The sequence below is a fragment of the Strix uralensis genome, chromosome 25 (assembly GCF_047716275.1).
Source record: "Strix uralensis isolate ZFMK-TIS-50842 chromosome 25, bStrUra1, whole genome shotgun sequence".
NCBI lineage: Eukaryota > Metazoa > Chordata > Aves > Strigiformes > Strigidae > Strix > Strix uralensis.
The window spans coordinates 1,403,262-1,543,805 of NC_133996.1; the positions used below are offsets into that span (position 1 = coordinate 1,403,262).

At 57.0% G+C, this 140,544-nt stretch overlaps 1 protein-coding gene across 2 annotated transcripts; it reads left to right on the forward strand.

Moving 5' to 3' along the window:
* Nucleotides 1–17,743: 17,743 nt before the first annotated feature.
* On the forward strand, nucleotides 17,744–57,730 carry FOXO6 (forkhead box O6). Of its 2 annotated transcripts, XM_074894441.1 has the most exons (3): nucleotides 17,744–17,943; nucleotides 18,137–19,220; nucleotides 52,800–57,730. In XM_074894441.1, exons 2-3 carry the CDS (start codon nucleotides 18,783–18,785, stop codon nucleotides 54,210–54,212), a joined length of 1,851 nt encoding a protein of 616 aa, XP_074750542.1. In that variant the 5' UTR covers nucleotides 17,744–17,943; nucleotides 18,137–18,782; the 3' UTR covers nucleotides 54,213–57,730. The 2 variants fall into 2 exon arrangements, with proteins under 2 accessions (XP_074750542.1, XP_074750543.1); XM_074894442.1 differs by lacking the exon at nucleotides 17,744–17,943 and having other exon boundaries at nucleotides 17,979–19,220.
* Nucleotides 57,731–140,544: the final 82,814 nt, after the last annotated feature.

Genomic DNA, 140,544 nt, shown 5'->3' on the forward strand with positions numbered 1-140,544 from the left:
ACCATGTGGAGTTAGTCATGGTCAGATGCAGCACCGAGAACCTGCTTTTCATGAGGAACTTGACTTGCTAATGAGCCTTGAATCTGGGTCAGGCATTTCCCACACTGGGGATGGGTGGACGCGGGCATCGGCCCCATACCAGGGAACCTGGAGACAAGAGGTAAAGCAGCCAGATTGTCTCTGGCTGCGACAACCACAGGTGAATTTTTGCAAAGGGCCTTTCGGCTTCTGCCTCCTGCCAGTTTCAGCAGGCTGGGGTGTGTGTCTCTGCTGGCTGAGAGCAGCCGCCGTTGTGAATCTGGCCCTGAAATCATCACAGAAACTTGGCTCTTAACTGAAGGTGCCTGATGCACAATGGGGGCAGGTACCTTCAGGCCCTGGCGCCTCCTGGCACACCACTGAAGGTCGTGGCTGCCCCTCTCCTAGGAGCAAAGCAAAGGCTGCTTTGGAGAGGATGCATTCTTTTCTTTAATGCAAGACAGATCAGCTAGATTAGGTGCTGCCCTTCACGAGGTTTTCCTGGGGTGGGGGAGAGGTTGACCAAAGCTGTGTCACCAGCCAAACCGTGGTCCATGTGGTACAAAAGCAGGTCCTGCCCCAGCTGAGCAGAGCAGACACCTCTGCAGGCTGCTGCCCAGGTCACCACAGCGCCTCTTCGACACTCTCCAGCTGCTGGGGTGAGGAAAACTTTCCCTGGCACCCTCCTGATGGCTGCTCTCCATGTGCTGCGGAGGATCCTGCTGTCCCAGTGGGATGCTCCAGCACCGAGCAGATTTGCTGAGCCCCCAGGGCTGCTCCACCATAACTATGGGGGAAACGACCCAATGGAGGGTCTTCCTTCTGCTCTCTGTCCTGCACTAGGATATGGTTTGGGTGTTTTATTCCAGTGTCGCTCTGCTCTTTGACCAAAATTTTGAAAATTAGGCACAGCAGCCTGTTTCATTTGTATGCATGTCTGGGCACTGGATTTGAATATGAAAATGGTGCACTAAACAGGGGTTAAAGTACAGGCAAGTGGCTAATCAGATCTTTACATCCCGTGTGCCGACTGGGATGCCCTCGCCTGATTTGCAGGTTACTCTTGCCTTGTAGTCCTTTAATTCCTTGATCCAAGCAGCACATTCAGTGAAAATCAATGTAAATAAGGCTCCTGTGGTTCTGCCTCTCCCCATCAGAGCCCAGTACTTGAGTCAGATGGACCAAAAACTGCTCTCAGCCACTTATTTATTTTTTAAAATGAATCCAGCCTAGAGCAGGATTACGTGGATTAGCAGCTGAGCATTCCCCTGCCTACAAAACATGCACAGCCAGCCAGCCAGATATTCACTGATGGGAACCCTGTCCTCCAAACATGACATGTATTTACATGGCCTCTTGGCTGCTTGCATCCAAGCCCATCTGTTCAGCTGATTCGGGGTCTGCCCATCCTCCCAGGCGGCTTGGATCGTTGCCCTGGGGTGGGGGTGCCAGCCAGGCTGGTGCAGGCAGGTGGGCAGGAGATGCTGTAGGTTTCTCTGCCTGCAGGAAAGCTTTCTTCATTGACAGTATTGCATGCTGATGGGGGTCACGGATCAAAGCGGGAGACCTCCTCAGAGCAGGGGGTGCAGCGAGGTGAGGACTCCAGCAGAGAACTGGTGCTTTTACCAGCAAAGCAGGTGGCATATTTTAGCCCTCCCTGGTGAAACACCTGCAGATGTGGGAAGGAGGATGAAGCATGGTCCGAAGTTACCAGAACAAAACCCACAGCAGGAGGGTATTGGGCTACAAAAGCACTGGTACTTTTCCAAACCTCAGAAGGCACCTGAGCACCTTGTGTGGGAGCGTCACTGGGACATGGTGTCCAGCATGAGAGGCTGTGGAAATGGGTAGGGGACCCCCCCACCTGCAAAGAAAAGTCCCAGTGGGTCCTGCATAGAAGGAAACCCCCCAGTTGCTGTCGGTACCAACCCACTGACATCCAAGGGAAGAATTTCAATCCAGGCCTGAGCAGCCTAAAGGGCTGGGCTGGCTCTGAGCCACACAGAGCAGCACGGAGAAGGAGCTGCCTCCATTGTCCCCAGGGAAGGACCTGTCCTCTGACCAGGCACTGGGGGGGTGGTGTGTGGTTTTGGGGGCCCAGCTGGGTCAGCAGCAAGTGCTGTGGTTCATGGTGGTGCTGGGAGCCCCCTTGGCTGAGTCAGGCAGAGGAGCAGGACCAGGGTGGGTGTCTCCATGCGGGATGGTGCAGACAGGATAGGCAGTGTGTGGGCAGGAGAGGGGTGCAAGCTCTTTGGAAGGGTCTTTCTCTTCCTCCACCTTTGATGCTGAGCTCTAGAAAACACTTGCAACTTGTGACAGAGCCAGGCTGGCCTGCGGGTCCCCAATCCCCATCCCCCTGTAAGGAGCTGCACAGCTTTGAATGCCGATCCCATGGCTCTGCCTGCTGCCAGCTCCACTCTGCTCCCTGCCTGTGCCTGCCCGCCTGGCATGGGGTAAGGACCACGGCAGAGCAGGGAGCTGCCCAGCCCCAGTCCCTGTGCCAGGGAAGCCCGCTTGGCTAAACAAGTTTTCACTGACACCTTTTTTTTTTTCCTTCAATGGAAGTCTTCCAGAAATTTTTAAATTGCTCTCTGCTGAGCAGAGCAAGGCCAGCTCCCTGCCTGCTCCTTGCTGGGAGCAGACAGCTGGCTCCTGCCCTGAGCTGGCCTCCCAGGCTGAGTGCCAAGCAGGCAAGACGCAGGTCCCACGCTCTCACGCATGCTTGCACGGCGAGCGTGGTGCCCACGCAGCTGCCGACAGCTGGCACGGCTGCTGGCTCCAGCCTGGCCTCCAGACCAGGACCGGGGCTGCGCTGGAAATCCCAGCCTGGGACAGGCTCTGTTCTGGTCACAGAGGAAGGAGCAGGGTTTGGCTCAGACACCCATCTGCAGCTGACCCGGGGGGATCCCGTCCTGCAAGCCCAGAGCCCAGGCTCTGCCCGAGGGGTGGCACCTTGCATGAGATGCCAGTGCCAGGTTGCACAGGCACCGGTGACCTCCGTCCTCTCCAGTGATGTCCTGGCACCTGCTGCCTGGGGGGCTGCACCCCTCCCACCCACACAGCCAGACCTGTGGGACTGCCCTGCAGTCCTGTCCCTCTCTACAAGGGATCTATCCCTAGGATTAAAGAATAATTTTCTAGAGGGAGATGGATGGGTGAACTAGAGGTGAGATGATCAGAGACGGTTGGATGGAGGAAGGCAGAAAAAACTCTGCTACATTTGACTGTTTCCCTTGTTAATGCATTGCTGGTGGTTCCTTCTTGCTCACACCAGAAGTGACACAGGCCTCTTCTACCTTGCTCAGTGCAAGGTTTGGACGTGAATGAGCCTGTGATTCACTGAACAAGCACCAAGGAAAAGAAAGTATTGAGCAGCTTTGTCATTCAAGACACATCATTCCTCCTTCACCGAACAAGGCAGGAGCGTGTGCTAATAATCTGGGATCTCATAATTAAATACCCTGCAGCCTGAATATGTATAAGAAGGCACAGTTACAGTTTTGTGGACTATCTCACTTGTGGCATTTCTGTGGGTTGGAGTTGCTTTGCTTTGCAACTTAAGTGCTCATGTAGGGCTTGCTGTGTGTGGCACACTATCAATCACGGGTGTGAAAAATCCCCCAAGCCACCAGAAAATGGAAACAATCTTGAATGCTCCTGAAGTGAAAGCAGAAAGCCATTCCCAAGACATTCCTTCAACAGCGAAATAGCTTTTTAAGGAATCCAGACAGAAGATGTAATAAGGGAAAAGCTGTGCAGAAAAAGAAAACCCCACCACCTGCAGCAACACAGTATGATAGAAAAATTCAGGGTGGAAGGGACTCTGGAGGTCTGTCATTCAACCTTCTACTCCAAGCAGGGTCAGACCAGGTTGTCAGAGATTTTTTTCAAGACCAATCGGGTCTCGAAGGCCTCCAAGGACAGAGACTGCACAGCCTCTTTGGGCAACCTGCTATAATTTTGACTTTCCCCATGGTGAAAAAATTTTCCCCTATATCCAGTCCAAACTTGTTTTGATTCATGTCTGTTGTCTTTTGTCCTCCTACTGTGGACAACTGTGAAGAGCCTGGGTCTGCCTTCTCAATGACCTCCTCATAGATGGCTTTGAAGATCCCCCCTTGAAGCTTTCTTATTCTCAGGCCAAACAAAACTTGTTCCCTCAGCCTCTCCTCACAATGGCACACGCTTCAGCCCCTGGACCATCTTGGTGGCCTCCTCTCAACTCACTGTGCTTTACTGATGCCCAGAACCAGATGAGGTATCTAGCTGCAGTATAATGAGTGTTGAGTAGAGGGAGATCCAAATGCCTCAGCTCCTTTGTAAGCACCTCCAGCTGTGTGGTCTGCATTTCCAGGCATGTCCTCTCCCAGCAAGACAGAGGTGTGCACATGAGGAGGTGGCCACAAAGGGTTGCATGGGACATCCTGAGGACAACTGGTGAAAACCCTGGTAGGAGAGGGCTAAAAGAACCATCCTGGAGGCTGGCTGGACAGATCAGCAACCAAAGATGTCAACGCCATTTCCAAAGGAGGTAACAGTCCAGGGAGGTGATTTGTCCCCTCTTTGACAGCACCAAAACCGCAGCACCTGCCACCCCCTTGAAAGGCTCCCCAGGGAAGTGGGAGGAGATGACACCAGCCAGGGTGGAGATGCTCAGTGTGGGGAAATAGCTTGGCTGCAGCCACTCTGTGGAAGAGAGAAAGTGCAGCACCACCCTTGCCAGGCAAGGGGCCAGCACGTCTCTGCACGAACAGGCAGAGCGTCCCGCGCGCGAGGCAGACAGTGTTTACTGCAGGGACACTGTTGAAAGTACTTGAAGAGCTTCTCAGCCCATTCGTGCCTCCTAGGAGGCGTCTGCCTGCGTGGATGTACACACCACCGCACCAAGGGACCTTGCCACTGCGATGGCCATGGCCTCAAACTCCAGATAAATATGCTTTGAGCAGTATTCACTGAATAATTCCTCAGATACTTGGGACAGTCCAGAGTGTCAACGAATGGCCTTCAATGTAAATTTTTAGCTAATGCTGAGATTTTTTTCAGAAAGAAGTGCTTAACTCCCACCCCAAAGCACTATATCCATCTTTCTTATGGGAGCAACAGTGACAATGTCCCCCTAAACCAGCACAAACTGGGGTTCCTGTAACTCTGCTTCATGTGTGGGGAAACATCTGGGAGGCTGATGTCAGCTGTGCTGCAGATGACGGAGGGGGTCCGTGCAGAGATCTTCCCATGTGAAATACGGTGCACTACTATTATTATCCCTGTCTAGGGGTTTACATGCCACCTTCAGCAGATACAACCCGTTGGTGTCTTCCTCTCTGGTGTCCTCTACACTTGCTGAAAGCCAGTAACTATTTGCTGAAGGCCTGTAACTATTTCCTGAACCTTCCTATTGCTCTCTTTCAGACCTTTCTGTTTCTGTGCTGCCTGTAACCCTCAGCATGATGAAGCATCTGGTCTGGAAGACCCCTTGCTCCTGGTGCTCCCCATTCCTGTTTGGGTGCATCAGCTGGCTGTTGCCATGTGTTGGGATCTCCTGGGAGCAAGGCAGGTCCTGCTGCATTTGGATATCACATCGGTGTGTTACAGCTTGCAAGGGGAAGGGGATAGTGTTGGCATTGTGTTCCTCCTCTGTTAGCTAACCATAAACAAGGTTGCATTGGCACCGTCAGATGCGTTCTGTTACAATAAATAGGAAAATGGGTGGGTTTGGGCTATGTCTTTTCTAAGAGAAATACTTCAGTTCTCCACTGATGGACTGACTGACTTCTTGGGATGTGCCACCAACTGGAAGCTGCCCATGCCTGAGCTAATGGCTGTTTCCCCTGAGTGCGGACATAGTTCATGTCAACCCTGCTCACAGACAGGGATTTTCCTGTGGATTTCCATCCTGACACCTTCTGTCACAAATATGGGGCCATACAGGTGTCAGTGTGAAGGCACGCAAGGTGGAAGAGTGGTTCAGCCCGTACGCTGCCAAGGGGAGGAGGTCCAGGGCAAGATCTTCTGCTGAGCAGGGGCTGAGGGCTGCTGGCCCTGAGGAGGATGCTGGCAAGGGCAGGGGGTTGCAGGAAAGGCTGAAGTGGAAGCTCAGTGCTGGGGCAAGAATTTTGGTGCATGCCTTCGCTGCCAGCTTCCCATCACATATGCATTGCTTAACCAGTTTGTCTACAGCAGTCCAGTTCCTACCTTTTCATCTCTGGGTAGTGGTGCATGAAGTATTTAAATGCAGATTACCTGGCACAGAAACACTTCATCTCATACTCGCTGGTGCTTAAAGAGTTCTCTAGATTGTCCAGCTTTTAAGCAGCTAATTGCAGAGCTATTGGCATGTCTGCAGTGCATCAGAGGCTCAAGACATACATTTTGTTGTAGGCCTGCAGAAGATTAGATAATTCATCCAGATTTTCTGACAAGAACAGACTTTGACACAGACTCCCGAGCTCGTTGCCAAAGCCAGCCGAGCCCCTGATAGGCAAAAGGAGCATTTTTAGGGAAATGCAGCCTTTGCACTGAGCCTTGGTGAGAGGCAAAGCCCCAGGAACACAGTGTGTAAAGCCCAGCTGTTGAGGATTTCTGTGTTTGCACCACTGATTGGGGAAAAACAGACACAAAATTACACCCTCTAAATTCACTCACCACCCAGGAGAAGTAGTGGAGCTTCTCTGACCCACAACACATCTCCAAAGCGCTAGACCCCAGGCAGGCGTCCACAGTTGGCTGTGGGAGAAATGTGCTCCTGGATCCTAATTTACCTCCTTCACTCTGTCAAATGCCCATGGCAAGTGGAAGAAGCTTCTGTGCTTCCAGTCTGGCCAGAGCTGATGGCAGATGTCCTGGTTCACCACGGTCTGTGCTAAGCACCTCATGATCACCTAACCAGGGAAGTTACTCCACCACTGCCAGGAAGGGTTTCCCCATAGCTGCACCTCCAGCAGAGCCCCAGACCAGGCAGGACATGGTGCCCATGTCACCCACTTTTCCTGGTCTTTAGCTGAGGCCCATAACCCCAGAAGTAACCAGCTACCAGGCCTCTGTGTGGGGGAAGGATGGGTGGAGAGCAGAACATGGGCTCAAATCCAACATGAAGGATGCCCATCTGAGGCTGGCTGGAGATGGCACTTCCCAAATGTTGTGTCAGGAATCCTGGACCATCCTGACCCTTCACAGGGCTGTGAGATGCTCGACCCCTCGACACGGCACCTCTCCCAGGCTGCTGCTGTGGTACATCTCCATGTGCCAGGCTGCCCCAGGCATGCTGGGTTTTGCAGGGGGACTGTGTGGGTCAGAGTTATCAAGTTGCTGGTGCATGTGTGGAGAGTGCCTGGTCTGAGGGTGAGGTCTCAGAGGTTCCTTTCTGCCCTTGTCCAGGAGCTTGCCTGTCACCTCTCTGTGCGGCAGCAATGCCCATCTGATGCACAGCACATCTCATGGAAGCTACGCCAGGGTTAGGGGAGACTGAAGCAGGCAGGAAAGGAGGGGGCTGGGGAAGGCAGAAGGTCTGCACTGCTGCAGGCTGGAAGCAAAAATCAAGTGGCACGAATTGACCTGGCTGTCCCCAAGGCAATCAGGGAGCAGGTGACCGCATCCATCGGGCTCCTCTACGTAGGGTGGGATCTCCCGCGCTGGGACCCGAGGGCTAAGGCCGTGCTGTTTATTTGCAAAGCTGCTGGAGAGGAGCTGGCGGGTGAGCACAGCCCCGGGTTTTGGGCCACGTGTCAGCTGGGGCGGGGGGGCCAGGCTTGTTGCTGGACGGGTTTGCCTTTTGGGATGTCTTGGGACGGGTGCCTTGTGTGCGGCTGAGCAACTGAAGCAGGAGACGCGCCTTGCTTTGGGGCGTGCAGGGAGCTGAGCTCTCCTCCATCGCTCTTGGAAAGCCTGGTGTTTCTTCCTCCCCGCGGGCAGCAGCCGGGAACTGCACGTCCTCTCCCGGCTGACCTCTCCTGCCGGGTCAGCAGGTCCCCGCTGGCCCGAGCCACAGGAATGCTGGAGCACAGGCCGTTCGGATGCCGTGCTGGTCAACTTCAGCCCGAGAGCTGCGCTCATTTAAAAATATCCTCTGACAAATACCTGCACAAACAGGGGAAAAAAAACCCCACCTAACCCTTTAACAAAAAGTCATCTGTAATTTTCCACAGGATGGAGGCATATTATTTGTCCTCCCTGGCCTGGGGCTGCTCCGAGTCCCTTGCCCAGCGCTGGGGGGGTTGCAGCCAGTGGGGGCCCCTCTGCCAGTGCCTGTGCAAGTGGGGCTGAACTGGGAGGCTGGCGTGGGAGGGAGCGTTGCCTACCCAGCGTGGCCCCGCGGGGTGAGGCTCGCAGAGATGCGAGCACCCGCCTAAGGCTTCCCGGCAAGCCTCTGGCAAGGTCCTGCGTTGACCCGCTCGGCCGCACCCTCCTCCCCGCCTTGCACCGGCTGTTTTCTGCTCGGAGTTGCTTCCCGTGCTCCAGCCGGGATGGCAATGCCTGTGCCAGCGCTTGGCATCTCGCCTTCCTCCCACCCAGGTGCCGGTACCACTCGGCTGGCAGCCGTGCTTCCATGGGAAAGGGCTTCGATGGGGTCCCGACAGGAGGGGGGTGCCTGACCCCAGTTGGGGCTTTGTCAGGTGAGGGATGTCCCCAGGCACGAGCCTCAAGTCCAGCTGCGTGGCTTGGAGGTGAGAAATGCCTCTCAGCAGCACTAAAGCTCTGACAGGGTTTTGTGGCACTGGGGGCTATGGGTGAGAAACTCCCAAAGCATGAACAGGCTGCTCATCCGACTGGGAAAAGGAGGGGAAGCAAGCGGCTCAGCACAAGGGGAAAGCATAGCCTCAGGGAAAAGCCCAGGAGGGACCAGGCACAGGGTGCAGGTGCACTGGGATGGGACTGGGGTGCTCAGGCTCTGGGTGCAGGACTCAGCCCTGTTTGGTGAGCTGGAGGCAGCCCTGGGGAAAACCCCGCTTTGTGGACATCCAGCAGGCAGCCAGGGGAAGAGCCGCAGGGAGGGGACCAGGCTGTGCGTGTTCCTACCTTGGAGTGCAGCCCTCCACCTCACCCAGGCACGGCGGAGGGTCCTGAGGCACTGGGAGACATCCAGCCCTCCAGCATCTGGCCCTCCTGTGCCTCCCCAGCTCAAACCCGTCTCCTCTGCAGGATCGCCCGGGGCTGTGGCATCACCAGCTGCATCTTTGCCTCTAAATGGGCTCTTCTATGCATGCCCTCTCCTGCTGGGACCTCCCCGCTCTCCCTGCACTCGAAGCAGGGAGGCAGGATCCTCAGCACTGGCTGGAGGTGCTGTGGGAGCGGGCATGGACATAAGCCCAGAGCACGGTCAGGAGTGCAGGGCCTTGGCAAATCTCCCATCTGGCTTCCCAAGATCAGTGCAGTGCTGGTACAGTGATGCTCTCAGCTCCCTGTGACCTGGGGGACGGAGGGTTCTCCTGGGTCTGGTGCTGTGAAGGGGCGCGACTCCAATGGTCACTGTAAGAACCCATTGGTGCCTTTGGTGGAAGTAACCTCCCTCTCGCAGCGCAGCGCTGGCAGCAAAGTCTGACAAAGTGTCAGCTGGCTGTACCACGAAATGCTCCAAGCAGGCCAGACACGGACCCATGTTCATCCCCACACACCTCGTGGCACATGCTGATGAGAAACATGTTCCCCCACTGTGGTAACCATCAGTGCTGACTCCTCTACCCCCCAGTCGCTGCCTCCCTGGCCCACACGCACAAAGGATGCTTCATCCCTGGCTGGTGACCGAGCTGCCTGCCTGGGCAAAGGGAGATGGTTGGGCTGAGCAGCTGGCATGGTGCGGGCATGAGAACAGCACTGAGGGGCAGTGGGAGCCCAGAGCTCTTCTCTGGGGCTCTCCAGGAAAGCAGCAGAAAGCTTTGGTCCTGTCAGAATGGCACAGGTCTGGCTGTCCCCAAGCAGTGCTCAGCATGGCTGGGAGAAGGTCCTGAGCATTGCAGAGGGGTGCTGGGTGCTGGATCCCGGTCTGTGCAATGTAGGACATGGCTGGGTGGCTGTGGAAGGGCATGGGAAGGCATGGAGCAAGGGGTCTTCAAGGGTCTTGGAGGTCCTGGGTCATTCCTGTCCTCCTCCTGGCTCCTGTGAGGACACAAGGGGCAATCTGCAGCCCAAGGACACATGGGCTCTGCTTCAAAACCGGGCACAGCTCTGCTGCCAGCGCAGGGTGCCTGGGGCAGCCAGAGCAACCTTGGCTCGGGGATGGAGCCTGTCCCAGCTGGAAGAGCCAGGGCCTCTGAGCAGGTGCGTGTGTGCGTCCACATGGTGCGTGTGCGTGCACGGACACGTACACGGGTGTGGGCACATGTGTATGAGTGCGTGTACGGATGTGTGCATGGGGCAGGCATGTGTGCGCACATGAGATTACACACAGGGGGGTGTCAGCAAGTGTCTGTATGCACATGTGTGTGCATGTGTGTGTGTGCCACGCTCCTACAGCCCTGTTTCTTTGCTCCTGACCACCTCCCCTTCCAACAGTGCATAGCCCCTGAACCCTTCCTCCAGGCACGTGCTCCTGCTCTCTCCCTTGGAAATTCAGGTATTTATATGTGAAAATATGGAAGCGTTTTCAGTCCCTGCTCAGTGACCTTCAAAACCATCCAGCAAATTCGGCTTGGACCACGAGCCCAGCCAGATGGCCCTTCTCAAACATGCTGGCCGTGCAAACTGGGGTTTTACTCTTGATTCCTGCTCCTGCTCCAAGGCAGGCTCATGAAACAGCGTATTCAGTATGTGCTCTGGGAAGGCAGCCATGCAGCCCTGCTCCGAGGAGGAGGCGGTGGGGAGAGCGCCAAGCCGGGCTGGGGAGGGACGATGCAGCCACGAGCCGGTGGCCGAGAGGCTTTGGGGTTTGTAATTGAAATGTGAAGCACAAGGTTAAGTTTGGGGGATCCAAAACTGGAGGGGATGGGGCTGCATGCGGGTGTCCGGGGCTGCCAGCGCTGTCTCCAGCCAGGGCAGCCACTGGGCCCACGAGCAAGGCGAAGGGTGGTGGGACACATCTCTGATGCCAGTGGAGAGGAGCCCAGCAAGGGCGACGGGACCGGGGGTTGCTGGGCAAGGTCAGCGTGATTCCTGAAGCCCAGGAGAGGAGAGAGCAAACCAAAATAACATCACCTAATGGAAGGGAAGGGTTAAAAGACCTGCCAGAGCTGAGTGTCTCTGGAAACATGGGAGACAGCTGGAAAAGATTTAAATAACTCTTTGCTGTGTGTCTGCAAGCCGTGGGTGCCAGCGAAAGGTAGTCTTATTTCTGATAATATCTGGTCTGACACACTCAATGTGTTTAACAGTTTTCAGTTCACTCAGGCAGATGAGACTAACTAGGAAGCGATCATGCAGGGATTCCTGGATGCTGCATTAGCATGCAACCTTCGAGAGGAATGTTTTCGCCTCTAAATGCAAATAGAGGTTGAAGCTATTGAAGAAGCTGTGACTGATCTCAGTCTGAGGAATCAGTCTTGCAGATTCAGGGGTAACCAAGCCCCCAGTGCAGATGCCATCGTGCAGGGCAAAGCCCAGCAGGGATGTTGGGGACACCCCAGTGCGGTGCCTGGAGGGGTGTTGGGGCTGGGGTGCCCTTTTGCTCACCTCCATGCTGGCCACCGACAGCACCCACAAAGAGAGGCACTGGGGGAGGTGGCTGATGCTGGCGATTTCCTCCAGGTTAGCAGGGCAGGGGGCAAAGCAGAGCCTGGGGACATGGGGCACGCTCCCCTGTACAGGCCTGGGAGGCAGAGGGGACTCCCCGAAGGAGCTCAGCTGACAGTAAATGCTCCCTGTTGGGATTGGTGCAGCCCCGCTGTTGACCTTGTGGGTGCTAACGGCATAGTGATGCATCCACACAAAAAATGAGGCTCTGGCAAGGGTTTCACATCCTCACCTGTGGGACATCAGTGCTAGGAGCCAACCACATCCCGCTAAGGTCTCTTGACAAAACAGTCCTCGCTTGGATGATGGGGGACTCTGCCTGCAACCTTTTGGTGTGGAGACAGGGAATAGTGTGATCGGCTGGAGAGATTTTACTGCCTTTGTGCTTGGCCGTGGTAGCTATGCCAGAAGGTGGGATTAGAGGGTTCATGAACTTGTTGCATGACCTACACCATTTTCTATAGAGCAAAGGTATATTTAATCACATGGAATTACTACCAAGAATTAGCACTGGAAACTATTATTAAGCATTACTATAACTAAAGAGCAGATTTTTCCTTAAATGCCATTCTGGAGCAAAATTTAATCCCTATAGTGTACACCAAAGGTTGGTCAGAAATTTTCCACCCCACTCTTAGTGCATAAAAAAATGGACCTATCAGTTACACAAGACCATTTCTAAAGTGTCTGCTTGGTTTTTCAGCAAAACTCCAGCCCTTCAAAACGCAACAATTTTGGTTTTCAACTAAAAACATTCATTCTTGACATTTCCCCAAATAAAAGTATGAAAATTTAGTCCCACTGTGATGCACTTGGTTTAACGTGATGTGAGCATGAACCTGGACCTGGAGGGGACAAACCCTGCTGCTGTGCCCCTTTTGCAGGCTGAGGACTCAGCATCAGCCCTTATGAGACACTGGAGAATCCAACTCCAAGGTGTGCAGGGGAGCTTCCAGCCCTCCCCAGCCCTCCCTTTCCCAGGCAGGATGGAGCAGCTTTCTCTCCCTGCTGCAGCTCTGGGAAATGACTCGGGTGCCTGGCAAGTGAGTGACCCAGGTCTCTCCTGGAAATCTGCTCTCCACACAGGGCTGAAGGAAAACATTGCCTGGAATGGTTTTCCATCAGAAAACAGGGTTTATTGAAATCAAATCTTTCCCTGGGAACTTGTCGATTTTGCTGCCATTTTCTCCAGGAAGAAGTCTAGCAGCATCACTTTGACTTTCTTGTTTCAGCAGTGTCAAAATGTTTATTCCGATCATGTCAAAACACCAAGCTCATTTCAGGGAAGTAAAAATATTTCATTTTGACTTTATCATTTCATTTGCTTAACTTCCACTTTATGTTCCGTGAAAGTACTTTTTAATACGCGCCGCTTGAGATCCTTTTGCGCCACGATATCCAGGCGCTCTGCGAGGAGATGACGCTGGATCGTCACACGCGGTGTTTCAAAGGCCCAAATTAGCATTCGGGTGAATTTTCATTTCATAGGACGTGCTGCATGTGTGGCTTTGCCTCTCAATGCAGAGCAGACACTTTGCACGCTGCTGGCATGTTCTTGGTACTTCCACCCCCAGCTCTCTGCAGACACCCATGGGAAAACTTGTTTGATGGTTCCTGTTGGGATCAGGGGGCTGGTGGGGTGGCCTGAGTGGAGGGTGATGGGCTGCGGGTGAAATGGGCACCCGGGATGTGCTTCCCTCTCCCTGGCTGCTGCTCGATCTCCTCTCACCCAGCCAGACTGCAGTGCCAGGGGAGTGCCCTTGCAGCTGGGTACTCTGAGTTGCAATGTCAAAAGCTGGATTTTGCCTTGGTGGCAAGTCAAATCTGTCACAAATGCAGTCCCTGGAGCCCGCTGGTGGTTTTTTGTGTGGGCAGATATCCCCATCTGCCTTCCAGCGGGGCACTGCCCAGTGTGGTCCCTCCTCAGCTCCTGCGCTGGCTCCCGCAGCTCCATCACCACCCACAGGGCTCTGCTCTGGACCCTGGAGCTGCTGAGCACCCCCAGCAGGGATGGTGAAGGAGGTGGGGGCTTCAAAACGGTCTTCAGATGTAAATCTGGGGGAAAGAGGGCAGAAGGAGTCTGCATGGGATGTTGCGGGAATTATTCAGCTGGAAGGAAGATGGAGACCCTGCTGGCCTGGTAGGACAGGAGGTGACGCCAGCACCAGGCAAGGACACCAAGTCTTGGCTCCGCCTGGCGCTGCCGGGGAGATGGTGGAGCAGCACCTCAGGCTGCACCGCCCTGGATGGGATCCAGTCCATGAGGAGATAAATGGAGCAGCAGCTCTCCTCCTCCTTCTCCTCTCGCTCCTCCTCCTTATCCCACTACTGGCCCCTCTCTCTTCGTGCCTCTAGTTGGTGGGTACGGCCCCCCAAGCTCTGCCCAAACCCTGATGTCCCAATTGCCCCTTCACAAGGGGAGTTTTCCCTGGGGAGCAGATGCTGTGGGGCTCAGCATGGTGCACGCTGGAGGTCCTCCTGTTCAGATAATTCTGAGACCATTCAGACCAGTTTTGCAGGTGACTTGCAGCAGCTGAGGCACTAGAGCATCCATCCACTGGTGGTGGGCACAGATCTGGGGCTTTCTGCAGGGCAGTGCTGGGACAAGGCAGGTACAGCCACCCTCACTGCCACCTTCACTTGCAAGGAGCGGCTCACACGTGCATGGCAGGATGTATCAGAGCTGGTGCTGCTCGCTCCATCCCCATTGAGCTCCCATTTTCCCTTTCAGCCTCATTCTTCCCACCTTGGAGTTGCTGGGCACCTTACTGAAGGTGGACACATCCATGTAAGGCACCTCTTCCCTCCCTCTCCTGAAGTGTGACCTTCACATGATAAACCAAAGTGTTGAGTGGCGTCATCATCGTCAAGAGCAAACTGGCTTCTGTCCTAGATCCCTGGGGGACAGAGGGGCCCTGTTTCCCGGGGGCCCCAGGGACGCTTTGGCCACAGACACTGCTGGAAAAGTAGGGAGTTGCATCGGGCAAGGGCTGTGCTGGCCGTGGGAAGGATGTTGGAGACAGTTGTGTGCCCAGACCCTGAAGCCCCAACCACCCCCATCACGCCCTTCCCTGCTGCTGCTGCCACACAGCTCTGCCTTGCTCTTCCCCCCTAGACCCACTGCTCCGGTGCTCGCCCCGGCCCCTGGAAAAACAGGGCTGGAGGAGCAGGTGAGAGATGTGGAAGGGTTTTGACTAATATAAATCTCTGAAATCCCAGCGCTTACCCCGCAGACCCCCCCCATTTCCCTAGGCAGGGCCATGCAGCGTGGCAGGCACTTGGCATGTGGGGTCGGGCAGCCAGGACCAGGGGGCACCCTGGGGTGTGGGGGAGAGACACAGCAGCTCGGTGCCCCCCAGCTCTGCTCCTGAGACTGACTCTTACCATAAAGCGATGGATGAGCAGCAAGGCCTGCTGCTTAACGGGGATGGTGGCAGCATGCAGCTGGCTTAATAGAGATGCTCCTGCCTGGTGCCAGGCGGTTAAGTGATAATTAACCAGGTGCTTGGGAAGGTGATGCTGGAAACCAGCCCCGCGCTGCTGCTGCGGGGCAGAGGGCTGAACACCCCCCTCCCTGCACCCCAGACCTGCGAGTGCCTTGGCTGGGGCCACGTGCCCCCAGAAACATGCTGCTCCGCAGCCTCGGGGCTCAGCGAAGAGGCCAGGGATGAGACCCTGGGCAAGCCAGGGATGGGAGTACCAGGCAGCTTCAGTTGCTTTTAGGTGCAAGGAACCACGAAGCCATCCAACACCTGCCTGTCACCTCACTACCAGCGGCCATCCTTGTCTGCAAGGGTAAATATTGCTTTACAGGTGGGGAAACTGAGGCAGCAGGTGAGCAAGGCCATCATGTTTCTGCAGCACTAGGTATTGGTAGAGCACAGGGGTGACCTGGCAGCACGGGCAGGGAGGTCTGAGCGCCGTCACCCGAGGGGATGAGGCGGCTCAGGGTGATCGCAGGGAGATGCACCCACTGCAGCGGAGAAGGAGACATGCTGCTGGAGAAACCGAGTGGCACCGGGCAGGGAGAGGCACCCACTGGAGCAGCACGGGAGGGGTTGTGCAGGCTGGGACCCTCCTGCTCAGCTCGGCATGGGGAGCTGAGCCTGGGCTGGAAAAAACAAGGCTGAAAGAGCGGGTGAGAAATGTGAGAGGGTTTTGACTAATAAAGGCAAGACTGAGGAAAGAAGCGCTGCTGGGCTCCAAGTGGGCAAAAGGCTGCGGAGAGAAGGGAACAATCCTGCCCGCCGGCCCTCGGGTAGGGGAAGGAGACCGTGGGTGTAAAGAATAGCAAGAGAAATTTGGGACAGATCCCAGGAGAAGTGCTCTGGGGAGGAGGGAGCCACAGGGTGATGACTCTACCCTGGGGTCTGTAGGGTCAGGGGGGATTTTGGGGTCAGCTCTGGCCAAGGCTGCTCCAGCACCGCACACCCCGTGCAGCCGCAGCCGGGCAGGCCAAGGCACAGCCCACCTGGACCAGCTGGACCAGTAGATGTGGGGCTTGGCCAGCAGGTCCCCGTCTGCGTGGCAGAGGGTTGGGGAACGCAACACCTCAGCCCCCAGCTAGCTGGGATGTGGCTCCAGGGACGGCCGGGGCATCTGCAGCCACCGCTACCGCTTGCAGGTTATGTGAAACAGAGCACTTGTCAAGTCCCTCCTGCACATTGTATTATTTATATTATATTATATTAATTATATTATATTATACTTTATTATATTATTAGAGCTGTCAGGCCAAGCACTTCAAGGCTGGAACCTTCAGCTTGGTAGTTGCTTGGGTAACCTTAATCCATCCCCTTGGACAAGGAACGGGACTGCAGGAAAAGCATCGCCTGTGCCTGTGGCGTTCAAGACACTCTTACAGGCACAGCTGGTGGCAGCAAGGGTGACAAAGCCCCGCAGCCATCCAGGGTGCTGGGTCACGGTGTCCCCAGGGCCAGCGAGGGGTGGCGGGTGGGGAGGGCTGGGTCTGCAGTGAGGATGGTCACAGCGCGGGGCAGGCGGGGGGGATGCAGGGGGGTCGGCCTGCCTGTGTGGTGGGTAGGGGGGCTAGGGTGGGGGACACACGGCTGCTGCGGACACCCCTGTCCCCAGTGGGTGCAGGGTGAGAGATGCACGGGTGGAGCCGTGGGTGCGAGGGGAGGGGGGCGCGTTGCCCCAGGTGCGGGGGGGTGCGTGCAGACGGGCAGGGCAGCATCCTCAGCGCGGCTGGGACAGGCTGCGGGGCCCGGAGCTGCCCTCCGGCCTCGGCTCCAGCACGGAGCAGGCGGGGCTGCGGGCATCCGCCCCACGGGGGGGCTCCGGGGGTCTGACCTCGCTGCCACCGCGAACCGCTGCGGGGACATCGGCGGGAGCGGGGCAGGGAGCGGGGCCGGGGCGCTGCGGGCGGGTGGGGCAGCGCCGGCCCCACGGTCACGGTCACGGTCACGGCCCCCCCCGACCCGGGCACAGCCACCGCGGGCGGGGGCGGGGCTTGCGCGGAGGGGGCGTGTCCGCGGGGAGGGGCGGGGCCGCGCGCTTGTGGGCGGGGCCGCCCGCAGGGTGTCCCCCCGTCCGCGCCGAGGGGGCGTGTCCCGGCGGGCGGGGGGCGGGACCCGTAGTAAAGGGGCGTGTCCTTCCGCCCGGCCGCGGCGGCGGCGTTGCCCTGGGTGACGCGCGGATGCAGCCGGCACCTCTGACGTCACCCGCGGGGAGGGGCCGCTCCCCCCCCCCCATCCCCCCACTCCGCGGAGCGTCCCGCCGGCGCCGCGCCAATGGGCGGGCGGGGGGGGCGGGTCCGCCGGGCTCCACCCGCCAATGAGGCGGCGGCGGCGGCTCGGAGCGACAATGGGGGGCGCCCGGGGCGCACGTGGGGCCGCCGCCGCTGCCGGGGGTCGGCGGCCCGGGGCGGGGGGTGCGAAGCGGGGGGGGGGTGGGGGAGCGCGGTCGTCCCGCTCCGCTCCGTCCCGCCCCGCCGCTGCCCCGCGCGGCGCTGGGGCACTCCCCTCCCCCGCCCTCCTCCCGCCCCTCCGGGCCCTCCCCCTGTGTCACGGCGGCGCCCGCAGTCGGGGACGGGCACGGCGGAGGGAGGGAAGGAGCGAGCGAGCGAGCGAACGAACGGCGGCCGCCCCAGCATGTGGCCCGCCCGCGCCGTGGCGGCAGCGCGGCGGCGGCGGCGGCGGCGGGCAGGTGCGCGGCCGCTGAAACGGAGCGGGGGGGCGTAGGGGCGGGGAGCCGCCCGCCCGCCGCCCGCCCGCCGCCGCCGCCGCCCTCGCCCGGCGCTGTCAGGTGCGTGCCGCCCGCCAGCATGGCTCCGCCGCGCCGCCGGACTTAGCGCCGGGCCGCCCGCCGCGGCCCCGAGCCGCCCCGGGGGGGGAGGCTGCGCGCCCGCCGTGCCAAAAGCTTCCCCCCACCCCCCACCCCCTTCCTCCTCCTCCTCCTCCTCCTCCCCGCCACCTCCATCCCGCTTCTCCCCGCCCAGGTGCCCCCCGCCGCCCGGCTCCGGAGTACGCCGGTCCCCGGCCGAGGATGCCGCCCGCCGCCGGTCGCTCCGGTTCATCTGTTGCTGCCTGACCGCGCCGCCAGCCCGGTGCAGCCTCCGCCGATGGATGCGGCAGCCCCCGCGCCCAGCCCGCCCGCAGCCGCCCCGCTGGCCGTCGTGCCGGGAACGACTCCGGAGCTCCGCGGCTGGTAAAAAAAAAAAAAAAAAAAAAAAAAACCAACAAAAACCAAAACAAAACCAAAACCAAACCAAAAACCAACCCCCGCGTCTCGCCCGGGGCTGGAGAGGCGACCGATGAATATGCAGCGTCCCCCCCGGCTCGTCTCTCCCGTTAGCGCGGAGCCGGGCAGAGCCGCCTCCTAGAGCTCCGCCGGACTTCGGGCTGCGCCCCGCCAGGACCCGGGCGCACGGAGCGGCTCCTCCTCCCCTTCTCCCCTTCCATCCGAGCTTGGAGCCCTTCTTCGCACTCCTCTCCCTCTCGTGTTTTTGGGGTTTTTTGTGGTTGTTTTTTTTTTGTCTGTGGTTCTTTTTTTTTTTTTTTTTTTTTTTGGTGGAAACCGACCGTAACTCCGGGGAGGGGGTTGTTGGCGGGGGGTGGGGGGGTGGGAGCGGCGGGGAGGGGACCATGGAAGAAAAGCTCCAGGCGCATCAGGTGGAGATCGACCCGGATTTCGAGCCGCAGAGCCGGCCCCGGTCCTGCACTTGGCCTCTCCCCCACCCCGACTTCGCGGCGGAGGAGGAGGATGGGGGCGCGGCGGGAGGACCCCCGGCGCTGGCGGCCGGCGGCGGGGAGGGAGCCGAGAACGCGGCGGCCCCGGCGGAGCGCAGAGCCGCCGCCGCCGCCTCCCTGCCGCCCCCCGGCGCGGACGTCGGGCAGCTCCGCAAGGCCAAGACCTCCCGGAGGAACGCCTGGGGCAACCTCTCCTACGCCGACCTCATCACCAAAGCCATCGAGAGCTCGCCGGAGAAGCGCCTCACCCTCTCCCAGATCTACGACTGGATGGTGCGATACGTCCCCTACTTTAAGGATAAAGGAGACAGCAACAGCTCCGCCGGCTGGAAGGTACCTGACCCGCCCCCGACCCAAACCCCACCGCAACTTTCCCCCCTGCTCCCGAAGGCTCCTCAAGGGTGCTTCCCCCGGGCAGCCAGAGCTTGCCCCTGGCTCGGTTGGGGTTTGGGGGATCCCCGCTTTCCTCACGGTTGGGGGGGATAAGGGCTTAGTCAAGTTTTGGGGAGAGTCGGTGCCTCGTGGTGTCGCTCGTTGGAGCCGGGCTGAGCTTGTCCCCGGTTCACCCGCTGGCCTGGGGCTGAGTGGCACGGCAGAGCCGGGGCGCCGTGCCGCCATCGTGCCCGGGGGACGGCACGGAGAGGGGATGGTGGCGGGCAGGGTGGCCACGGCCGGCTCTCCCGCTGGCACGCAAGTGGCGGGGTATGGTGAATGACAGTCCCGCCGCCACGGCTCTGCCTGTGGGCCCTGAGTGCCAGCGGCGTGCCCGGGAGGACAGCCGGAGGGAGGGCTGTCCCCAAACAGGTGTCTCTGGGCTGGCTTTCACCCAGTGTGTCTCCCCTGTCTCAGCCCCCTCCTTCCCCAGGGCCGCGTCCCCCTCCTGGGGGGCCACGCAGGCAGCACACGGCCCCCACGGCTCCACACTGGCTTTCCCCAGCTCTGCTCCCGCCTGGCACCGGGGGCTTGTTAGAAATCCCTGGCGCGGGCAGTAATCCCCCTCACGCTCGGTGCGAGCTGGGGACGCGTCGCACCAACCATCCCAGCACCGGGCGAGGGCTCGGTGGGTGCCAGGTCCCGAGGGGGGGTCACACTGGCCCCTGCCCCTCCGGCTGTCGCTTGCCTGGCTCCGCGCTGGGAAGGGGTAAGAGATCAGATCGCCTGTGTCCAGATGGTGTCAGTAAAAAGGAGACGGTTTCTCTTAAGCCCTCCCCTAAGCCCTGTCACCTCCAGTGTGATTAGTGTGTAACGAGGCTTCGGGGGCTCTAATACCAGCCTGCCGTCCTGGCACTGCATGCCCTGGCTCCGTCGGAGGTGGCTGGACCCGGCCCGCCTTGGGGGTTCCTTCTTGGTTGCAAACGGGGCTCTTTTGGGGCAGGGAGGCCAGACTCTGTCTGTCTGCGGCACCCGTGGCCAGGCCGTGGGAGCTGGTGTTGCGTGGAGGCTGGGCATCCTCTCTGCCTTGCCCCACTCGTGACAGGTGGGCAGGAGGCAGCTGGTGCCCCCCCAGTGCAGAGATTCACCAGGGAGGATGTCGGGGGCTGTGGAGGTGGCAGGAAGCGGCGGTTGTGTGGAGGCCTCTCAAACCTCCACCTGGGGCGAGACCTGCGTGGCCCTGGGCACGCACTGAGGGAGAAGGGTCTCCCCAAGGCTTGCACGCATGGGGGACAGCGGAGGGCGCACACTGATGGGGTCTGGGGACATGTTGAGAAGGTTTGTCAGGGCTATGGCCCAGTGGCTGGGAGGACTGGAATGAGGAGCGAAGGGATTCCCAGGCAGCTGTGTGTGTCACTGGGGTGTGGGACGCTTGGGGACCCCCCAGCTGGGTGTCCCTGACGGGCAGCCTGGGGGAGTGAGGGTGAGGGGACGGAACCGTGAACAAGTCTGTGTGCCCAGCCGTGGCCAGGCAGGAGCGGGGAAGGGGGATGCTCGTGTCTCCTGGCGCTGGCATGCGAGCCAAAGCCATGGAGAAAAACCCTCCTGGGGTGGGAAGGACCCCGGCCAGGGACGGTGGGGCCAGCAGCCACCCTTGTCACAGGCAGTTGCTGGGGTTTGATCCACCCATGGCTTGCACAGGACGGAGGAGTGACTCGTGTCCTCTCTGGGCGTGCCGGGGCTTGCACAGGGGACAGTGGCAACGCGCGGGTGTGTCTGTGCGGGTGTGCAAGGTGGCACAGGCTTCCCGTCCCGCCTACACTGGCACTGGCTTTTGGCCCCTGGGCAAGGACAGGCTGTGACGGCAGCGTTGCCTGCTCACATCAGTCCTGGCAGAGGCGACCCTTGAGGGCATCTTTCCGGGAAAGCAGGAGTGGCCTTTCCACGTGTCAGCTGTCACCCTGGGGGTCCCCAGGGCCACGGGAGGGCCAACACCTTCTCCTGGCACAGCCTCCACCAGGGAGCGTGTGGGAGCAACGTGGGTTGTTCAGCCCTGTCCCTTGCCCCCCACGCCCTTCCTGGTGTCCCTTGTGCCCTGGGGTAGGAGCGGTGCCTGGCCTGTGTCCCCATACCAGCACTGCCCGGGGTGCTACCAACAGAGCGCCGTCACCCAGCGTGGGGTTTGGTGGCTTTCTCGAGGGGGCTGCGTCCCTGGAGACTTTGTGCTGTGTGATGTGCGAGAGGGGAGAAAAGGCTCGGGATCCAGCAGCTGTTGGGCACGAAGGGGCATTTGCAGGGGACGCTTGCTCAGGTGGTGTCGCCTGGGTGCACCCTGGCATGGGGTGCTCTCCACCTTCCTGGCCCATCTCCGGGTCAGAGTGGCTCTGCCGTGGCTCTGCCTATTTTCTGCTGGGCTGTGGGCAGGCGGCTCTGCTGCCCGGGCTGCGCCGCTGCTGCCTGCTCCCTCCTGGCAGCCCCCCATGCGTTGGCACTGTGGCTTAAACCTCCCAGCCTGGCCCAGAGCTCGGGCTGGTCACAGCGCAGACGGGCAGGCCTAGGGCTGCCCAGCGAAACGCCCTGCCTGACCTGCCTACACAGCAGGCAGGGCAGGGCAGGGTACCCTGGGGCAGTCCTGATGCTGCAGGTGCCCGATCCCCAGCTGGGGCTGGTGGTGCGAGGGCTGGCAAGAGCCCGGGGTGAGAAGCAGCGTGCACAGACCCCCTTTGCTTGGCAGTCTTCTTGGACACCAGTGTGTCAGGGGTTAAGCACCTTCCCCATGTCCCTCCTGGCTGTCCCCTGCCCCGGACCCCCTGGGTGCCCCTGCTCATCCCTCCCCAGGCCGGCTGGCAGCTGGTGGTGCCGAGGGAGCACCCAGAGCCTGGGCAGTCAATTTTGTGGTAACGAGCTTCTGGTGGCTTATTAAAGAGCCCCTGGAGATGCCACGTCCCTCCTGCCCCAGGCTTGGGAGAAGCATGGTGGATTTAAAGCGTTTCATTACCCAGCACAGCGGTGTCAGAGGGGGGTCTCGGGTAATGGGCTGCTCCTTTAATTAGCTCCTTCGCAGCCTCCCCACGCTGGGAAGAGCGGACAGTGGAGGTCTGGGAGCCCGGCCGAGGGCACAGCAATCCCCACGGGGTGCTGGCTGTGCTGCTGGTGGTCTGGCAGGACTTCCCCAACCCCCCCCGCCCTGCTCTGGCACTGGGGGACTTTCCCAGCAGGACACTTTCCCGCATCCAGCCCGCTGTGGGGATGCTGCGCCCGCGCCTGGCCATAGTGTCCGATGTGTCCGTCGGGGATGTGTTCCCTGGGCTGATCTCTCGGAGGGGAAGGATGCCAGCATGGGGTGCGTTTTGGGGTCAGGCCTCTCCTTTCCTGCCAAGCTGCGCGTTGCATTACTTGGTTTTATGGTGAGGTAAACTGAGGCACAGTATCTAAACACCTTGGCCGTGCTCAGCATCGGGACCAGGACCCAGCCCTGTCTAATGGGGAGGGGGGGGATGCTCTGTCCGCTGCCCCCTCAGAATGCGCGTCCCCCCATGCTGCAGCGGGCTGGGCTGGCACGTTGGGCTCCTGCACTGGGAGCTGCTGCTGCTGCTTCCCGATGCAGGGCAGCAGGCGCCCGTTGACTGACAGTTCTGCTTAATTAGGGAGTTGTTATTTTATCAATTCCAAAGCGCTTGAAGTTTTCTGCTCCAGCTCACGCTTTCCACTTGTTAATGGGAAACCAACACCCTCCGTCAAAAAGGCAGCGGCACTGATGCATTTTAAAGGTTTCTGCTTGCTCCGGTTTGACATCCAAAATATAACAATCAAGCAATCAGCTGGTGGATGCCTGTTTGATGCAGCTCTGACAGCGCTGAAAACCTTAATTTCCCAGCCCTCCCCTACACCTCCTCCTCCTTTATATTGCTGGGTCAGTAGTGTGGTGGCTGCTCCCGGCGTGGGGGACCAGGTCCTGCTGGCCCACGGGAGCCGGGAGCACCATGAAGAGACACCCCCCCGCCAAATGCCACCTTCCCCTTGTGGGGCAGGACAGAAATGAATTGGGGAGAAAAAGGGGTGGAAAGGGTGTTTGGGTGGGAGCGTGGTCTGAGTGCCTCTTGCTGCCCAAGGGTTTGGGGTGTACCGGGGTGCTTCACGTCCCCGCTGGGCATGGAGACCCCGGAGCTACTGCTAGGGGGGCAGAGCCGTGGCCCTGTCCCGGAGCACAACCCCGCTGGGCACGGCAGGAGCATCCTTTAGAGGGGCTGCTCCTGGTGCTGCGTGCTCTGTCGCTGATGCCACCCCCTGCCCCAGCCCCTGCCCTTCCCCTCTTTCATGGGGGCTAGTGCATCTGCCTGGGATGTTGCCCAGTGTGGCTGGAGAGGCTGGAAACCAGCACCTGGGACTAATGGGGGCAACTTTCCCCTTGCAGAGGACAGCCTGGGTGCTAGTGAGGGAGCGGGTGGTACCATGGGGCAGTGGCACAGTGGGTTATGGGGTCGATGGGGTGACACGGCTGTGGGGGTGACAAGTTTCTGGGGGCGCACAGTGGGCTCACTCCCACTTGCACTGGGATTAGCACTGTGCATGCCACCCGGCCCCGGGGGGCTCGACAGAGGGCACGGCCTCGGGGCACAGGGCTGAGCGTGGGGGCTGCCGGGTCAGGGTTCCCGTTGGGGCGGCTCAGCTCAGCTCGGCTCAGCTCGGCTCATGGCTCCCCATCCTCTCCATATATGGAGATTTTTCCAGCAGTGTGGAGAGCCCGATGCTCTCCGGAGAGCTGCCCAGGAGAGCCCGGCTGTCCTGGCGGACAAACAGGGCCGGGAGGAGCCACTGGCTCCTTCGCCTCAGGGAAACCCCTCTGCTTCATCCCCCAACAGCCCCTGGATAAGCCGCCCCAGCTTTCCAGTCCCCACAGGTGTAACGCCTCTGGGGTTCCCCCCAATCCTTTCCCACAGCACAGGTGGGGTCCCCTGGGATGCTGGGCTGGGGTACCCGACCCTTCATCATCCTGGGGCTGGAGCAGGGGACCCCTCGCCTGTCCCCAACTTCATGCAGGGATGGGGGAGCCGCTTGCTTCCCGCCGAGCTGCCGTGATGTGCTCCGGTGCTGCTGGCGGCGTGGCTGTGAGGAATCCCTCAGGCTCCTTTCCTCCTTCCCGCCTCATTTTTCTCTCTCCTTTTGGAGGTTTTTCATCTTCCTTCTAATTTTTTTTTTTCCCCCCCTTCTTCTGGAATCGCTTTTCATGCAGCGCTAACTGCTGAAGTAACACAAACCTGCTAAATGGTCCAGCTTTATGATAGCATAAAAATGATACTACAGCAGTGAGTGGGGCTTTATTAAACCCAAGGGAAAGGCTCCAAATGAACAGCTTGCTCTGCTCTTAGCTTTTCCCCCCACTCCCCCCCTTTATTTTTAATAACCGCTGGAATATAAACTACAGTTAAGATCCTGCGGACTAGAAGAGCGCTCACAGCCCGGTGTTATCTCCGTCCATCCCCACGTGCAGGTCCCTGTGCGCATCCCTCCCTCCCGTTTGCCCAGTGCTGTGATGGGAGGACCAGCATCCTGGGCTGAGAAATGAATTTTGTGGTGTTTGACTTTGTACCTAAAAAGCCTCATAAATATTTTGCAGGGAGGCTGTGTCCCCGTTGGGTTGGGCCGGGTGTGATGTGGGAGCGAGCTGGAGCTCCTTGGCCTGGCTTCCCATTCTGGTGGGATCCTCGCCGGGATGCTGCCGGCAATGGGAGATCCCCTGGGCTTAGGGAGCAGGGGTTGGACACCTCTCACTACCGTGTCCTCGCAGAGGCAGCACGCAGGAAGGGGATGAATCCCCACTCCCCACCACTGCAGCGGGGTCTGGGCACGGTTGGACCCCCAGCCCCAGGCTGCCCCCGTCATCCCCAGGGTCCACCCCAAGCCCCGCTGTTGCCGTGCCCTTGGGTCTCCCATGGGGATGCTCCGGAGCTGGCTATGGAGTCTCCCCCTTGCCCTGCCACCCCACTGCACCCCAGCCCTGCCTGAGAGGAGGCAGCTGCCTCCCCCCCTGCCTTCCCACACCCACCGGTGGTGGGCTCGCCACTCCCTGATCGCATTACTTTTAATTAGCCCGACACTTCCCGTCGGCTCCTGTCTCCTGCTGAAGGTGCCTGATTAGAGCTGAGGTGAAAGGCACTTTGGGTTACGGAAGGACACGCGGAGAGGCTCGCCTGTCTGCCGCTGAAGCTCATTTTGGACAGCATCTGTTCATTATTATGTGGTGCCTTGGCCGGGCGCCAGCCAGAACTGAAAGCCCCGGCACAAAGCTTGCTTTCACCCGCTGCGGGGAGGAGGAGGCAGCCGGCGCTGGGAGGGGGGTGCGGGGACCCCCAAAGCAGGCTGGTCCTTTCCCTCCCAGAGGGGATGCTCCAGCATCCCAGAGCATCCTGAGCTGTCGCCTGCTATGGGTCTGGCTGTGGGGTGTCCAGCCCCTCAGGACTGCTGCTATCCTGTGGGGTGGGGGGCAGCAGCAGGGGGCTGCCCCAGGGAGGTTAGCAGCAGGACGAAGTGATGTTGGGGTCTGCATGGCTGGCGCCTACTGTTTTAAGGAGGGGGCTCATCCTTCCCCTCCCCAGCACCCCCCTGCCACACCGTGCTGTGCCCTTCGGGGCTGTGTGCTGTGCCAGGGCTGGGCAGTGGGGACGCTTCTGGGCTGTGCTGCCTCCTGGCCCTCCAGGCACGGGTGCTGGGCTTGATGGCACTTTGTACCCACCAAGGCAGGGGTGCAGCAGCGATGCAGCCCGGCTCGCTGCTCCCCTGGGGCTTGGGGGGCAGAGGAGGATTCCCAAACTGGCAATGCTGGCATGCGGGGAGGGACGGCTCTGCCACCTGGATACCCTGGTGCAGGCAAACCCTCGCCTGCGCCTGCCCGTGGGGCTGGGCAGAGCACGGGGAGCTGCAGGCAGCGATGCCGCAGGGCACCCACCGCCTGTGCGTGCGCGTCTGAATTTGCACGTGTTCCCTCGCACGCCTGTGCGGGTGCGTTTGGGACGCGGCGCGTGCACACACGACGCACGTGCGCCGGGCTGGCCATGTGCGCTCCCACGTGCGCTCGCGCCCACACGTTGCAGTCAGATGCGCGTTGGGTGCGCAAGGGCAGCGCGGGGAAGGACCCTCGAACACGCCTCAGGCTGGCTTGCGCCGCTCCACGGCCCTCCTGGGAGCAGGGGCTGGGGGCAACGTCCCCCCTGTTCTTGGGGAGCAGGGGGACACCACATGGCCTTGCTGTGGGGCGGTGGGTACCGCGGGGGCCGGGTGCTTTTGAAGACGTGGCTGTGACTGGGTGGGGGGGGGGGGGAGCCTGAGCCAAGGCGCCGAGCAGCCACCTTTGATTTGCTGGGAAGGGGGAAAAAAAAACCAAAAACAACGAAAAAACCAAAGAAAAAAAGCCAACCCCAAGAAAGAGAAGAAAGGCGAGGGTTGTTCGGAGCCGCCTGCCACCTGGCGCGGTGCCAGCCCGGGGACGCTCTGGAGCAGACATGCCAAGCTGTAATTGCAGACAGGCTCATTTCAAGAGACGAGACGGTTATTTTTAACTCGCGTTAAGGTAATGCACTGATCTCCTGCCTGCTGGTTCAAAAGTTCAAACCACCCCCTCCTCAAACCCCCCTTTGCTCGCCCACCCCATGCTGGCACCCTGGGCTCTGGGTGCCCCCCTGGAAGGCAGGGCCCAGCGGCGGGGCAGCCTGGCGCTGCCAGACACCCTCGCCCTCCCCGGGGCAGCCTTTGTGTCTCCCGGGGTGTCTGGCTCCTCTCCTGCGGGATTGGGAGGAGGCTGCAGCCGGGGCCAGCCCCGGGGTACAGAGGAGACGGGCATTCGCGGGGCTGTGCCAGCTCCGTGCTCGGCCTTGGCGCTGCCGAGGTCCCCGAGGGATGGTGCCGGGGATGGGCGCTGCGTGCCAGGGAGCCAGATGCTGCTCGGAGCGCGGTGGGAAAGCCTCGCGGTGCTCTGCGTGGTGACGCTGCTCACTCCCCAAGCCCCTTCCAGTCACGGCTCCGTGTGCTGGTGGCTGTGCCACCCCAGGGACCGCTGGCATCTCCTCCAGCAGCCAGGCTGGCTGGGACAGCAGGGCAGTGTGGGGATGGTGGGATGTGCTCCCAGTGCTGCTTTTCGGTCCAAAAACCAGGTGGAGGGTTATACCACCTCTTTTTTTTTTTTTTTTTTCCTTAAAACATGTTGCAAATTGCCAGGAGGACTTGGGTGCTTTCTACTCCTCGGGGAGCAGATTTGCTGCCCTGAGACAGGATGTCACTGGCTGTGTGAGACCCAAGCAGTGCCAAGCTGGGGAGCATGGGGACGAGCCTGGCAGCAGCTCCCCAACCCTCTGCCCAAACCATCCGAAGCGAAAGTGGAGCAGAAATGCTCCACAGGTTTGGACCTGTAATAGCTGTAATTAATCCTTTGCCCCCTCATCAGCCCCCCCCAGGAGCAGAGCCGCTGGGAGCCAGCGAATGAAACCTCGGGGCGCTCCCAAGCAGGAGCAGTGTGTCCGTCCCCCTGTCCCCAAATGCCCTCTCGCCCTGGTTCGTGGCGTCAGCAGTTTGCCAGACGGCTGGGAACTCCCCGCGTGGCTGAGATGTCTTTTGTCCTCGGCCGTCGCATGGCCGGGACCGCCAGCTGCAGGTGCTTTGCTGCTCCTCCTTCCTGATGCCGTGGTATGGCATTTCCCTCCCCTTGGATGTAGCTGCTTTCTGCAGGAGTGCGAAGATTTGGGGTTTGGGGGGACCCGGGGAGAGCTGAGATGCTCTGGCCACATTTTATGGCATTTTGCTGCTCGTCTGGGCTCATCGCTGGCTCCTGTGGCAGCGCATCGTCTGCTGGAGCCGATAAATCAGGGGGAATAGCCCAGCTGCATCGGCGGTGAATTGCGGGGCCGTTATCTGTAACGAGTTCAACAGGGATGGCACGGCAGTGGGGGGAGCCTTACTGGCATTATTCCTGGACTGTGACCCTGGCAAAGTGGGGGACATCTCCTCGCCCAATGGGGTGGCCGGCTCTGCGGGGGGGTTACGGGGCCTCATGCTTTGCTGCTCTGCCTGTGCAGACCCGTAGGATGGGGAGCGGAGGGGGACCGGGGGGCCACGTGGGTACCATTGGCTGGTGTCTTGCTGCTGGCGGGAGTGGGGAGCACATCAGTGTGCGCTGAGGTTTTGAGCATCCCTAGAGCCTGCCCAGGCTCTCGGATGTGTTTGGTAGCGCGGGATTGGAAACACACAACCTCTAAGGATGGGGGAGGTGGGGAGACCACGATTGGGACTGTGCTTGGGACTGTGCTTGGGACCTCCTTTAGCAGCGGGTCTGCTGGCTCCATCCTGGCGACCAGCCTGTCCTTCTGCAGAGCCAGCCGGAGCTGCTGGGAGCCGACGGCTGCTGGGAGCAGGTTTAAACGGGATGAAGAAGGGCAAGTCCCCAGCTCCACAACGCCGGCGGGTTCAGGCAGGCAGGGTGCCTGCTGTCACCTCCTGCCTGCAACTTGCCCGGCTGGCAGCTGGCCCTTGCACCCTCCCTGCCCCAGGTGGAGGGCTCATGCGAGGATGCAGGGAAGGAATTAACAAGCTTATGGAGCGACAGGCTCATAAATTTCAGCTTTTTTTTTTGAGACTGTCAAACCTATGCCTGTCCCAGGGATGTAAGACAGCATTTTATTGCTGCCTGCTTGATGGTTGTTCCCTTCTCCTCTGCGGCTGTGATTTATCTCTGCACTTTGCGCTGATTGGATTAGAAGTTTAAATGCTAAGGGTGCATAACAATATATTTTTCTTATTAATATTAAAAAATCATTATTGGATTTTTTATAGTTCTGTTTTGAATTGAATCCCCTTGCTTGATTTATTCTCTCTCCCAGAGTAGAATTTAATGCTAATAGGAACAATCATTGCTTTGTTTTGAATCTTTGACTGTTTGGAAAACTTTCCCTGCAAAGGGAAATTACAGCATTGTTAAGAGTCCATTAAAAGAGGGTTTGCCCATTCCTGGCTATTACCTGTGAGCTGGAGAGAAAACAAAAAAGCAAAGACAAAGAGTCTCTTTTGCAGGGCTTTCTGCTTATACCCTTCCCTAGGTGTAACGCAATTATCGTGCCAATTATAATCAGCTCTATTCTATCGCAGGTATTAATTGCAGGTCCTGTTGGTTCGATTTCTTGCGGGACGCCGGGTGGTGAATGTGTGTGTGTGGCAGCGGAGCGCGACTCATCTGCGCTCATCTGCGCACGGGCGAAAGGCAGGGGCTTGGCTGCCTGCGACGGGGGGCAATGGGGTCTGGGGGGCTGTTCCGCTTCCCGCTGGATTTCATATTTTTAAGGCAAATACGAGAAGCACGACAGCAGCCTCTGGCTGATGCCTTCCGCAGCGTGTCCCCGGGGCTGTGGGTACCAAGTGGTGGGATGGAGGATGCTGGATTTCCTCCCTGTGATGCCCTTCGCCCTGGTGCAGAGGCTGAGCGGTGCCTCTGCCCGCACCTGGGGACCAGCCATTGCCCACCCTGCGCCATGCCAGCCCCGGGACCCACCACATCCTTGCAGTTGTGCCCGGCATGCCTCGCTTCCAGGCAGCTGCCTGCAGCCCGCAGGGCTCCAACAGGCAACAGGGCTGGGCACACGCCCCACAGGCAGCCCTGGAAGGCAGAGGCAGGCAGGCAGGTGGGAATGGGGCAGGGGCTGGGGTGAGGGCATGATGCCAGGCAGCTGGAGACGTGCCTGGGCTCCACGCAGGGTGCTGGGACGGGTGCAGCGGCGATGGGGAGCTGTGCCAGGCTTGGCCTGCAGCCGGCAGGGTTGGCAGGGGGAGCGCAGCCTGCCCGGGCACGGCTGGGGCAGGCCTGGTCAGCCTTGGCCCCGAGGAGCGCCGAGGCGGAGCGGGGAGGCCGGGGTGTGGGGTGGCTGCTGGGCGTAGGTGGGAGTGGCAGGAATGTCAGCCCGAGGCACGCAGGGTCCCGCGTCGGCATGAACCTCCCTGAAGTGCTGCACCGTGCCAGGCCACCACCCTGCGCTCTGCACCCCGAAACCTGCACCTGCCACCCCCTCTCTGCTCCCCAAAGCCTGTACCCTGCACCCCACACTCTACACCCCAGAACCTCTACCCTCCACCCTGCACTATGCGCCCTAAACTCTGCTCCCTGCATCCTGCACCCCAAAATCTGCACCCCGCACCCCACACCCTCCATCCCAAACCCTGCACCTCAAAATCTGCACACTGCACCCTGCACCCCAAACTCTGCACCCTGCACCCCACCTGCCCAGACTCCCACCCAGACAGTGCTTTTTGCAAACCTGTACCCCCTCCCGCTGTGCACCCCGTACCTTGAATTCCCCCGTGCACCCCATACCCTGAACCCGCACACCCAGAAACCCACCTCTGCTTGCTGGACACCCCGTACCCACACCCCACCTCCCTCCTATCCCCACCCAGCCCACCCCATACCTATTGTGCCCCCCCTGCTAACCTGGGGCTGCTGGGGCTGGGAGAAGGAGCAGGCAGGAGGGTGCCCTCACACACTGCACCATGGGCTTGGCTTTTCCCGGAGCTGCTGGCCCCCTGCCCCACGCATCTTGTCCTTGGTAAGGTCCGCACCTTGGAGTCATGGCTTGGGCACTGCCACCTGCCCTTCAGTGGGACTCCCAGTTGGCCCAGTGCACCCTGAGCACTGGGAAGCTCCATCTTGCCAGGCCGCTGTGCCTGGGTGACAATGCCCGTGAGCCCCGGTGTGCTTGGCGCTGCCTCCACGACCCCTCTGTGCTCTGTGGGTTACGGGATGTCACTGCAAAGTGCATCAACTGGGGGGGAACCCCTGTCCCCCCTCGCTCCATGGCATGCCAGCATGAGCAGTTGGGATGTGCACCCCCTTGGGTCTGGGGGTGCAGTGCTGTCCCTTGGGGACCACCCTCTGCTGTGGCGGGGTGGGGGTTCCCAGCACACCCCTGTGTCCTGGCCCACACTGGTGTGATGGATGTTTGGAGAGCACTCCTGCTCACCCTGCTTTCCCACCGTGTGCTGCCAAGCCTGCAAAATAGTTTTTTTCCACCGCTGACAACGCTGTGGCAAACACATGCAGCGAAACAGCAGCCCTCAGTGTAATGAGAAAATGCCAGACGGGTGCGTCAGATGCCGGGCTGAGGGGAGCTAACGCAGCCACGCCGTGGGGTCTGGCTCACCCCAGGGACGCGGTGAGGAGGTGCCGCCTCAGACCCCTCTGGAGCTGCGGGATGGGCCCCTCCTTGCATGTCGTGCCAGCGAGATGCCTGCTCAGAGGTGGTCCAGCCACCTCCCCGCTGCTGCCGGGACAGCACTGCAGGGCACACGCTTGCCCCCCACCCCGTGCTGGTGGGTGGCACCGGGCATGGCCCCCCTGGTACCCGCACAGCATCCCCTGGCTTCCAAGCAGCGTGTCCTTAGGTGTCCTCCCATGCACTGGGACTGTCTGGCTGAGGTTTTCCGTGCCCCATTCACGGCCAGGCAGTGCTGGGATCCCGGTGGTGGGATACGCTCACCCTCCATGCGTATTTTTTGGCTGACCCCCTCTTGTTTTCCTTCCATCCTGGAGCCTGAGCGCGCCAGCCAAGGAGCGGCTGTACGGGGAAGCTGCCAGGCCCCCGAGCCGGCTGCGAGGCCGTAGGGTTTGTGGCAGCGGTAGCCCCGTGCTGGGCTTGCGGTGGTGGCTGCGGGCTTTGAGGTGGGGACCTGGCATGGGGGCTACCCCCAGAATGTGCAGCAGGAGCCTGGCAGGTACTTCTGTGCCTGTCCTGCTGCCCATCCCCAGGAGACAGGGACATGCCTCGATGCCTGTGCAGGGCTCGGAGGGGTCACCCCACAGCTGGGGTTTGGGAAACAAGATGGGGAGATGTGGGGTACAGGGCTGTGGGAAGACTGGGATGCAGTGGTGGGAGTTTTGGGGTGTGGGACTGTGGAATGTGGGCTGCAGAGCTGGGAAGTGTGGGGTGCTGCAGCTACCACAGGAGACATGGAGCGGCGAGGGGAGACACGGGGTGGGCAGTGCTTGCAGTAGGGCCAGCCTGGCTCCCCAAAGCTCCCAGTTTAACCAGCAAGGCCCCAGCAAGGTACCCAGCTGCAGCGGTCCGGGGCAGGGCCCCATGCCCGCCCACCCCAGCCAAGACCCACAGGTGGCTCCTCAGCAGGGAGGAGGCTGCTCAGGGTCCCCTCCTGCCTCACTGGGGCACCCCATGATGGCAAAGCCCCAGGGAGACGGGGCCAGTGATGGCCTTGGTCCCCGGGTCCCCTCTCCCTGCCCCCAGCCCTATCCATGGCACAAATCCTGCTCCTGCCTGCGGAGATGGAGCAGAACCAGGGGGCTCCTATAATTATCCTCGCGCTCTGAATAATTCATAGCAGCATTACTCCAACAAAGCCTCTCCCTGCCCCGGCTCCGGGCCACGCTGCCTGGCAAGCACCGGCTGGCTTTGGGGGTGCCATAAAGGGAGCAGGCTGGCCGGGGTGGCGGGGTGGGACAGTGGGGTGTCTGTCACTGGCCACCTGCTCCAGGGGTTTGGGGGGCGGCGCAGGCAGGGGATGGAGGAGTGGGTTGGTGTGTGTGCCCCTGGGAGTGTTGCCATCCCCCCCACTGCCCCGCAGGCCGTGTGCCTCAGCTTCCTCCTCGTCATCCTCCAGGGATGCTGGGGTGAGCAGGACCGGCAAGGGGGTCGTTTCGCTGCCTAGCTCAAGACACCGTGTCTTTTCAAGCACACGGCACCCCGATCCCTCCAGCCATTCCTGCAGGGCTGGGTTTGACCCAGGGAGGTTGAGACTCCATCCATCCAGGATCCGGCTGTGGGGCCGGGAGCTCCTGGCCCCGAGCGCCTGCAAGGCCGGGAGCAGCGAGGGGTTAAACGCAATAAAGCCGGTGTGAAACTTTTGGCTGGGGAGCTGCAGGCAGAAAGTGCATTTGTAGCCGCAAGTGGCCGCCTTGAAGACGATCCAGATCTGTCTGGGAGCCGTCTGCTGCTAAAACCCTTTGATCCACTTACTTCTCCCCGGGGAGCTCCCTGCAGCTCTGGTGCTAATGCCCCCGTGGCGACAGGGGCTTAGCTGTCAGACGGATGCAGGAAAGATCCCCCCCTCCCGCTGCCAGGGAGGAAAGCAGCCACAAAAAAACGGGGGCAAAAAACCAGGGGCTTTGGGACAGGGGAGCGATGCCACCAGGCTTAATCTGTGGGGTACTGGGGGTGCCTGGGGGTGGGAGCAGGTTTGGCTGTTCCCAGGCAATGGGCAGGGATGTGAGGGATGGAGGGAGCGTCCCTGGGTGATTGCCATGGTGCCAGGGCGTGGGGGGGATGGTGGTGCTGTCATGGGGGGGTTGTGTCATTGATGGCTCCCCAGGACTGCGGATCTGGGGGGGTCCCAGCCCTGCGGCCGACTGCCCTTGTGCAGGTCCACGTGCACGGCTCAGCCAGAGCTGCTGGTGATTTTGAGGGTGATGAGGGTCCGGAGCAGCCCTGCTTGGGCGAACAAGTCCCTTCTGCCCCCCTGCCAAGCCCGGGGAGCAGGACGCACCCTCCCGGGGCTAGGAAGGCAGCGGTGGCACGCGTGGCTGTAGGGATGCTCTTGGGGACGCGGTTCCTATTCATCCTCACCCTGTATGGCCCCACAGCTTGCGTTTGTGGGGCAGGAGGTCTGGCCTCGTGCCCAGCTGCGCCTGAGCGTTTGGGGTTTACCCCGATGAATCTTTGTACCTGTTCCCAGCGTGTGTGGCACTGGGATCCCTGTGCCAGCCGTGCTGTGCCAAGCCATGGGGCATGGGGATAGCTCCTGGGATCAGTGAAGGTTTGGGGCATAGGGAGTTTGGTTTTGAGTCAGTTGGGCAATGTTTGCTGGTGCGGAGGTTTTTTCCACAAAGAAAAAAGCAAGTTTGGGTCAACCAGCCCAGATGATAGCAGAGTGGCTGAAAGGGGAAGGCAGGAAAACCGGCAGCGCTGGGCAGCCAGCAGCCAGCTCCCGCGGGGTTAAATGACATATCAACAGTTTTGGTTTGTAGCGATTACTTTGCTTTTACTATAGGAAATGTTTAAAGATGGGGAAGCTGAAATAAGCAGCTGTACTGGACCTCAAATACGCATTTTCCAGTGGGTGTCAGGACTTCAAGGATGCGCTGGTCTGTGCCCTTGTCCTCCCTGCATCCCCGTGGCGGATGGGTTTCACCCCTTCACCTCGGGGGTCCCAGAGGGGAGCAGGGCTGTACAGCACGGGGAGGGATGGGGCCGGCGTGGTGCTGAGCCCTGCAAGGGGAGACTTCCGCGTGGGCTGTGTCCTGCGCCCCGGAGAACACACACGGGTGAGTTATGGATGGAGCCATTAACCGCAGGCTGTGCACAGAGCAGGATGAGGCCGTGGGCAGGAGAAGGGACACAATGTCCTTCTCCCTCCTGGGGGATGGTGTTTGGGAGCTGGTGCTCTGGCAGGTACCCGATGCTGCCTGTGGTTTTGGAGACGCTGGGCTGCCCTGCCAGCAGGACGGCGTTGCCTCCGCCGCTGCCAGCAGCCCTGGCCACACTCGCCGGGAAGGAAAAAGCCATCGAGGCGGTGGCGGAGCCGCGGGAGAGGCCAGGGGACAGTCACGGCCAGGGACGGTCACGGCTGGGTCCGGAGGGCTCACGGAGGGGCTGAAGGGGTGGGATGGAGGTGTGAAGGGAGGCCAGCGCGGAGCGAACAAAAGCTGCATTGAGTGACAGCACCCGGCCGCCCCACCGCCAGCGGAGCAGGAGCCTGGCCAGGAAAAACAGGGCCTGGAGCGGGGAGCACATCGTGTCCCTGGCTGGGGCCGCCAGGGCCCTCGGTACATTCTGTAGCGGAGGAAGCTGGCGCGGGGACGGGCTGGCTCACCGGCTGCTGCAGCGCAGCTGACCCCGGCGGGGAGAGGCGCGGGGGGCTCCCCCCTGGCTGCTGCACCCTCCGATTGCTCACCGGGGCTAATTGCGTAACGAGCCCGGCTGAGAACGGCCGGACCCCCCTCCCCACCCGCTCGCTCAAGGCGGGGTCAGAGGCTCCTCGGTTCTAGGTCAGCGCTGGGGGAGGAGGCGATGGGGTTTGTGTGTGGGGGGGGATCGGGGACCGGCTTGCAGACAGCGAGCGGGCGCCGTGCCCAGGAATTCGAGGATGGTTTGCAGGCTGCGCTGCCCAGGCAGCAGCGTCTAATTCAATTAAAGCTCAGTGTCACGAAGCCGGGAGGCCGGCAGCGCGTGGGAGCCGGGTGGGGGCCCCCGCGGGGAAGGCGGCCGTCTGAAGGGCTGCCAGGTCCCCTGGGAAACAGCCCCGGCGTCAGTGAGCTGGGGGTGTCCCGACCCCCCAACCTCTGCTGGGAGAGCTGGCATGCCGGGCATGAGGATGTACCCAGATGCCCACAGCCCAGGGACCCCATGGAGCTGCTGGAGGTGTCACCCCCCAGTTCGGAGGTATTGAGGTGACCCCGGGTGCTCAGACCCTCGGGATGGGCTTCCAGGTGACAGGAGTCGGGAGCAGCTGCCTTGTGCAGTGACGCATGGCTTCCCATTGCTTCCACACCTCCCTCTGCCCCCGGCATCCTCTGTCCCCCTCCATGGCACTCCACCCCAGCCCTGCTGCAGTTCCCATCCCCTCACCTCCCCAGGAAAAACCCAAAATTAACAACCAGGGGGGCTGTGGATGGGGTTCAAACCCCTGCGGTTTGGGCTCAGGGCATCATCTCCCTGCAGTCCAGAGCTGATTTGTTCCTGGTGGTCTGGGCACCAGTTCCTCCTGCCCCTTTTTGGATATTTTGTGACCACCACCACCCCCCCTCCCCGGACACCTATTTTTTGGTGGCTTTGTTTCCAAGTGTCTGATTCCTCCAACAGAAAGACAAGACCCTGCTGGCAGCGTGAGCCCAAGGAGGGTCCTGCAGCAGCGAGCGGCTGAGCCCGGCAGCCCCTGGCATCGCTGCCAGTTTGCAGGCAGGGCAGGTTTTCAGGGTCTCTTGCTCCAGAGGGAGTCAGCACTAAAAAACAGCCCCGAGGATGCTGCATGGCCTGACCTGGAGCATCTCCACCTGCCTTCCAGTCCAGCTGACAGGAGGGGGGCTGGCCCCTTTGCAGCACCCATCGCTCAGGGTCAGAGTGGCCCCACGGGGCTGTGGCGGTGCTGGGGTGGATCCGGCTCCTCCCTTGAGCGGCACCGGGACTGTCAGCTCTGGCTGATGTAATTTTTGCCATTATAGGTAAAACTGCTCTGCCTCGGGTGGCGAACTCCTCTGAGACGGGTAGAAGGGGATTGTTGTGATCCTGTTGCCTTGCAGCATCCTACAGGGAACTGCTGCCTCCCCAGGTGTGCTGCCTCCTGCTCGGGCTGCGGGTGGTTGCAGATTCATTTTCAGAGCTGTGCTGGGGGCCAGAGGCTGCATTTCCCTACCCTGGCAGCCCCGACTGTAGCTCTGGTTACTTGTTACCCCTGGTCCTGCTGGTTTTATACCTGGTCTGGAAGGACCCCTGCAGCCTCCCTGTTGCCTCGGTGTGTGTGCAAGCGCAGCCCAGAGACCACCATGGTGGGCTGCGGCTGTGGCTTTCCTGCCACCCTGTGTAATCAAATAGGGCTTGGAGAGGGGGGACACCCTGCCTGGGGTAATGGTTCATCCCTGGTGGGGGGAAAACAGCTGAGATTTACAGCTGGGAAAGTTTGGGGCAGTGCAAGAAATCTTGGGGCGTCCCCAGTGTTTGTGAGCCCTTGGAGGGAAGAGCAGAGACTGTGATTAATCCAAAGGCAACCTGGGAGTGCCCTGGGGTGGGATCGCTGCCAGCCACCCGGCAGAGCACTGAAGGATGAGCTGATGGTGGGGAGCTGCAGGCAGGGGAGCGTGTCCCTGGGCATCGCTGTGGGGAGACAAAGCGAGCAGGCAGCGGCGCGGTGGGTAGCAGGCACCAAAGCACTTGGCCGGGGCTGGGGTGCAGTGGCTCCTCTCTCCCTGCTGCCACCAGCCCAGCAGAGCAGCCCCAGGCGGGGTGGCAATGTCCCCAAGAGGAAAGCCCCCACCAGTGCTCCAGAGGGATGGCAAGGTGGGGCTGACCCTATCGGGACCCCCAGGGCATGTGCCTGTCTGGCGCAGGGCAGGGACCCCCTTGCAGGAGGAGAAGGCAGATGAAGCCGGGGAGCCGGGGTGCATCGCTGGGCCCCCCCCCCCCCCCCGCTCCGCTTCGCCACCCTCCCTTACCTGCGGGATGTCTCCTGCCGTTTCCCTGGCAACGGCGATGGCATCCCGAACACCTCGGGCAGAGTTTCCCTGCCTCCCCTGCGATGTCATCCGCCGTTTCCCGGGTAACCCAGCATCCGGAGCCGGCTCTGGCAGGCAGGTAGAGGAGGACCTCAGCCCACCCACCGCCTTCTGCTGTGCCCAGCCGTTCGCCACCCGAAAGCAGAGCACTGGTGGAAGGGCTGTGTCTGTGTGGTGGCCCATGATGGCCTTGGGTGGCTGTAGCCGAGCTGTGGGGCAGGCCCGGGGCTGCTCTTTCTAGACACAGGGATGGGCAGATAAGGCAAATGGCCTGGCAGCCTTGGGGGAGCAGGCAGCCCTGCCTGTCACACACAGAGCCTGGTCCATGCTCTGCTCCCTGAGGGTGCCTTGTGGGTCTGCTTGGCATTGGGGACCCCAGGGAATGGGCACCTTGTGGGGTGGAAGGAGAATGACACCCACCCTGTGTCCCACCCCATCCCTGCACAAAGGGCTGGGGACTGTGGCTGGACTTGTGGGGAGTCGGTGTTTCCAAGGGGAGAATAGCCAAGGGAGGTTGGAAAGTGTCCGGGACAACCGGTAATTCCCTTTACTGGTCACCTTTGAGCAACTGATCTTGGCAGGAGGTGTTGACTTCCAGGAGGGCACTGGTGAGCCATGCTGAACATCCCACTCCGTGCTGGTCCTGGGGCTGTTTTCCTTCAGGCGATTCCCTTAATGCCCTGAGCCTGTCCTGGGATGAACGCACTGAGCAGAAAGTGTGCTGGCAGCTGGCATTGCCCCCCTTGCTCTATAAACAGCTTTGCTCCATCCCAAGCCCAAGTGTCAAGTTCTCCTGCTCCCAGTGCAAGTCTGCAAGAGACCAGAAACCCCACTAAATCCCACTGCAGCAGAGTTTAGTGCTGGGTCCTGGGACAGGGACGGGACAGTGGCAGCCCCAGGTGCTTTCTCCACCAGGAGCCTGGGAGGTCCCTTGATGCAGCAGGGGTGGCTGTGGGGGCCCCAGCCCAGGCGCCGAGGGGGCCGGGGGGATTGTATTTGGATGAAATCGGAGCCTGTGGCGCGGCAGTCGCCAGGATTTCCCTGTGGATCCTGCGCTCTGCCCCACGCGCTGGGGCCAGGGAGGTGAGCGCAGGCAGGGGCTGTCAGCTGGGGTTTTTTGGGGGGAGCCACGGCTCTGCTGGCAGCCAACCGCTCTCCTGCGTGGCCCCCGCTTGGGTGCATCACTTTGGGCAGGGGCTGGCTCGCTGTGCCCTTGCCTGTACTGCCTGGACAAAGGGGGTCTGCCAGCCCTATCCTGCCGAGCCTCCAAGGCAGGGGGCTGCCCCAGGGAGAGCCCCCTCCCTTTCTGAGCCCACCAGTGGGGCTGTGCTCACACCCCCAGCCTCGCAGGGTGCAAACACATCGGTGCAACTCTGCGTGCGCGAGCCAGCGTGTCACCATGGGGTGACACCAGGAGTCCGTGGGCTGCCCCGTGCCTTGCTCGGCCGTGGTGGCAGCAGTCACAGGCAGGGCTGTGCAGGAAGCCCAGTGACCCAAAAAGGGCTCAGCGGGTGCCTGGAGGCTGCAGGGTGCCGGAGGTGCCATAGATGGGAAGCGTTGGGGTGCGGGAGCCTCCTGCCCCGGAGGGTGTTACCCTGCCCTGCAGTGAATGGCACAAGCCCCAGTGCTTGCCGGGGCACGGGGAGGGGGGGGCTTGCAATCCCCACCAGCTGGGTGGCTGATGTGTGTGGGGGAGGCCTCCCCTCCTCCCGGCTCCCTGCGCTGTGAGTAAGCACAGGCTGGCGAGACCCCGGCGTGAGGAGCTGTGGGGGTGGCGGGGAGGGGGGGGCCGTAATTAGCAGGTGCAGAGCAAGCTGCTGCCGGTCGGGTCAGCTGAGTCACCGCGCAGGCGGCGTGTGTGCCGCGACACACGCCTCTGCATGCAGGCGTGGGTGACGGGGGCACAGGGGGTGGGTGCTGGGGACAGGGCGCTGCAGGGTGGGGTGCGGGGGGGGCTCTAGCTGGGGGTGCACATGTGTGGGGTGGGTGCATGCTGTGCCCCTGCGTGTGTGACCAGGGGAGGCGTGTGACACCCCGCTGCAGGCTGGTGACATCCTGGGGCAGGGCTCTGTGACTCTTCCAGCCCTGTGCCGGTGGCGGCTCTTTCAACCCCACTGGGAAAATGGAGTTTTTTCCAACTCCCCCACCCTGAGACTCATTTGCTTTTGGCTCCTGTCCAGCATCCAGTGGGGGCTGGGAGCCTCTGGGGAGCTCACTGGCTGCCCCCATGGGGAACTGCTATGGGTGCTCCTCAGGGCTAAGTGAGGTAGAGCAAGGATGGACCCCGCATCCCTCTTCTCCTCCAGGACCCTCTCCTGCTCACGAGCCACCCCCTTGCCCCACATGCCATGCCAGTGACCCCTGAGACCACCCCCGTTGGGGAGGCCCACAGGACGCCCCGGGGTGCTGTCACCCCCCTTTGCCATCTCCATGGGTCCTGCAAGCTGTGAGCAGGGTCAGGACATGGTGTCTGGGGAGGGCTGGGCTGGCCCTGGGGCATAGGCTGGGGCTCCGGGACATGGCAGAGGGCGGGGCAGAGCTGACTCCTGGAGCAGTGACCGTGGAGCAGCTCTGCCAGCGACTCCCTCTGCCACAGCCCTCTCCGTGCCTCAGTTTCCCTTGACGGCAGAGAGCCCCAGGCTCTGTGGGTGGGGGCAGCATCCCTCCTTCCCGCAGCTGATGGGGCTGAAGCTGCAGAAACATCCCCAGGGCCCTGCGGTGACCTTGCTCTGCTTGCGTGACTGTGGCTCGCCGAGCATGTGCTGGGGGGGCTTCAAGATACGATGAGCATGTCAAGCAGGATGCTCAGGGCAATGGGGCTCCGGTTGGCCCCCCCAGTGTCTCGCCGTCTCTCCCAAGAGGGTCTGAGTGTGGCTGGGGACCATGCAGTGCAGCCCTGGGCACAGGCTGAGACTTTTCAGCTGCCTGAGCAACATGAAAGGCACGGCGGGCTCAGCCCTGCTGGGAGCTCCCGTCCCGACGCGTCTCGCCCCGGGGTCCACGTGTGCGTGCGTGAGTGTGAGCACACAGCACGAGCAGGCAGCTGAGCCTCCCTGCCTGCGTGGGATGAGCAGGCAGCAATTCGCCTGCTGTTTTCACCAGCGCCTGCCTGCTCCATGTGACCTGGGGGACAGGGCTGCTTTCCAGGGGCTGTTTCGGAGGTGCTTGATGTCCCTCAGGTCCCCGCAGCAGAGGGTACCGCCCTCGGTGGCATCTCAGCTGTGCTGGCATCTCTGGGTTGCCTCTCCCTTGGGCAGGGACGTGGTGCATGGATCAGGACCTGGTGCCTTTGGGCTTGCCTGGGCCAGGAGGGACATCAGCGTGAGGCCATTTCCCGCTGTGTTTCTGGCCGTGCAGGGTGCACGGTGACAGCTGTGACAGCAGCTCATGCCACTGCCTCCCTGTCCTCATTCTCGCAGGGTGCCAGCTCCAGGCGTGGTGCATTTGCCCCTGCCAGGTAGGCAAGCATGGAGGTCTCCTCTTCCTGCAGTGGCCAGTTCCTGCCTGGCCCAGGTGGGCTGCACCAGTGACACGGGGCTTTGAGCCCTCCATCTCCCATGCACACACGATAAAAAGGAAGTTGGAAGTGGAAAAAAGGATGTTGCGTGGGTTTTCGGGGGTTTCTGTGCCGCAACATGTGCTGGCGTGGGGTGCTCTGGCTGGAAGGGCTGGTGTGGGGCCAGCTGGCACTGGTGGAGGTGACAGAGCTGGACCCAGCACCCAGCCAGCCCGGATGGTGCTGGGGGATGCGCCATCTCACAAGGCTGAACGAGGAGGGGTGGCTGGATGTGGCCCACGGCGGGCATTGCTGTGGGCTGGGGTGTAGAGCAGTGTCCTGCGAGAGGGACAGCAGTGTGGGGACAGCGGGGAGAGTGCGGGAGCCTGCCAGGACGGGCAGGGGTGCCATGGACTTGAGCAGAGCAGGTGGACCCGACACTGCTGTTGGCTAGAAACTGCTCATTATTTTCACAGACGTTTTTTAAATAGTGCTTCTTGCAACATTTCTGTGTAGTATAGCAAGTCCCCATGATGAATATTCTCCTGTCACTAAACCCTCCTCTGCCCCACCTTTGGGGTCTAAAACCTGCAAACTAGTAGAAATATTTGTTTTATTGAACAACTGAGACTTTTTTATTGGAATAAAACTGTTCCATGAAACATCTTTCAGCCAAGAGCATTTGATGTCAGGGATGCCCCCAGTGTACTGTCAACCCGTCTGGTCCGCATCCACCTCGGGGCTGAGAGCCCCAGTGCTCCCACACCTTTGCCTTCTGTGCTTGCTGGTGGCAGGATGAAATCTCTTGCAGGATGAAATCTTCTTTCAGAAGCAAAAGGTTCCTTTCCGTGTACGGCCAAACTAGCACCTCATCTCCAAGGGCTGCCCTGAGATGCATCTCCATGCATCTGCCCAGGGTCTGCTGCCTTTGCCGGGGAGTTTGCAGAGCACAGGGAGCCTGTCCCTGCTCTAGCAGCCAGCACAAACCTGCTGGGGTCCTGTGTGGGACACGGAATATCAGAAAGGGTTTGGCTTTGCTCCGTGGGCCCCTTGAAACACCCATGGCTGGAGCTGTTGGACACAGCGCAGAGGGACTCACTGCTCCTCTGAGCATCCCCATGGGGCTCATCCCCAAGGGTGCCGTGGGGCCACGGGGCAGGGGGGGGGAATACCTGGAGCAGAGTGAGCCCCAGCGCATGGCTCCGTGCCGAGCTTTCTGTGCTTTTTTGGGTACGGTCCAGCTCTCAGGGTGAAAAGCAGGGCAGCCTTGACCAAGCAGACACGAGGAGGATGGGGCTGGATGCAGAACCCTCCAGGGTTTGGGGTTGCTGCTGCTCAGATCAGCACAGTGCTGCGTACAGTCGGGGCATTCGGGCAGGTCAGTGGTACGTGTAGCCGGGACCTGCATCTCTCCCAGGTGGCCAAATGACCCAGAGGTGGGGTTCCATGGCACCCCACAGAGCGGTCATCTCCCACGGCTGTCCGAGCATCACCGTGTAAAGCAGGATGGTGCAGGCTGAGCCCCGCTGCTTCCCTTGTCTTCCCCCTGCGGGCTGCAGGCAATGAAGAGGAGGCGGATGGTTTCTCTCCCGGGAGCTGCCAGCTCCTCTGCCCGGTGGGGTTTCGACCCCCCGCGGGGACTCAGCATCCTTCTTGAGGTGCCTTGTACATCCTTCATGGGTGCTGGGACTCCCCAGGGTCTCTCAGTGTGGTTTGATCTGCCTCGCCTTCGGAACCGGAGCAGTTCTTGTTCGCTCTGGGTGTACTCAGCGTGGGTACAGGCAGGGCTGCCTATGGGTGCTGGGGCACACGTCGTCCCCAGCCAGCCACAGCCCCAGCACCGGGCAGTGGCGGGGCAGCCAGCAGGGAGTTAAAACAGTACACGAGGAAAAGGGAGTGCAGCTGCTTTAATTATTTGGCTGCGGTGAGAACTTGGTGTGGAGGAAATTGAACCCAGGGGAAAAAATACTGTAATTTCATGCAAAAATTACATGGCAGGTCTGAGTGATTTACTGCAGCTATTTTGGTGGCCAACTCTGGGGTGTAATTAGAGTATTACTGGATAAGTGGCTGATGGTGGAGAGGGTCTTTCTAAGGCATCTCACCTGGTCTCGTGTGTTGGAGAGGAGTCCAGGCAGGCTGGGACTGGGATGCTGGGAAGGGGCGTGTTTTGTCCCCAAAGGCGAAGGAGCTTGATGTCTCTCAGCTGGATGTAGGCACCTTGCAGAGCATCCCCAGCTATGCTGGCACCCTGTGGTTTGCCAGTACCCTTGGGACCCTCGAGGGAGGCTATAGGTCTTATCCAGCTCGGGGTGGTTGTGCGGGGTGGACGGCACGGCCACGCTGTGTGGGTCTCTCAAGGAAGGGGGTGAGTGGGCTCAGCCCCCCCCCGGGGAGCTGTGCAGGGGGGATTTCTCAGCACGTGGCCTGGTGCCACAGCATTTTCTGAGAAGCTGATTTACCAGCTGTGAGTGTCGGGGTGCTGTGAACTGGGAGGCTGGGCGCTGTGCTGGACTGGGAGGGCAGGTGCTGCAAAGGGGACAGAGTCTGGCCGCATGCTCGCCCTGTGCGCAGCAATCCCCTGCTGCTGCCAGCCCCCCAGCCCCTCCTCAGCATCACTGCAGGGCTTGGGATGAACAGGGCGAGCAGCAGGGTCTGGCACAAGTCCCCCAGGCAGTCCCGTGCCCAGCAGCACCGTGAGGTCCCCTTGCCATCTGGCCAGGGCAGGTGGCCCCACAGCCTCTGGCTCTGCCACATCCGGAGGGCAAGTGGGTGGCCGTGCCAGGGCCAGTCAGCTCGGAGATGGATGACACACGGGCACAGCTTGTCTGGTCCATAACCCCCCTTCCCTCTTTTGGCATCGGGTTACAGGGCAGGGATATGGGACATGTGTGGGGCTGGAGGCAGGCAGGGCAGGCAGGAGGTGGGCAGAGGCTCCCAGCTGTCTCCTGCCTCCCGCCAGCCCTGCCCTGGCACCGGTGTGCAGCCTGCAGGCAGGGACCGCATAGCCAGGGAGTGTGTGGAGCCAGCCCATCACCTTGGCATTGGGGCACGCTGCAGCACCAGCCCGGCTCTGCCAGGGCCACGTCTCTGGGTGGCACCCGGTGCCGAGGTGAGCCTGCAGCCGGGCTGCGTGCACCCACCACTCTGGGACTGCACCTGTGCAACTCCTGCCTGCTTGCAGGGTGCTGGGAAAGGCCGGGCTCCCCCGAAACGTTCCTTGCTGGGCTCAGCCCTGAGCTCTGCACCCCAAAAGTGTAGCGTGTGCCTTTAGCAAGGGAGACTGCGGGGACAGTGACACCACATCAGGTCCAGGCGCCCATAGGAGGGTCCCTGAGCCCCCCAGCCCTGCCTGCTCTCTGCCTACTTCCCTGGGAGGTGAGCATGCCTGCTTGTTATCTGCAGCTGCCCTGGTGTGATCTAATGAGCCCTTTGGGGAGCGTGTAGGGCGGGACAGGTGGTGCTGGGGGGATTCATGGAGATGACGGTTCTGCAGGGGATACAGAGGGATTACTGCATTACACATCATCCCCAGAACTCCGCCTCTGCCCCTGCGGCCCCACTGGTCCCCCTGGCAAAGCCCGGTAGCACCGAGGATGGATGGTGCTGGCTGGGAAGGCAGTATGGTCCCCTCGGGGTGATGGTTGGAGCTGCCTGGCAGGACAGGGCTTGGGACAGACACCGTGGGGTGAAGGGAGCTCTCCCCCTCCAGTCACACTGGAACTGGCTCTTCTGGACCCTCCTGTCCTGAACCAGCTCCATGGCTGGAGGAGGAGGTGTCATGCAGAACCCCAGCAAAGTCACGGCAGGTTTGGGGGCTGTGCTGGCCCCTTCAGGAGAAGCCCAAGGCTTTGGCCAAGGGAGGAGCAAACCAGAGAGGGGAGTGTCTTTGAGCAGGCTGTGCGAGCTGAATTTACCATCCAGACGTCCCTCCAGCACTGAAATCACCTGAGCCCAGTCCTGATGCTGTCCCCATACATCTATCTCCTTCCCCCAGGGCTGGGGGGACCTGCCCCCTGAGCCAATTCACTGGGACCCAGTGGCCGAGCTGATGTGAGCCCCGCTGGCCAGAGTGGGCCATGGGGAAGATGCTGGTGCTGTGTTTGTCCCCTCTGGACAGTGGGGAAAGGCAGTCCCACAGGGCATGGGCACTGTGGGTGCTCTCAGGGCTCTCAGTGAGGTGTCCGGGGATGGGGACAAGGTAGGACCCACTGGGGCAGGGAGGATGCTCCTGGTTTTGAACGGGACTTGGAGTGATGGCAGCTGGCTAAAATAAACCGGCTGCCATGGCAACGGTAACACTCCCATTGCAGAACTTGGTAGCAACCAGCTGTTTGGCAGCAGCGGTAATCAGGGCCAGGAGAGGATGCTCCGTGCTTGCCATGTCTGCTTTGGTGGCACCCCCGCCACCACTGGGACGGTTCCAGCCTGGGCATAGGAGTCTCCTGATGTGGCCGATCTGCCCTCTGCCAGTTCCATCCTGGCCGGGAGGTGTGCAGGGGCTCCCCCCTCTCTGTGCAGCCCCAGCATGCAGAAGAGGCTGAGCCAAGCACCCACCCGGGGCTCTCCGTGCTGAGCCAGGGTGCGTGGGGGCTGCAGAGTGGGGATGCCCCAGTGGGCATCCGCGGCCAAGGGCTGTGGAGCAAGTGCTGGGCAGGGGGGGCTGCCCGGGGGGCATGGGGAGCGGTGTGTGGTTTGATCTGTGTCAGTCACTTCTCCGGTGGGTTTGGGAATCACTTGCAGAGCTCGTGGTCAGGAGGGGAAGGAAGGCACTGAGCCAACTGTGAAACACAAACTCAGCTGCCAAGTGCTCAGGGGCAGTGAGGGGGAGTGCTGTGCCAGGGCGTGCAGCCCGGGCTGCTCCTGGGGGGGCTGCGCTGGGGGTCACACCCACTGCAGACCACGGGGTGTATGGCAGAGGTGGGCCAGGACCTGCACGGGGCCAGGGGATGGGCTTTGACTTGGGGACCCGTCCAGCCGCCACAGCACTCGTCTCTGTCCTGAAACCTGGCCTGAAGCCCAGGCAGCCACAGCCAGGCTTGGGATGGGGCTGGTGAGTCCTGGCAGTGGGTTGGGGTCACAGTGGTGGTTTCCACCCAGACCTTCTCCTTCAGGAGAGGCTGGTCTGGGGCACGCCATCACCCAGCCCCAGGGAACGGCAGAGGGGCATGGGCAGGGGGCTGGGCAAGCATCTGGCACAGCCTGGCCCCATGGTGCGAGTTCCCAGCTCCACTCCTACACCCCAGAGTGTGGGGCTTGCCTGGAGCCATCCTTTGCCCCACGGCATCACGGCTCTGTGGGGCAGGGCAAGGCTGGACCACCCTGCCCAACCCCTGCCAGGCTGCAGGCCCAGTAAGCCCCAGCTGCCCCTCTCCCCCCACCCTCGAGCACGCCCAGGGGGTGATTAGCAGCTCCTAATGAGATGCCGTCTGGGCTTCGAGCTGGCCATGATGTGTGAGGAGGCGGGAGATGCTCTGGCCCGGCCATGCTGAACAGCCTTCAGGCTCCTTGCATGTCAGCCACCTGCGACGGCGGGCCTGGGATGGACACGGCCTGTCACGCCTCTAATGGGCATTTGGTTCAATTAGCAGCACGTCAGATCGGCTCTGCTCAGGCGATGCACTGACCCGAATACACTCGTCTCCGCTCGGCAGCCGCCGGCGAGACCCCCGCGGCGGGGAGGCGGGTGCCCTCCCCCTGCCCCCTCCGTGCCCTTTCGGGCAGCCCGGCCGTCCCCCCTGCCCAGCTCCAGCAGCGATACCCCAGGGAAGGATGTGCTGAGGAGGGGGGGGACGACACAACCCCGGCTCCCCACGGGCAGGACACCAGCTGGGGGGCAGCGAGCTGGCTGCAGGTGCTTGAGACAGTGTGAGGGGCTGGGGGGGGGGGGGGTTTAAGGGGCATTGCAGGGGAGCTGGCTGTAAGATGCTATAGGGCAGAGAGCTGATGGAGCAGGTCTGCTGTAAGATGCTGCAGAGATACATCTGTGGGATGCTGTGGGGCGCAGCACGGGGTGCTGTGGGGCACTGCAGAGAGCTGGTTTTGGGGCCCTGCGTGGGGCGGTGCAGAGGGCTGGCTGTGGGGCAGCTGCGTGGCTGCAGGGCACTGCAGAGGGCTGCCTGGGGTAGGAGCGGGCAGCGCAGGGGGGTGGCAGAAGGTGCTATAGGGCAGTGCAGAGCACAGGCTGCGGTTTTGGAGCAGAGGAGATCCCCTGCACGTGGCAGCTGCGCAAAACTGCCGAGCCCTGCGCCAGGGGCTGCTCCTTCCTGGCAAGCCGGTGCGTGCTGCCTCAGCCCCGGGCGCAGCAGGGAGGTGGGGAGATCACTGGGGCTGCTCACAGCAGAGAGGCCGCCGGGGATTCACAGCCCTCCTGAGCCCGACGTGCTTGGGGAGCCCAGTGCAAAGCTGGAGGGATCTGGTGGAGTTGGGAACTGTTAATGTTGGGTTGATGGTTGGACTGGATGATCTTCAAGGTCTTTTCCAACCTAGACAGTTCTGTGATTCTGTGATTCTGATTCTGTCACAGGTTCGGCTGGATTTACAGCCCCCTGGCTGCCCTCACCATGGCTTTCTCCTCTGTGCTGCTTTCCCCCACCTGGAGCCTGTGCTGGGTTGACCAGGGGGCTGCCGTGGCGCGGGATGATGTGCCAGCAGCCACGGGAGGTGATGGGGGTCTCATCAGGCGCGGGGATCTGGCTGCTGCCAGCATGGGGTGTCCATCCCAGTCGCGAGCATCTGGGGTGCTTGGCATCGCTCTGGCGTGCGGGGCGTGCTGCCGTGGCGTGCCAGCTGCCATCTGCTTGCCGGGCAGGCCCGGGCCCTGCTCAGGATGTGGCTCTTTGGTGCCAGGGCTGGTGGGCTGCGCAGAGCCACCAGCCGCTTTGGGCAGGGCCAGTGGCAGGGGGTAGGGCTGCCCAGCCCCAGGGGATGGTGCCCAGGGGCCACAGTGATGGCCATCGTGCACTTAGCTGCTGGTGCTCGTGGGCAGTGCTGTTTCTTGGGTTAATACGTCTTCAGGCGTGTCATCGGTGACTGTCCCATGCCACTGCCACCCCTGCATGGCATCCCCGGGGATAAGACACCATCGGGGCTGTCGGCAGCCTCTGCCCCCTGCAATATTTCCTCCAACACTGGCAATTTTTATGTGCGAGAAGTAAATAAGCATCAATTAACCCCTGGAGCCATCCTCGTGCTGCTGGAGAGCAGCCAGCAGAGCACTCGTTAGCGGCCCTGTCGCTGCTTCCTCCTGTTAACCAGCGTGTGAATCTCCGCCAGGTAACGGGCTCATTAGCTGGATGGACCAGCAGCCCGGACAGACGTACAGACCCCGATGCAGCCCGGCCGTGGGGCTGGGGCTCGCTGGGAGCACACGGGGTCTCTGCGGGCACGGCTGGGCTGTGCTGCCGTTGGGAGGGGTAGGATGTGCGGGGAGGAGGCTGGAATTTGGTGGTTTTGCTCAGAAAAAAAACAGGTGACATGGGGACAGCAGGGAGGGGTGACAGCCCAGGGACAGTGATGGGGACAGCAGAGGAGTGCAGGGGATGTGGCAGGGACAGGGGCAGGTCAGGGGGGCTCCCTCAGTTACTCTCCCCAGCTCTGGCCAGGACCAGGGCTTGTGCAATGCGGCTCTCGCTTGAATTGCACTTGTTTCCCCACCCTGTGCTCTCCTCGGGGCACGCAGGGGGATGTCCAGCACCCCGAGACCCATGGGCACCCCAAGGCTGGAGGAGTGACCCCTGGGATGTGCTGCTAGGGTGCTGGCAGCGGGGATCGGCACGGGGATCGGTATCCTGCCAAGGGCACCTTTGTGCCTGGCATCAAGGCCTGTCCTGGGGTCCTGCAGCGCCGGGCACTCCGGTCAAAAGGACACCGGGGGGGGGGGGGCGGGGAGGGGGGGCAAAACTCCCAGAGCAGCAGCAGCAGCATCGCTGCCAGCTGCAAATTGATAGTCAAGTCACTCATCCAAACAATAGGGTCCGGCTAATCCTTTTACAATGGGACTAATTGCTAATCAGACCGATTTCACACTGGCTGTTCCCCTGACAATGAGGCTCGGTGGAGAAGGGCTCTTGGGGGGGTGAGAAGGCTCCATGGTTGCCCACAGCTCCCACCAGCCCCCCATCCCTGTGCCAGGCTCTGCAGCAGGGACTGTCTGGGCCAGGCCCCGACAGATGGGCACCGGGATGGCACCGGGGTCTTCCAGGTTGGCGAAGCCTCCAGCAGCTGGTGGCCAGGGGCTGGCACGGGCTCCAGCCTCATCCTCCCTTGGGTCCACCTGCAACATCTGGCAGCCCTGGTGCCACCTCCAGCCCTCACCTCCACTACCCAGAGCATCCCTGCCCCTTTGCAGAGCTACAGGGGTGAGGGCTGGTGCCTGAAATGGTGGATGTCATCCCCTGGCACGGTCTGGATGTGTGCTGGGGACTGATGCTCCTTGCTCTGCACCGTTTGGGTACCGCAGGGCTGTGGTGCTGTGTGGGGACAGGATGCTGGGAGGGTTTCTCTGCTTTGAGGAGGGGCCTGAGCCATTGGAGTTGTGTGGACAAGGAGCGGGTGCCATGGGGTCAGACGGGGATGAGGAGGGAGACACAGCAAGGGTGCAGGGCATGGCCAGCTTCAGGTTGCTGCGAGAAGTGGTGCAGGGCTTTGGGTTGCAGGGCAGAGAGGGGCAGAGCAGTGTTGGAGGCATCGTGGGGACCCTGGGGCTGGCACCAGCCTTTGCCTGCTCCCCCTGCACCCTGTCAAAATCTGCCAGACCCTGGTGCACACCCCTGCCAAAGCAGCTGCTGTCAGGGAGGTTTTGCCAGCCCTGATGTCCGTGGCCCATCACCGCACTGCCAGGGGCTGGCCAGGAGCTGAGCCCCACATTTCGGGCCATGCGATCACGCGCTGGTCCCTGCCAGCCCGGGGCTGGGTGCTGTGGGATGCTGGGTGCTGGGGGGGGGCTGCCTGGGAGCTGCTGGGGGGGCGTGGTGGTGGGTGAAGAAGGTCCCTGCCTGCGTGGCGTTAATAAGCTCCTGGCCCACCCCCCGTGCAGCCCGCTTGCCCTGCGTCGTGCACCCCGAGCCACGGCCAGCCGAGCACGTCGGGGTGCTAATGAGGAGAGAGCTGGGCTCGAGGCGCCTTACACTTAATTGCCGCTGTCTTTTGGCTCTTAATGAAGCTCCACTGCAGAAGAGGCAACAGCCTCCCCTCCCCTCCTCTCCCTCAGGCAGTCTGACCCCGCCAGCCTCCCCCCACCAGCCCTGTCCCCTGCCCGACACCAGCCTGGCCCTGGGTCCGTGGGCAATGCTGGGTGCCTGGGTGCCCTGCACTGGAGCTGCAAAGTGGGAGGGAGGCAGTAGCAGAGGAGGAGGTTAGCACTGTGCTGAATGTCACCCCCGTCCAGCTGTGGCTTTCCCAAGCCCCCCCCCAAACACCGGCTTCTCTCTCTCTGTGCTCTGCATGACAGCTCGGTCCCAGCTGCAGAGGGCTGCAGCGTCTCCTGCCTCCTGGGCTGAGCAGACCCAGGGAGCGCTGGCAGTGAGGGAGCAGGGCTATATAGGGGGTCCCCAGTCCTCCGAGGGGGCTCAGCAGCAGCTGGGCATCACCCCAGTGAGACCTGTTTGGGTGTCCCCAGCCACCCGGGTGATGTGTGTGGGTGCAAGGTGGCACCATGGGGCTGAGCTGGCTGGTGGCTCTGGCTCTGCAAACATGATGGCCACGTGCTCTGTCCCCTGCCTCTTGCACTGCGGCTCAAGTCACACAGAGGGGAGCTTGGGTCATCTTGTGGCTCAGGGGAGAGGTGTTTAGGGGGGTCGGGGAGAGTTCTCCCTGTCAGGCAGGCTGGCCCAGGGCTTGGCTTGCTCCAGCTGAAGGTGATGAGCAGCGGCATGGGCAGCCACCACCACATGTCCCAGCCTGTTCCCTGATCCGTGCCAGCCATGGCCTGCCCCCTCCCCAGCTGTGCATGGGGCCATGCAGGAAGGGGTTAACGGCTAGCCCATACCTGCAGTTGCATTTTAAAGATGTGAAATTAAAGCCCGTAATTTATTCTCCCCACACACGAAGGAGCAATTAGTTCTAAACACGGCTTAATCAGTCAGCGCGAGATTGATTTCTGTAGACTTGGATTTGGTGGCTGCTGGCGAGGAGCCAGCCTGGGAGCAATCTCCAAATAAATGAAGTGCAGAGAAGTAAGCCATTACATAATATGATAGATGAGGCTGGAGCTCACTCGCCTCTTCATTAGTATTCCACTGTACACCGGCAACGGCACCAAACTTTCTCCGCGGCACCTTGGTTTCTTCCCCCTCCTCATCCCGCTGCGCCTCCTGAAGCTCGGCAGGGGCAGGAGGAGCTGCCTGCCAAGCCCCGGGCCCACAGGCCATGCTGGAACAAGGGTGTCTACACCATGGACTGATGTTCTTCCCTGGGCTCTGAGTCTTGGCTTTCCCCTCTGGACCCTGGGGAAACCGGGGCACAGGGAGCTGGAGCAGCATCCCATGAGCTGCAGATGTTCAGCAGCAAGAGCAGATGTTCTCACCCCCTCTTCCCCTGGCTGGAGCTTTGAAAGCATCTCCCCAGGGTCACCCCAGCCTGTCACCCCACAGGGCAATGGCAGCTGGGGATGCTTGCGTTGGGACGTGGCCCCTGGTGCAGGCTCCCTGACTCCTCCAGCTTTCTGCAAGGGCATCCCCGCTCCAGCCAGTGGCAGGAGAAAGCCAAGATCGGAGTGTTGCTCTCTCAGTAGGAAATTCCCTCGAGATGCTGGATGGGGATGCAGGGAGCCAGAAGTGTCTGGGGAGAAAGCAGTCCCCAAGCAGCCCTTGTCTGGGCAGTGGGGGTTGTAGCTGAGTTTGCAAACCCCGCTGTGCTGTGGTGCCCGAGCCTCTCGGTGCCTCCTGTCCCTGCCACCAGACCCAGCCTGCAGACAGGCGGAGAACCAGGCCCTCTCCGCCTGTGGCCCCCGTCCCTGCTCACAGGGGGTGACAGGCATTTTGGGGACAAGATCTTGCTTACCTGGTGCTGACACGTTGCTTTGGACTGCGGTGGTGCCGATTCACACTGCGCAATGCCTGCTTCTCCCTTCCTGGTGATGAGGGAGGAGGGGAGCGCACCGCAAAGGGGTGCTGGGCAGGGAAGGTGGTTTGGAGCCAGTTCCAGAGGGTTGGTGCCCAGCAGTGTGTGGGCAATGGGGGTTCCTCTGCCCATGAGGCTGGTTGGGTGCCTGGCAGTGGGGAGAGTGGGCTGGGACCTTTGCAGAGGTGCACATGGGCAAGGCTGTGCTGGAAGCATCCCGGTGGGCTCTGCTTGGAGTGTGGGTGGCCAGGGTTGGGAGGGATGGAGAAGACCTGGACCTCTGCACGGACATTGTGAAGAGCCTGACTCTGCCCCTGCTTTTGTTGCCTCCTCACTTTGTCCCTCCCCAGGCTCCTGCCAGGGAAGAAGAGTCCCCTGAGACCTGGCCCTGCAGGCACAGGGCTGGCACAGGTCCTGGGACATGTGATAAAGACCCCCGCCACACTCCTGTCATGACAATAATTGCACTAACGGTAGAGAGCCGAATGATGCAGCAAAGGGCCACCACCTGTGAGCTCCTGGGGGTGAAATGACCATCAGTGCTGTGGGATGGACCCACCAGCTGAGCCCTCTGAGCCCTGACTGCTCTGGTTCAGACAGCCATGGTGTCCCAGGGGATGGAGCCCAGGTCCCCCATGGTGCCCCGTGTACCCCTTCAGCCCTGCAGGCATCCCCCTCCTGCCTGGGATGCTGGAGCCGCTGCTGACCATCCCCTCTGTCCTTGCTGTCTCCACAGAACTCCATCCGGCACAACCTCTCCCTGCACACCCGCTTCATCCGCGTGCAGAACGAGGGCACCGGCAAGAGCTCCTGGTGGATGCTGAACCCCGAGGGCGGCAAGACGGGGAAGACGCCCCGCCGGCGGGCGGTCTCGATGGACAACAACAGCAAGTTCCTGCGCATCAAGGGGAAGGCCAGCAAGAAGAAGCAGCTTCAGGTGACGCAGGAGCGCGGGGAGGACAGCCCTTCCTCCCAGCAAGCCAAGTGGTCGGAGAGCCCCGCGTCCCATGCTAGCGACGAGTATGACGCTTGGGCGGACTTCAGGACGCGGGCCAACTCCACGGCCAGCACGTTGAGCGGGCGCCTCTCGCCCATCATGTCCAACCATGAGCCAGACGAGCTGGAGGAGGACGATGGTACCCCCTCCTCTCCACTGATGTACCCCAGCCCCTCCAGCACCATGTCTCCTTCCCTCAACGCCCGCTGCTCCGTGGAACTGCCCCGGCTGACTGACCTGACTGGCACCATCAGCCTGAACGAGAGCCTCGGGGAGAGCATGCTGGAGGACCTGCAGGACGGTTACACCATGAGCCCTTCGCAGCAGCTCCCCCCAGCCGCCCTGCGGCAGCGGAGCTCCAGTTTCACCTTCAACTCCAAGTGCTCCACCATGGGGGCTGCCACCAACACCTACTGCGGGACTATCTACAGCCAGCCAGCCATGAGCCTCATGCGCCGCCTGCCCATGCAGACCATCCAGGAGAACAAGCAAGCCACCTTCTCGCCCGTCAGCTCCTACAGGAACGCCTCGCTGCAGGACCTGCTCTCCTCCATCTCCTATGCGCACAAGGAGAGCATGGTCCCGGGGGACCTGCCCCTGCCGCAGGCCAGCCCCATGGTGCCGGCCCGTGGCCACAGACACAACCCGCTGCTCTGCGGGAGCGGGGAGCAGGGTTTGTCCTCTTACCCGTCCCACTCGGGCTCTCTCATGAAGAGCAACGCTTTGTACCACCCGTCACCAGCCGGTCACCACCCTGCGGTCAACACCAGTGCCTTAGCTAATCCTGTCAGCCTTATGAGCTTGCCCAGTGACACGTGCAGCATGACAGCCATGCCGCACCACGGGCATCTGCATTCCTACGCTAATAACCAAGGGGCACACATGAGCTTGCTGGATTCGCTGCAGGGCCCCTACCCGGGGGCTGTCCACCCCCCCGTGTTGGGCCAAGACAGGTTCCCAGCAGACCTGGACCTGGACATGTTCAACGGGAGCCTGGAGTGCGACGTGGAGTCGATCATCCTGAATGACTTTATGGACAGCGACGAGATGGACTTCAACTTCGACTCAGCTCTCCCGCCGCAGAACGGGCTCAACGTGCCCGCGCTGCCCGGGGGTCCACAGCCCACGAACCAGAGCTGGGTGCCCGGGTGACGCCCACCCAGGGCGGGGGGGCTCACCACTGAGAAGCCACGAGGGGAACATTGAGACTAACTTTTTTTTTTCCTTTCTCTTCTGCCTTTGTTTGTTAAGATGGGCTAGAGCCATCGGTCTGAGCTTGAGGTTGAACATGAAACACAAACCATAGGGTCAAATACTGAGATGGGGTAAGGCCCCCAGTCCCCAGCCCACACGTGTGCCCAATCTGCTGGGTCCTTCCGTGAGCATCCTCCAGAGGACGCAGGGCAGGAGGGTGAGAGAGGCAACCGGAGCCAGGCAGGTCGGGGGTGGGGGGAACAGGAAGGGAAAGCCTTTCCAGATGGTCCCAGTGCCCCACTGTGACGGTGACAGTTTGATTTGTCCTTGGGCTGGGTGACGGAGCAGTGATGGCTGGTGGCATGGGACACCCTGTGTGGGCATCCCTCTCTGGAAAGGTTCCCTTTTCTCTGAGCCACCTCAGGAAACGAGTCCTCTGAGTAGAAGTGTCAAGAGTGGGGACCCTGCCCCAGGGCAAGGGGGGCCTCGTCACCCTAAATCCTGATGGAGATATGAGCTCTGCCAAGCCTGCATGCCCAGGTCACCTCCACTGCGGGTCTCCTTGCATGGCTCCCGGCAGGCTTTCTTGCCAAGCAGTGAGAAGGCGGGGTTGGTGATGGAGGGAAGGCTGCGCAATCTGCAGCCCTGGGAACAGCATCTCAGCAGCCCACGCACCCACCAGTGGATGGGAGTGCCACAGTCATGCCTGCTCGTGGGAAAGCTGCGGGACCCTGCCTGGAGCAGGCATGGGCACGCTCCTGCACGTGGTGCACAGCCCTGCACGGGGTGGTCCTGCTGGGAGTGACGTGCTGCTGGCCTGGGTCTCCCGTGCCAGAGGCTCAGGGGGAGCTCACAGAGTGGGGAATGGGGGTGTATTTATTTGATTTCATGCACTCTTTTGCCATTGAGTTTTTGCATTGGAAGGAAAAAAAGGGTTGATCTTAGGGAGAGGAGGAGAGAGGCCATGGGCAACACTGATGGCTGTGCCCCATCACACGTCTCAGCTTGGCTTGGCCATGGCTTTGGGTGTTGGGTGATGGGGTGGAAGCTGGGGGGCTGTGATGTGGGTCGTCCTCGAGAAGGGGGGGGTGTGCATGTGAGGAGGGGAGGGATGTGATGGCCAGGCCTCTGGAGGCAGCGTGGGGTCCACCCTGCCCCAAGTCTGGGTGACCCATGCTGCTTCCCCTGTGTGCAGAGCTCAGGGAGGTGCCACAGGTCTCACAGCCGGGGCTGGAGGGCTCCTGGGGAGTTGCTTCTGGTTTCAGGAGTGACCCCAGCCAGCAGCATGCCTGTCCCGGCGGGCTCGCTCCCCATCCCCAGGATGCCAGAAGACCCAGTCTGGGGGGCTGTCAGCAAGAGGGGTCAGCCCTGGTGCACCCATCTACCGAGGGCCAGCGCTCCATGGGGTTGGAGACCACGACTCACACGTGGTCCTGCTGTGTGTCGGGAGCCCAAACCAGCCCCACTGCTTTGCGGGGCAGGAGTGGGCCAGCGTCCCACTGCCATCCTGCACAGCTGGGGTGAGGGCTCCCCGCTGCTGGGTTTTTGAGCAGGGGCAGCCAGGCAGGTGGGCAGCTGGAGTGGCTGGTCCAGAGGAGATGGGGGGCTGGGAGGAGAGGCAGTGGGAGCTGCTGCTCCATCCCACGGGGTCTCTGCACAGCCCGTCTTCCTCCTGGGCACCACAGGCTCTCTCTAAACCCCCTACCCCTGGGTTACAGCAAGGATTAGTCCAGGGAACCAGCACATTTCCCCAGCCCAGCTCTTCCCTTCTGGCTCCAGCACCACCTCCTCTACCACGGTGCAGGCGCTGGGTCCCACCGAGCCACGGGGGAAGCATGGCTGCTCAAAGCCAGGGCAGCGTGGGACCCGTGGGTGGGCACCCCCTGCTCCTCTCCTGACCCATGTGTCTGTGGCAAAGTGTGACAGAGGAGCCCCATGTGCCACTGTTCACCTTTGCCTTGGGCACACAGCGGACATAGTCTTTAAAGACATTCTTACAAGTTAATTAATTATGTTTACATTATTTGATCATGTACAGAATTTAATATATTCTATTATATATAATCTTTCTTGAATGCTTTTTTAAAAAGGATTATTCTTTGGTCAGGATCATTACCGCATTTGTTTTATACACCACCTCTCGTTTCAGGCATATTTAAAATCATTGGAAACCGATTGCAAATGGCTATTTAAACCCGGCACCCCAGCTCTGCACAGGGGTGTGAAGGACTGCTAGCGAGGAGAGGCAGGGAGGGCAGCTGGGGCTGCCGTGGGAGAAAAGGAGGGCTCTGCCCTCCAAGCATGGGAGAAAGGGAAGGGATCCTGGTTCTTCCAGGCCTCCGATCTCCAAGCACACATCCAGCAGCACACCAGCACGGCAGATGGGATGCTCAGGTGCAGGGACCCCCAAAAAGCCCTTTGGTGTCACAGATACGGGCTGACCATCATCGCGGAGGCGAAGCCGCACCAGCAGTAGGAGAAACCCCCCTCCTTGTCCCACGCCTGCCCCACTCTCCCCGGCTCACCTCCCCCTGCCCCGATGAGTGGTGCCCCCGGGCATCCGCCCCTGGGGAACGTCCCATTGCGAAGCTGTCTTTGTGGTTCGTGACCGTGGGGTTGTCGTGTGTGCGGTGGAGTCGTGTTGGTAAGCGTCGTGTGTACAGTCGTCGTGCGGTGCGAGGGACGGCGGGCAGCGGGAGGCAGGCACAGAGAACCCCCCAAGTGGCTGGGACCCCGGGGAAGGGGTGGGGGGGGGTGGAGGGGGAGGTGAGACGGGCTGGCCCCACCGCGGTGGAGGGGAGCGAAGCTGAGGGACCCGGGGGTGCCCAGGTGGGGTGGTGGTGATGGCACGGGGGTGTCGGGGCCGTGCTTTGAGCCCGTGGCGCAGGCAGGTCCTGGGGGTGGCCGGTGCGGCCGTGCCCCCTGTGGCTCCCACCGCCCCACTGCTGGTGCTGCTGTGAGTGCAGGGAAGGGGAAACCACGGCTTTATCTCACTGTCCGGTGGTGGCCAAGGCTCCGGGTTCCCTCTCTGGAAACAGCTCCCTGAGCACAGGTCACCTCATGTCTCACCTCGCTCGGCTTCAGTCTCCCTGCTCCATCACCCCCTCTCCCTCCTGGCGCCCCCCGCCCCACAGGACAGACTTTGGGGACAAGGAGCATCCTCTGCTCCCAGCCCTGCTCCTGCCCAGACCCAGCCTGGCCCGGAGCGAGGAGCCAGCGTCGAGGGGATGCCAAAGGGGCCCCACCGATTTGCTTCATACGGCGGTTTTCAGTCCGTCCTTTCCCTCATATTTATAACTGTACAGACTGGGGGGGAGGGTCTCTGACAGGCGTCATCTCTCACCACGCATCTATTGTAGGCAATGGTAACTTTCTTGATCGTGCTATTAGAGTTTGTGTATGTGGCAATGTAAAGAACTGTGTATAGTGCATTGTACAGCATATTTTCATGAATAAAATTGTTTTAAATATTACAAGGCAGGACTGCTGCCTTCAATGCTTATGTATGTCTCGGCTGGGACAGGAGGGACAGTGCCAGACCAGTGAAGCTGTGGGGACCTGGGGAGAGCCACCAAGGAGAAGATGTGATGTTTGGTGAATCTGAGCTTGCACCCAGCATGGGGATGGTTGAGCTGTGGAGGTGTCTGTGCCATCCCACCTGGACACAGACCTCTGGACATCATCCTGGGCAGTCTATAAATATATATATTTACTGACTTTTACCAATATTTCCTGAGACTGACAGCCTGCCTCAGTGTCACTGCTGCCCGGTGCAGTGGTGGGTGACATTGTCCAGCTCATGGAGGTGCTCATGCCCTGCACCCACTGCCCCAATCCCCTTTGCTCCCAGTGAGGCTCCCTGGGTGCAGCTCCCAGCCACTGGCCTGGAAAGCCCCGTTTTCAGCAGGTGTTGGAGCTGTTTGGACTGAAACTTCCTCTTCTTGTGGGTTAATTTATTTCCTACCCTGGAAAAAATTGCTGAAATGACTGGAGGCCATGGCTCCTATTTTGGGTGATGATTTAGGGTCTTGGAGCAGAGTGGGTTGGGAAAACACCTCTGTGGTTCAGAGCTCAGGTTCAGGGATTGTGTCTGCTCTAAGACCCCTCAGTCAGCCCTGAAAAGTGGACTTGGCCACCCAAGGGGCTCCCCAGCATTCATCAAAGCAGGCTGGAGAAGCTGAAACCCCTCTGAGGGGCTCTCAGACACAGAAAACTGAATATTGCCCTGCTGTCAAGGACCGAAGGGGTTGAGGGGACAGGTCCCCTCCGAAACCCCTTTGCTCACGCCAGCGATGCAGCCAGCCGATCTCTTCTCGTCCTGCCTCTCCTCTGGGAGATTTTTGGATGGCTTCTCTTCGGGCTCTGCAGGGAGGGCAGGACTCATCCCAGGCCACTTGGGGAGGACTTGAATTCAACTTCTCCCTCGATAAACAGCTAAAACAGTGGTGGGGAAACTGAGGCAGCCTCCAAAACCTATTTCAGAATATCCCCACCATCTCTCCATGGTGCCCATGTGGTGCCCGGGGAAAGGGGCTGCTGGTGGCTGTTCACAGGAGTCTGTGCACACCATGTGCAGTGTCTGAGCAATACACCTCTGTCATATTGCACTTGTGGCCACGCACCCCAGTGTCACCAGTTCAGCCACCTCTACTTGCTGGTGTTGCAGGTGGAGCATCTTTCCACTCTTGTGGATCCAGCATTGTCTCCATGAGACACCCAGTTCTAGCCCACGGATGGTCTGGTGGTAACTTGGAGAAAAAGTCATTAGTGAGGCAGGGCAGAGGTGTCTTGGAGGTGCTCCCAAAGGCCTGGCACATCCCTGTAAGCTGGTCCCTGTATGTCAGTCCTGGACAAAACGATGAAGGGGAGGAGGGATTTCAACTACTAAAGACTCTTCTGTCAGAGAATTCCATTAGTGCAGAATTTAAATGCTGTGGCTCAGCAGAAGGGGGGGTTTCAGCCCCTGACCCAGCAGTGAGCCTGCCTGGGTGTGGGAGGTCACTGGTTTTTGCCCTGTGCTGGCACGGGGCACTCGGGGACCTGGCACAGCTCTGCTGTGGTGTGTGTCATGCGTCAGGAGCTACTTCAGAGCCAACGAACTCACAGCGAGTGGGGAGCGTGGGGTCTGTCTCTGTAGGGCTGGAGGAGGGGTGCTGCAGGGGATGCCTCTGCCTGACCAGAGGGAAGCAGAGGGGCCCCTCTTTGGTGGCCGAGCTCCCTGGGACAAGAGGGTGTCTGGGATGGGGTGTAGCATTTGTGTCCTGAGTGGGCAAGAGGTGGGAGCAGCCTGAATGTGCTGCCGGTGAGCTGCAACGGGCTGTCACCCCAGTCATCACATGGGGCTCAAAGGCCAGGGGCAGAGGGGCACAACCAAGGTATCACCTGGGGGAAACTACTGGAATCCAGGTGTTTCCTGTGGGTTTCCACAGTGATTTGCACTTGACATGAAGCCACTCACACCTCTCTGTAGGGAAACCTGCCATGTAACACAGGATCCCCTCTGGCAGCATCTGCAGCATCTGCAGAGGTTACAGCACTGGCAAAGCCATGGTGACCACAGCAAGCCATGGGGTGCAGGTCTCATCTCTGGAGCAGGTTTAACTCAGCATTTCGAGGCAGAACTGAGTCTGATGCAATCACAGCTGGAGCAAAAGAGATACCAGGAAGCGTTTGGAGGCTTGAATACTACTGCATGAACTACCACTGTGAGACAGCACCTGCAAACAGGGCCCGGAGGAACAGGGACCCCCTTAGCACACAGCACAGAGATGGACGGATCATACAGGTTTCCCAGATAGTGGGGCCAGGAGGCAAATGGGCCCACGCAGTCTCTTGCTCCTCCGTGTTGTCTGTGCCGTGTAGGCTCCTGTCTCACCAGAGGCATGAAGCCAGGATGTGCTTTTACCAAGAGAAGGGCCCTCACTCTGTGCTGTGTCCTCCAGGGTCCCTGCCCAGATTTTGCACCATCCAGCACAAGACATGGACCCTGGAGAAGCAACTCCAGAGAGCACCGAAAGAGGAAACATAACTTTTATTCGTGTTAACCCTTTACATTGGTATTATTAGTCCTCTCCATGACAGTCTGGTGCCCAGCTCTCCCCATTCTGAAAATCATCCCCAGTGTCCCCTCCCAGCTCCATCACAGACTTCCCAGCAGGACCTCCCTCCTCACAATGAGCGCTGCTGGGATGCAGACAGCCCAGCATATCGTCCTCATCGGTGGCAGGATCGGCTGGGGAATCCCCTGCAGAGCCCTGCCATGGCAGTTTGTGCTCAATGCTTGGCCAGCCAAGCTCATGACCTCCTAAATGTCATCTTAAACCACCTCACATGGTAGTTTGGGTTTTCCTGTTTTTGTGAGAAAACATCACACAGCGCCCAGGTAATCTGTTGTTGTTCTCCGTGTCCTCAGCAAACCCCAATACCTCGCCAGAGAAACTTGTAATCCTGGTTTTAAAGAAAAAAGAAAAAAACAACAGGAAGAAAGACGTCAGGTTGGTTTGACAGGATCTATTTTCCATAAATCCCTGTTGATTGGCATTAATTATATCACCCTTTCTGATTCTTTATTCATTGCATTCCATATCAGCCGTTCCATTATTTTGCCTGGGATCAATGTCAGGCTGACAGACTTGTAATTACCCACGTCGTCCTGTTTCCCCTTTTAAAATATTAGGCCAACCTCCACTTTTCTCCCAGGGCCCCAGAAATTCCCCTGTGTTTTGCACCAAACTAAAACTCAATGGCAGCGGCCCAGGACGTGCTTCAGCCAAGTCTGCTGGCCGGTGGTTTTCCTCCCTGGAAGACTGCAAACCCCCAATGCCGGGCATCTCCTGTCAGCTCCTGAGCAGAGCCTGTTTTTTGCTCCCCATGGTTGTCCTCCTTTCAGACTCTCAGTAGAGCTGCATGCTGACAGCTTCTGCCTGATCTGCATGCACTGACCTTCTCCCACTGCCATCTCCGAATGCCACCACCGTTACCAGGAGCCCGGCAGGCTCAGCCTTCGCACAGCTCTTGGTGCACTGACAGCCCTTATGCAAGCATGACTTGCAGCCTGTTGCAAGAGTGAGAGTTGATGTTGTGCCAAGAGGTCGAACAGGATGGGTCGGTGGCCATTCTGGTCGGAAATGTGGTGCAAACACAGCCTGGCTGGCTTCCCACCCAACCTTGCTCCTGCTCCGGTGACAGCAGCGTCCTTCCCAAGGAGCGGGCTCCTCTCCTGCAGTCATTTCAGCCCAAACATCACCTCTCTCAGCTTCCTTGAGCCTGTGCTCAGCCCTGCTCTTGTCCTCAACTCCATCTGCTCCCTGAGATCTCAGTCTCCCAGGTCTGCCCAGAGCTGGCCTCCACCTCCAGCTCTCTGCACCCTGTCAGTTCTCATGTCCTGCTCTTCCCTGCAGAAGTCCTCCCTTCTGCTACTTTCTTGGTCTCATTGCAGCAGATGGGAAGATGAGCATCACCACATCAGGGTAAAGAACTAGATCCCACCAGTACTTTGTTCCTGGTACATGGATACCCTGGATGCAACCAGCCCATGCAGATTTAGGAAGCCAGGGTGCTGGTGATGCCCTGGCATCCTGGTCTGTGGGTGTGCCAGGCCAGCCGTGAGCTCAAAGCCACCCTGCAAATGAACAAGCCATCGACCAGACGCACTCCCCAGTGTGACTCTCAGGCTATGGATTATTTCCATCTGACTGTAAAGACGGACTGCTCTGTACATATCCCACTCTCTGTCCTGCTCTGGGGAGTGGAAGAAAATGGTGGAGCAGGACCACGCAGTGGCTGCGCCATCCTGAGCCAGGAACAGCTGCACGCAAAGTGCTGGCAGGACCCACAGCCATTGCAAGAAATGTTGCGCTCACAGTGCTGGTGACTGCTGCTCTGTCAGCTCTCCACGTGTCCCAGTCTGCAAGGATCCACTCTGGGGGTCCTCAGCTAGGATGGACATCAGCTGGAGGTAAAGGGGATACCAGATGGCAGTGGGCTGGGCAGAGGCCTGGGCTCAAATTCAGCTCAGATCTCAAAGAGGAAAGCTCTGGGGATGCAGAACAAGGCTGAGAGATCAAGAGCTGATTTGTCCAGTTCACACAGGACTGCCCTGACTGACCAAGGAACCTTTGGAGAAGTTGCACTAGGCCCATGGTCCATGAGAGCCTTTCCTTCCCATCCCACCCATCAAAGCGAGCTGGATTAAGTCAGCAGGGCTGAGGAAGGCGGCTGGCTTGGCCTGTGCCTGTGCATTCTGGAAGACATTAATATCACTGGGAAGGGGATGCTCTTTAGAGAGTATTGCCCAAGACCTGTCCTCCAAAGGGTGCCCAAAACATCCCAGCGAGGAGACCTTCCAAAAGAGCATCAGATACATGTAGACCCCCTGAGCATCCATGGAGAGCTGAGGGGAGGGAGGGATGTGGGAAGGTGGGCAGTGCTGGGGAGGAGCAGGATGGGGAATGGGCTGAATAGGGGCAGATGGGTTTGGTAGAGTCCCTGGTGACCTCCTCAGGAGATAAATGGTCTGACATGGGGAGCTCTGGGATGTGAGGAGGCAGGGTGCCCAGGGCAGCCCAGGCAAGGAGGTCCTGGTTCCCGTTGACCCCAAAGCCTTGATCCTGCTCATAAAAGCCTTTGCTGGGGCTGCAGTAGGTACTCGTGGTGAAGGGCAGGGAACACCATACACATCCCATCTTTTTCTTCAAAGAAAAAGATTTGTCTTCATTTGCAGGTTTTGGTGGGAAGAGCGGGAGGATCTCCAGCAGCTGGGGCTGTGCCTCTGACCCTTCCCACCCCATCCCACACTGGCAGAGATGGGGTTGGTTTCATTTGGCTGGTGTTGGCTGCAGGCTTGTCCTGAGAGGATACTTTGACATATTTTACTATTATATGAGATAACTGGCACTAGAGAGGCTTAATTGGAGAGCTGCAAAAGTGCGCTGCTTTCTACTGCTTTGAAGCCAGCAGTCCCTGTGTGGCCATGAATACTGTCTCTGCTGCACCAGTGGCCTCCCCATTGCCCCGTGTTTTGTTAACTCCATTCCTCAAAGCTCCTGGATGAGCTGGAGGGATCCAGCTCACAGGCACATTGCTACTTTATCCCTGGAGCTGAAGGTCAGGTCCTGGGGAGGGGACGGGGGCTCCCGTGGGTGCCGGTGGGACGGGAGCCAAGCTCAGGCGCAGCATCCCCCTCCCCGTGATCCCACGGGCAGATGTATCCACAGACGCCCTTGGAGCATGCGGAAGAGGATGAGGACAGAAGGCTATAGACAAATAAGGAGGAAAGCCTTCAGGAGCATGTGTCTGTCATAAGATATTCCCTTGCAGAAATCTTGGAAACCTTAGAAAGAGTTTTTGCTCAATGTTATTAATTAAGGCAAAAGAATCCCCATATGGAAAGAGAAACAGTCAAGTTATATTTTTGCTAAATACGCAGCACCATATGGTAACATACAGAAAATTGGCCACATAGGCAGCCTAGAATATATGTTACCATATGTTCATATGTACTTTATAATTTCTTTGTTTTTGAAAGAGGGCATTGTCTTACGGGGCAAAAATGAGCAGCCCACCCCAGGGAGAAGGAGAAACATCACAAGCTGCTTTTGCTGAATTAAGCCCAAGGAAGCAACCCAACCACCTGGCCTGGGGGCTGCCTGCGCAGGCAGGACAGATAAGACAGCATGAGGGCAGTGTGAGCTTCCTCCCGCTCCACATCCTCCACCATACCTCCTTGGCATGGCCGCACTGGTCATAACCTGCGTGTGCAGGCTGGGGAGACCCAGAGGAGGAGGAGGAGCAAAGAGCCTCCCTTTTGTGCTGTCCCCAAGAAACCTTGATTTCCCTGTAGCAAAGGAAAAAGGAGGAAGGATCTGCTGGGAAAGCAGCGGAGACCTTGGGAAAATGCAAAAAGCCTCTGTCCACAGCCCATGAGTGAAGCAGAGGACCCCGTGTGCGTGTGCGAGGGGCTGGGGTGCTGCCAGGGTGTGGGAGGCGTGTCGCAGGAGCACAGAGCCTGCAACCGCGTGTTTCCCTGGGGAGGCGGCTGCGGGAGGAGGGCTGTACATTTTGCATGGGGTGTGGGTGAGCGTGCACCTACACGTACACATCCCAGACGTTCACATCATCTGCGTTGCATCTCGCAGCCCCCCCGAGGAGTTTTGTTGAGCAGCCAGGCCAGGAGGCAGCTCAGAGTGAATCAAGCTCCAGCTGGAGCCTGTTGGCACCCAGGTGCTGGTGACTGTGTGCCACAGCCACAGTGGTGTGCGCAGGGGCGCCTTGGGGGCTGTGCCCATGTGTGCTGAGCTCTCTCTGAGCTTGTTCCCCAGAATAATTGGACAGAGGATCTCTGAACAGCGTGTGCGTGCACTTGTGTATGTGCAGGCATGTGCGTGCACGGGGAGCTGTCATTTACCCAGCTGGGATGTTGCCACAGTGGGAGACAGCCCATGGCATCCCATAATGTCCCCAGAGACCAGGGGCTCAGGTGTCCCTCTGGGAGTGTGAGGGTGCAGTGCTGCCCCCCCAGTGTCCCTCCAAGGGGACAGGCCAGCCGTGACAGAGGTTTGCTGTGCAAAGGTGCCCCAGCATTTGACCCTACTCAGTAGAGCCCTAATCTTCTAACAGCTTTTTTTTAGCTCTGTTTTCCCCTCCACCAACCCTTAATCCTCCTCAAGGACAGGCTGGAGTTTTGCCTTTCCAGGCTGCTGCAGCCAGTGTTGCACAGCGCTGACCTCCAGGCCCCGAGCACAACCCCAGCCCCAGCAGCACCAGGTCGGCTTTGGAGAGCCCGCGCCCTGCAGCTCCTCACGAAGCCATAATTTAATCCACAGCCCCGAGAGCAGGGTTTCAGGGCTTGTGGCTGGCTGATTAATAGTCAGTGAGTCTGTGGGCTCCTGGCCTTCCTGACTGCCCTGCATCGCTACCGCTGCAGAGGTTTTAATGCAGGGCTGCAGAGAGCGCTGCCAGGCTGGGACTGCGGAGAGCAGTGCGGGCGATGCTCTCCGAGCGGTGGCAACGCATCCTTGTTCCCAAACCATCAGCGCTCTGGGCTGGACCCTCAAAAATCATGCCTGGGAGGGGAACTGTGGGGCCACAACCAGGTGGGCAGGCAGAGGTCTCTGCTAGCAGACACCTTCGCTCCTGTCACCACTGGATGTTTGGTCCCAGGTCTGTTTGCAACTCTTGTGGACCACCCGCGACTCAGCTCTCTGCTGCTACCTGGTAGCTGCTAATCGCTTGCTGTAAATACAGAACCCCTCTCCACATTGGGGTTCCTCTTGCTGGAGGTTGCTTGGCCCTGCCCTGTGCATGGAAAGGACTCGACTGCAAATACGTCCCTTGGTGCCAGGAAAGTGAAGTCTGCAGTGAAACGGTGTGTCCCAACAGGGGATAAGAGCTGCTCCTGTCTGAGTGTGAGCTGAGGGCGTGAAACCCGGAGCCTCCATCACATCCAGCATCCTGGGGACTGTACCCACTTCCCACTGTGTTGCTTTCCTCTGGCCATGGGGCAGGACCAGTGCTGGAGAGTCCCTCTGTCCAGGAGCATGTCACGAGCTGTACGGTCTCTGGCACCTGGTGCTGCAGATCAGGAGATGTTTGGGAGGTGTGTGAGGCCTGGAGGCTGTCTGCCCAGCCCAAAAGTGCTTCATGGGTTATGGCAGGCTTGGCTCATGCAGGGGAGCATGTTGGTTGTGCGCTGAGACCCTGGACCTTGTCTGCAACCCCTGTTCTGCAGGAGATCAGCGAAGTGTCTGGGGTGGATGTGAATCCCAACCCCTTGCATGACGCAGGGTGAGTAGGGAAAGGGGCTCCTAGCCCTGCACCCACATGGGAAGTGTTTTTAAGCGGATGAACTTTTCCTCACCGGTTTCTCACAAGCAGGGGGGTGGGCTGTGCCTGGAGGAGGGACGCTGTGGCTGGCAGAGCCCAGCACCAGGGGCTGGGATGGGGGTGCAGGGCGCTGTGCATGGGGAGTCTGCCCCCGTGATGCTCAGATGTGTGCCCTGCATGGCAGCCTCCAGATCTGAAGCCGTGCCTTGATGTGACCCCTCTGGGTGGCCAGAGCGGGACATCTCCAGCCGGACCAGGGAGCTGGGAAGGACCATTTGCAAGGAGGACAGCTGGGTGTCCACCTCCCCCGAGAAGGGAGAGCCTTCAGTGGGGGGAAAGCAGGGTGCAGAAGCAGACGGGGCTGAGCACAGGCCCTGTGCCCCCACCGAACCCTCATCTTAGACCGCAGGCAGGGGGAGGCAGACCTCCCCCCTGCCTTCACGCCTGCCTCGAAGGCCAGCAGGACCTCCCTCTCTGCCGGGCAGCCTCTCCCCGGCACGCAGTGCAGCTGTGAGCCCTTTGTGCCGAGGTCTGGGTGGCTACCGCCGCCCAGCCAGCCCTCCCCACCGCCCGCAGCGAGTCGGACTCCACACACGCAAAGGCAGGGCTTGCTTCCAGCCCCACTTCTAAGCCCCCCCTTGGCTTTGGAGGAGCTTCATTAAAAGGAAACACAAACCAGAAGCAGAAGGAAGCACTTTTAAGTTGCTGGCAGCTTTGCCTGTCTATGAGTTATGAGGTCTTGCTTTATTCATGGGGCAGAAAAAAATGCTTATCTCCTCAGAGTCCATTATGTTTCATTTGGAGCCTGGGTGCAATCGGTGCTTTGGCAGAAATATCCCCCTGCCCCGCTCACCCTCCCGAAACTTTATCTCCCTATTTCATTACTGGGAGTTGCGCTCGCCCCGGTTTATCAGCGGTGATGGAGTGGATTGCTGACTTCTCTGCTGTCCTAGCAAAAATGAGGATGGAGACATTCTGCTCCAGGTTCCTGCTATTTTCAGAGACCTTGGCTGCATGATTTATTCATAAAAAAGCCATTATTTATGCCAAAGAAAGAAGACAGAATGGGTTAGCTTTTTAAGTGCTTATAATGCATTATATGGTACCTTAGCCTGCCAGACATCATTTATAATTGTAGAATCCCTTAACCTCCTTCTTCTCTTTTTCCTACCCTTCACATCAGTGCGGAGGGTGATAGCAAACTCGGTAATTAGCAGAAGTTGACAGATGTGGCAAGGAGAGGTAAGGTGAAATATCATCGAAGGAGACGTTTCTCCAGTACCTAAGTGAAGAAAGACCCTCCCTCCTCCCAGCCTTGATCTCCCAGCACAGGCAGCGCAGGGAATTGAGTGCCTCTGCGAAGGTATTAGCTCACGGGGTCTGACGCTGGTATCCATCCAAGCCTCCAGCTCCCAGGCTCTGTCTTCTCTGATGGCCTGCAGGTATCCCAGCTGGTTCCCATCTTGAAAAGGGTCCGGAGAAACCCATGCCTGCTCTCACTGAGATCCAGCATCTTCAGGTGCTCCAGGTCCCCGCTGGTGCCATGAGCACCCTGGGCACTGGGGTTCCTGTGGAGGTTGGCCCAGCCCTGGGACACCCCAGGAACTTGCTGTATCACAGACATTTGTGAGGACCTATCAACTGCTCACCCTCATGGCAGTCCCGGGGGGACTTCAGGCCCCAAGCTGCCCTTCCTTAGCTCTTGCACAAGGAAAACAAATGTCAGGACAGCATCAGCCAAAAAAAAAAAACCCGAAAGTGTAAAATGTGATGCAGTTAAAGAGCAGGGATGCTGCAGGCTGAGGCTGGGCAGAGCTCAGGGCTGTTGCAGCAGCAGGAGATCAGTCATCTTCTGCTAACACCATAGCAGCTGCCGGGGCCACAATTTCTCACCAACAAGAGCTCTCAGGGTTTTATATCTGCAGCTGAGAGCACTTTGGACCCCATTGCCTGAGTTTGGTTGGACAGGTCGCTTCCAGCCAAACTGTTCCTCCATCAGCCCCGGCCACGCAGTGAGAAACGCTGTCCTGGGCAGCACCAGCACGATCTTCTGTCTCCAGAGCTGAGTCCTCTCATGCAAAACATGGCACTAAGGAGGATTTTAAACATCCCCATATTTCCTGGGTCTGCTGGTCTCACGTAGTCTGTGTCCCCATATCACTGCTAAGGGTCTCATCTAGGCTGAAAGCTGTGGGAAAGATTATATCCTGGGTCTTGGAGGAGACCACAGCATTCCCAGTATAACCCATGCTGGCGTGGGTGCAGAGATGTTTTAGGAAACAGCTTTAATTCACATCTACCATGTGTTTTGGACCAGCCTGAGTAGCCGCCCTGTGCCTGGACCCAGCCTTTACAAGGACAAAAGGAGCAGGGAGGGTTGTCCCAGCAGTGTGGACAGTGCCGGGGAGGGAAGGGGCTGTTTCCCCAGGCTGTGGAGGTAGGGAGGGCTGCCTGGTGTGTTCCCCGTGGGGTGCAATGTGATGGCCAAAGGGATGGAGGTCCTCACCAGGTCACCCCAAATCGGGGTCGAGGGGCGGGGGGGGGCATGCTTTGCACGTTCCCACCTGGCACAAGACGCCCATGCTCTGGACTGCAAGACGAAACGCAAGAAAAACAATTAGCTACTTGGAGGTGAGAGGCAGCCTTCCCCTCTGGCTTCTCGTCTAAGCTAGCTTCAAGTAGGAGAAAATCCCCATTAAAAGGCAGTGCCATTTCCAAGATCTTTGAGTTCAAAAGCAAAGACAGAAATCTCAGCTCTGATTTTGCTTTTTAAGCCTAAGATAAATAAAAATGTAAGAGACGGGAAATAATGTAATGTAATCATCAAGGAGAAGAGAAACCAAAGGCTCAACTCTCACACACACACGCAAATATAAACACACACGCAGAACACATTTTAAAACCAATTAAAATCCCTTTGCAGAGAAAGCTCTTTCACCCACTCTCCGGGATACAGGCTATCTGCTTCCTTGGCGCGCTGTATATGAATAATTAAAAGCTAAACATATGTTAAAAAATGCAAACAGTACATGATCCTGGAAACTTCCTCTCCTTATTATTATTTCCACAAAAAAGCTGTTAAATGGTTATAAAAATCGTGAAATACGCCAACCTTGGCATCTTGTGCGATTCCCTGCTTTGGCTAGGAAGGAGTTAAAACCATTTGGCAGAGACTAACCCATTAGGCCTAATAATTATGAAATTATAGAGGTACTCAGGTGACTGTTAATTTCACACATACTGTTCAGCTCTGTGGCTAATGAGAGCCTGAAGAACTCAAGTGCCTCATCTTTCTTGTTGAATGGTGACCTGCAATTAATGAGCTTCTGCAAGAAAAGGCAGCATTTTGCACTTGGGGCTAATAAGATGGCTTTTGTGCAGCAGCATTGTGATACCAGGAGCTTTCGAATGAAGATTAAGAACTTTTCCCCTTATTTATTTATGAGCACTACGCAGTCCAAGAGACCACACATGCAGAGAAGCGGCCCTGGTGTGAGTCTTGGAAGAAACTTAAGAGCACAGTTGCTCCAAGGCAATGGCAAAAATCCTCCATCTCCTGTGTTGGGTAGTAGTAAGATGGAGATAGCAGGGAGACAACTGCAGAGCGATCACCCATGATGGGGAGGAACAGGGCAGCTGTGGTTCCAGGAAAAGAAACAGACCAAGACCCCACTTTACCCCCATTGGTGCACACACACGTGCACACACTCACCCATCCCTGCAACAAAGACCCCAAAATAAGCCCCTCACAGCCAGGAGTGACAAAGCACAACTCCTGCCTTCATGGCGAGCTCCAGTTCAGGACCTGCACCGAGGCCCTGAAATCAATCCCAGAGGTTTCCAGAGACGCCAACGCAATTTCTGCCTGTTTCCAGCCTTGCATAAGTGCTGTCAAAATTGGATGGCTGTGATGTGTGTGCACGAATCCCCAGGACTATAGCTACTGGGCAGCAGCAGCCCAGTTACCAAGCCAGATAGTCCCAGCCTAAACCCATTGGCCGGCTGCAGCTCTCCAAGTACACACATTTGTTAGAAACTGGGATCTCCCTGCCCTTGCTCTGTCAGTGTTTGTATAGTTATTCTTGGTGGCAGCATTATCATAATCATTATTATTAACACCAATTTTATCTTTAAATGCCTGCTTGCATTGACATTTGCTTTATACACACACATATGAAGTAATAAATTCCTACCAGCCAAAGGCAATGAGCCTTTTCAGGGTGTTCACTCAATCACCCATATTTAAGCAGCTCAGAAATAGCTCCTCCAAGAGTCCTGACCATTTCCCCCTCCTTCAGATGACCATCTGAGTCTTGACCTCACTCTGAGCTTGGGTGTTAGCAGAAAGAGAAGCTGGCCCAGGACACAGGAATGGAGCAACAAGCTGGGATCCAGGAGACCAGGTCTGCCTCCCTGGTACTTGTTCATTGGCCATGCATGGGTTGGGAGCCCATCCTGAGGAGGTCCAGTGGTGCCTGGCTCTGGTTTGTGCTCCTGCAGTTCTCTGTCATTAAAACCTGTGGCCTCTCCAACCTTCTGGAGACTCCACTGGATCTCCCAAGAGTTTCCCAGATAAAAGCCTTATAGAAGAGATTGCTGAATACCTTCCTCAGCAAGGTGTGTCCTCTCCTGTTGGGTGGGTACTGGTTCTCCATGGGCATGTTCTTTTCATGTTATTTTTTCAGGATGAAGTGAAAATGGTGGGTCCCAAATGCTTCTCAGTCCTTGACTACGCACAAAAGGCTGTGAAAGCTCTTGGCCCTGGCACTGTTATTTGAGGTGAGTGCTCCTTGCTCGTCAGCTCTCTGAAGACGATGGCTGTTTTCTCTGTGCCTTCAAAGGGTGATTATTGCACCTTGAGGACCCTTCAAGATAGTCACCCCCTGCTTGACACCCCCCCACCCCATGCATGGCTGATGTAGGAACAGACTAAAGAACAGTTTATGGAGAAGCTGCTGACCCTGCTCCAACACATCCAAACTTCTTTAAAACCTGATGTGAATAGTTACTCCTTCATTTGCCCCAGTTTCTTTGAGGCTGCAAACAGGGCACACAGGTCTTTGCCGGGCAGGTGTCTTGTAGGTGTCTCCTCACAGTAGTTGCTCCATCATTATTTCTACAGTCTAAACTGTAAGTGCTGCATACTAGAATGAACCTCTGCCCATGGCACAGAAGACCGCATGGAGCCCCATACTGGCCAGACCTATGGGGTGGTCAGGGATGATCATCTATAAGAACCTGAAGCCAAATCAAGACCTCCTCTCTGCAGACAGCAGGCACAGGTCCTCCCTGTGCCTGCAGAAGCTTCTCCTCACCCAGCAATAACGCCATGTCCTACTCTAGTTGAATACTGGATGCTCATCCTGGCCTGGGTGAGACACCAGGAATTCAGCTGCTCCAAAGCCACCCCACAAGCCCCAGTTGCTCAGCATACTGCAAGGAGAAGGACTGCTTGGGGAGGCCAGGGACGTCCCCAGGGCAAAAGCCGGCTGCTGTGTCTAGCATGCCTGCCTGAGTCCTCCAGGTCCACTGGGTGAGGCGACCAGCCAGGCAGAGGCGCTTTGCTGTCCAAGGGCCATTGGTATCAGCAGATGTAAGTTCTGAGATGCCCATCAGCTCCTGTTCCTCTGTTCTCTGTGAAAACCATCACACCTGTGCCCCGTGGGGGCTCCTGTGTGCAGGCAGCACGACACCGCACAGATATGCTCTCGTAATGACTATCTGGGTCCTGTGGCTCCCCTGTGGGTTTCTCCTGTCACTGTGAGCATGACCTTGATCTTACGGGCAACCAGCCATGTAACCACGGCTGTGCCACTGCGGCGCAGGGGCAGAGTTAAGGTCACCCTATAGGTTTGAAGGAAATGATCTTCCTTTCCAGGAGCAGTGGATTTCACTATCGAAACATCCTGTCTTCCTACTGCTTCTCTGGCCCCATGCTTCAACCTCCAGCATCATCAAACCTGAAAATGCCTGCAAGATCCCTTCCCAGTGCATTTCCCTCACTGCATTTCTTCCTGGCTGTCTGCAGCGCCTGGGATGCTTGTGCAGGAGATACCCACACTCCCTCATCTCGCATCCTTCCTTCTCTCCCCTGTGTGACAGCAGCACGCACTCTCATGTCTCCATTAGAGGTGGCACATCCCCAGCCACCCATCAAATGCTGAAATGCTGGTGCACACCCTTCTCGGGGGCACCCTCCCCTTCGCTGTGGTTTGGAAGCAGCCAGCCTGATCCAGCGAGATGCTCATCTGTGAAGCAGCAACCTGGGGTGGCATAAACTCGTTTGCATCCTGGTCCCCCTCCCCATCGGGGACCTTGGTGAGACAACCTCCGCCAGCTGAGAGAGAAAGAGAAGTGTCATGTCAGGGGGAGCCGTGCCATGCTGATGAGCTGGTAAGGGGACGTGCGTGCTGTCAGGAGCTGGCACATGGCTTTTCATGGGTGGCCTTCAGTTGTTTTGCTTTCTTATATTTAAAGTCAATCATGTGGCTGCGTGCAAGGCACCCTTCACTGGAACAGGGAGGAAGAGAGGCACTGAAACGTATCTGACAAGGTGGGTGATGGCTGCCCTCCTGCAGAGCCTTGGGCAAGGTGGGGGAGGGAAGGAGTAACTTCGGAGGAGGACGTCTGCTCCCTTAGCCCTGTTGGGTGGGGAGGGCTGAGGGAGTCTGCCTGCCTCCTCCCAGCCTTGTTCAGCATCTGCTGCTCTCTTCCCAGGTCCGGCCAGCATCCCCTCCTTCAGCCACAAACAACCTCTGTCATTGCCTGTCCCTTTTCCTGGGCTTGCAGCTGGCAGAAACAGATGTTCACTGGCTGGTGAGTCTCTCCCTCCTCCAAGAAAACTGTAGTCAAACATTTTGCTCATTGGTGCAATGACAAAGTAAGAGCATGCATTTGAGTCTCTAAAAACATCTTGTTTTCTCTGTAGAAGAGCTGGAAGCCTGATGCTCATAACATTATGGTGTGGTAGGGATATGCTCCTTTCTGCCTCATGCACCCACAGCTTAAAAATGAAGGTGTTAAGGCAGTGAAAAATGCTATTTTAGGAGTGTCTGGAAGTCTGCATGGGAGCGTTGCTTTAGCCCAGCAGCCCCTGTATAAGTGCTTTCTCTCCTGCCATTGTACAGGGGTAAATCTGGCCTCTCCCTGGCTGGAGAAGAAATAGCCACCAGCATCCAGCCTCAGGCATCCGCAGGTCTGGTGGGTGATCCTGGGTGCAGAGTGACCAGAGGTGATCCCTAAGTGACTGCTCAAGTGTGCTGTCTCAGGAGGGACAATAAGGCTGGGCTGAGCTCCCCTGGTCTGTCCGCTGCCCACAACATAATCATCTTCCCCTTCTTCTCTGGGCTCAGTCCATTTAGGCCACTGTTTTCCTGACATGTGGCACCCAAAGGTGATGGCTTCCGCAGCAGAGCCTGGGCCTGAGCTGGTGCATCTCGCAGTCTGTGCTCCTGCATGCACACCCCAGGAAATGCTTGGCCACACTGTCCTGCACAATTGCTTCAGATCACTTGGGTTTGCCTTCATGTGGCCCCTTCTCTGTCTCATTCCCAGGCTGCTAATGAAGAGAAAATTTTAGCAGAGCCAGGAGGACCCCTCAGTCCCCAGGCAGCCCAGACCTGCTGCCAGGTAACGAGCTAATGCATCTCCTGCCAAGCTTCCCAAACACCTCGTACCACCTGGTGTCTGACTTCTCTCCCATCCATGTTTCCGGAACTTGCCTGGGAGAATATCTTCAGAAACCCTGTCAAAAGCCTTGTGTGTATCTGGATACATGACACCTCCTGCTTCCCCCTCCACCAGGCTTGCTGCTCTGCTGTACGAGGAAATTAGATTGTGCGACACTCTTTGCTCCTGACAAACCCAGGCTGGTTGTTACTCATTTCCTTGTTATCTACTACAGGCTTGCAATAGCTTGTTTGATTAATTGTTCCAGTGCTTTTCAGGGAATTGGAGTTAAGCTGACTGGTAGGGAAGTCCTGGCTCTCCTTCCCTGAGTCTGCCCTTTCCCAGGAGCTACTTGTCATAGATGGTTGCAGCCCCAGGATGACCCTGTCCCAGCTCTGAGCCCCCCCAGATGTCACTGGGTTAGCTGCTGCTCCTGTGTTAGCCTGAGAGCTTTTCCCAGGGACACCCATCCCATCTGGACAACGAACAATGGAGATGCTAGAAACATCTTTGCCTTCCTCCAGCCACCCCTGCCCTGCCTTGCAGAGGGAGTCTTTCTGGTGCTGATGTACCTGAGCATCCCAAGACGTCTGTTAACAGCTGCAGCATGTTGTGGGGGGATATGAATGGCTCCTGTCCCACTGTGCCTTCTCCCATCTTCTGGGACCTTGGCACATTTGGGGAAGGGGAAGAGCAGGTTTCTGCTGAGCCACCATCAAGACAAGCCCCCATACTCCCCTTGGAAAGCCCAAAGGCCCTTGGTCAAGTGTGTGGTACCACTGACACCACACCGTGGACTACAGAGCATCTCTGCAAAGGCAGGTGTCTCCTGCAAACACACAAAGATCTTCATGACACCTGGGAAGGGGAGCAGAAGGCTGGACCTGTCTTGTGTCCACCAGCAAACGTGTCTCTTGTCAGTGATGATGATGCAGCCCATGCAGGGCAGAGAGCAAATGGAGCAGTAGGAGGTAAGCTGATGACGTGCTGGATGATGAGCTGGCAGGGTGGCATCATGGCCCTCGTCATCCTCAGCTGGGGCAGGCAAGCACCAGAGGCCAGGTAGACTTGCAGTGAGTTCAGGGTGAAGCAAAGTCTGCAAGGAGGTAGGTGAGGTGGCTGCACCAAGCAGGGGTAGAGAGGGCTTTGGGAGGCTCAGCAGAGGAGGCAGCAAGGTTGGACCCTGGCTGGGGCTCAGCATCCTGCACTACTCTTGTGGGGAGGCAGGGGAAGAGGAGGGCACAGGGATGGCACTGCCTGGCCAGACCTCCCCAGCAGTCCTGCACCAGACAGAGCACAAGAGGGTGAGCTGGAGACCACGTCTGGGGGGTCCTACAGCCTGATCTGAGGTCCCTTCCCCATGAGAGAGGGGCTGCACCTCCTCAGGGAAACTGTGGGGACAGAGGGCAAACCCAGTGTGTGTATGAATGCTGCACTTCAGGCAGGTCCTTCTCCCCTTCGTTCATTGACCTTGATGGATATTTTTTCTCATCTGGGCATTCAGCCATGCCATTTGGACATGCAATTTGCCCAGTCCTGGGTCATTACCAGAAGGCAGTCGGCCCCAGCAGCACTGCAGTCCTCCTGCGCTCAGAGCTGGGGTGATACTCCCTGTCAGGATGTTCTGGGTCTTTGATGCAGGACTCGGGTGGGGTGGCCCCCTCTTCCACCTCGGCAGACTCTGAAAATGTGGTGACAGCAGTTTGGCCTGACTGTGCAAAGGAGCTGGGGCACCAGGGACTCTTCTCAGCTTTGCAATAAACTTACTGGCTACCCTTTGATCTCCCTGTGCCTCAGTTTCCCCATCTGCATGATGTGGGCAATAAAGTGTCCTGAGGGAATGGGGATGGGGGTGGTACCTTTAGCTGTAAAGTCCTTGTACCAGGCAGAGCTGCAATATGCATTTTTATGTGACCAAGGAACTGACTGCTGAAGAAACAGCGGTGAGACGGGGAGGTCTGTTAGCTGCACAGAAATGCACACGGCAGAGGAGTCATGACTCCAGAGCATGGGCAAACCCATCACTGGGGCTGACCCATACTGGACTGAAGGAAGCCCCGAGATGAGCCCCATGTGCAGTCGGAGGGCAGGAGAAAGCCTTGCAGCAAGACACACAGTGCCCAGTCTGCTCAGCTTATCAGAGGCAAGTGAGAAGTGTTTTGATTGCAGCGTGTAAGTGCCTTCATGGGGATAAAATCCCAGGTACTAAAGGGCTTTTTAATCTAGCTGTGAAAGACAGACCAAAAACCAGCAGCTGGAAGCAGAAGCCATGGGAGTTATATTTAGAAAGAAGGCACATTGTTAATGGAGGCAGAGAGAGGGGATCGAGTGCCCAGGGGTGACTCAGACCAAGGCTGGACACCCCCCTGGCAGATGAGCTTAACTAGGCATGGGGCAGGGCAGTGCAGAGGGGCTGGAGGGCGAGGACTGGCTCTCTGTATAGGGGTGGTCAGACCAATGATGACAAGGCAGTGCGGCCCCATAACACAGGCGGGAAAACTGAGGCACGGAGGGGCAGATGTCTAAAACACATGCACATGGGTTCGGCAGGGTATATGCACATACGTATCAGGTATCTATGTATTTAGGTGTGTCCCTTAGCATCACACTGCTGACACCCAGTGCCATCTGAGACACCCGGGGTAGCCCACCTGGCCACCATCTGTCATGCCAGAAGGGCACAGGTTTCCTGTATATCCTGTGTCACATCTGCCAGCCCCATAGAGATGTCTCGGGTCCCCCAGAGCTTCTTGAATTGCACCAGGCACCTCTGCTGAGTGGCTGAGTTGCACCCCTCATTTGAAAACCTTGCTATCGGCAGTGCAATTACTCTGCATCGACACTCCCGGCACCACTCAGATGAGCTACACCGTGTTTCATGTACCTCTCCCCAGGCACTTCATTATAACAGCCCAACACGAGGACTGCTCTGATCCAAAGCCCCCTGGCAGGCTCCCTCTTGCCTCCGGAGAGCATGTGCGATGCGGTGCATGTATCACAAGTGTGGCCACTCCGAGTTAAAGCACAGATGTTCAGGTAGTACATCTGATACTGAAGGATTAGTTCAGTCGTGTAATGAGGCGCTTAAGTACTCAGGTAGCCCTGTCCCCTGTGAGTTACTTGGGGGTCTGAGTCCTGCAGGATCCCTGTGGGTCAGGCACTGCTGTGAAAATGGGATTGGCAAGGTGAACATCTAGATCCATTAATGCCTGAACCACCTTTGCATCAGTGGGGATTAGAGGGAAAAGGCAACCCCAGCCCTGATGTCAGATGTCCTGCCAACATCCCAGGCAGCTGGGTGGGAGGCTGGTTTTCCTGATTAGCAGGACCAGGCTTGGGAAGGTCGCCCAGAGCTGTTGGTCTGTGTGAGGGCACCAGGCACCCCAAAACAGCCCCTTGTGCTTCGCATCCAAGCACCATGTCCCCAAGGACCATGGGAGCTGGCTGTTCCTGTCCTCTCTAGTGATGGAGCAGTGCAGGCAGGTGAAGGCAGAGGCCATGTGTGCTGCCTACCCCCATTAGACACAGCCTTCAACACAGCCACTGCTTCGTCTCCTCTGAAGGCAACATTCTGCCACCTGAAAGGTGCAAACGAGGGTGCTGGCTTCTGCTCCGGGCACGCAGGAGGTGAGACAAGCTGGATGTGCTTTAAGGCTCTGTTACTTTTAGGGGACAGAGAAACATGCCACTCCCACTTCAATTCGTGCCACCAGAGACCCCAGCTGATACAGAAGGGCTCATGAGAGTCATGGGACTCTGCTGTCTGTTTGGAGAAGCCAACACTAGGAAGGTTTTAACTTTCTCTACTAAGGGAAGATTTGTGTGCTTAGCATCCAGAATGGAGCCAGAGAAGCAGCAGGAGCTGAACAAAAGGCTGTGCAGTGGAAAATGTGTGCTAGTAGATACCAATTCACACCTGTTAACCGCTGCGAGAGGCTGCCGGCAGCACCAGGAGTGCCATTTAAATGAACTTTGCACAAGCAGGTGTGCCATTTATCCATTGTCTGGAGTCACCGAAACACGCACGGCATCTCTGCCCTGGCAGGCTTCCCACAGAAGCAGCTGCATCAAGTCTCAGCTGGCTGCAGAGGGGAGCTGGGAGATGCCCTCAGCAGCCCAGGGAGGGGCTGCCATGCCCAGGAATGGGAGCTGCTGGGTGGCCATGCTGGCCAGAGGAGTGAGCTCCATGGCAAGCCCAGTAAAGAGAGCAGATCCTTCTCCTGTGCTGTCTTGCAGCAGAAAAACGGGGATGAAACTGTAAAACCCCAGGTAATCCGTCAATCACCCAGTTTGCAGGGGGCTGGGGAGGAGCAGTAGGGCCACAAGCCTGCAGGAGACTGTCCAAAACTGTGTCAGGGCTCTGCGTGTCTCACCAGCTACATCTCTGGCCATGGAGCTGGGAAGCCACCTGCCAGCCTGCCTGGGAGGTTTGGGGATGCCGTTTCCTGGCAGGTCTCCATCTGCACAACCTATGGTGTTGACAAGCCCCACTGAGCATTGGGAGGGAGCCAGCGTCTGGCCGCCGACCATCTCTCTCCTCCTTGGCTCCAGCAGCACAAAGGGCTGCAAATCACCACTAAAAAGTACTTGGTGTGTGCGTGTGTGTCCTCTGGGGACACCCCGTTACCTCGTCACTGTAGTACGGTCATAGGTTGCTGCTCTGTAGAGCTTCTTGTGCCAAGCATGTGCCTGTCACACAGTGATGCCAAAGAGATGCCTGGTTTTGGCTGTCACCCTCATAAGCCTCCTCTGGGAATCCTTGGCTTCTACCCCAGGAAAAAGCCCCTGTGACCAGGCTGGAAAACAACACTTCTAGGCTTAACTTAACAGCCCCGCCAGAGGCCTCTAAACCTGCAGCGTGAAGACTTCACCCTAGGGGAAGGTATGGCAACCAGCAGTGAGTTACAGCTGGGAAAGGTAACTTCTCTTAAAAAAAAAAGGCATTTATTAGACAGGGGGAACAGAGGGATGTTTGCAGAACGTATCATAGCAAAGCCCTGGTGTGATCCTGCATGTCCAGCCCCTTCCAGTGAGGTCTGCCCCTGCCTTCTCCTCTCTCAGGTGGTTGCTTTGATCCCCTCGCTGGGGAGAGGTGCCTGGGTCATTGACAAGGGCTTCTGTCCAACACATGTTGCTGCCATCCCCTCCAAAAAGACATCAGGTCTCCTCCACTCCAGACACGAGCCCACTGGTACGTCCCCAAGGTCCCCAACTGGGTGGCGTCTCCTACAGCCACCCATAGTTAAGCCATCGGTGCTTTGAGAATCCGCAGAGCAGCACAGAACAGGAGCTTTGCTCTGCTCAAAGCTGGGACTCCAGCATGCAGCTGGCGTGGTGACAGCCATGGTGGAGTGGGGGCATGGCAGAGCATCTGCCTTGGGACGGCGGGTGGAGGTGAGGAGCGGGATTGCAAGAGCGAAGGAGGCCAGGCTGGAGGGAGCAGGGCCCTGGGGAGGGTCTGGCTTGCAGCGCTGTCCTAACGACAACCATCTCTTGTGGCTTTTCACCAAGGGCACAGCGGTGGCTCTGACCTGCTGGCTGGAGAAGGGCTGATGAGCTGCAGATTGCACCCCTTGCAGATGCAGCCTGTGTCGTTGAATGACCAGGGCGCAGGGAAGGGGCAACAGCACACCCAGGAGCCCTGCTCCCCCTTCCCAAAGCTATCTTCGGCAGGGCTGGGGGGCCGAAGGGGATCACTGCCCCTTGCCATGGCAGCATCCCCCTCCCCAGCTTTCCCTCATGGAAAATTTCACTTCACAGCCCAGAAAGCACTGGGGAGACTGGGATTCACAGGAAAGCTCACTGGCCTTCCTCCAGCCTCATCAGCATGACAATTGCTCTCTCGCCTGCTCTGTTTTAGATCCTACCCTTAACATTTAACCACTCCCCATTAATTTCCGAATTGCCACACACATCGCAGAGTCATTTCTTCCCCGCACCACTCTCAATGTCGGGGCCGGGCTATTCCCAGGGAGGCCGGTGCCGGGGGTGCCGCAGGGCAGACCTGGCTGTGGACCCCTTTCCCGGGAGGGAGTATGGGAACAGGAGGAGAAGGGAGCTGGGGACCCGCCACTTGGCTTTGTCCTGTGGCAGACACATGGAGCACATTAGCAGCCTTTCAGTGGAAGTTTGATCGATGGGGAAGGCTTTCTAACTGACTATCAAAGCACGCATGGTATGTGAGAAGCAGACACCAATTAGTGATGTCTTTTTAAAGGCTGCCTTGTTAAGAGGGGAATAAGGGGAAAGAATGAAATTGGCCAGAAAACATGGAGCTATTTAACCTTAATTAGAAGAAAGGTGTGGGCTTTGTGAAAAGGCCATTTCTGAAAGGGGTTTTTCTCCCTGGGTATAAAGAGATCCTGCCTACTTGTTAGAGACTTGTTAGAGTTTATAAGACTGGGCAGGAGGCTAACTTGTAGAAATGCCTTTTATGCCACTTGAATGTGTGGCTTGCTTATTATAGTCTGCCATCCTGCCAGGGTGGCTGGTGGAGAGGAGAGGAGAGGAGAGAGCAGCACTGCCAACTGGCTATAAATTTCATGAACATCATAAATGTAAGTGCTTTCTGGAGAGCTGTACAGATTGCACATAAAAGTCCCCCTTCTGTCCCTGTAAACTAAAAAGAGGGCTTTTTTGGCAAATTAAAAATTGTAGAGTGTCTTCCATGCTGAGCTAGGAAGCAGCCAGGCTACAAATCCACAGCTACAAAGTCACAGCCGCACAGGGAGGTCTCCCGCACACGCTGGCATCGCTGCTCCCAGCACCACCGTGACTTCAGGGAGAGCAGGACTGACAGCCGAGGGGGGTGCATCCAGCTCCGAGGGCCTCAGCACCAGGACTGGGGGGAGGCTATGTCTGCCCTCCACTTCAAGGGCTCCAGAGGGAGGTGGACCATGCCACCTCGACGCTTGTGCTGCTGCCAGCAGACAAGGCACAGCAGACCGTGTTGCTAGATTGCATGTGGCTGTAGAGAAAAGAGAGGGATTTTTCTAAGAGCTGTGGGACTGAGCGTTGCTCCTGGCTCTTCCCCAGTCCTCTCCGTGACCTTGGGGAGTCCCAGCACCTTTGGGACTCAGTGTCCTGGCCCTCGGCCGGTCTGGAGCAGGCAATGCCTGGACACGAGATGTGTTGCACGCAGGGCTCGCACGCACCAGCCCCTCCAGCAGCTCAGGGGCTGTGTGGCTCCGAATCAAGGAGAGCCCTTTGAGCTGGGAACACGTGCTCTTCCCCTGCTGTGGACCCTGACACCGGACGCGGCAAATAAGCACAGAAAGAGGCATTTTCTCCGTCAGCTAAACAAGACCGTGCTTTATCCCCGTCACTGCTCCGCTGCACGCTGCTGGGCTGTGCAGCCCTGCCAGGAACATTCCCAGCCTGCTCCCGCCGACGTCCTGCGCGGCCGTTAAAGACACAGAGCTTGCCCCTCACGGGGCTGCTGCGGGCGTCGAGGATCCGTGTTCGGATGGCGCCTGCTGTCTGCATATCCAAGTGAGTTCAAGTTCTCACTGCACATATCAGATTTTTTTTCCCCTTGCTGTTTAATAAGGACCATAAATATCATCTAATGACTGCATAGAGCAGGCATTTAAAGCAGTCAGGACACAGACACACACACAGAGTGCGATGCCCCCACCAGCCACCTGAGTCCTGGGACAACATGTTCCTGCACAGAGAGCAGGAGAAAGCGCTTCCAGCCCAGGCTAATGGCCACATCCAGGCCAGCAACTCCCCATGCCAGGGAGGGCAGGTGGAAGGGGCACAGCACGTCTTTGGTCTTGTTCATCGGTGTTTGCCATCCCTGCAGAGCTGTGTTGACTGCAGTGCTTGCTCAGGGTCAAAATTGCTTTTGTGGAGGCACAGCCAAGCAGGGCTGGCCAGGCGTGCCCTGCACAGGCACAGAGCGATGGAGCCCTGCCATCACCCAGCTCCAGCGAAACCAGATGCACTAGGCTGAGGCTCCTTTTTAGGCTGCTGCCTGTGCACCCTCAGCTTCTGCTGGGATGCCAAGCTGGGCCTCAGCTCTGCTCGGGTGCGGTGGACCAGGACCACAGCCACTGGACCTGTGCCAATGAGCTCCATCGCCTGGGTTGTATGCCCAGCCTGCAGCCAGGGGATGCCACATGCTTGACACCAGCATGAGCACCAGGCTCACCACCTCCCGAGGTCTCTGTAGGATGCTGTGCCCTCCCTGGCTCCCAGTTGTCCCCAAGCTCCCTATTCCCCAGGGCAGTGCTAAGGGACTTGCTTATCTTTGGTCCCAGGTTTCTTGGGGTTTTAGAGAAGAGCTTTGCAAAATGCATTACATGCACTTGGGCGGTCTTAACCCTGGGCTCTGTGGTCGTTAAGGTGGGAGGGATGTGGTGCCATTAAACTGAACAGCCCTGGGAATCACCTCGCTAAAACAGATCCATCCTCAGTCGGTTGTTCATGATCTTCTGTTGCCCGCGTTGGGCCCTTGGAGGATTATGAAGGGACATTTCTGTCCGCAGCTTCAGCCTTTACTTCCTATGGGCTGTCCAAATTCAACATCAGCTCCCGCCTGGAGGCTTGCAGACATGGGTGCAATTTTACTTTGCAGGAGACAGCAGCGTGCACAGCTCCGGATGCTTTGCAGCTTCATTCCAGATGTGATAGCGTTGCTATTGCTCCCTCCCTCAGCCATGAGACTTGTCCTGCCATTGCACATCCTCAAGGGTCTCCCTGAACCAGATAGTGGCCCTGGTGGCTCCTTTCCCTTTCTGCAGAGCACACGTGCCTGAGATCCCAGGATTGGCAGGGAAGTGTGGCTTCAGCTAAATAAAAAACAGGGCTCAGCAAGGCTGCCTTCTCCAACACGACAGTGTGACAGTGTGCGAAGGAAGCAACCTCATGCTCAAATCCAAGGGAAAAGCATGTTTCGTGGGGCTGAGTGCTGATTGCCTCACAGCCAGCCGGTTTCCCGGTAGCAGCACATGACACTTGGGATCCCTTGGTCACTGTGCTGTGGATTTGGGAAGCCCCACTCTGTGCCTGGCTCGGATGTTTCCCCAGCATGGGATTGGCATTTCCACTGTGCTCTGTGGTCCCAGCTGTGCAGAAGGGACTGTTTCTGCTGGGAAAGAGTCGTGTGATCCCATGCACAGGCACTCAGTCATTGACACAGCTAGACCACAGCTTCGTCCCGAGACAGCCAGCTTTAAGGGACAGAGGCGACCCAGCACACTGGGGACCAGTCCCAAGTGGCAGGTTGGACTCAGCATCCTGCTTTGGAAGCTGAGGGGATTCCCTGGACATCGCAGGGCCTTGTGTTGTACTTTCCCTGGCCTCAGTCTGCAGCAACACCCCTGGGCACATCGACTTTACCATGTGGACACAGTGGAGAGGGTGGATCCCGCATCCAATCCCAAAGCAACGAAGCTGGACTTGTCGAACTGGGGCCATGCCAAGATGTGCCCGACGTGAGCACTGGGAGCCCACAGCTTACCTGCACCCCATGCCATGCCACACACATCCCCCGCAGCGGCTCCTCCTCCCCAGCCCCATTTCTGGGCAGCTCAGTGCCAGAGAGGACCGTTACTACCTCTGTGCTGATGCTCACAGATGCCGCAGACCTTATCCCACCCCAGTGTTCCCCCCTTTAACCCGGGGCCAAGCGTGTCCCAGGGGATGAGTGGGTGGCAGCAGCAGAGGAGGGCAGACACGCTGGTGCCAGCCGCACCCAGCCGCAGGGACGGGAGAGGGTGAGGTCTGTCCAGCCCATCCGGAAGGCAATCCTCCCCCAGCAAGGCTGTAGAGACCTGCCAAGGTTTAGGAGACTAAAAACTGCACTCACAGAGGGGTTGCAATAGCCCAGTGTTACGGGTGGGCAGCTGAGCGTGACCACAGCTTAGGACGGGGCTGTCACCAGCTGGGCTTGTGTCAGCCTGTTCCCAGCTCAGGAACATGCTTTAGAGCATCCCCAAGGGATCACGGGTGTCCGTGCAGGGCTGAGGAAATTCCAAAACCTCAGCTGAATGTAATTTTCCTGGGCTGCACCTCAGGGGCCTCGTGTACCCCCAGAGCTGCTGAGCCCAGGCAGTGAGCTTTCTTTAACCTGCTTTGTGGATGGCTGCGACCGCTCCAAACCCTTGTCATGCGGAGATAGGCTTGGATAGAGCGTGACCTGTCCTCAGATGACTGAAGCTAAACCAAAATAACCCCGGTCCAAGCCAAGTCGGACTGCCAGGACAGCCTTTTGCATCAGTTCCCTAAATTAGAATAATACTGAAGTGAAGCTGGCATGGGGACAAGCCTGGCGCAGTGAGGGAGGCAGGAAGGACACCAACAAATTCCCAGGCCCCTTTCTCAGCAGTGGGTCGGGCTTTCTCCAGGGTGAAGAGGCTCCAGGTCTCTGGAGAAGGGGGACAGAGGTCAGGGTTGTGGCATGGCCACCCGCCCCACTGCCTGGCTCAGCATCCCCAGCCCCTCTCCCAGATGTGATGTTCCTGCCCACCCAGGTGTGCAGCCCAAGGGCAGCTGCCTGCTCCCAAGTGCAGGCTGCCTGCTTGCAGGCAAAGAGGGCATGAGTGCCAGTAGAAGTGGCTCTTACTCGGGAGCACTGTAGCAGCTTTCCTGCAGGATACTGGCTCTTTTTTTCCCACTTTGCTGAAGCCTGATGTGCATGGGCTGTGACTGCACCGAGTCCTCCAGGCACCGCAGGTGTCACTGGGGAGGAGATCCTCCTCTGAACACCCCACCGACCCCCCGCGACATGTGTGGGGGAATGCTGCAGAGAGGGGATGGTCCTGCTGCCTGGGGTGAGTGGCTGGAGCAGGAGGCAAAGGTTCCCATCTCAGCACTGCCCTGCGTGACATTCTGGCCTGGGGACAATATATGTCTCCAGTGGTGCTTTAAGCCAGCACAGGGCACCTGGGGACAGCTCTTCCTGTGGTCTGCAGGAGTGGGGAGGTGCTGCCTGGCATCAGGATCTGTGGCATTTGGAGCCAAGCAGGGATGTATCCCCAGATCAGATGGGCAAAGCTCACCCCCAGCCTGTGAAGGGGATGCTGTGCGCAGGGAGCACCCACCCCATCCTCAGCTGATCAGCTTTGTTTCAGATCTCTGACCCGCAGCCTCAGGGCTTGACGGATGAGTTTTGGGAGAAAAGCAGTTTGGCCTGTGGTTTGAGGAGGTCCAAGAGTCCCTGTTGTGTCTGTTCCCAGGGCAAGGGAGAGGGAGGTGGGTGTATCAGGACCCTTCTGTTTCCAGCTGCTAGGTGAATGACATCTCATTTTCCCCCTTGCCTTCCACATGCTGGGGTTCATACTGTGGCCTTGAGAAAGGCTGGATGGTGGCTGTCACACTCTGTCATTGACTCTCCTCAATTGCACAGGGCACTTGGCATGCTGCTGAGCCCCTTGCACACACACAGGTGGATGAGCAGTGTCCATCAGACCTGTGCCCCAAAAGCAGAGCCATGGGCACAGCGTGCCAGCAGGGATGCATGCTAACACAAACCAAACATGCTTACAAGGGCTCTGCCATGACTGGAGCCGTGCAGCCTGCTCTGCTGCTCCTGCAGGGAGGAGGCAGGAGGTGGGTGGAGGCAGGAGCAGGCAGAGGTGCGTAGGGCTAAATCCCTCCTACGGTCATGCCAGTGCAATGCACTGGGGTGGGAGTAGAGCAGAGTCAGATCCTAACACAGGGATGGGGGTGCCCATGGTTCCCCTCATGAGCCCCCTAATTGCCACGGAGAGTGTCATGCTGGCGATGCCACTGCACACAGCCAGATAAGATGTCTTGAAAGGCTGAATCTGGACAGTGGCTGAGGGACCACAAAGGTCAGGAGCAAATGAGTGCTGGGTTTGGGGTCCAGAAGCAGCAGAGGGTTCACAGCTGGTTCACCATGGGGTCCTGCCACCCTGGGGTGGCACCATGGGGACCCCACAGGTCTCATGGTGATGAGAGCCAGCTGCAGAGCACCAGTCCCCTCCCCGGAAAAATGCCCTGGCTTTGAAGCACAGTTCAGTCCAAGTGAGGATGAATGCAAAACATGAGGGTTTTGGCAGGAAAAGATTTCTGGGGAAATTCCAGCCTGGCAGAACGCAGACCTCAGCACGCACAGGAAGGGGGCCGGGTCCCTGGAGGCAGGGACCGGGCAGTATCATTGTGATCTTCCCCCCTGGAGAAAAAAAAGAAATCAGCAGGCAGCTTTCCCCACGGAAACGTTTCAGTGTTGGAAGAGAAGCCAACAAGCCATCGTCACCCACGACAGCAGGCGCTGCCATCCCGGATGCCGTGTGCAGGGCAGATGGAGCAGCTCGGGGGGGGGACCTGCCACTCAGCCACCAGCAACACCAACCCCTGTCAGCAGGGCAGTGCCAGCTGATGACAAGCAAATTGCTGGCTGTTTTAGGGACGTAGTCGTTTTTCTGGAGTCACATTAGGGAAATTGGATGCCTGGTGTAACAGGACACAAGATTTCTCCTGCAATCCTCGCAGAAATCAATGCACATCCTGTAGGGTGGATCATAGGATGTGCTGAATGGGTGCAGTTGAAATCATGGGTCCTTTAAGGCTTTAAAATTATTTTGCTGTATATGTGCAGCTTGAAAAAAGCAGAGAAACCCCTAATCTCCTGATTCTCCCCTTCCTTCCTCTGATGGCATATGGAGTCACATCAGTCTACTCTGTCCAGAGCTTTTCCTGCAGCACCAGGACCTGCAGGAACCCATCCCTTCCTCTGCGGGGGTATCCATCACCCATCATCCCACCGGGAAAAGCAGCCCCACTCTGCCGCCAGCCTCAGGGCTCCTGAAACAGCCCCAACCCCACCTGGGAGGGAGAGAGAGACCCCCAGCTCCCAGCGTGCCCAGCTGCAGCACATCAGCAATGCCAAGTTCAGCCCACCCCTCCCGTCAGCGCGGCAGGTGCCGTGCAGGGTGAGCATGGACTGGCATATGAAGTGGAGGATGAGCAGCTAGATCCGGCCAGTATCCCCTGGGCAGCTCGCTAGAAGCATTGACTCCTGGCTCTCAGAAGCTCAGATGGGCATGCTGTCTCCTCTTCCTTGCACTGACACTCCACATTGATGGATGAGGTCACCCCCATCGCGTTCGCTGGGATTTTTGTCCCACCTGTTGGGGTGCTCTGAGCTGATTCAGTAAAGCAATCTATGGACAAGACAGTGCTGATGTTTCTGCACTTGGCTGCCTGGGGTGAATCTGTCCTGACCAGAGGAGGGTGAGGGATGGATATCAGTGTGTCAGAGCGAGGGGTTTCTCTGCCCCAGGTCAGTGTTGCTGGGTCAGGTGCAGTGAGGACCACCACAGTCCTGCTGGGAGGGAGGGGAAGGGGACAGAGGGTCCTGCAGCCTCACTCAGACCCAGCCCTCCCTGGCCTCAGCTGCTGGAGGCAGGGGATGGATGAATATTTTTTGTGACGCTCAAAACTCCCAGAGAAAAACCTGAAAATGTGGCAGAAAGGTCAGAAGCCAACAAAGTTTTTGAAGGATGCACGAGGCTGTGTGATCTCTGCCTTCCATGGCTTAGCACCTGCACTGGGAACCAGTGATGCTGGAGGAGATGCTGGTAGATGGTGTCCCCAGTCTCCTGCAGCTGTGATCTGGAGATGCTCCAACAGCTGCTGTGCAGCAAATAAGTGGGCTGCAACAGCAGCCAGGCCAAGGCAGCGACTGAGTCCTTAATGAGGGGCTCAGCCCAACCTGGCCCCTGCCCAGTTGGGGACTGCATAGAGTGCACAAAGGGCTGGCTGAGAGCAAGGGTTGGGCATGACCGACGTGAGTCACCGGCCTCATGAACAGCTACTGTCTGTCAGGTCGATGTTACCCACCGGTGGTGACTCAGCGACAGGCACAGGGCACAGGCGCTTGCATGGAGAAGCAGGGGGAAACTACTTGGAGAGGGTAAAAGCAGTGGTGTGAGACAGCTCTGCAAGTGCTCAAGGGGTGGGACCGAGCTGTATGGGCAGAGGGGCTCCAGGGCTAAGGATGTGACCTGATGTGTGAGGAGGTGCTACACAAACCCTGCAGATCCCAAAGGTAGGCACCAGCCTCCTGGGTACATCACTCTGCTCCCGTGATATGGCAGAGCCAGCTTCATCCTTGGAGGGTGAGATCAGTGTGGCCATAACATCAGCAGAGCTCTGGCACACTGCTGACGGCTGACCCCAGCCTGGGCAGCCTTGCAATGCTCCCCAGTGGTGTTAGCTTTAACGTGCCCCACCCCAGTAGCGGCTGCAGTCCCAAGATGAAGCTAAAGGTGTGTGCTTTGCAGAGCGGGAGGGATCTCTCCTCTCTCATTGCAACCACAACAGAAATGCAGGCTGCCAGTAGCGCCGGACCCTCCATGGTCTTGCTGAGCACTGGCCAGGCCATGCGCCTGCTGAACCTGCAGCCTCGCAGGGCACCTCACCCGGTTGCTTGTGTCATCTGCCTGACCTTGGGGATGGGTGGGAAGGTGGGATCCACGCTGGCCACTGATTTCCCATCTGGATCTGTGAGCTAAGAGGATCAGATGATCTGTACCTCAAAGCTCTTTCCAACTTGGCTATTTCTTTGTGCCTTAAACAGCAATTAAGAATAAAAGTGGAGCTTGCCTTTGCCTGCGAAAGGCTCTGTCTGACTCCTGTCTCCTTACTGCAGTGCTGCTCTGATTTCCATCTCATGCATATCTTATTTAACATTCTGGATACTGTTTTGAGTGCCCCAATATTTTAAAATAAATTGCTGCATGTAAAAGACTTAATGTCACATTCTGTTATTCTGACTGTTAAAAGAAAAGTGAAATCTTCAATGGGGCTAGTGGAGCAGAAGCAATCACACAGAGGGAGGTCCTATTAATGTGTATTACGTTTCATTATTCCAGCACTGCATGTCAACTAGCTTCTCATCAGAACTCACGCAACAGATCACAGTATTAACTCCTTGCAACCAAACAGGGGGGCAGGCTTTTTAAACTCTTTCTCTGTTCCTTGCTTCCCCGGCGTCATCTCTCTGATGCTGTTCCCATGTCCTCAGCGCACACACTCATGCTCCCGCGCACGCTCCTCAGTGCTGCAGCCCAGCCCGGCCCCCCGCAGCCTTCCTCCCTGCTGAGGAGGAGTGCGGGGTGGGAGCAGGCTGCACGCCTTGGCAGGGGAGAGTGGGGCAGCCAGGGAGGTGGGAGAGGGAAGGGGATGATGGAGAGGGATGCGTGAGGGAAAAACAACAGAGAGAGAGTACGGGAGCTGATGAGAACAGGATTGAGGCGCAAGAGAAGAGGGTCCCCCATGCTGCCAGTGCATGCTACCTTCTCCCAGCTCTACAGATCCATGAGAAATCCCATCAGGGGAGTCACCCCAGTGGCTTAGTACTGAAGGTCTCTCCAACCCCTGGGTAGTTTGGTCTCTCCAGCCCCTTGGCTGTTCTCCTTCCCATCCTCCTGCCAGAAAATGCTCCTTGGACGGATCTACAAACACCCACTGGCTTCAGGGATGTGATGTGTGCTGCAGGAGAAGCACCCCCATGGTGGGGAGGGGAATGGGGAGAAGAGGAGGGAGACTGCGGTCTTGGCTCAGACACACAGACCATGGGTGAAGGGGAGGTGGAAAGTACCACCAGGTAGCAGAGGGGATGAAAGGAGGGTACAAGGAAGGAGAAAATGCCTGCCCTAAATTACAGGTGCCCCTGGCAGTCTTTTAAGCTTCATCTTTCCCCATTCCCTGTGATGAAGAGACTCCAGCTCCACTGTGGTCCATAAGGAAATGGGAAACTTAGTGCTGCCATGCCCTGCACATGCTGAAGTGCAGGAAAATGGGCTGAAGATCCAGCTCTTGTTATCGTCCTGGGTCCGCTGTGCATGGGGCTGTGTGGACCCATGCTGCTGTGGAGCAGGTCTGTTCAGGGAGGGAGAGGCTCTCTGGAGAGGGTGGGCTGATAAATGCAACATCCAAAATCCCTGTCACAGCCCACTGGGGATGGAGAGGCCTCAGGGTGGGCCAGTGACCTGGGCTGGCATTGGTAAATGCCAGTTTGCTGGGCACAAAGCCCAAGGAAGGTTCTGGAGAGGGACCAGACTAAGCATTTCCCTGTTCTCATGATAGGGTCTGGTCAACCCCAGTATCAGAAGGGGGAGTACTGAGGTCCTGGCAGAGCCTCAGGGCACTAGTTTGCCACTGTTTCTTCCCCACCCTCCTGTCCATGAGAGGAATAAATGGGCGAGGTTTGCCTCTAATCCTTCTTTTCCAAGGACATGTCTCCTTTGCCTTCTACACCCCACCAGGGCACAACTCTCTGGATGTGGGGTTAGGCATCAAACGCTGCTGGGCACCCACAAGCTGGGAAAGGCAGCAGGTTTGTGGAGGGGGTACTGGGTAGAACCTCATCCAGCTGAGCATGCAGGGGGCATGGGACAAACATCTCTTTCTCTACTTATTCACTTGTGTTAAGCCTGGTCTATGCTGGGAAACCCCAGCTGTGTCTGAGCCCAAGAGTCCCTGAACAGTCTGGGCAGGGGAGCCTTGCCAAGTACCCCTACTCTGCAACAGATTGCAAAGCATGTGTATTTAAATCACACAGTGCAGAAACATCCTTACAACCTGTTTGGGGAGTGAAAAGCCATGGCAGGCTGGGACACGGCTTAGTGAGGTGCCACACTTCTGTCCTAGGGAGCATGGGCACAGAACAGTCAGCGGTGATGTGGGACCTGGGCCATGACTGATGGCTTGTGTGCCCCAGTCCTGGAGGTCCTGCTGCTGCCAGGAAGTACACAGGAATTGGCAGGAAAGGCTGTAACAACCGTGGGGAAAAGGGATTTTAGGGCAGTGGGGAGGGAGGGCATGTGGCATGGAGCAGGGACTGCACACAAGGATGCTTCAGGCCTGTAGGTATCCATGTCCTTGGGACATAAGGGGATTGGAAAGTCACAAGGGATGGTGCTGAAGCCCTGATCCTCCACTCTGACACCCCTTCTGCTCTCCATCTCCCAGTGTGCTTGGTCCCATAGGAGCAACAGGTATCTATGGGAGTGTTACACCCACAACAGGCACTGGAAGTGCACAAAACACACACAGAGGTGCAGCCAGATGTGTACGTACACGCTCTCAGTCTCACCGTCTGACAACCACCCAGCACAGGCAATGCTGGATCTGCTCTCTACATCTTGGGGCTCGGTGGGAGCACATGGCCTGTGCTGCCTTCCCTCCCCAGGGATGATGTATCTGATTGGGATTGGCATCACAGGTCCAGCCCCCTCTCCAGTACCAGCTCCCAATTTTACCATCCCTCTCAGCATCCTTCCAGTGCCTAGCCCGAAGTGCAATGAAACCAACTGGTGTGAGTCCCTCTCCAGGGTCACGGCTGCCTTTGGCAGGGAGCAGTGGAGTGGCAATTCTGCGGCTGTGGCTTGGGGAAGGGGATGCTAGGAAGCCCAGGCATGGGGAACGTGTGAGGGTGCTGAGTCTTCTCAGGGAGTGGCAGAGGATTTCTTCTGGGGAAAATGAAAATCCTGAAAAAATAATGTATTTTGTAACGGTCAAAGTTGAGTGGGCTTTATTTTCATTTTCTGTAGGTTTGTTTTGTTTTCTGCCCCGGCTTTTCACAGCCTCTGTTCCTATATCTTTTTTTTTTAACTATTGTGGTTTTAAGTGATTGAGGCTTTTCTACAACAGCAATTAAAGTTTGGATTAGGAATTTCATGGATGGTGGGAAAAAAAAGCTTAGTTTTCAATTCAGTCCATTCCAAGTTAAATACCTGATGCTCCCAAACCTGCACCCCAGCTCAGACCAGGGACTTCACCAATGCTGCAGCAGGAGGGTGATGCACATGTACTGGTGTTGAGAGGTGCTGGTGTTGGTGAGACCTGTTGGTACAGAAACTTGTTGGATGGCACCCCTGCATCCCGAGAGTGCCCAAAGCCCACCTGACATCTCCACTCCAGCGAGGCCCCCTCTGGGCTCAGGTCTGTGGCAGGCAGGGGGGGACAGCAGGCATCACACGTGCTCTCTCTCCCACCTGCCTTCCCTTCTTCCAGTCTTTCAAAGAATGTATTAAGAAACAAGAAATCTACCCAAAGTTTCTTTATTTTTTTTTTTCCCATTTCTTTCTGTCTCTCCCCAAGTGCTGCAGCTGGTGGTGCCGCTGGCCTGACTCTGTCCCCCTCACCAAGCCCAGCAGACATGTTCCCCACCCTGGCTCCTCATGTCCACACCACAGAGAACCTGAAGCAAGATCAGGGTTTGGGGACTGAGGGGCGCCTGAAGCCAAGACCAACAAACACACGCAGTGGGACATCTCCACGGGTGACAGATGGCCTGAGGCTTCAGGACCAAGGCAAGGCAAAGTGTGCTGCTCAGTGGCAGGGAGGAGGGGAGGAGGGAGGGATTCCTTGATCTGCCCTTAGTGGGGCTACAAAATGCGGCACCAGAGACACTTATGCTCCACCTTCATCTCCTCCTGACTGTCTGGACCAAGGAACTTGCAGCACTTCAGAGCTGCCCAGCACCAGTCTGGAGTCTATACCCCAGCAGGGCAAATGCCACATCCCTTGCTCCTTCCAGTGGCCCTTCCCAATGGGATGAGCTCTATCCTGGCATGAGTGAAGAGCACAGAGAGCCTGTGAGATAAACCACATCATGGTGGAGAGGTTCCAGTTTTAGAGCTATGACCCCTGGTAAGGCAGGGAAAGGTACCCAGCCTCAAGGGGCTCCTTGAGGGCCCTGGCCTCATGGCACTGCTTGAACACCAGGCTTGTCTGGTTTGTCTGCACTGAGACCCTGTCTGGTCCTTCTTGTTAAAGCTGGTTTGCCCAACACCAGCTGGCAAATATAATGGCTAGTCTGATCTAGAGTGATCCAACCCTGTGCATGACATGGTTCTACAGCTTTGGTTAAGCCAGGAAATAGTTTGGCTGTGGTTTTTCTACCTGAACCTCTACCAACCCTATCCAGAACGCTGATGTGAGTGCTGGGAGAGGCTCGAAGCTGATATTGTCCAGATCACTGTGCACCAAGCTGTGGTAATAGCAGTAATAGTCCTTGGTCAAGCACATCACGGGACAGGCTCTTCTAGGGACAGATAGGGTAAGAGATGGCTGGAGCAGGACACCCTCACACAAGACTGCCTGGATTGTCCATGTCTCTGCTCACACTGAAGCTAAGCAGGATGCATCATCCCACCCTCTCTGGCCAGGCTGCCTCCCTCTGAGCCACCCCTGTGATGTGCATGACCCAGGATGCCCTCCGTCTCTGTGGCCATCTCCAGCCCAGGCCCCAGAGACCCCTGGCTCCTGCTTTTGTTCCTTGGGGCTGGCCTCACTGTGGATGCCTCCTGTTGCTGAGCGGCGCAGGAGGCTGCGAGGTGACCCCTGACATTAACCTAATTGTTCCCTCTCTTTGATTAGATGCACCACAAAGCTGGTAAATGGATCAAATTAAATTTGAGTGGCGGCAGCACAGCTTTGGAACGCTGATTAGATTTGAAAATACCACATTTAAATATCTTAGCATTTGTGGGGATTAGGAGAGAGAGGGGGAGCATGAGCAGTGGGGGAAGTGGAGGAGGGGGCGGTGGGGGAGAGGCAGTGCCAACCCCCCCACGCACACAGCTCTGCGCTGGGATGCCCAGCCTGGACCTCCCACCTGCCCCTGAGCATCAGCACCATCTCTCTGGCTTGGCAGGTGGAGGGTCACTTCCCAGCTCCCGGATCGGGCACATTGCTCCAGGTTCATCCAAGGTTTAGCATCACTGGATGTGGGGTTTGCTCCCCAAACTCCCACCACACCTCTGTCCCCCCCATCCCCACCCTCCTGTTCTTAAATGTCATCTGGCATCGCTGAGATTTATGCTGCACAATGAACTGCAACAAGCAACACAAGTCCATAAATGGAAAAGAAAACTGGAGCCCAGAGAAGGAGACTGGTCCTGGGTCTGGATGCTGACTGTGGCAGGGCTGGCTCCCAGGCACTGAGCTCTCCCTCCTGTGACACCGCGGGTCCAGCCAGGAAACAACCCCCAGTCACACACCCTGGTGTGCTGGGACCACAGAACCCCATCCTCACCCCTCTCCAACCGGCCCGACTCTGCAGCACTGTGAGGAGAAGCCCAGGGCTGGACGACCTGTCCCAGTGAGTGTTGGAAGTGCTGGGACTGGGCTGGGGGCTGATCCTGGGCAGACTGCATCCCGCTGGGACCCCCCTCCCAGGGCAGGAGTCACCTCTGAAAACATGTGTGGGAAATTTTGCAATGATATACATCTTGTGTGCACGTGTGTATGTCTGGAGGGAGGGAGGGAGGGCTAGATGCTGCTCAGAAGCAGGTGAATGATGGAGGAAAGTGTCTGTGGCTAATTACTCCATGGAAGATGCCAGGTGTCACAGGGGCTGTCGCTGACAGGGGAGTTTGGCCCGCTCTGGTTCTGAGGGATCACACTGATGCTCGGAGCATGAGGAGAAAGACAAGTGAGCTCGTCTCCTGCCAGGCCCTGCCGGGGAGAGGGAGGCACGGCTCTCCCGCCTGGCTCTGGAGTGATGGTGCTTGCTGGTACTTGTCAGGCCAAGCGCTCTGCTGAAAGGAGGTGGTGGCCAGCCCCATCCCCGCCTGCTCATGCCACGCCACCGTGCTGCAGTGTGATGGGTCAGAGGAGGGCAAGGCTCCATCAGAGCTTGAAAACCTCTGCTTGGAGTGGCAGCTGCTGGGCAGCCTATACAGGATCTGCCCATGCCCAGAACTGTGGCCTGCAGTGACCCAGAGAGGGTCTCTGGAGGTGCAAACCCAGGTGTGTGTGCATGCACACACACACGCGCATTTGAATGCCATGTGCACGTGAGAGCGTCTGCAAAGCTATTGCACAAGTAAAGCCGGGGGGGTGTGCACACGTGCCCCTGGGCCAGCGCACGCCCCTGCCTGTTTGTGCTTGCTGGTGTGTGCAGCCCCCCTGGCAGCTCTGGGCACACTCGAGGTGAGCAGCACGTGTGCGTGGGAGCGCCGTAGCGAGCGGGGCTGTGGTGACGTCACCAAAACACACGCACATCCTTCAAGAGCGCGCAGGAGGCAGGCCAGCACTCTGCTAAGCAGAAACATCTGGGGCACATCTGGCTCCCATCAGAGGGACTCCAAAATATCTTTAGAAGAGCGAGAGAAAGAAAAGAGAGAGTAAATCTCCTGCTGGGGCATTCCTGTGCATCCCAGCACCTCGTGCTGAGTCCAGCCACTACCCGGGGCCAAGTCCTCGCTTGCCTCCTTCCAGCCGTCCTCCAGCGAGAAGAGTTCCAGGAAAGGGAGAAGCAAGTTTCAAAGGGAAAACCGGCACGGTGGGGCAAGGCAGAGGAAGGGAGGAGCAGCGAGAGTTTGCAAGAAACTCTGTGCTTCCAACCTCCCTGCAGCAGGCAGAGCTGTAGCTGCTGGGAGCAGCTGGGCGTGCTGGTGGCAGGAGATCAGTGAGGGGGCTGGGAGCCTGCTTTGCAAACCTGTCCTGGGGAGGAACAGCAGCATAAGCCAGCTCTGCCAGGCAGCAGAGCCTGGCCACCGAGATGGTCAAAAAGGGGTGTGGGGTGCTGGTCTGTCCTTACACTGACCAGCTTGTCTGCCACCAGATCTCTCAGGTGGCCTTGGTACATCTCCGAGCACCCTCTTCCTCTTGAAGAGCACTTGGATGCCAGAGCTGGGGAGGACCCCAGGAGCGAGAAAAGCTTTATGGTAATAGCAACAATATGTGGGTGATTCAGTTGTCAGCAATAAATCCCAGCCCAGAGAGGACAGTTAAATAGGGAATGTCCCACTGGAAATTTTGACATTTCAACACTATTTCCATTCTGAGAAAATAATAAATGTCAAAAAGTGCAGAGTCCCAACACCTCCATGAGGTGTGAATGCAGGGGTGGGACTGAAGGACATGACTTCATCTAATCAAAATGCTTTTGTCTTCCTGAGCAGAAACACTGACATCAAAACAGGGTGTTCTGAGCTCATCACAGTCTGCGGTGGAAGCCACAAGCTCTTCCTCCCATCCCAGATAGCAATGATATGTCCAGACAGGCTGGGGGATGCTGAGTAGTTGGGAACCTACTTTTTGGACTTCACAGATCCTTGCTCTGAGTTGAAAACTCTGGGTCTTTCACCCCAAGGTGCTGAGTCCCAGGGACACAGTGTTTGTGAGCACTGAAGACCAGACAAGGCAAATGTAAGATTTATGGGGCTTGTGTAAGGTTTGCAGCCTTGATGCTGACACATCTGACTCTATCCAGGCACTGAAAGGCTGAGCTGAGCTTTTTGGTTTCACTGCTGGGTGAGACAGACAACCTACAGTAGGTGCTTCAGCTGCTCCTCACCTTTCCCCAACCCTCTGCAGACCTCCCCTGGCTGAGCCAGGATATCTTGCAGGGAAACGCATGGACAGACTTGGATTCGTAGTCTCTGCCAACTTCCCCAGCACTGCTTCTTCCCTGTCCCAGGCACCCAGAGGCCCGCACTTGTCCTGGGGCTCGCCCATGTCCTGGAAGGGCTCTGGTAGCAACGTGGAGACAGTTTGTAGGGGAGGGAGGGATTTGGGACACATCTGTTGGTGTGCGAGCACGTGCTGGGGTTTGAGCCCGGGGCTGTGCGCGCATCAGGCAGTCAGCCTGCCCATCGCTGCCTGTGCAGGCAGAGCTGTCCTGCTCTGTGTGAGTGGGTGCAGAGGGCTGGGTGTGTGCACGGGTGTGTGGCACACACGCTGCCTGCGTGCCCTTGTGTGTCTCCTGAACGGGAACATGGGGCCTGCGGGCTGGTGGGTGGGATGTGCCCTGCATGTGGGGTGGATGCCATGGGGTGCATGCAGGCTTGGGGGTGTCAGTCTCCTAGGTTGGGGTGTCAGATCCTCACTGTGCCCCAGAGCGTGTGTCCAAACCATCTGCACCACCTCACTGTGGGGTGGGATCTGCTTGATAAAAGCCTGACTCTGAAAGAGGGGGGGTCTGACACAAGCCCTGGCCTCCCATGCCCGCCCCAGAGCACTGTCCCCAGCTGGGGCCACCCGCGATGTGCGGGGAAGGGGCAAAGGGATTTCCAGGGTGAGCTGTGCCGAGGCACAGATGAAAAGCTTGGAAAGAGGGAGTTGCGGAGGCTGGGAGGGGAGCGGCGGGCAGACAGCAGAGTGGATTTCTGCTTGAGTGGTTATTATACCGTCGATTTGAAGAGACAGATGACGGCAGTGGCAGAGGAGGCAATAATTGAAAGCGCCATGAAACATTAATGAATGCCCAGGGACTGGATCAGGAGTTGTTAACGCTCACTTCGCTCTCTCTGTCTCGCTCTCTTTTTAAAGTCAAAATTGTTCCACTGCCCTCTAGGCGAAGGATTTATTTTTTTTTTCCTCACTGATTTAAAGGTGTAGGCGCCCACCAAAGGAGCCCTGGCTTGCTGGCTAATCACATCTGCTCTCCAGTGGCTCTTCCACGAGGGGTAGCACCGAGCGGGTGGTTATGGAGAGAGAACTGCACTGCTCACATCCGTAATCAACAGGTTTGACCGGCGCATTTGGCACGGAGCTAATGGGAGAGGCACGGGGGAGTAGGGGAGCCAAGGTGGGGTGAGGGGTGGCAGGGACTGCCAGCAGTGATGCGCTGTCCCCTCTGCATGCACATCCATGGAAAGCATCGCACCCACGCGGGAGGAGCCAGCCCTCCTGATCTAAGGGCTCAGCCTGCTTGTGGATAAATCCACCACCCCACCAAACAGGCAGGGTGAGCCGTGTTGCTGCCTGTGGCCCGTCACTGCTCAGAGGAGCAGGGAAAACAGCCCATGGAGCATCTCTCCACCAGGACGCCCTCCTCATGGGCTCCGCACATGCTCTCTGTGCTGCTTGCCACTTAGCGGGGCCTTAGGGGTTGAGGAACAAAGAGCTTTTAGCAGAGCTGTCAGCCGCACCAGGGAGGTCTCTGACCTGCAGGTACTGGGCTGTCGCTCAAACAGGGCTTAGCCAGAGGCTGGGGGATCTCCTGGCTTTGCACTGAGGGGTCTGACATCATTTAGTGTTTGCTGCTCTGGCCCTAAAGGAAAATTAAAAGCCCTTGCCTAAGGGAAGGGTAAAGTGGAGGTGAAGCAGTAAGTACCTCTTCCCTCCTGCTTTTCTCCCTGGAGACAAGCAGAGGGATAACGCAGTGGGGTCCTTGTGATCCCTTCAACAACCAGGACACAAGGAGAGTGGTAGGGCACAAGGACACAAGAACCAGCCCCTGGGGACAGTGGGGCTTGGGGCCTGGCTCCTGGTCCCCGGGGAGTGCTTTTCCCAGCCCCTCCTGTCCCAGGTGTGATGTGGGCTCCACAGCTCCTAGAAGATGGCAACACTGGCTGGAGCAGGGAGCAGTGATGCCCACCTCGCAGTCTGCAGCCGGACAGGACACAGTGGCAGGGACACAAGCAGCCCAGGATGCACTTTCAGGGACACAAGGTAGCCTCATGTCATGGAACATGGAGACAGGCTGCACTGTTCTCCACAAGACACACATAACCCCCAGGGTTAATCCAAGCTCTGCACCAGAGGAACTGATGCACTGGCCTAGATGGGGGCAGCTGGCCCCATTTCACTGTATTGTAGCCCCGGACAACAAAGAGCTGTCAGGGCTGGTCCCAGCCACCTGAGCATGCCAGGAAATCCTGACATAGCTCGAGACCCTGCAGCATGCAGCTCATCTTCTCCAGCATCTCATCCCCGCAGGGGCAGCACTGGCTGCTGCGGGACCAGCATTTGTCTGCACAGAGCAGGGCAGGAGTAAATGCAGCAATAATGACGGTAACCATTTCTAGTGAGATGAGGAGACCAGGAGCTTACCCATCGCCCAGGTGAGGTCTTTGAGGCTATATGGTGACAGCGATTGGCAGTGACAGTGTTCAGGAGCCCTGCTGCAAATTGGCACTGTCATTTCTCCTCACCATCACAGCAGACTGTGCTGGTGCAGCCCTGATTCATGCGGGGAAGCTGCTCACATCCCGGCTGGGTCCCTGTCCCTAGTGTCACACCGGTGTCCCATGGCTTTCCCACGCTGTGCATTCCCACGCGCTGGGCTGGAACAGTTTTGGTTGGAAAGTACTACTTTCTCATCCCTCAGTCCCACCCAAGGCATATCCGCTATGGGAATCAATGGTGGAGGAATGGCCTTGGGTCTTGGGCTTAGACTCATTGTGACCACAGGAACCAGGGAGTAGCATTCTAGCCCAGAGTAACCCCAGGGCCCTCTGGCCACAGCCTACACTGCCTCTTCTCAGCCTCTGTCAGCAATAAAACCTTAAATATGAAATCCAAGAGACACAAAAATATGAAATCCAAGAGACACAACTGAATTTTGCCTGTGAGGCTAGCAGGTTGCACACCCTCTTTGCTAGGACTGGGAGGCCGAGGGTCTCAGAGGAGACATTTGTTTCTGGGGCTCTTCCCAGGCTGTAGTGCTGGGCTGAGGGAGGAGCAGAGGTGGAAAGAGCTGTGCTCATAGAAGCACAACAGGGGCACAGAGAGATGTGAACAAACATGCTCCTACCTCCAGCAAAAAATAGGACCAAGAGTTGCAGCATCATTGAGAATTTCCTTCCCGTCACAGCCCTGAGCACTGCAGAGGCAGGGCAGCTCCAGGGATGTTAGTAGATGTATTTGCTGCACCATGATGGAAAGCATCAAAACACATATCACATATCCAAGGGGCTTGGGGCAGATGGTGCCTGCATCAAAGCAGGGGAGGATGTCCTAGTGGTGAATGTTACCTTCTCCAGGAGCTTTGTCTCCAGGAGGTGGTGGGATACTCTGCAGTTCTGTTGGTTTCACAAGTGCTCGTGCCCCAGCGGGATGCAGTGCTTGGGGAATGTGTGCTGTGCAGTGTGGTTCCTCCAAGACATGTGGCCCTGGGGCCTGTCTCCTGCCTGGCTGAGTGTGACCAGAGACATCGAGGGAAAACGCTCTCTGCTTGAAAGTCCTGAAGCCTGGCTAATGCGAGGGGGCCCTGGGAGCAAGAGCATCAGGGTGAGGTGGGATATTCGCACTGGATCTTTGCTGAGGAGCATGTCTCATGTCTCCAGCTCCCTACCTGTATCATCTTCCCACTGTCCTGTTGGTCCCTGATATCTCAGCTCCAGTGCAGTTTCCTCCCCACCTCCTCCACAGCCTGACTTTCAGCCTGGCTTTCCAGGATACAGCATCAGTCCACTCCTGCCTTGTCCCACCCCTCCCATTCACGCTCAGAGCTTCTCTAACTAGGTGGTGGTGTCACTCTGCCCTTCCCTAGTTGCACAGAGGGATGGGAGAAGGAGGAAGACCCCCTGCTGCTAATCCAGGCACCCATCCAGGAGTGCAGCAGCCCTGTTCACATCCCACATCCCCTTCCCCACCAGCCACGGCTGTCACTTCCCTGGGAGAGAATTGCCAGGGAGGTGCTGAGTGTATTTTTAGCTTTGCCGTTCATGTCTGATAAGTGTTTTGACCTTTTTGAGCAGAGCTAATCGTGCTGTCTGCTCCTCACTCCATCTCAGCTCGTGTTCTGCCTGCCGGGGAGACGAGGGAGGAGCTGCTGGCTCCCCATGCCACCCTGATTATGGTGGGAGAGGGGTCCTTGCCTGGGTCTGCACTAGGTGAGTGCCCTCACCCCAGCAGCACACACCACTTGTCTTGCAGCCTCATAGATGTGCTCTGGAAGAGGATGCAATTTGAAGTCCTAAAGGGATGGGATGAGAGCACCTCACCTGTGGGGCAGGATGAAGGATGCTGGGTGGGGAACTACAAGGGGTGGTTAGTATGGGCAGGAGACTTGGTCGTCCCTGGGCTGGAGCTACCTGACCATGTTATCTAACATCCCTGTGCTGGCTTTTCTACTTTGTTCAAAAATAACATCACTTTCAAGGAACAAACTGTGTCTCTACCACCATGATCAGGTGGTACGCTGGGACTGTGCCCCAAGGACAGCCTGCCTGGGGAGAAGTGGGATGGTTGTTGGGAAGGAGCTGGCATGTCCTGGTGAGCTGACACCACAGCTCTCACCCTGGCAGTAACCAGAGCTGAGATGTGACTGAAAAGCACCCAGAGACAATGTCAACGGCCTGGAAACTGCTGTCAAAACTGGCTGTCTCAGAAAATGGGGATTTGGGCCAAACTCCTTGCCTGTGAGAAGTGCCTCTTTGCCAACGGCACAGCTGAATGGAGTGGAGGTTGCAAAAAAATAAATGAATAGTTTCACCTCAGTTTCACCTGACTGGGCAGGGAGTGCTGGGAAAGGCAGGGATGTGGTGAGCTGAAATGCCCTGGCACTGCAGAGAGGTGCCCAGATTAAGCCACCTGACTATGGAGGAACTGGGAGGAAAGTCAGACCTTGGCCATGTGCAGTTCACTGCATGGGGAGGGGGAAAGGTCTTCTTAGTCCTCCTGGTCCTCGCTCACCCCTGCAACCAGTGCCCCAGTGCAGTTTTGTTATGGTAAGATCTTATCACATCTTCCTATGTTGTAAATGTTGATGAATGCCCCCAAACCCATCCAGCCCCCTCTGCCAGAAAAAAACCTGGACATGCTGACCACAGTGTTCTTCCTGCTTGGCAGTGGGTCACAGGGACCGTGGTGAGCTGCCTGCTCTGGTGCCCAGGGACAGTGTGCTTTGCCAGGGGAGGCCAGGTCTAGGTCAGCAGTGTGCCTGCACCGGGGTGATGCTCTGTGGTGCTGCAGGGAGAGCCAGAGGCAGAGAGGGCAGGGACTGGCCTGGCAGCTCCCTGCAGTGTGGGATGCCTGCCAGGAACTGGAAAGAGCTGGTGGGGTTTGGAGACCCACAATGATGTCCTGGGTACCGGCTGATCTATGCTCGGGGCTCTGCTGGCCCAGCCCATCCTGTGTCCAGCCTGTGTCCCTCCTGATAAAGCCTTGCAGAGAGGAGATGCAGGGAGGGGACTCTGTGGTGAGGGCAGGGTGGAACTTAACTCCCGCCTGGGACCTGCTGATCTGGCTGTGCCCTGTGAAAACCCTACGGTGATGACTGGGAGCTAACGCCTTGCCTGCTGCTCCCCTCTCTCTGCTGCTTCTGGACACAGCCTGAGCATTGCACAGAAAAGCTGCTGTTGCCTCCTGGTCTTGCACCAGCCTCTGCCGGGGTGGGTTTGGTTCTGAGAGGCTTTTTGAACCTGCAATGCTCAGAGTTGCTCTCACACCTGGGCACCTCATTTGGGCAGGCAGATCCCCTGCTCAGACACCCCCCTCCGATATGTAGGGTCAGGAATTGCCTTCTGGAGATAGCGCTTTTGCACGTCTTCTTTTAAGACTGTGCATTAGAGAAGGCAGGGCGAGGTGTGCTCCTGGCTTCCCCGGGGCCAGCCCTGGGAGCTGGGAGGCGGGTTGCTCTGTGGATCACACCAGACAAGCCTCGAGCCCACACTTAATCTTGCTGCCTGGGAAATTAGGCAGAAAATGCTCCGATTGAGTGTGAAGGCCTCCGCTGTAATTTGGAGCGAGCAGATGACATGCACTCATCGTCAGAGGGAGATGAAAGCTTTTAGAGCTGGTGAGCACTAGCAAAATCTGTGAAAATCTCTTTTTTGTCAGGAGTGGTAGATACACAGGCAGATGAAAGACAGAAGATAAAATTAGCCTGTATGCAAGAGAGAGGGAGAAACAGAGAGAGAGGGGGAATATTTCTCAGAAGACTCTTGGCAGAGAAGGTTTCTAGCACTGGTGACTCAAAGGCAAAGGGGACTCATATATATATGTGTGTGTGTGTGTGTGTGTTTGTGCATGAGAATATATGGCTGTATGTATGGATATATTTGGCTGTACTCCCACGGCAGCCTCAGCACCTGGGGCTGATCCTTTTGAAAGCACGAGATGAGGCTGCACTCGTCTCTGCCGTGGCAGGCAGAGAGCCTTCACTGTGCTGCCTGTGCCCACGCCACAGCCCCTCTGCCCCTGCACAACGAGCCCCGTCATGTGTCAGCAGGTCTGCGACACGGGGCTCTCATGCAGAGCAGTTTCTGGTGAGGATACAGGACATCCAGCCCTCAACATGAGAAAACTACTGTGGTCTCTGCTGAGCCCAAACTGATGGATAGTGTGAATGTGATGACCAGCAGCCACACGCTCTCTGAGGTGACTTGATTCAAGTTTTTTTTTATAGTTAGGCTGCTCAGTGTTCAGCTCCAGGTTGCAGCAGGGTCCAGCTAGGCTCAGAGGGGCAATAGCAGCAGGACATCCCCTGACCACTAAATGTGGCTGCTGGTGTTTGGCTGCAGGCTGCTCCAGGTCTTCCCCCTGGGACAGTACCTCTGCAGTGGTGAGGCAGGAGAGGCCAGGATGGCCTCTGTCTGCAGATGACTGGTGATTCACTCCAACAGCAGGTCCTGCCCCGGGGTCCAACACAGTAACATAACCCCCTTCACTGTTCCTGCTTTTGCTGCTGAGAAGGAAAGGGATGCTGGTGACTTTACTGTCTGCGGCATCACGAGGGAGAGTTGCTGGAGTTATCTCTGTACCCGTGAGGATGCTGGATTCAGAAGTGCCAGTAGGGTCAGGAGAGAAGAGTCCCTGTGGGGTGTCCTGCTGAGCTGCCCCATGCTCACAGCCAGCCCTGCTCTCCTGTCATGGCCAGGGAGCTCTGAGCCCAGCACTCTCCAACAGGCTGTGGGAATATGGAAAAACAGAGAGGGATAGTCCCCTCAGAACTGCTCAGGACCCTCCTCTCTGTGGTGATCAGCAGCTGGATGATGGACTTAAACTGAGAGCTGGAAGAAAGGGAAACTGCTCTCAGATCTCCTTGCTCTCTGCACTGGTAGGTACCAAAACCAGAAGGGTCTTTTCTCCCAGCCCATGGCTTTTGCTGCATGAGTGCAGTCTGTTGTCATCAGCACTGATGCAGATGTTACACCTACAGGAGGGTTATGGCCCTCTTGGGATGCTGCAGCTACACCATACTCACCTGCCAAATGAGAATGCAATGTTGGAGTGGGTGTAAGGACCTCTATGGTTCAAGACCACCCTCCAAAACAGCCAGGCCCTTTGTAGGCACGAGGGATGCAGTGAATGGTTCCCTTCAGCTCAGGGAGCAGAGGCGGGAGGACTTCCCATTGTCCTCACGACGCAGCCCCAGGAGTTGCAGCATCAGGAGACTCCCTCAAGTCGTACGACACCCACCAGTGTGAGTCAACATGAACATTAATAACAAATAGAAAAATCCTAGTGCTTCCTCCCCCGTCTTTCTTAATGTGCTGTCTAGCAGGACGTGGGCTTGCTGAGGAGTTGCAGGATGGGGGTTCAGGGCCAGGATCTTGGGTCCTGCTCATCTGCTCCATTGCCTCGTTGGGGATGGGGACAGTGATGTTGGGAGAATGCTGGGGGATGCAGGTGGTCCGTCAGCAGGGTGGGCAATGGATGGGAGATGTCCTTGGCCCAGGATGGAGCTGGGGGACACCCAGTAGTCTGCAGGAACACACTGCCAGCATGTGAGTGCCTAGAGAGGAGCACAGAGCACTGCCTGCTCAGTCGTGCAGGCAGCTGAATGAAAGAAATAAATAACCCAGCTGTGAAAAATAAGCACTGGCCAAAGCCTCCCAAGAAGCCGTCTGTACTTCCCAGCTGCAGTTCTCTTTCCCTGGCTCGGTTAACCCTCTGGGAATGACAGCAGGGATGGCAGCTCCTGCAGCCCAGCAAAGATGCAAACCTCTCCCTCCTCCAGTCCTCCGAGTGCTCGGAAATGCCTTTCACCAGCAGAACAATTAGAAATCTAATTCCTATTTCTCCTGCTCAGCTAATTGTCTGTGGACGATTTGATTGTAAGAGTGTCCAGTGATGCAGAATAACCACCTTATTTCTGCTAGACATTGCCTTTGCAATTAGCACTATTGATTGCATCGCTCTGTTCTCTCACCTGGCAGATCCCGGGGGACCAGGGCAGTGGCTCTCACCTGGCTCACACCTCCCAGGGTGGTGAGGCCATCGCACTCCCTTCTGCAGCACTGTCCCTTGGTCGGTTGTGTCCCATTGGGGGCAAGAGCGCGGGAGGATGAGCTCTGCTCTCCAGCGCGTCTCCGACGCTGCTTTCTGCTCCTCAGGGGTGAAGCTCTCTCCTCAGACTCACAGTATGGGCAGGGTCCCTGGGAGGGTCCCCCCAAAAACATCAGGGAGCTCCCACCGAGGATAGACCATATCTCCTTGCCTGCTAGGAACTCACCTCTCTAGCTGGCTAGAGCTGAGAGGGCTTTTTTTTTTTTTTTTTTTTTTTTTTGTAAAATAATAAAAATAAAAATTCAGATTTGACAACACAAAAAGGTTCTGGAAGAGTATGTCAATTCTGCTGAACGGTTTGTTTGAAGGAAAAAAAAACCCAAAAGATCAAAACATTTCATTTCAGCATTTTCAGAGTGAAATGTTTTGATTTTTTTTCTCTTCCAAATGACTTTGTTTCAAAGTTTCCCTTAATTTTATTTTTCTAAACATCAAAAAAATTCTGTGAAATGGCTGTGGTTGGAAGAAAATGCATTGGCTTGGTCAAAACAAAACCTTTTGTTTAACCCCCACCCTACCCCCCAAGAATTCCCCTCCCTGTTTATTTTATTTATTAGCATTTCCAGGGATTTTCATTTGCAGGCCAGCTCTAAATTACATATGGTTGTGCTTTCCCAGTCACGAACAAGTCACAGATCTGCTGCCCTGCTCTAGACAAGGACAAAGGTGTCTTGGGGGGCTGCAGACCCTCTCTGCCCACAGACTCCAGCCCTCCCTGCCAGGGTTCAGTTTGGGACCAACTTTGTCCCCATGATCTGGCCCAAAGGTCTGTGGCAGACGCCTGTCTGCTGATTTCGGAGACAGCCTGGCTCTGCCTGCCCCAGGCACCACTTGGGGAGAACAAGGGATTGCTGGTGCTTAGAGAAAGCAGAGCTGGGAAAGGAGCTGGCCCTGGCTGACCTCCCTCTCAAAACACTGGGCAAGGCAGAAGCCCTCCTGCCTGCACTGGTGGCAGGCAGCAACAATGTGAGGGCAGCTGCCCACTTGGCTCAGTGCATTGGGGAGCGTGAGGAAGATACTCATCTTACACAACCCGTTGAATCACTACCTGAACAGCCACCAGCTCTGGGCCAAGGGGGGTTTGGGCTCCAAGGTCCAGATGGCTGCAGTAGCGAAGAGCTTTCCAGAGCAAGAGGAAATCGGTGTAAATAGCAGACTGTGCAATTAATTTCACCCACACCAGATTTCTGTCCCAGCAGAACAGGAACAGCCAAAGCGCTCCCTCCAGTCCTGCTGCCTCCCAGTACCGGGGAGCTGCAGTATTGCTGCACCACATGTGCAGGTCCTGGACCCATCTCCCCTCCTGCAAGCCCTGCTCACAGAGCCACCTCCACCTTCACAGCCTGATGGGTCTGTTGGAGACAGCTCAAGCATAGAGGCCAGCCCTGAGGAGGGAGCACCTAAACACCTGAATCTCCTACAGCCATGATTTTCCATCGGGTGGAGACATGGGACATCCCTGCACAAGCTGTCATCCACCCCATGGCATGTGGGTCACACGAGTGCCCCAGCAGTCAGTCACAGGGAGCAGCTCCCGGGGCTGGGAGATGGCTGGCAGCCAAGCAGGGAGGAGCAGCTCCCAGGGTGGGAGAGGTGCTAGGAAGGAATTAGTGTCCGGATCTATAAAACACTTGGTCCCAATTATTATAATGCACTGATTAGGGGAACTCAATAGTTCTGCTGGTGGTTAATGGCAGTAATTACCCAGATATGACTACAGTGGCAATATTAATAACTCTGGGCCATTAGTATTTGTGAGCAATGAGCAGAATACACATCTGTGAGCCTCTTGCTCGGTCTCTCTCTCTCCTTCTGCTACAGCCTTTAGCTGGGCTAAAGGGGCTGCAGAGGACACAGACCCAGGACCTGGCTGATGTTTGTCAGATCCAGAAGAACATGACTGAAGCCCCCTGTGCTGTTGTCCAGCAGCAGTGTCTATGTTGAGGCTGGAAATCTGACTGCTCAGAGCAGAAATTACTCACTTCGACGATAGTGCTGCAGCATGGGGCTTCTGGCCACTTGGGATGCCATGGCTTGTCACCCCGAGGACCTGAGGATCCGCTGTCCTGCAACGTGGGCCATTTATTTGACACAGGCAACTCATCTGCCTGACCTGTGTGCAATGGGGCTGGGAACACAGGTGAGGGGCTGTGGGCTGGGCTTTTTTGCTGGCGTGAGCCGTCTTCCTAATAGAGAGGAGGGAGCTGTGATGGATCCACTGCAGGGAGGTCTTCACAAGTGTGATGAATGACCACCCTCTGGTAGGGAGGGCGGGGAAGGGCCCCTGCAAGTGGCTTGGAAGAGTTCCAGTGTGAGAGAGGAGAAAGGGAGCGGTGGGCTCTGTTTCTCTCAAGAAGAGACAGGACAGGGCTGGTGCAGCCAACACTGGTGTTTACCCACCCACTGTGAAGCCTCCATGTCTCTGGTGAAGGTGTGCATGGAGCAGTCCACGTGGTGCTGTATGTGCATGATGCTCACCAGCAGCCACTGACTGCAAAACCTGCCCAGCACTGCCCTTCCCAAGCCATGGGTCAGCTGACATGGACCTTCACCGGCTTGTTGCCCCATAGAGGGGAAAGGGCTCCCATGCAACACATTTTTTTTGTTGTGTGTTTGCAAAGGGCTCAGGTGGTGGGAAGCTGCTTCTCCATAACAAGCCTCAGCCTCTGCCTTGCCGCCGTGCTGCCCAAAGCACGATCCCCCAGGGTCAGGTTGCCAGCACGCTTGTGGCTGTCTCCTTGGCTTCCTTGCTACCTTCTCCTTCTGCGTCTGACTCGCAGAGACACATGGCTCCTACCGCCTCGCATCTGTATTCCCCCCGGGAAACCCCTCTGACCGCATGGCCCAGCTCTGACTCCAGCCTTGGTCTGTGGTTTCCCAGCTATTTCTAAAGAAAAGGGGTGATTAATTGCTCCCTCATTTGCCCTCAGCAGAAGATATCTATCTCTTTCATCAGCCTCCGGGAGTTTGGTGATGGTCGAGAGAGCAAGGGCATGCTCCTGGAGAGATGCCCAACCTCCATCCAGCAAGTAATGCTGCCAGCTCTCTGCTTCCAAAGGCCAGGAAAGTTTGGGGATGGGGACAGCAGGTCACCAGCCATCATGACCAGGCACCGGTGCGAGGGGGCTGCTCACTGCCCTGGGGTCTCTGCAAATCCATCCTCCATCCTTGCTTCGAATACTGCAGGGAACTTTCCCACTGCCTCTCCAGCTCAGTCGTAATGATGGGAGTATTTAGCACACGGCGCAGTGTATTCAAACACTCCTGCAGTCAGAGACACCCTGTCACCCAGGTGACATGCCTCTTACATGCTGCCAATTTAGCAGCCGCGCAGCATGACGCCCTTGGAATCTGGGTTAGCGCTGGCAGCCGCTGCTGCCGACAGCCCCAGCTCCGTGGGGAGGAAGGGGTGGGAGCACATGGCATCCCCACCACTGTGCTGCCCCACGGACAAGCCCCCAGCACACCGGGTGTGAGGTGTGAGGCCACAGTAGCCCCCTCCAGCAGGGAGGTTCAAAAGAGGTAGATAAAAAAAGAAAAAAAATTAAAATGTCTAGTTATTTTCCACTGCAAATTTTGTGAAGAAATCTTTTTCTCCCTTTTCCTTGCATTGCCATCAGATTTCCCCCTCCCTGCCAAACCCTTTCCTTTCATAAATGAAAAACCCCAAACAAAAGCTGTCAGGACAGAAGTTGGTGAAAATGCCTGGCTTTCCAACAGCCAAAGCCTGATTTTCCTAACCAAGACCAGAAATATTTTTTACCCTGAGAATTTCCAATTTCTTGGTTTCCGTTACAAAAAAAGGGAAAGATTTTCCCCAGATCAGCATTCTGCAGAAGTCACTCAGTGAGCAACCAATGCTTTGACATAATTAAACAGTGATTAAGCCGTTTGCAGCGGTTTCACTGCAGATGCCAAAGGACAACACCCTGTCCCCGTTACATCCCCCTGGTTGCTGTATCCTGCCCTGAGGTCAGACCCCACTTGCAGCCAGCCGTGCTGGCACGGGCTGGGTATGGTGAGGACAGGCCAACGTGATTCACCCTGATTCATCCCGAAGTGACCTATCCCTGGTTCACATCCATTATGGGATAACATGTGTGTGGAGTGACAGGTTTGGAATTAGGGAACGTCCCGTTTATCATTTATTCAATGTAATGCCTGATGGACAACCTATAATCAAGCACAGCTTTTGAAACACGAAGCCTCACCTTTCCTTTGTTCTGTGTTGCCCAGTAGTTAGAGCAGTGGCTTAGACAAAGGATTTTTTTCATCCCTTAACTTTGTGGCTTTTCTTCATATTAAATTTTAAGCTTTGTTGAGGGTTCTTTTGGCCATTTCTTTATTCCTGTTGTCTTGTAATGTGTCTCAGCTCACATATCTTCCTGGGCCAGACCATTGCAAGGCCTGGGGAGTTGCAGCACCTGAGGGTGCGAAGGTGAGACGTTGTGGAGATGTCTCCCAGCTCTCCTCCATGTGCACCAGGACAGCGCTGGGACACTGCAAATGCTGCGACTTTGTTTCTGCACTCTCCATTCCCATGCCACACCACCTCCACTCCAATCCTGTAGCTGGGGTTTGGAAAGGGCTGGATAATTTTATGATCAATGATAACATTGGTAGTTATTCTTGTCAAGAGAAGGTTAATTGCACCTCCTGCCTAGGGGCACCAGCTGATCACCACAGGAGCCAGGAAGGTATTTTCCGCCTGTGTTCAGCGTTTCACAACCCACTAGGTTGCAGGATGCAGGGTTTAACCATGTGCTGAAGCGTCAGGTGCTGCCAAGGGAGACAGCAGGGGAGCATCACTCTGACCCTACCATCAGATGGGTTGTTTGCTGGCAGCGGTCCCGCACAGTGATGTTGCCCCGGGTGTGCTCATTACGCATCACCCACTCACAGCCACAGGACCACTCTGGCTGTGGAGGGAGGGAAGCCCCCACCTGCGCTCACACTGGAATGGGGCATCTTGGGGGTCACGTTGGCCTCTCCAGTCTGACATGGGGGCACAAGGGTTGCCCAGTGAGGCAGAGGGACGTGTCTCCCCATAATCATGGTGGCTGAGCTGCTTCTCTGTCCCCAGCCCTGGTGTAACTCCATGTTGCAGTAGAATTTTATAACTTGTGACTGTCATGAGGATAAAGGCTGTTATGCACCCAGCAGAGAGAACAGCTAGAGGCTGCATAGTTGTGAGCATCCTCCCCACATAGATCCCAGCAGGCAAGAGCTCCGATACTGGACTGTGTTGGGCAAGGGGGACAGGACAGGACTTCTCCTGTGCTGGAAGGGCAGAAATGGAGTGAAAAGTTAGGATTCTGCCGATGGCAAGAAATACAGCAGAGAGACCTCTGTGCCTTTGCACAGCTGGTAGGGACATGGTCTTGCATGTCTGTTTGTCTGTGAGACCCCCCATGCTCTCGCACTGTCCAAACCCACACATCCCCATCCCCCTTTTCCCTCTCTTCTCCCTCTTGTATTTATAGTCTGCGCCCGTGGCCTCATCTCCAGCCTCGCGTGTGACCTACTTACACGCACAGCCCCAGTTCTTGCCTTTTCTCTCCCGAACAATGATGCTGTCCAAGCTGCCATGCCACGTGCTCCGAGCACAATGAGAGCCGCTCTCACAGAGACTTTCACCGAGCCCACGCCACACTTGCCGATGCAGCATCCACTGTCGCCGGTGGGTGCTGAGCTGCTGGGAGGAGGCTCAGTGCCCCGGCTGGTCTGAATGCTGCCCAGGGCTCTCATCCTGATGTTAACACTGAGCAAGGAGCTTCCTACACTGCAGCTGGCGGGCAGGGCAGAGCAGTGCAGGCAGGAGCAGGCTGTGCTCCTGCCTCCCAGGCTGCCTGCAGACAGCAAGGGCAGCGAGGCAGCCTGTTCAGCATGCTCAGAGGCAGGTGCTCAGGCAGAGGTTTCTCCCAGCTGTGCCCGAGGCCAGCCTGCAGCATCACCAGCTGCGCTCACCCCTGTGCTGTCACCAGGCCGGCATCAGCCTGACCGTTCCCCACAGTGAAAGACCGCAGAGATCAAGATGAAGATGTTCCCCCTCAGAGTCCCCTGCTACAATGAGAAGCAGGTCTGAGCTGAGGGAGCGGGTGTCCTCCCTGCCATGGCGAGTTTGGGTTCAGGACAGAGCTGTGGGAGAGGCAGGTGCACATCTGCATTGGAAGTGATCCTGTTTGAACTGCATCCCAGGAACAGGTTTGGGTCATGGGGATGTGGAGGCCTGGCAGCAGGCAGGATGAGTGCCACAGCGGCTGTATCTCTGCCCCGGCTCAGGGCTGCTGCTGCTGCTGCTTACTCTGCTCCGTGCTGCGGAGATCCTGGGGGGAGCAGCCGCTCCGCAGAGAGAGCATTGCTTCTCTGGGGAAAACCATCTCCGTGGAAAATCCCAAGGGAAACAGGGGGAGAGCAGTTGCACCACGCACACACGGAAAGTGTGCGCACAGGCGTGCACACACACTCAGCACGTGCAAAGGCATGAGCACAGGGCAGATCATGCTGCACAGATGTGCACCCATGGGTGCCCACTCTGGGTGCTAAGGGTGGAGCTGGAGTTACGTGGCAGAAGGATGTGCCAGCTCAGGTGCTGCCACACATGAGAGTCTATAAAATGATGGTGACAGGCAATCAGAGTGCTGGGATCCCACACTCAGGCCCACGCCCAGGCTGCCTGCGGGTGCATGGAGAGGAAGGGGCTGCCCGCCTTGGCTAATGGGAATAATAAGGTAATTAGGGGCTGTATAATCAGTATGAAGGCAGGGCCTTGTTGCTATGCAAACACTGAGTCAAGAGATGCCCCTGTCTCTAGAGAGACGCTCTCCTGAGATTTGTGGCTACTCTGGGCTGCCCCTGGTGCTTGTTACAGAGCTGGGAAAACCGCTCATCCTCCCTTCATCCACTCTTCATTGGCTCTGTGATGGGGAGGCATTGAAAGGGGTTTCCACCTCAAGAAAGAAGGCAGAGGAAAAGTTCCCCTGTGCTGTGGTCATGTTGGTTCATGTTTGGCCTCTGAGCAATGCCAGACAGCTCCCGTGTGCTTGGTTTGAGATTTCCACTTGCACAGAGATGACAAATTATTTCAGACCCACCTTGCCCCGGAGGCATCTCCAGTCCCACCTGCCTGGGGCTGTCATCCACACAGGGATGTCTGAGTCAGGGATGGGGTCTGTGAGGAGGTGGAGACACAGCTCAAATCACTGCCCACCCTCCATGTAGCACCAAAGGTGCCCATTACACCCAGGCTGCACTTCCAGCCCCAAGCAGAGACCTGTTGCTGTCTCTGCACATCCCTGTGGAGCAGAGATCGAGACACAGCATCACCTCAGCACCTTTTTCACATGTACACCTCATCCCAGGCTGCTGGCCCCCCTGCCTCCACACGTCCCAGCTGGCTCCTGACCCTGTGCCGAGGCAGAGGGGAGCCAGGATCTGTCCCCTGCCCGCGGCCACGCTGCCGCACCGCGCTGCTCTGCCGCCACAGAGGCAGGGCGCAGAGTGCTGACAGGGGCTGTAAATTGTCAGGCCCCGTAAAGCATTTAATGATTTTGAATTTATCTGCATCGATAAATACATGACAAGGTAACAGTCAAATAAATACCCATTAGTGCACTCGCTCTCTTTTTTTTTAATTACGAGCTCGGGTGTAACCAATCATTTTCTGCTAAGCAAGCGCTCCAGGAAATCTTCATTAGCACCAGCCTCGGCCGTGGCAAGCTCTGCAGCCTGGAGAGGAGGGAACAAGCCAGGAGGGAGGTTTGGCCCTGGCTGCATCCTGCTCTCACCCAGCACAGGCAGAAAACCTAGCTGCCGCAGGGTTTTCTGGGCATCCACCCCCTTGCAGAGCGGGCTGCAAGGACCACTTTGCTACTGTGCAGCAAGCTGAGCTCTCTGCTGTGGGCACTTACTACCCAAGCAGCGCTGGCACTGCCAGGTCTCCTGCCTTCCCCTGCCAGCCTGGGAAAGCCCTGGAGTCCTGGTAATGCAGTAGGGGAGCAGGGGCCTCGGACCAGCTCAGAAGGATGGTAATATCTGCTCCTTCAGGCCATGTAATGTCAAGGGAGGGGGAGTTGGGACAGTGATCCTGGCTCTGCCCACCCCAAGGGCAGCATTTTCTGGAGGCAGATGCCAGCTTATCAAAGCATGTGCAGAGAGGGGTGGATCTTACTTACTGCTGGGCCATTGCTGCCTTTGGGCACCCCTCACCACTCCCTTCCACACTGGGCAAGCCAGAAAGTGCTGGAGGGGTGCAAACCACCCAGGTCAGCATCTCAGAGCAAGTCTTGCTCTGGCAGGTGTGCCGGACTCAAGAGGGGTCATGAAAGAAATACAAAAATGCTGAAAGACAGGACTGGGCAAGTCGATGGGCTGTGAAATCCCAGAGCACCAGCTTTGCTGCTGCAAAACAACCTCCCATGTGAGCCACGGCGCTGCTGCCGACAGCACATGCTGCCAGCAATAAGGAACAGTGAAAGACACAGGCAAGAGAAGCAGGGTAAAATACAAGTCCCTGGCTGGCGTGGCCCTGGCAGGGATGGTGCAGGGTCAGGCTGCTGGCCAGCTGCTCTCCCTGGGCACAGAGCAGGGCACAAAGGAGTGGAGTCGAGGGCAGAATTTGCTCTGTCCCTTTCAAGCATCCTTTGCATTAATCTTCTCTTCATGTCAAACCACTGGCTCAGAGTGGGTGCAGAGGGAGCAACTGGCTCCTTTGCTCTGTCTTATTTCTGTCTGGCAACATTTTTCCAGCAGAGCAGCTTTTAAAATCTGAACATCTCCTGGGAACATGTCGATCCTGATGATTTTTTTTCTATGGAGAAGTGTCAAATCAAATGATTTCAACTTTCACATTTTGTTTCAATAACGTCGAAAAGATTCTTTCCAATGAGAGATGAACATTTCAATTTGACATTATCATTTGGTTTCATTCCATTTGGGCTTTTATATTATCATATTACTTCAAATCTACATTTCTATTCTATCTAGCATTTTACTGTTTAATGATTCAGCAGCATCAAAACCCAGCTAAACATTTTGATATTTCTGGGTGGAATATTCAGCCCCTCCAAAATTTGTACATTGTGGAAAAGTCTGCATCAGGAAGATCCCAGGTTCCCAGGGGAAGGATCTGCCATCTTGCAGCTGGCTCTGACTCCAGCAAAGAGCATCGTGGCAGCAGCAGCAGCAATCCAGGGGCACGTTGTCCTATGCTGAAACCAGAGGAAGGACACCAGATGTGATCTGCTCCATGGTGTACAGCCATAAATAGTGGGTGGCAGTACTGTCAGGGAGGAAGGTGAAGACATTATACACAAAGTAGGGAGAAACTTGTCAACATGACTTAAGAAAGATGATGCTCTTGTTACCCGGAGGAGCTCCAGGAAGAGTCTGTTGCCTCTGGAGAGCAGGACAGGCTGGATGCAAGAACTGGATCCATATACCAGAGGATGAGCTGCCACACACAAACAGGGTTTCATTGAGGGGCTCTACATGGAAGTTTTGTTGGGGAGTGATGGAGAGAAGCCAGGTTTTTCCCTTTGTGAACCACCTGTCTCCAAGGGCTAGGACGTGGTTCTGCTCCCCAGCACCAAGGGAAGGCAAAAACATGCTTTCTCCTTTGCTGGAGCAACGCTGGTGGAAGAGGGGCTGTGGTTTCACCTTCTTATCTGGGCACAGACTCTCTTTCCTCCTGACGAATCAGTGTCATGTCAGGTCTCATGCAGCTGGTGCCAGGGCTGTGTGCTGGGCTGGAGGTCTTTCTCTGGAGGAGGCAGTGTGGGAGCATGCCCTTCTGTACCCAGGAACTGCCCCTGGCTCCGTGCTCTGCAGAGATGGCTCATCTCTGATGGGCAGCGAGAGCCTGTGGCGGGATGCTGCGATGCCCTGCTGTCTGCATGCCACCTGCTCCCTGCACGCAGCCTGCCAGGCTCCTGTCTCTCGCTCACCGGCATCCCTGTTGTTATCAGGATAGATTAAAAGCTGGTTTAATGGATATTTATGATCCCCATCACAGTCTTTTACTGCCTGTCCTTTCACATTATGGACAGCGCTGCCGCCACGTGCCCAAGCAGCAGATGGGAATGAGGTGTCTCAGTCTGCTGAGGGGGACCTGGCTGTCTGGAGCCATCAACGTACCCCTAACACCCCCAACAAATGCTTCAGACAGGTACCCCTGTGCCAAGGGGGTCTCTGTGCATCCCCCCCATAGATCTCATAGGAGAACCATCCATAAGTACCACGCCCTTTGACTCCTACTTACCAGATGGGAAAACTGAGGTAGAGGGAGGAGTGAGTGGACATGCCATTGCCATTGCTGCCAGCTCTTCTCCCAGCACAGAGGGTTGGGTGCTGACACGCACGTGTGCACGTGGGCCAGGAGGCGTGCATGGGCAGGCGTGCGAGTGAGGGATGGCATCTGCTAGTGGCCCTGGGCAGTAGCACTGTGGCCATGGCGGGGTGTGTGCTGGGCACAGCGGTGTGGGGCAGAGAGGCAGCAGGTACAGGCAAGAGCCGTGGGTAAAAGCCAGGTCTGTGGGAAACTGCCTCTGCTGGCATTTGCTGAGCACAGCCTACTGCCTTTTGAAGCTGGTGATGCTCTCGGACTACACGGGAAACCCTAATTGAATCCCCAGTTTCCCTCTCACTGGCTCTAAATGAAACTCCCCCAGGATAGCATATTAAACTTGACCTGTGCACCACCTCCAAGATTAACATCAGAGGAGAAAGAATTAAAGGTCTGTGGAGGGCAGCGCAAGGGAGGAGGCGGGCATGTCTCTCCTCTCCTGCTCCGGGAAGGGGTGGAAGGGCAGCTCTCGGGGGAGGTGTGCAGGCCAGCATGCTCTGCCGGGCTGCTGGAGGAGTGCAGCAGTCTGAACGCTGCGTTGCTGGCAAGAAAAGTTGATGTTCTCTTTCCCCAGCTCGGTGATAACATGAAAGGCAAAAAAAATCCCCTCTGAGGCAACAGGGGAAACCAGGCATCATTTGCTTTCCCATGGCACAAATGCTGCTGCTGGCCTTGCAGTGCCCTGCTGCCCATGGAGGCTTGGAGTGGCTGGGGCTCTGCAAACACTGGGGACCAGCTGGGGCAAGGAAGAGTGCTGGGGGTGGGAGGAGGGCTTGCACCCAGGGTGCCAGCAGGCATCCCATGGGGCTCACGCTCCCTTGTTCGTTCTGCACCACAAGATGGGTTACTCCAGGGAGTCGTGCACACATGCTGCCTTCCCACAGGCCACTTATTGGCCAAGTCTGGGCCACATCCAGCCCATTTTCTGGGGAGCTGCAACACAGCTCTGCTCACACATGCTGCAGAAGGAAAGGTCTGCTCATGGTGGGCCCAAGATGCGCCTAGACCTTCCTGTGGGTGGGAATCTTGGGCTTGATCCTGCTCTCCCCGAGCTCTGCCAGTGAGGGAGGGAGCATTTTTCACCAGTGTCATGCTCACCCCATCAGCGAACAAGAGACACCTCAGGCACTTACAGCTTTCAAGAGCTGACAAGCTTGTGAGAATGAAAAGTTCAAAACCAGTGCTCGGGACGTGTAAGTGTCTGCAAAACTAACTGCCATTTGGGTTGGAGCACGTGTGCCAGGACCCATCTCCTCCCGCACCACGCGCGCCTGGAGAAAAGGTCACCCTTCAGCAGGTTGGAGTCACCCAGCCTCCCCCAGGTGGGGGACTCAGCTCTTGCTCCTCTTAATGAGGTGACCTTCGCATCGGCGGGCGCGAGCAATTCTCCCTGAAGAGTCGACAGGTCAAATTAAGCAGATGTTTTATTCTGCCCCGTCTCTGGCTGTCGGAGATCGGAGCGCAAGACAGACAGAAGCTGAAATGAAGGTGTCACTTGCTTTCCTTCCTCCCTTATTATTTTACAGCCTGCAAATGACTGGCAAGCATCTTGGATGGTTCGTCTCAAGGCATAATCCATCCAGCTCCAGCACAGGGACATGCAGTGTGCATGTGTGTGCCTGTGTGTGTGTGCTGCAGTTAGGAGGAGCTGTTCAAAGGGGGATACCAGTGCTCCCCACCTCTTCTCCAGACTCCCAGGGCAAGTGCATGTGTTGATCTCCGAATTGTTGCCACTGCTGGGAAAGACTTTGCTACCCCATGCAATGTGCTAGGCGCTGCCCTAAACCTGGTCAAGTCAAAAGCCTAGCACCAGGCTGCTCAACACCCGCCTGAAATAACTCTGCCTTCAGCACTGGAGCAGCTCATCTCAGCCTCATCCTCTGATGAGATGTCTGGGGACAGCAGCTATCTGAGACACACTATGGGGCTCCTGCCTGTCTGACCCAACAAGGCCTGTTCTGTCTCTTCCCCAAAGCAAATGCCTTGAGTTGGCTCTTTCTGACCCAACAGGGTTGCACTGACCCTTCTTCACTCATTGGGGTGATTTTGTCAACCTCACTGAATGCTGTGGCCCTTTATGGGATGTTCACTCTGACAGAAAATAGGGTGTTTGCAGTCCCCAGGAAGGGAAAAGATGGTGATCGTGGTGAGCAATGGTAAAGGAAAGTTCATGGGACACAGTGAAGAGTGAGCTGGGTACATTGGGAACCTGTCCTGTTCAGATCCTAGACACCAGCCTAAGGCAAAGTGTAGATAATGAGAGGTAAGAGCAAGGCAAGAGCAACAAGGCTAGTTTCTGGCCACACTAAAGGAAGTGTTTAGGATGGGTTCCTGCCTCTTACAGTGAGCAGGGACCTCTCTTGGACTTAAAGCAGGTCTGACTGGAGAGGACTCTGGTCTGAGCTTGTGTTTGGCAGGGGAGAGAGGAAGCTCTGCATCTCCAGTCAGGGGCTGATTGAAAGCCAGACTGCAGTGGCAACATGGAGACATTTAGGCCTTGTGCAGACTTAACTGGTAACAAGCTGCTCTGAAGTCACAAAACGTAGACGCTATTTCCATCCTTTCATGAACATCCACAAAAGCTCAGGACATGTCTGCAGTCAGGCAGCCTCAGGCCAAACCAGAGATGTGGCTGTGGCACCAGAACCAAGCCAAGGGCCAGCCAAGCATCAGGGAATTGGGGTGGGAGCATGAAGCTTAGAGCAGCGAGGGAATAACTCCCCTGGAGGGTATTTGTTACATGCTCTCCAACAGCGCACATTTCATGAAGGCTCCTTCCCCGAGCATCAGCCCATCGTGGTGAGGAGACCAGCCCAGTGCTGGAGGCCACACTTGAGTGGTGAGAAACCTGGAGAGCTGCTAAGGCTAGTGTGATGTGCAACCACAGAGTGCAGCCAAGCACAGGGTGCTATTATGCCCATATCCCTGGAGCGGAGCAATTTCATCAGATAGATTTATCCTGCCACAGATTCCCCCTGCAGCAGGTCTCCACATTTTCTCAATAGACTAATGCCATTTCTCAGGGTAGAAACACTGAGTTTAGAGAGTCCAGGACTGGAAAATGGAGCCCTTCCTTCCATGGCTGCATTACTGGAGGCCCTGGGCACTGTCAAGCTGAGGACCTAGCAGAGACAAGCGGTGGAGGGGAACAGCTCCTCTCTATTTCCCTGCAATGCAGTGGGACTCTCCTGCCAGGAGAAGCAATCCAAGACATTCCTCAAACAGAAGGAAGAATCTGAAACTGCTTGTGTCTCATCCATGGGGCTCCCCACACAGCCGGGCTTTGCAAAATGGGCCAACATCCCAGGGAATTCCCTTAGCAGGGAACATGGACCCTGGTCCGAAAACTTTATTTGCAATGGGTTGGTCATGCCAAGTCGCAGAAGAGTCAGAATTGCCAGGGGCTCGTGTAGCATTTGCATTGGCACAACCTACCTGGCATCCAGCAGAGAACAGCCCTGTTAACTGTGAGACTTTAGTGCCCCAGCTGTGCCCAACTGCAGGCTGAAAAAGTGGAAGCAGAGATATTTGCAGGGTGGGCTCAGCACAGAGATGAAATTCCCACAAAGAGAGCAACAGCTCCTGACCTCCCACTTCCACCACAAATGCACTCCCTAAATTCAGGTACTTGTCTATAAGCCAGGAGGAAATTCTGCCTCCTGGGCTCTATTTAAAATTTCACCTTCTTAGAAGACCTGGCTGCTAGGCAGAGATGGCTTTCACAGAGAAGACTCTTGTAAGAACATTTCTGGAGGGAGAAAGAGCCTTAGAAACCACAGCAGGGAGTCACTAAAATGCTGTGGGATGCTGTTGAGTCTGTGATGAGCTGGGTCAGCTCCAGCCCCAGTGAACCTCACCCCTTCCCTCACTGAAATGTGGCTCTTCCCATGGACCATGGTGCTCTCGGGACATGGCAAACCACCCTTCCTGCCTGCGGTTTGTCATCCTCCCCATTTAGCCATCCACTTCCCATCTGTGCTTCATCTCCAAGCTCCAGAGCATCTGACCTGGCTTCAGCTCCATCTCCCTAAAATCTCCCACCTTACTCGTCCCAGGCTGCTTCTCCTCCCTCATCCCAGCACCCAAAGCAGTGGTGAACATATTTTGGCGTGGGAGTGGAGTGCTGTGCTTAGGAGGGGTAAGACATGCACAGTGGCTGCTGTGGCTCTGCCACCAGGGAGCAGCCGTAGGGACCTACACCATAATGTCACCTTGTTGGAGGAGAGACAGGGACATCCCTCTGGGCCCTGGTGAGCACTCGCAAGAGCTGGTCTGTGCTTCTCCTGTGACAGCAGTCAGGGTTGAGATGAAAAGGACTGGGGGGTAAAGCAGCCTGGGTTTGTTGCGGTGTTACTTCCCAAGGGGGTGGGTAGCGGCGTGGGTGAGGAAAGGCAAGAGACTGCAGCAGCAGCCAGAGAAAATGGTTCTTTATTTTATCTCCAGGATAAAAAGGAATACGGAAACCAGGTTCCTAAGATGAGGTGCCTTCATCTTGCTGCAGAGCGTTTGATCATTTTAGATGTTTTACAAGGAGGTGTATGGTTGAATTATCATTAGAGGAGGTGATGGAGCTGGAGAGTAACAGAAAATTTCCCCATGGTGACCCAGACTCATGTTACGTGCCTGCAGGGAGAAAAGTAGGAGAGCACAGCTCTCAACCAGGGAACCAGGAGACAGGAGCAGCTCCCGAGGCCTGCGGCAGAGTCTGGCTGCACCCAGCTGCCCAAGAGCTTTTCTGTACTCTCCATGCTGTGAGATGGGTCTGGGAGTTTGAAACAGCAACTGTGCCACAGATTTCCAGCTGCCCATCTCCTGTCTGGGAAAAGGGAGCACAGCATGGAGAAGAGATATATAACCCAGGTACACCAGAGCCTTCAAATCCAAGAGAGGCTGAAAGCAAGCTGCCGTGGTGGGAAGCCAGTACAGCATGATGTGGACCCATGTCAGCTGGGATGGTGGGGCCAATATGCCCTGGAGTGGGGGGATCCCGGTGGTGGCTGGCATCCAGAGCAGTGGCATGGAACAACAAGGACAAAGGGATCTTGGAGCCAAGGATCCTGGGGCTGGGAGCGCTGGCATCCCCATCAGAGGGGGAATTCTCGCCTCTTTTTCCGCATCAGTGCCCCTAATCATCCATCCATCATCCATCCCTTCTGTCCTGAGTCCTCCAGCAGGTGTGAGGATGGATGGCATGCCTGAAATTGCCAAAGCCTGCTCTGTGTGCATGCTTGCTTAGCAATAGAGCAAGTGCCATTTCCAGAGCCTCATTAGTATTTGCATTGTTGCATGGCTGTCTAAGAGAAGTAGCAGCTAAGTGAGCCAGTCAGATCTTGCTAATTTGCATGTTAATGAAGCCCACAGAACACAGCTTAGAGAGACTAGCAAGTAGACCTCCAATTGATAGATCTATACATGCAGCCTGTATATGCTTTAGAGACACAGCAAACACTGTAGGCAGACACCCAGATGGCTAGAGAGACAGACAAACAGATGGCTACATACAGACGTACTGGATGTGGGGAAAAATCTTTGGAGAAAGGTAGGGTGAAGCGCTGGAGAGAGGGGGGAAGGATAGAAAGATGGATAGATGGTTAGATAAAAAATCTGAGTGGAGAAACAGATTAATCAACGATTGGGGACAGGCTTGGAAATAAGAATCTTACCATGTTCTTTTTTTAAAAAAAAAGAGAAGATCGTGCGTAAGACTGTGTATGTGTTTACATCTGTGCATTGGATGATGCTGCCTTGTAGCACTGCAGAGGATGGGCATCCAGACAGACATGGCATGGCTGGTGGACAGACGTACCTGGGGTCTGGCTGCTTAGTAGGCAACTGCCCAGCCCAGGGTGTGAGGACTATCCAGACACTGCTCTCCTTAACCCTTCCTTGGAGGACTGGAAAGATTGCACACAAGATTGTAACCAAAAGAGACATATATATATAAAAATATATACATATTTATATAAATTTCTAGTGCGAGTGAATGGAGTCATGTGTCAGCCATGAAAGGCAGCTGTCACAGCTCATGGGGGAGCTGGTGAACAAGGAAGCCCTCGTCCTTCCCTGGGAAAGGGGCTCCTGCAGCCTGTAAGTTACTCCTGCCAAGGGGTCGGGGGAGAGTGATACTGCCTGCTGGGGGATCCAGGGTGAAAAGCCAGGAGACCCATACTCTGAGCATTGGTGGCCCAGCTGTGACAGCCCGTATCTGCACCTACACCCCCATGGGGACCAGCGCTGCCAACACTGCTCCCTAGCTGGGAGAGTAGAGGGGGTAGTTGAGTGTGGAGGGAGGTCACAACATCTTCCAACAAACCCCATCTTCTGGTGGGTTGGAACTGGGACAACACATGACCAGGTGACACTGGATCAAGTTGGCAGCACTGCCTCCCTTGGCCAAGCAGTCTCTTTTCCCAGCAGTCCTTGATTTGGCCCTGGATAGGGTTGGCTGCCCCATATCAGCAAGCTGGAGCCACCAGCCAGTCCATCACAGATACCCATGAGACTGACACCCACAGCCCCATCTCCTCTCCTTCATTTATTTGCCCCCCTCTTGCTCTATCTTCAGGTTTTCTGCCATGAGGGCCTCAAGATGCAGGCAGGACAGGCAGGCACACAGCCTGCACCATGCAGGAACGCTCCCTGAAGGTTTGCAACCACAGCCATAGAGGAACAAACATAGATCTGTAGGGCTGGTGTGTTTTGTCTCCTCATCCAAAGGTGCTGGATGGTCCAGAGATTGTGGGCATCTCTGGACACAGTCCATGCTCAGTGGGAGAGGAGGGTTAGACCCCGAACTGCAGAAGTGGCTCTGGGTTTTAAAGCAGGCTGCCCTGGAGCCCAAGCTCTCCCTGCTTGCATGGCTTGGGTGGTTGAATGCCAGGCAGAGCTGGAGCCAAAGGCAACATGCACAGAGGCCAGTGCCTTGTTCCTGGTTTCAGGTTGACTCAGATGCCCCTTGGGCTCTCCAGAGGCCACCGAGCTGCACAGGGGTGCTGCAGGCAGCTGTCAGAAGCACACATAAGGGAAGGTGAGAGATCACGTGGGGTTCAGTCAACCTGGACCAGTTCCTATCACTGATACTGATCTTGTGTGCCCAGGAATTACAGAGGGAGAAGGAGGTAACTTCTGCCCAGGCTGGGGCTGTGGGGAGAGCTGGCACGCAGCTCCCTGATGACGCTGCCAGGTCTCACACAGCTTTGATGTGTGATGCGTCAGTCAGCACAGCCAGGCCCCTGCCATGCCCATTAACCGCAGTGCTGATGCGGATCGGCCCAGAGCCCTGACAGCCCCTGCAGAGGAGCATGACAGGGCTGAAACAGGGAATACAGGCGCAAATTACAGATGCCCCCACTGAGTCACACACAGTCCCTCCAGAGCACCCCAGAACTGGGAGGGACTGGGCACAGGGCCGCAGCATCCCAGAGCATCGCTGCCTTGCAGCACTCTGAACTTGGGTACCTCCTTCCACGCTGTGTCCACCCAGCTCATCCTCATTAGTGCCTGCAAAGTGCTTTGAAATCTCCAGCTGGAAGAGTCCATAGACACGCAGAACATTATTAATTCATGGCAATGATTGTTTCGGTGCCCTCGGCTTCGCATCACAGTTCGCACACCCCATGCTCTCCAGGGCAGGGGGAGCCTCGGACACAAAGTCCCCTGAGCTATCAGGGCCACATTGCATAATCGAGGTGATGCCTTGACAATCCATCCCTATTCTGCAGGCGGGATTTGTATGCAGCAGGGAACGTGGAGACGGGTGCTCCTGTGGGAATTGATGGCAGTGGATTAGAGGCCATTGACGGTGGGTAATCACCCCGCACCACAATGCAGGAATTTGGCTGGCGGGATTGCTGTGCGGCATCTGCTCAGAAGGGCTCCTCCTTGCCTTTTTCTTTTGGAGCATTTCAAAGGGTCCCTGTGAACATTATGGGAGATATCCTGCACTGTCTTTGGGCTATTCCCGGAGCAAGGACAAAAGCAGGCAAAATAATGCTGAAGGGACCTGGTTTGATCCAGCCCTGGCTGCAAACAGCTCCACACCTGTGTCTGTGAAGAGAGGGAGCTGTGGCAGGTCTGCACATGTGACCCTTGGCCATGAGGATGGGCAGAGCTGGGCAGGTGTCCCAGTCATTCAGAGCCCCTGTGCTGGCTTCCTGGAGATTACCACAGCTTTGCCTTGATTTCCCAGGCAGGAGAGGATGGGCAGACCCCGGCGAGCAGACCCCGGGATGCAGAGCCTCTTCCCCAACTGTCTCCCAGAGCATCCTGCCATCGCTGGCACTCCTGAGTGTGCGAGATGACAGCTCTTTTATCCAAAGACAGCTCTGCTCTCTCTTCCTTCAAGTGTGCTGAACCTCGGGCTATTTACAGCATTTTTTCCAGTGCTTCTGAGTGGCTCTCGGAAAGTTTCCATTTCCGTTTCAGATGGGAGGCGCAGCACTTGGCAGCACCGTTCGAGAGCATGTGTGCGCCCGTGCATGTGCGCAGAGGTGGGTGACAAGACACTTGGCAGCGCGGGGTCTGTGCACACACGTTGGTATGCAAGTGCATCAGTGCCTTTGCGTGGAGATGGGGTGACAACAGTGATGTGCTCAGAGATACCCGCTGAAGAACCAACCACTGCTGACAACATCTGCAATTTTCTCTTAGTGATGCTGCAAGTTTTCTTTTCTTTCTGTCCCCCATGACTTTTATTAAGAAAATTTCAAGCTCATGAGCCCAGCTAGTGAATGCAGATGCCAAGCACAACTGCTCCTGTCAGATCTCCTGTTTGCAGGCCAGAGGTCTGTAGGGCCATCACGCGGGGAATTTCCATTTCAACTCAATTTGGGATTTCAGAGTCTTGTTCCCATCCTATAGGAAAGAGGGAATAGCTTGAACTTCTGGCTGCTCTTCCCTGCCGATGTGAGGACTTCAGCCAGCCACATGGCCATGTCCTGTTTCCCCTGGGTGAAATGAGACACGGTCTGCATCCTGACCATGGACACCCAGGCCCTGGCATAAGGGGTTTATATCTAAACACATGCTGGGAGAAGCAAGTGAGACATGCCTTTCCCACTGGGACAGAGTCTAGGAGACAGGAGCCCTCCGTGTACTGCAGACCTGAGGTCCAGCATGGTTTGGACATCCTGATGGTTGTGCCTAGCAGGAGAGCTAAGGTGCATCAACCCACCAATGGAGCCAGGCTTTCAGGCACAAGTGTCTCTAATTATTAATTAGCTGATGAGGGATTATTATGTCTTAGTACAGCTCTCCTGTTGCCTATGACACTTACTGGCAGAGGAGGAGAGAGGACTTGATGCTCCTGTTGCTCGCACATGTGCAAGCATTGTTGTGCAGGAACAACCGATCTACAGAGCCAGTAAGCCCTTGTCCCACACTGGCACGGAGGGTTGGAGCTGTGATGCATCCTACAGCAGGAAATCCCAGCCCCGTGCTGGTTATCTGGCCTGACTCAGCCCAACTCAGCACCATGCTTCAGCACATGCAGGATGCCTCGGCCACATCATGCCCTCACCAGGGTTACTCCAGACAAGGATGAGCCTGGGGGAAAATAAAGGAGCTGGCACCCAGACATCTCCCTCTCCTGGTCCTGATCAGAGGAAACTTGCTCCCAGCTGCCTCTCTGCAGCCGTGAAGGAGTCCACAGGAGCTGCAAACGAGCTATGCTGTGCTGCGGTCCGCCTGGCAGCAAGCCACCCTCCCCAGCCTCAGCCCCGGCAGCTCTCCACCTCCATGTCATCCCCAGGAGAGGTGGTCCCTGCTGCGATCTCAGCTCCAGTCTCTGCTGTCTGGGTTGATGAGGAGAGCTCCTGCCAGCTGCAGCCACTGTGGCCAGGAGCCGGCCAGGATGACCCACGCTGCTGACTCAGCCCATGCTGGGCTGCTGGCACAGGCCGGCAGAGGGAAGGGTTAAGTGCGATTGGGAGGCTCTGACATTTTGCTAATGTGCTGTGTTAATTGATTCGCTCATTTCCATTTGTTCCTGTTAAAGAGAGACAGATGAGAGTGGTCCTGCAGTGCAGCGACTTGGCAGGGAGCGTCTCCGCTGCGTGCAGATGTGCTCCTGACTCATTTATTACCATCAGGCCTCCAAGCTACCAGCGAGCCTGAGCATCGCATGAGGCTGCTTTCTCCAGGACCAGGGAAGAGCAAAGCAGTGGACCCCCAACATCCCTCCCAGGACACAAAGGCCACATGCCCCGTCTCAGTGCAGCCTGCACAGACTGAACCCGACTGGGGAAGGGGAAGAAACTGCTGTGTTTGGGAGGAGAGAGAAAGACAAACGAAGGGACAGCAGCCTGTTTGGAAAACACAGAGACCAGGAAAGAGCTGGACTGCCTTCAGTCTGCACAGCCCTGAGAGAAATGCCAGCCATTGCCATGCCAGCAGCTTTTGATGTAGAGCAACTACAGGTACCATGGGGACTTAGGTCCAGCCAGCCCAGGTGTCCCAGCCTCAGCATTACCCCAGCTCAGCAAGCTCCACTGAGCTGCAGGACTGATATTATCAGCTCTAGCGATGAGAGGTGGAGGCCAGGCACAGGCAGGTGTGCAACTTGCCAGGGTTGGACGGAAAGCAGGACCCTGCTCTCTGCAAGGGATGTGGCCCTGCACACAGCCTCCCACCACGCAGTATGTCAGGGCAAGCAGGGATGCGGGCAGAGGCAGCACCCGGGGAAGCTGGGGTCATGGCCTGCCCTTGTTCTTGCCTGCAACCCTAGAAATCAGGGTCCAATGGGCAGTAAACCCATGCCCTGCCCTCCTCCTTGCCAGCCCACGCTGGCTCACACCTTTGCTCCCGCCTGCAGGGCCTGGCTACCCGAGATGTGATGCTCAGTGATATCTGAGTCACTTGACCAAGTGCTTATTTTTTCCTGTTGAAAAATGCAATTATGACAAAAATCAAATTGCTGCAGGGGAAGAGCTCTATTTCAGTCAAAATGTTTATTAAAACCATATTTGCTCTGAACCTTTTCACGGCCGAAAGAAAAATATCTCAACCCAAGTGTCATTATTTGCTTGAACTTTTCCATTGAAGAAACATCTCTTCCAGGCAGCCTCAGAAGGGATCAGTCTGTGCCTGGCCATGACAAGAGCAGCACCGAGTCTGGCTGCAGGTGGGAGAGCGAGCAGCAGTGAGGACTGCGGGACGTCGGTCTGTCTGTGCTGCAGGAGGAAGGCCAGTGACCCCTTGGACAGTGATATCCGCTTACCGGAGGCTGTCAGTCGCGGTTGGTCGCTCCTGCCTCTGTCTGTGGTGTGCTGTATTTGTACAGCCACTGGTGTCCAAATGGAGCTGGGAACTTATAGTCCTTTGTACATCACCCGTCCGCTGCTGCAGGGCCAGGGCACTGCCTCTGGCTGGGCAAGGTGGATGCATGGAGGTGTCGGACTCTGAGCTTACTGCCGTGAAACTCTTCATATCACAAACTGGCCACCTCTGCTTTTCTGCTCTTGTACACACGTGCGAGTGTGTCTTCATGGGAAGGTGTGCATATGTGTGCACAAGCGTGTGCATCGTTATGTGCGTTTGCATGCACACATCAATCTCTGTCTTGTGTGCACGTGAATACATGCGTGTCCATGTGCTGGGGTTGTATAAAACCAGAGGATCTTCACCCAGGTGGGGAGTTAGAGTCATTTGGAGAGGCTCCAGCGAGCAATGCCTCACAAGGTTTGCCTGTATTTTAGGAAATGCTAATCATGTGCATCCTCGAGTCCCTGGTGCTCCTGCATCTTCACCCTGTGGCCATGTCTCTCTCCCAGGGAGCTGATTACGGTCGGTATCACTGTTGCAGAAACAGTGGATCTGAAACACAGGCAGCTAATGCAAAGAAAAGCAGAGAAAAAGATGCTTGGGGTTGAGTGTGTCCTCGGGGAGGAAAGAGTGAAGCACAAAGACAAACCATGCTGCAGTGTTGCTCTGGGGAAGAACAGCAGGGCTCTGGCACATTCCAGCTGCCCTGCTCCAGGGCTCATAAGGCCACTGATCCCTGAGCTGTGCCCATGGACTGTACAGATGAACTTTGAGGCCCCTTTCCTCTTCCCAACTACTTGCCGTGGTGAATGCATCTTCCTCTGGGGTGAGAGCTGGAGAGCAGCTGGCAGCCAAGATCCTGCAAACAGAGGAGAGGGAAGGGCTCCAGCTGACCAGGGCAGAGAAGCTGAAATGCATCAGCGTTTTTCCTCTACAGTTATCACTTTAGTCTGAGTGATGTGCAAGCCCTGAGGCCATAGTAGCTTGCTCCAGCAATGAAGGAGCAGAGATTTCCCTGGCAGAGTCTGTTATTGGTGTCTGGGTTGGAGACGGGGGCCTGCTCCACCAAATGTAGGTGGCACAAACAGCAGCAGGCAAGTCCCCTGCCCATGGCTGCTTGTCCACCAAGTCCCACTGCCTTGCTCCTCCTGCTAAAGCCAGCATCACTCCTGTGTCTCTGCTTGTCCTTTGCTTTACAGTTGCCTTCTGCCAGTCCTTCCATTTCCAGCTGTTCTCCGAGGAGACCCCAGCTTTCCTCCTGGGTTAGCTCTTGCTGGGCTCTTCATTCATTTAACATTTCTGTTCCTAAAGCCACTTTAGTCCAAAAGGAAGAATAATTGCCTCTTCCATTTAGCTAAAATGCAAGATCATAAACTTGCCCATCAGCTGCAACAAGGTCAGGAACTGACTGTAAAAGGCAGAAGGCATTTATTGCTTCCCGAAGAGCAGATTTTACTCCTTGTTTCTGCATCCCCACCCTGATGCCTCCAGTGAGATCTCACTAAAGCTGGGTGGATACAGCAGGATAAATAGGCTAGAAGAGGAATTTTTTTTTTTTTTTTTTTTTGAAGGGAGGCTAAGTATCCCCAAACAAGATTGGTACTGTACGAAGCTCTGCATCACAGCAGCACTTTTGGCTGTCCTCTCTGCATGATGTACAGGCCAGGGTCATCCCTTGGTAGCATGTCTGTTCCTGACTGGAGAAATGACGCTGTTTGTAAACCAGAGCTTCAGAGATTGCAAAATACTGCTGTGACACGGGGAAGATTCCACCATAAAGGCATTTTGCTAGAAAATGAATTTCTATTGAGATTCACTGCTGACAACAAGAACCAGTGCTCCCAGGAAGGCTGACTGGGGAAAGTCTTGTGTTGCTTTTCCCTCACATGAGGCTGGTTGGTAAAAAGTTACTCATTTTGAAAGGAAAGAAACATACAGATGAACTTTTTTTTCCAGAATTTTTCATGAAATTAAATGCAGCTTTCGAGGGTTAGGCTTTTTTCTCTCCCACCTCAAACCTTCTCCCTTTGCATCCCTTTTTCCACCCCAAGAAAAGATGAAGGGGAATGAAATGATAGCAAACTCACAAGCTAATTTTTGTCCTCATTTTTTGGCGGAAAACTGTAGTCACTCCATCTGGGAGAGGAGAGGGGGTAATATTCCACTGCTGGGTTGCTGGGTTGAAAACATTTCAGCTCTCTAACAAGTTGAGATGGAAAAATTTGGTCTCCTTGACTTTGATGCCTAGTAGGTGTCACTTAAATAACATGACAGACGGAAGCAGACTCCTCCTCCCTCGAATCCACCCACGGAGAGCAGTCCCCTGTGCCAAGCATCCCAGGAGGAACAAATCGTGTTTGGGCAGCACAGCCCTGCGCCTGTCATTGGGAACATGTGGACATGCAGGATTTGGAAGGGGATCCTTGGTCATACGCCCTGGGTGAACAACCACGTAAAGCCACACATCTGTCACAACAGGTGTAGCCAGTCGCTTCCCAGCCAGGCAGCAAAACCAGATGGGTCTAAACTTATTTGGGAGATTCTAGGTAGAATCCTCCAGTCTGATATTGTGAGGATGAGTGAAACTGCAAAGGCAGCCAGTGCAGGGAGGGAGAGACACCCAGCACCAGTCAGGATTGTCCCTGCACTGCAGAAGGGGGATGCCATTGGTTCCTGCGTCCAGCCCAGTGCACAGGGCTCACACTGTGCAGCCCCTCTGTGCTCGTTACCCCACACAGCCCCAGAGTGAGGGTGCTCTGGACCCAGCATCCCTGCAGGTTCCTGCCCCCACCATCCCGCAAGTTGGGCTACACCAAGCTCTGGATTTGGGCTGAAGGTCGCCTCAGTGCTGCTGCCCACACTGGTGTCACCCCTCCTGCCCTGCACCCATCTCTGCAGTAGTGACCAAGTCCAAGCCAGGGGGTCAGCCCTGAGGAGAGCATATCTGCTCCTTGTCTGTCCCCATCATGCCGAGGTCAGATGATTCGCGTGATTCATGTGGCATGACTCTGTATACGCCCGCTTCAGCATCGTAAGATGTCAGTTGCCATGGCAACAGGATACAACACATCCTGGCATCGCTTGGGTGAGGTTTTTCCAAGCTGGCAGGGTGGGGAGGTCGTACTCTCCCCTCCTTTCTGAGGAAGCTCGTCATCTGGGCAGGGACACAGTGGGAGATGCATTAATGAAAGCCTCCTGCCGCCGACATCCACCTCCCTCGCCCTCCTGGAAAGGCCCTTTTCACCAAGGACTTACCCGCTGGCCGCATCCTGCCTGTCCCCGGCAACTGTGCTAAACCAACCGAGGTTCCCTCCCCCCTTCACTGCTGCCGCCAAGAGTAGAGCTTGGCCCTGCTGATAGCATCTGCATGGCTTGTGCTGGAGGAATCTTTGTCCCGTTTGATCCAGAGAAACCTGGGTTCATCCCTAGGAAACTGCCGAAAACGGGCTCCCAGAGCTGAACCACTGCTGGGTAAGAGCATGTTCATGAGGCTGTGTATCTTGCTGATCCCAGACCTTGGGGCTGGTAGGGATGGAGAGCATGGCATTCACCAAGACCTGAACCTGCATCCTACGTGCCAGACAGTCCCCAGATGCTGGCTGATTCTGGGTTCCTCCTTGGTGCTGTCATTTCCCATGGAAAAAAAACTGGCTTTCATCCCAGTGCCGCCTGGGAATGATTTTGAAATCTTCCTTCATGGGAAGGAATGACCGTTTTCACCCCAGCTGTGGTTACAGTGGACAGATGATCCACATGGGGAAGGTGTCACCTCCCAGCATCTCCCCTGAGACTCGGGGCAGGCTGTTTAAAGTCTGTGGAGTAGCACACATGCTGCGGCAGGAGCAGCTCTCCAGGAGCAGATAGATGGGGAAAGACTCAGGGCTGCTGGGAGCATGGCCAGGGGAAGAGACTTACCAAGGGCCTGGACATGCTGCAGGTGCAGTTCCAGCAAGGCTGGCTGCTATGTGGTTGTTGTGTATGGCTGCAGTAGGAGACAGTGGGTTTAAATCCTTTCAAAGTCTGAGCCCAAGTGATTTAAGATCATGTTGGCATTCCCTCTAACTCCTTTCCCATTTCCCTGTCTTGTAATTTTTAATTTTGGGACTGTAAAGCTGTGGAAAGCTTCTGGGTCAACCCTTCATGGGGATGGTGTTAGCCCAAGGATACCAGCACCCATGAATCAGGCTGAGAACTTGGCCCTTGCTCAGTAACTCCAGAGGGCAAAACTCTTCCATTATTCCAAGCCATGAAGGTGTGTTTGTCCCTCCAAAGGTCACTCCAGGAGGAATCTGGACCTCTGCCTGGCTCTGGCATGGTACATGCCTCAGCAACTGTAAAGTGAGACAGGACAGGTGAGACATAGACAGAGACCTCCAGCATGGAAGGTCCTGCACCCATGTAATGTGGGGCAGGGGGGGACGTGGACCAGATTTGGAGAAGGCAAGACACATAAACCCCTCTCTGAGAGGTGCATAAAACATGTAGGAAGTGTCCTCCACACTGAACATGTCTTCCCCAGCCTTTGAGGCACAGGACAACAGCAGAGAGATTGTGGGACAAGAGGGCAGTGCCTGGAATTTGGGTGAACTGCAGAGTTGGGCTGAAGCCCGTCACTGCCTGAATGTGCAGAGAGCCTGCTGGCATTGTTGCCCCCGTGGCTGGCAGATGCCTGCACAGCCACATCTCTCTGTGGGGTGGAAATGACCAACCAACTAGCATGAAGGTCTCTCCAAACACTCACCCCCTGCCTACATCCTCTCCAACAAGGAAGAGACACAAGCCCCAAGAAGAGGATGCCCCACAGAATTTCCAGGACAAGCTGGGTGCTGGGGCTGCCTGATGTTGTCAGAGCAGAAGGAAAAGAGCAATTGGTTCCTTTGTTTTGCCTGTCCCTTCCACTGCTTGTCCCAAAGGGGAGAGTGGCAGAGTGGGGAGATGTCCATACCTGTAGCTGCCAAGTGCTCTGCTCCTGGGGAAGAGGCTCCACAGCAGGCAGCTGCCTAAAGAGTACTCAGCACAGTGGGGACAGCTCTGCCAGGACCCGATGAGAACAAAACTTGGGGGCCCTTAGTGTCTGCCCACTGTCTGCTGGCACAGGGATGCACAGGCAGCCCCCAGCCCAGGCTGAGCAAAGCACTCCTGTGGGGAGGGGACTTCAGCCAGGACTGATGTGACACTGAAGGCCATGCCACCCTGGAGTGCCTGTGCACCACAAAGAGATGCTGTCTCTCATCCTCCTCTCTCCAAAACCACCCCAGACACTTTCTACCTCAGAAAAAATAATTTCCTTGGTCTCCTTCCCTCCTCCAAGAGAGAGGAAGACTGGGCAGGTCTGGGGATCCTGGCAGATAGTGCTGACCCAGGCAGAGACTAGGGTGTCAGCTCTGGCAGCAATCATCGTGTTCCTGCCACGTCGTCGGCCTCCTGGGAGCGGAGGTTAGTGGGCAATGTCTATTTATAGATCCCTCAGAGCAGAGCAATCATTTCCCTGGAGTCAAGAGCAACAGAAAATGCCAAACATATCGAGGATGAGCATCTGCTCCTACAGCCCCTTCACTGAGCACTGTTAGCACCCAGGCTGGCTGGGTTCGTGGGTCCTGTTTTAGCACCTTTCTCTCAGGGTGCTGGGAAACATGCCAGCCTGGGAGAGTCAGACGGGATGATGTGGGGAGCCAGGCAGATGGGCGTGCTGGGCGCCTGGCCTGAGATGAGGGCTCGTGGCCTCTACCCATCTCCATGGGCTCTGTGACTGTGCAGCCCTGCTCCAAAACCCCTTCTCCCATGGGAATGACCCCCCTGCCTCTTTGCATGGTGTATGGCTGGTCCCACAGCACCCCACAATGAGCAGAGACATGGCAGGGACCTGTATTCAGGTCTCAGTCTATCAGGAGCCAACTGTGACCATCAGAGGTGTCAACAGCAGGACCCAACGTTGAGGCCTGGCTCCCAGGGCTCCCACTATGCTGCTGTGCTAGGACTTGGCAAAGGTGCCCTCGAGAGCACAGTCCAGGTGATGGCTCTGGACTGCTGAGGGTACAGGTGCATGCTAAGCTCCAGAGCTTCGTCCTCATTCACAAGGAGTTGGGATGGGGGCTGCTCACCCTGGTTTGGGAGAGGCAGAAGAATGAGCATGGATGTGTCTGTGAGCACCTAAGGGGTGTGTGCGGCTCCCCCCACCAGCTCTGCTGGAAGGGGCTTCACTGGCAGGCATGAACGAGCACGTGCCACCTCCCTTCTGGCTATTTACGTGCCGCAGCCAGCGTGCGGGCGCCACGGCCACCCGTGCCAGCTCCTGCAGCCGGCGAAGGAGGGCAGCTCCACTCTTGCCTGTGCCCGGTGCTCCCCAGGCAGCACTGCATGGTGATGTCCTGAGCCCACAGCTGGGGCTGGGATGACTCTGGCTGGTCCTGCTGGGCCATCCAGGCCATTCAGTGTGGGATGTGCTGGGGCCAGACACTCATGGTTCTGACCAGACCCTGAGAGCTGGTGAGAAGTATGAATGCTCTGGAAGGCTGGTAGGTGGGGAACCCTGCACCAGGCATATACTGTGGAGCCATGGGCATCAGTCCATGCACACCTCTCCATCCAGGGGATGCCTCTCCTCTCCTTGCTCATCTCCAGATGCATCCAGCATTTCCATCAACCTCCTTCCTGGAGGGTTGCTGCCAAACGAAACTCCTTGTTCTCAGATTTTGTCTTTCTCTTTGGGGAACCTGACCTGTAGGAGACAGCCTGCAAAGTCTCATCCACCTGCTTCACCGGAAGATGCTGTTGGTTTCCCTAACAGAAGGGATGCTCTTGCCTGCAGTAGGATGGTGGGAGGGTGGAGAGGGTGAATCTTTCCCTGGAAAAATGCCCACACAAGGACAAACTACAGGATCCCTGCCACAATCACTCTTCAGGCTGGAAAAGGGGTGAGCTGTAGGAAGATGGTCCCTGCCAGGCTGTCCAAAAGGGGTTAATCTCTGCCTGTAGCAGGTTCCCAGCACAAGGTTTGTGGTGGGCCTGGTGACTCCATGGGATGCAGACAGCTCCCCATTGAACCCCAAGGACTGGATCTGCTGTGAGAAAGCTTATGGAGGGCTCGTTACAGCAGAAGAGTGGATGCCTTTGGCGCAGGTTGGTGACCAGTGCAGGGTTACGGCCTGTGAGGAAGATGGGTCTGGGCAGAGCTGATGCCTGGGGCATGCAGGCAGCAGGGCAGGGACCGTGCAGGGCTGGTCCCAAATCACCACCAGCCTCCCATTGCGAGCAGCAGGGCCAGGGCCAGGCAAGCTGGGCGGGAGCGCCTGGCTCCCCTTCTGCCCACCCAGCACTTTCCCGGGGGCAGCTCTCGCCCGCACCGAGCAGCATCGCTGGCAGCGGCACCGCGGCCTCGAGAGGGAAGCGGCAGAGATTGAGAGCAGAGCCCTTGGCTGCTGCCACTTCACGGCACCGTCTTCGTGATATGGCGTTGCCTTGACAACTGCAAAGGGTCTTTTACTGCCTGTCGGCTGCTGAGACAGAAAGGGAGGGGGGGCAGGGGGGGGAAAGAGCGTTAACTCCCAATTCCTCAAAGTGGTTTGCAGCATGTGAGAGGGGTCCAGCGTGTGGGCAAGGCTTGGCTGGGGCATCCCCCAGCAGGCTGTGGGCATGGACTGGCCCGGACAGGGAGCCCAGTGGCTGCTCATGGTCCAGCACTGGTGAATAATCCCCAGCTACGAGTGTGCTCCCGTTTGTCCCCCTCCTTGTGCCTTCCCGTGACCTTGGCATCAATCAGGAGCTTCGGCCACCTCGTGAAATGGTGCAGCCTTGGACCAGCGCCTGAGATCAGTTGGACTTGTCAGCTTGATCAATCAGTCTGCCTTGCAATTAGGGCTTTGTGTCGTCTGCCTCCATCAACACCAGGCATGCTTGCCTTGCTCACGGCTTCTCCCAGACCCGGGAACGGTCCTGCCTCACCTCTCTGCAAACAGCCCCATCACTTTCCCATCCACAGGTGCCGGGATGGGGCTGCCCCACAGTGCTGGCCCCACACCCAGGATCTCATGGCAGAGCAGAGGGAGCAAATTTGTTCAGCTGGGTCAAAAAGGTGACACTAGGAATGGAGGCATCTGAGGATTGTCCCTTACGCGTATTTTATGTGTGATGTGACCCTTTCCTAATGCGTGTGATCCTCAGTTCGGCAGGCATGGATGGCACTGCCCATGCCACCCTTCTTGGTCTGAAATGCTGCTCCAGAGCTTCAGATCTGTCCTAGAAGAAACACAAACTTGTTGTCTGGAATTGCTCCTAAGCTCACAGTCACTGTGTGAGGAGCTTGGCAAACCCTGTGGTCACTTCTGAGCACTCAGGCATGGAGGGGATGGACAGGGAGTCAAATAATTGCATGCAGAAGAACCAAAGACTCGTGGTAATGTAGGGTGTGATCACCTTGCCTGATTTCAGGGAGCTCAGCTGGAATTAGATGTCCCATGCTGGAGGGTCAATAGAAATAAATGGTTGCTGGTAGAACAGACTCATTTGACCTACTTTGGACAGCCATGGGCTGAAGGGCACCCCAGCAGCCATTCCTCCATGGACTGATGGCTGTCTAGACAAGGAGTGCTGCTGCAGACCTCTGAATGCAATCAGATGAACCTGACCCTGCTGATCTGCCCTAGGCTGTGGAGGATGGCAGAAGGAGGATTTAGACCCAAAACAGGAGTCACTCAGACAGCCAGCCCTTGTTCTGCCACCATCCTCGGCTTCCAGGGCTGAGCATGCAGTGCCGTGGCATTGTGTGGTGCATGAGCAGACAAGCCTGTCTGGGTGAATTGGCTAGATGGCGGCTGGGCACCGTGACTGCAGCTAGGGCTGGGCTGTGGACAGTCGCTGGTTAACTCGCTCCCTGAGGTTTGCTGTAGGGGGTTCCAGGCAACACCCTCCTGAATGTGAGTAGGAGTGATGTTCATGATGTTCACATTACAGCCAGTGGCCTGAGTGCTCCGGGGCTCTCAGCAACACACTCTGGTCTGGATGAACTGTCTGTCCACAGAGTATCCTGCTCCAGAGCCCATCTGCATCTCCACAGCTGCCCTGCTCCATCCCTTCCCTGTTACATGTGGGCACAAGCACTGCCCACTGCACCCACAAGCCTGGTGGCATGAGATCACATGCAGGGATAAGGCATGTTGTGAGTCCAGTAGCATGGGACGTGCCAGCATGGACAGGCATCCTTTAACATCCTGACCCAGTTGCATAGCCTGGAGAAGCCACGGACTACAGGTCTGTAGTACAGCAACATGCAACATTACTGACCCTTTAAAAGCATTAGGGAGGGCTGTTTCAGCCCAGGGCAGTGGGGAAGACCCACTCATGTCTCAGTATCTTTCCCTGAAGAAAGTTCTTGTGAGCAAACAACTTTTCCAGAGAGTTTCCTGTTCCTAAACAGCCTGGGAACAAGCACAAGTCTGAAATTGTCTTCCTGAGCAAAGAAGAGTCTCTGCTTTCCAGGGTCATTGGACAGAAAAGATGTACTAAAGTGGGTCTTAAACACAGCATTACTCTGAAGGATCCATGAGGCCTGAGATGTTCCATGGTTGGAGGCAGATTCACATGGCCCCAGCTGAACCCTGTGATTTCCCAGCCAGGCTGCATCCTCCAAGTCCTGGCTACATCTGGAACATGCTAAAATCCAGCTGTGAGCTACAGAGCATGCTGGGTAATGTATGCCACGGTATGCCACAGAGCCCTGTCCTGCCTTTCCCCGCACAGCCCCCAGGAATCCCCAGAGCTCCAGCAGAGCCCCGGGGTGCAGCAAGGCTCTTTCCAGCCCTGGACACTGCATAGCAGAGGGCTCTGGTGTGGAAGGGTTAAAAACGTGCCGTAGCGTGAAAAAGTACCAAGGTTTCTGGTGGCTCCTGTGGGTGCTGGCAGCTCTCCAGCTGTTTGGCCACCTGTGGCAGCTGCTGCTTTTTTCAGATGCTGCTGCTATTGCTTTTAAATTGATGATGCAATTGGGCCTTATTTAAAGCAACAGCTCTTTCCCTTCCAATACTGCTCTGTGATGGATATTGGCTCTACTTCTCTCCCTCTCTTTCTCTACCTCTTCATCCGGACTCTGAAATGCCCAGGGATGCGTGTGGAATGACTTTCTACCCATTGTCAAGCACTTACAGTATCCCATAAATAATCTAATACTTGTTTGGTCTAAATGTAATTAAGATCCTTACTCCATGCTTGGCGACACTGACCGGCCATAGCGCCAGTGATTTATTGTGTTGTATTGTTTAGGGCTTTAATTGCATGCTGTAGTTTGGCACTCCACTGACAGCTTCTCCCAGGAATGATATGTTTACGCTGCAGAGGAGTTTGGGGTGATAACTGTATAAAGCAGTTTAATAACGAAGAACACACTTCTAATACGGAAACCTGTTGAAGGTGTTGCTTTAGGAGGCTTATTCTGAGAGCAGAGTAGGAAGTTCCCCAGAGAAAATCAGCTCCTTTTCATGTACAGAATATTTGCAAGCTGCTTGCGATTGTAGTGATTGTTACGGAAAATTATGTGAGAGTTATATTTTCCTTCAAATAATTTAACTGTGTGGATCCTGTGGGTATTTAGTGTGGGCTCTTTGAGCTGTGTTGGCCACATGGTAATCAGTCATGTTAAATCACATGGCTCTGCTGCCAGGGTTGGATTGGAGAATGCACTGGTACTTACTGTGAATATTCATGAAGGCAAATTAGAAATTCAGTCCTCCTGGGCATGTGTGTATGCAACTTTGGTATTGCTTTTGTGCCAGGAAACCAGCGTGGCACAAACGTTCAGGTGGTGTGCGCACAAACCCACCCAAGGTGAAGTCCGGACACCTGCAGTTTTCTGCTTGCTGCAATGCCGTTGCGGTCTCCGGCCAGCTCTCTGCCTGCTGAGGCTCCTTGCTCTTTGCTCAGAGCTGTAGCATCAATGCACATGCCTCCTCACATTGTCATCCACACACAGGCAATTCAATTCGCCTGTTTTCAGCAGCACAAGGTATTACAGAGCTCAGCTGGGGAAAGCCTGGGGTGTCCTCAGCCTGGCAGCTTTCCTCTGCTCTCTCTTGCATCCGCGGCACCTCCTCCCGTTAACATTGCTCTCCCTTATCAACGAACACTGCTTCCAAATTAGGACAGATGCTGTCCTGCTTCTCTGCTGCGCTGTTCTCATCTCTGCGTGGCACTGCTTCACGGGGCTGGTGAAAAGCAAGCCAGGTTCTCCCAGCCATCCCAGATAAGCAGGATTAAATCCCTTGCTTACTCCCGCTCCACCTGAGCAAGGGCAGGAGGGACAGAAGGGGGGATCCTTATCTTTTTCTTATCTCCAGTGCAGCTGCTTGTCTCTGGTTGTGGAGGAGAGATGCCCCCAGACCCTGCTCACGTAGACATGTGTCTTTTCTAGTGCCTGACAATGACCTTCCTTGTATTAACAGGGGCCTCTCTCCTAACACCGTTTTCTTTTTAACTGTTGCTGAGGCCTCTGGGGAAAACCGTCAGATACCTGATTGCAACAGATACCAAGGGAAAAACACAGCAACCCTGATCTCTTTTCCTCACATATATGCAAACAGATATGCTTTAAACCATCTGAAAACCACAACACACACTGCTCTTGAAGCTCTGTCCCCTTCTCTCTTACAGATAAATATCCATGATTCCTTGTGATTTCAAGCCAGCCCCGAGGGACTTGTTTGTTTGGAGGTTTCTCCAGGGTATGGCCTTTTATCTCCTTCTCTCAGATGGACCATCTCACAGCTAGCACCCTTGGTCAGCTGGCCAGGGCTGGAGCAGCTATATCCTTAGCTACCCATGTCTGGTGTCAGAGCCCTCTCAGGCTGAGAAAGTGTCTCCGGACATGAAAAAGTTCCCAAAGGTTCAGGGCATTGGTGTTGTTCATCTTCTCATCAAGAAACAAAACTCATGTCCGTTAATGTGTGGAGCAGAGCTGCCAGAGTTGGATGTGGCAGCGGGGATTGGCCCATCTCAGTTAGAGATGCGGATGCACACATCCTAACCAGTCCTCCTGGGTCACTTCTAGGGCTGCCCCTTCACACACCCTCCTGCTGGATACATCCAGCTAATTGCTTTCCAACTGAAATCAAAGCAGGGCTGAGAGAAAGCCTTTCCTTCCCTTGCCAACCTCCTGGCCTTGGCCTGGCCCTTTACCCTAACTGAATTGAGCTAAAGTAAGGTTATTTGGCACCTGCAGGGATGTTGACCAATTATAGAGCACCCTGAATTAGCACCACACTTGTATCTGTGCCAAAAATATCAAGCATGCTGTGCAGAGCCTTGCACAGTGTTTTGGGGTAAATGTTATGACCTCCTTTGTAAAGTACACTCAGATTTACTGATGGAAAGTGCTGTGCAAGAACTAGAATAGTGAATATATTAGATAGTGAGATATAGAGAAATGCACGCAAGGGGAATGATGTTCTGATCGCCCTGGATGGCTCAGCCGCTGACACAGGGGTATCTCAGCCAGATGTCAGCACTGCTGTGCCCGAGAGGCAAGGAGGTGTTGGGGCTGGGCAGTGTCCTGGTTCAGGGCTGCTTGGAGGCAGCGGCTTGTTAAAGGAGATGGCCTGTCATCTTTCCAGCCTTGAGAATGACAAATTCACAGCTGCAGTTTGCAATGAGTTCATTAGCTCACAGGCCAGACCAAAGTGCTGCACCCTGGCACCAGCCCTCTCTGAGGAGGGTTGAATATCCACCCAAGCTCTGCAGTGTGGGGCCATGCCCAGACCTCAGTGGTGTGTAACTGCCCTGTCTTGTTCGATCATCCACTACATGGTACAAAGGGATGGAGAAGGTTAATCACAGTGAAGGAGGTGGAAATACGCTCCCTGGAGCCTGGGTAGACTGTGGTGTCCACAAAGACCACCAGCTCTCCCTCCCTCCCACATGCGCATGGTGTATCTGAGCCTTGCATCGAGCTGGAGAAGGAAGGACCCAGGGATCTGGGGTGTCTCATCACCCATTTGCTTCTTCTCTTTGCTGCCTTTCATTTTTTACACCTCCAGCCCCAGATAAGAGCACAGAACAGTGTGCCTGGCACTGTGCAAGGGCACACAGGAGATGCTAGAGCTGGTGCTATGTACCCTAAGGCAGTGGAGCAGAGATGAGACCCCGGAGATGCTGGAGCAGGCAGCTTTGGGGACAGCTTTGAACTCAATGCAATAACATCCCCAGGATCTCCATGGGGCCTGGTCCGTGCCCTGCAGGGGTAACTGACAGGGAAACACAGGGAGGCAAGCGGGGAGAAGAGGAAAGTCAGGCTGGAGTGCTGACCCCATTGAGGTTGTGACACCACATCCATCACATCCCCTACCCCAGGGTCAGGACGGTTTTGGTTTTGCTTTCAGATGGCTTTTAGGAACCGAATTTTGGCTCTTTGATAGACATATGTGCATTTGCACACAGACACCTTCACACACATAGACATTTATCATGCACTTACATGTTCACACGGGCAGACACTCTTGTGCACCCCCACATTAAAATCTGTGACAGATATCCCTGATGCCAAGGACCTGGGTGAGGGGGGCTTTGCAGTGCTGAGCCCCACCAGCAGCCCAAATCCTCCTGCCCTCACACCTGGGCTCCATCTCTCCTCTCTCCCTCCCTATCGCACACATTAAGGGATTACACTGTGATCTTTTCAATCTCTCTGTCAATACATTTCTTTTTTTGCCAGCCGATTTTTTTCCAGCTCGAGCTCTTTCACTTCATTAATGCGCCCAGAAGGGAAGAGCAGCTGCCTGCATTGTCTGTCTATGAAAATTTCTTGCGCTGCTGGATTTGTAAAACAACTGATTAAAGACAATGCAATTAATTATTCCTTGATGAAATAGTGGAAATTATCCTGAAAAATGAAGAAATTTAGCAGTGGAACATTAAATCCCCATAATTATGTCATTTCTACAAAGGGGGCAGGGAGGTGAAGTATAAAAATAAAACCCAGCCGCAGTCTTTGTGCTGGCGTCTTGCCGGGTGCTGTGGGATGTGGTGCCCTCCGGCTGCCTCCTGCTTTGCATGTCTGCCATGTAGGATACCCCCAGCACCCCACGGAGACCCCCGGCACAGGCGAAAAGCACAAGCTGAGAGTGGCTGGTCCCTGTAGAGCCCTTGCACACCGGGCCAAGGCATCTCCCATGCTCTGGGCTGGGCGTGAGCATCCAGCTGTGCTTACAGCATCCTCTGTCACGCAGACCCCAGGGTGGGGTTGGAGGAAGTGCCCGCACCCTGGCACTG

Coding starts and splice junctions, on each gene's coding strand:
- FOXO6 (XM_074894441.1), top strand. CDS start 18,783: ATGGAAGAAAAGCTCCAGGCGCATCAGGTGGAGATCGACCCGGATTTC. Junction 19,221..52,799: donor ACAGCTCCGCCGGCTGGAAG/GTACCTGACCCG, acceptor CTGTCTCCACAG/AACTCCATCCGGCACAACCT.